General features: G+C 43.8%; 5 protein-coding genes across 7 annotated transcripts; 4 read left to right on the top strand and 1 right to left on the bottom strand.

Annotated features, from left to right (window-relative positions):
- The first annotated feature begins 15,025 nt into the window (after positions 1–15,025).
- On the top strand, positions 15,026–16,413 carry LOC131190876 (heat shock protein 30C-like). The gene has a single exon (XM_058168362.1). It carries the CDS (start codon positions 15,099–15,101, stop codon positions 15,639–15,641), a length of 543 nt encoding a protein of 180 aa, XP_058024345.1. The 5' UTR covers positions 15,026–15,098; the 3' UTR covers positions 15,642–16,413.
- A 6,290-nt stretch (positions 16,414–22,703) lies between these two features.
- LOC131187839 (heat shock protein 30C-like) lies at positions 22,704–23,564 on the top strand. The gene has a single exon (XM_058162527.1). It carries the CDS (start codon positions 22,783–22,785, stop codon positions 23,410–23,412), a length of 630 nt encoding a protein of 209 aa, XP_058018510.1. The 5' UTR covers positions 22,704–22,782; the 3' UTR covers positions 23,413–23,564.
- Positions 23,565–29,565: 6,001 nt separating this feature from the next.
- FKBP8 (FKBP prolyl isomerase 8) lies at positions 29,566–57,971 on the bottom strand. 2 transcript variants are annotated; one of them, XM_058162524.1, is made up of 9 exons: positions 57,835–57,971; positions 39,701–39,999; positions 37,242–37,411; positions 36,201–36,289; positions 35,440–35,657; positions 34,867–35,039; positions 34,183–34,260; positions 32,725–32,862; positions 29,566–30,777 (listed from the first exon to the last, which is right to left on the bottom strand). In XM_058162524.1, exons 2-9 carry the CDS (start codon positions 39,969–39,971, stop codon positions 30,691–30,693), a joined length of 1,224 nt encoding a protein of 407 aa, XP_058018507.1. In that variant the 5' UTR covers positions 39,972–39,999; positions 57,835–57,971; the 3' UTR covers positions 29,566–30,690. The 2 variants fall into 2 exon arrangements, with proteins under 2 accessions (XP_058018507.1, XP_058018509.1); XM_058162526.1 differs by lacking the exon at positions 57,835–57,971 and adding an exon at positions 45,505–45,651.
- A 124-nt stretch (positions 57,972–58,095) lies between these two features.
- On the top strand, positions 58,096–70,745 carry KXD1 (KxDL motif containing 1). Its single transcript, XM_058162523.1, has 5 exons — positions 58,096–58,325; positions 62,450–62,563; positions 65,089–65,241; positions 66,222–66,268; positions 69,053–70,745. Exons 2-5 carry the CDS (start codon positions 62,469–62,471, stop codon positions 69,277–69,279), a joined length of 522 nt encoding a protein of 173 aa, XP_058018506.1. The 5' UTR covers positions 58,096–58,325; positions 62,450–62,468; the 3' UTR covers positions 69,280–70,745.
- A 1,760-nt stretch (positions 70,746–72,505) lies between these two features.
- WDR18 (WD repeat domain 18) lies at positions 72,506–143,822 on the top strand. 2 transcript variants are annotated; one of them, XM_058162521.1, is made up of 10 exons: positions 72,506–72,797; positions 83,960–84,070; positions 100,003–100,136; positions 101,055–101,196; positions 105,778–105,921; positions 109,406–109,470; positions 112,122–112,246; positions 129,155–129,321; positions 140,920–140,988; positions 142,486–143,822. In XM_058162521.1, exons 1-10 carry the CDS (start codon positions 72,522–72,524, stop codon positions 142,612–142,614), a joined length of 1,362 nt encoding a protein of 453 aa, XP_058018504.1. In that variant the 5' UTR covers positions 72,506–72,521; the 3' UTR covers positions 142,615–143,822. The 2 variants fall into 2 exon arrangements, with proteins under 2 accessions (XP_058018504.1, XP_058018505.1); XM_058162522.1 differs by lacking the exon at positions 105,778–105,921.
- The last annotated feature ends 357 nt before the right edge of the window (positions 143,823–144,179 follow it).

Genomic DNA, 144,179 nt, shown 5'->3' with positions numbered 1-144,179 from the left:
CCTGGGCACCTGATCACTGTCCGGATATTTGGGCAAAAACGATGCTTTGCGACAGATGGGATGATCAACAGCCACTTTGCTGCGACTGGTTTCAATTCTCCCCGGCTCCTGCCAGGAAGGGACTGTGACAGCCCTTGCTAGCTCCTTCCTGCTGCTTCCATAACTAACACAAGGAGAGGGTGTGACAGCTGTTACAGAAACATCTCAGTGGCATTTCTTCCTTTGCATGGGGATGGAACTGTCTCATGGGGGTTGTGTCAGCCTCCTATTTCAAGTGTGCTGGGGAACTGGCAGTCCTGTCCTACATCCTGCGAGATAAATAAAGCTGCTTAAAAATATTCCAGAAACATGCGGTGACATTGGGATGTGTGTATTCCAGTGCTACGAGTTCCATTCATGCTTCATACTGAATCTCTCCTATGATGTCAGTGAATATCTGGGGCCAAACTGCACATCCTCTGATTAGGTTGTTGATGAGACGAGCGATGCGTTTGTAATTCTACTAACCTATGGTGTTGTTTTTTCTTAACACAGCTGTATACAACCTGATCCTTCTGGAAGATTTGGGGCTGACAACTGGAGGCCTCCAATATTTTTTAGATGACAAAGGAGGGAAAAAATCATAAATACAGAGGGAGATGCTTATTGATAAGATTGTTAAACTACCTTTCTCCAGAGGGCGTAAACCAATGCTTTTCAACCATGGCAACTTTAAATTGTGTGGATTTCAATTCCCAGAATTCGCCAGTCAGTGTGAACTCATAGAATAGAATAGAATAGAATAGAATAGAATAGAATAGAATAGAATAGAATAGAATAGAATAGAATAGAATAGAATTTTTATTGGCCAAATGTGATTGGACACACAAGGAACTTGTCTTGGTGCATATGCTCTCAGTGTACATAAAAGAAAAGATACTTTCATCAAGAATTCTAAGGTACAACACTTAATGATAGTCATAGGGTACAAATAAGCAATCAGGAAACAATTGATATCAATATAAATTGTAAGTTACAGTCATACAGTCATAAGTGGAAGGAGATAGATGATGGGAATGATGAGAAGATTAATTGTAGTGCAGGTTTAGTAAATAGTTTGACAGTGTTGAGGGTATTATTTGTTTAGAATTTTTTTTTTTAGAATAGAATTTTTTTTTATTGGCCAAGTGTGATTGGACACACAAGGAATTTGTCTTGGTGCACATGCTGTCAGTGTACATAAAAGAAAAGATACGTTCATCAGGGTACAACATTTACAACACAATTGATGGTCAATATATCAATATAAATCATAAGGATTGCCAGCAACAAGTTATAGTCATACAGTCATAAGTGAAAAGAGATTGGTGATGGGAACCATGAAATGATTAATAGTAGTGCAGATTCAGTAAATAGTCTGGACAGTGTTGATGGAATTATTTGTTTAGCAGAGTGATGGCCTTCGGGAAAAAACTGTTCTTGTGTCTAGTTGTTCTGGTGTTCAGTGCTCTATAGCGTCGTTTTGAGGATAGGAGTTGAAACAGTTTATGTCCTGGATGCGAGTGATCTGCAAATATTTTCACAGCCCTCTTCTTGATTCGTGCAGCATACAGGTCCTCAATGGAAGGCAGGTTGGTAGCAATTATTTTTTCTGAATTTCTAATTATCCTCTGAAGTCTGTGTTTTTCTTGTTGGGTTGCAGAACCGAACCAGACAGTTATAGAGGTGCAAATGACAGACTCAATAATTCCTCTGTAGAATTGTAGAATTTAGCAGAGTAAACTTAAACTTAGCAACTTTAATCAGTTTGGAAGTTGCATTCCAGTCATCTTCAATTTACCACAGTTGAAAAACACTGTTCTAGACCAGGAGTCTCCAACCTTGGCAACTTTAAGACTTGTGGATTTCAACTCCCAGAGTTCCTTTGTTATTATTATTATTATTATTATTTATTTGATTTTTATACCGCCCTTCTCCCGAAGGACTCAGGGCGGTGTACAGGCAACAATAAAATACAAACACCACAGTATACAATTTAAGTATACAAGTTGGCTGAGGAACTCTGGGAGTTGAAGTCCACAAGTCTTAAAATTGCCAAGGTTGGAGACCTCTGTTCTAGACCATGTTTAAATACAGTCATAACTTAGTATAACAGAATAACAGAGTTGGAAGGCACCTTGGAGGTCTTCTAGCAAGATACTCTAGTCCAGTGATGGCGAACCTTTTCGGCACCAAGTGTTCTATAAGGTTGTGCGGAAATGTTGCACACGTGCACACGCTCATCAGGGCTGCACTCCAGAAAAGCCGAACTTCTGGGTTCTAGCGTGCATGCGCACTCGACAATCAGCTGGCCGGCGCAAATCCACACACTGGTTTTCGGCACTGCCGCATGCATGGACAGCTGATCGTCACCAGAAACCTGGAAGACAAACAGGCAAGGCCGCGTGTGCGGGCAACATGGCTTCACATGTCACTTTGGGCACGCATGCCATAGGTTCGCCATCACTGCTCTACTCTGTACCATTTCAGACAAATGGTTGTCCAATCTCTTCTTAAAAACTGCAGTGTTCCACCCACAACTTCTGGAGGCAACTCGTTCCACTGTTTAATTGTTCTGTCAGGAAATTTTTCCTTAGTTCTCGGTTGGGTCTCTCCTTGATTAGTTTCCATCCATTGGTTCTTGTCCTGCCTTCAGGTGCTTTGGAGAATAGATTGACTCCCTCCCTTTTTTATGGTAGCCCCTTAAAACACTGCTATCATGTCACCCCTAGTACAAGTATTTCAGAATGGCATATCATTACCATAAAATATTGGTAATAATATAATTCACAAAGTACATCTTACTACACCTGTTAGTTTCCAAAGGCCTGTCTTAACTACAGGTAATCCCCAACTTATAATCAGTCTGTTTGAAGTTATGATGGACCCAAAAAAAGGGGATTTACACTCTGAATTCAAAGTTCTAATAGTTGCTTCCCTATTCCCTGGTCATTTGACCACACTTAAGCACTCAGCAACATGTCTACATTTGCAGCTGTTTGCAGCATCCGGAAGGCCAACAAAAAAAAAAAAGCCAACACAGTTCTGGGCTGCATAAACAGAGGGATAGAATCAAGATCACGTGAAGTGTTAGTGCCACTTTATAATGCCTTGGTAAGGCCACACTTGGAATATTGCATTCAGTTTTGGTCGCCGTGATGTAAAAAGGATGTTGAGACTCTAGAAAAAGTGCAGAGAAGAGCGACAAAGATGATTAGGGGACTGGAGGCTAAAACATATGAAGAACGGTTGCAGGAACTGGGTATGTCTAGTTTAATAAAAAGAAGGACTAGGGGAGACATGATAGCAGTGTTCCACTATCTCAGGGGTTGCCACAAAGAAGAGGGAGTCGGGCTGTTCTCCAATGCACCTGAGGGTAGAACAAGAAGCAATGGGTGGAAACTAATCAAGGAGAGAAGCAACTTAGAACTAAGGAGAAATTTCCTGACAGAACAATTAATCAGTGGAACAACTTGCCTGCAGAAGTTGTGAATGCTCCAACACTGGAAATTTTTAAGAAAATGTTGGATAGCCATTTGTCTGAAATGATGTAGGGTTTCCTGCCTGGGCAGGGGGTTGGACTAGAAGGCCTCTAAGGTCCCTTCCAACTCTGATATTATTATAAGGCAGATGATGATGTTTTACAAAGGTTTGCTGTAAACCAGCACTTCCACTTTTTGGCAAAGCTATGCCATAGTGATGGAGTGATTGAAGCAGTGATTCAGTGATAGTGATTCAGTGATGGAGTCACTGAAGCAGTCGGCGTGAGCTTAAATGGACTCCAGAGGATGGTAGAGGACAGAAAGGCCTGGAGGAACGTTGTCCATGGGGTCGCGATGGGTCGGACAAGACTTCACAACTAACAACAATGCCATAGTAAACAATGGTGTTGTTTTCTGCCCGCTGTGTTTGCTTAACCACCATCACATGCTCCATGATGGTCATAATTTGACCACTACCCATATTCTTCATAAGAGTTGGGGCTCATTCCTGCCTGAATTGGGGGAGGGATAAGGGGAAACAACCACTGAGCATTTCCTCTTCTCTGGTTAAAGGAAAAGTCCATCCTTGGATCAAGTTCAATTCCATTCCTGTAATTTTCTTGTCAACAGTATAGAGCCAGATAGTTATTATTGTCTTTTCGGATGTTGTCTCAATGTCCTGGTCCAATGATCTCCCGTTCAAATATTTACCAGGCTTGAGATTGCTTACCTTTTTCAAAATCAATCCAGGTGATGATATGCTGCCATCTAGCCATGTTTGCTGCTTAATATTAACCAAAATTTAAACTACTATTATTGTAACTAACTAAATGTATATAATAATTAATGTCCAAGGATAGTACTAATAGCAATAGATGCTTTGGATGGAATCCCAAAACATCTGGAACAACACTTGAACACCATCGGCATTGACAAAATCCTCATCAGTCAATTGCAAAAGGCAGCTTTATTTGGAACAGCTTACATCCTACAATGATATCTTTAACATCAAAATCTGCCCATAGGCCATAGGGCCTTTGGGAAGGACTGGATAGGTAGATAAAAATGCCAAATCCAATCTAAATATATGGTTGACTGTGCGACAAAAAGGAAGAAAGAAGCATCCATTATCCTCTCCAAAGGCCTGGGTGAAGACTCAATCTTTAGGGTCTTTCAAAAATCCTAATAGGTAACCAGTAATCAAGTAACAAAGACCTATGGGATATAGGGTTTTCTAAGTCAGGGGTCTCCAACCTTAGCAACTTTAAGCCTGGAGGACTTCAACTCCCAGAATTCCCCAGCCAGCAAAGCTGGCTGGGGATTTCTGGGAGTTGAAGTCCTCCAGGCTTAAAGTTGCCAAAGTTGGAGACCCCTGTTCTAAGTAGTGACCAGCACCTTAAATTACACCTGGAAGCAAACTGGTAACCAGTGCAGCATGTGACTCAGAGGTGTTAAAGGTTGAAACCTTTAAAAAAACCGAAAGATATAGAAAACATTAATGCGAGACAAAGGGACATGAATAGCGGAAGGGTTCAGAAATAGGCCTATTATTACTTGCACTGCATCATTTTGGACCACCTGAAGCTTCCAGGTAGTCTTCAAGGTCAGCCTCATGTAAAGCACATTCCAGTAGTCAAGCCATGAAGTGACAAATGCACAACTGGCACGCCTGGTGAAGCTGTGACAAAGATTTCCTGGCTGCAGCCTACTCATTAATAGAATAAAAGAATACAGTACCAGAGTTGGAAGGCACCTTGGAGGTCTTCTAGTCCGGGGTCTCCAACCTTGGCAACTTTTAAGACCTGTGGACTTCAACTCCCAGAATTCCTCAGCCAGCATTGCTGGCTGAAGAATTCTGGGAATTGAAGTTCACAGGTCTTAAAGTTGCCGAGGTTGGAGACTCCTGTTCTAGTCCATCCCCCAGCTCAAGCAGGAGACCATTATACCATTTCAGACAAATGGTCGCCCAATCTCTTCTTAAAAACCTCCAGTGATGGAACCCTCACAACCTCTGGAGGCAAGTCGTTCCACTGGTTAATTGTTCTGTCAGATAATTTCTCCTTAGTTCTAGGTTGGTTCTCTCCTTGACTGGTTTCCATCCATTGCTTCTTGTCAGGAGCTGCGATTCCAGGAAGACACCCCAATTGGGCATCAGTCTCAAATGGGGAAGTGTAACCCCATCTAAGGTTAAAGTTAGAATCTCCCCACATCTGGGTGGTCTTGGTAGGACTAGCTGGAGATGGCTCCTCCCCTCCCAAACCTGCACAGCCTCCAGCACCGGACAGAACCTTGACAGCCTCACTTGGCCTACAAGATCAAAAGATATAATTGGGTGTCATCCATGTATTGATGCTACCAAACTCCAAACTGGCAGATGACTTCACTCAACAGCTTCATATAGAAGTTGAAAAGGAAAAGAGAGAGAATAGAATCCTATGGCACCCCACAAATGACGGTCCTACGGGATGATCCCTGCCCACCAACCAACATCAACTGGAAGGAAGAGAAATACCATAAAACGTTGCCTGACTCCCAATATCTTTTGGGAGATTTAAGCTTTTTTCCAGACCCTTCGCAGCTCTTTTTTTTTGTTTGAAATTTTTAAAAAAATTTTCTTTTCTTATACACATGTTGTAAATGTAACATTCTCTTGTCCGTAAATAATCATACATATTTTCTCTGAAGAAAGCACAATGATAAAACACTTTAATTACATTTGGAGTTGCTCTTCTACCTTTTCTTTTCCTTCATTTCGAAACAAACCTTCTTTTCCTCTTTTCCTTCCCTCCCTCCTCACCTTTCCTCCCTTCTTCCTCCTCCTCTCCCTCCTCCTTCCTCCTTCCCCTTCTTCTCCCCCACTCTTCTCCTCTTTCCCTCCCTTCTCACCTTCTCCCCTACTCATCTCCCCTACCCTGTCTTCTTCTCCTTCCCCTTCCTACTATCCCTCTCTCTCCATCACCTCCTCTGTCTTGCCCTCTATTCCTCTCTTCTTTCTTTCTTCTTTGTTTTGTAATATTTCCCTTGTTTGGTAACCAATCAACTCCAATTTTCTAATATTATATACTTCCTTTTCAGTTTCTTTTCTCTTTTACCCAATCTATCATTTCATAATTGTACATTTATATTTATAATCTTCTTTCTTCCCCCCCACCTTCCCCCTTTTCCATTTACTCTGGCGATATCTAGATTTCTATTTCTTATTTGTCATTTTCCTCATTTAAATTTCAATCATTAACATTGTTTATCCATCTATCGTCTTTTATTCATATCTCTTTCTAACCATACATAGGATCTTTCCCATGTCTTGAAATACACCGATTCCTCTTTATCTTTTATTCTTAGATTTAATCTATTCATTTCTGCAACCCAACAAGAAAGACACAGACTTCAGAGGATAATTAGAACTGCAGAAAAAATAATTGCTACCAACCTGCCTTCCATTGAGGACCTGTATACTGCCCGAATCAAGAAGAGGGCTGTGAAAATATTTACAGATCCCTCACATCCAGGACATAAACTGTTTCAACTCCTACCCTCAAAACGACACTATAGAGCACTGCACACCAGAACAACTAGACACAAGAACAGTTTTTTCCCGAAGGCCATCACTCTGCTAAACAAATAATTCCCTCAACACTGTCAAACTATTTACTAAATCTGCACTACTATTAATCTACTCATCGTTCCCATCACCAATCTCTTTCCACTTATGACTGTATGACTATAACTTGTTTCTGGCAATCCTTACGATTTATATTGATATATTGACCATCAATTGTGTTGTAAATGTTGTACCTTGATGAACATATCTTTTCTTTTATGTACACTGAGAGCATATGCACCAAGACAAATTCCTTGTGTGTCCAATCACAGTTGGCCAATAAAAAATTCTATTCTATTCTATTCTATTCTATTCTATTCTATTCTATTCTATTCTATTCTATTCTATTTCCGCACAGTCTAAAATCTTTCTTATTACTTCACCTTCGCAGGTCTTTTTGTCCTTATTTGCCTAGTTCCCAATACAGCCAAATGTCATCATTGGAAAGAAATGTAATATACATTTTGTGGTTTAAGCAGCTACTCACCGGGGCTGGCTAGGTACACTTACTGTGCAAACCTGTGGTTAGTAAATTGTTCTTTACTAAATAATGTATCCCATTTGATACATCATATTAAGCAATACAGTACAGAACAGTTTACAAAACTCAATGGGTACACAAATCACGCTAAATTAGAGTTTAGTTAATCCTGGTAGTGGAATAAGCCACCATTACCTGTGATTACACAATCCATTCAGCCATTAAGCATGGTTTACAGGATACAGAGGATGGATACACACAAAATCACAAAGAAATCGCACGGTGGCTAAATGCAGTACAGGTAATCCCCTACTTACAACTGTTCGTTTAGTGACCGTTCAAAGTTACAATGGTACTGAAAAAAAGTGACTTATGACCGTTTTTCACACTTATGACTGTTGCAGCATCTCTATGGTCACCTGGTCAAAATTTGGATGCTTGGCAACTGGTTCATATTTATGACAGTTGCAGTGTCTTGGGGTCATGTGATCCCCTTTTGCGACCTTCTGACAAGCAAAGTCCATGGGGAAGACAGATTTACTTATCAACCGTGTTACTAACTTAACTGCAGTGACTCACTTAACGAATGTGGCAAGAAAGATTGAAAAATGGGGCAAAACTCATTGAACAAATGTCTCGCTTAGCAACATAAATTTTGGGCTCAATTGTGGTTGTAAGTCGAGGACTATATGAGCTATATGACTATATGAGCTATATGACTATATGAGCTATATGACTATATGAGCTATATGACTATATGAGCTATATGACTATATGAGCTATATGACTATATGAGCTATATGACTATATGAGGCCGACGGGTCTGGATGGGAGAAACCTCCAACAGAACTGTATAAAAGGAGGTTTTTCCCCAGCCTGTTGCTGGGTTCACCTATATTAAAGAGCTGTTGTCACTACCCTGGTCTCCAGCCTCGTTACTTCGAACTTAACATTGGCGGCGAAGGTGGGATCTCGAGGCTAAGGAGAACCAGAACCGAGCTGAAGCACGATAGACCGAACCCAGCAAACCCAGGGCAGAAAAGCGAGATGGCCAGTTCACTCCGCCCGCACCGTTTGACCGGCTAAAGAGAAATGGGAGCGTATATGACCCGTTTGAAAGCTTTCTAAAGCCAACGAACTGCGGAGTTCAGATAACCGAAAAGGGCTTATTTCCTAAGCCACTGCGGTCCGGAGGTCATGACATCGCGGAAGCCCTGGCAGAGCCAACGCCGTTGCAGTCGGTGTGTGGCCAACTTTACAGACTTTGCTAAGAAACCGCCGCGCACGCCGTCCAAATCGTGCGGCGGTTTGAATTCGGAGGCGAAGGCAGATGGAGGCGAATCCATCGGTGACTACATGGCGCCCTAGAAGGCGTCCAAGGACTGCGGATACGTGACCTGGGCAGGTGCTCTCGAGCAACTCATCCGAGGTCAAAGACATCCGTTTGCGGCGACGGCTGCTGGCAAGAGCAACGCTGGCCAGCGCTCTGGGCGAAGCCAGAGCACATGAAATGTCATCCCAGCGGCAGAGACACTGCAGAAGCCGGTCCACAAAGGCGGCGAAGGCAACTCCGGTGCACCAGGAGGAGGTTCAGACCGAATCCGGCGGTGAGGCGAGGAAGGGTCTGCCGCGCGAAAGCGACAAAGGGGACCGAGGCGAATCACGGAAGCTGCGGGGTCAACACCAGCGCCAACGCTGCAAGTTTAAAACGACATGTCGGCGGTGTGGGAAGAAAGGGCACCTAGCTCAAGTTTGTCGAGCGGCCCAACCTTCCCGAAAATTCAAATCGGCCAATCAGGCGGAATCGGCAAGGCGGCCCGCGATTGGCTCAAACAAAAAGCGCGTTCAACCAAACAACTGTGGTCATAGGCGCGCCTCGACCAAAGTGGAGAAGAAGATCTTCACCAAGCCAAAAATAGAGGAGTCGGTGCGGCTTGAAGTAGACACGGGATCAGCGATCACCATCATGTCCTGGGACACTTTGGCGAAATCGCTGCCGTCCGTCGCGAGCGCCACCTGCAAGCACAAGCGACTACGAGTGCACGACTACCAGGGAATCGCATCCCTGTTCGAGGGACCACCTCCGTCCGAGTCGAGTCGGTCCCTCATAAAAGACCCTGCCCATCACGATCGTCGAAGGAACTCTGCCCAGTCTGTTGGGACTAGACTGGTTTCGTGCCCTGGGCATGGGAGTGACTGGCATCTACAGAAGTGACTGTAACCTGAAAGACATTCTCTTTAACGAGTTGAAGATGTCTTCAAGGACTGCCTGGGCAAGTACAAGGGGACCCCTATTTCCTTCAACTTAGACCCCAGGTAGCCCCATTAGGCTTAAGGCGAGAGAGTCCTTTGCCCTAAAACCAAAAATCGATAAGGAGCTGGATAAGCTCATTAATCAGGGATTTTGGTGCCAGTCGATCACGCAAAGTGGGAGGCGCCAATCGTCACCCAATAAAACCGGACGGGTCAATTAGAATTTGCGCTGACTACAAGGCGGCGCTTAACAAAGCCTTACAGAAAAGCGCTTACCCGGTTCCGTGGTGCAACACTTATTGCACTCTTTGGGGCAAGGGCAAGTCTTTGCAAAGTTAGACTTGGCCCAAGCCTACCAACAACTGCCAGTGAGCGCCCGCTGGCGAAGCCCAAGCGATTGTACGCACAGGGGGCCTTCAAGTGCACCGATTGCAATTTGGGGTCAGTGTGGCACCAGGGCTGTTCCAAAACCTGATGGAACGACTACTGCAGGGGCTCCCAGGGTAGTTCCCTACTTGATGATGTCCTAATTTCAGGGAAAACATGGAGGAATTGGGGAGGCGGTTAAGAAAGGTCTTGAGCATTTTCCGGACAGCGGATTAAAAGTCAAGACAAACAAATGCCAGATAGGGGTGAATCCGTCGATTTCTTGGGCTACGGATAGACAAGAAGAATTCACCCTACTGAGAGCAAGGTTAAGGCAATTAGGAAGGCTCCAGCGCCCAAAAACAAAGCAGAGCTGCAGGCATTCCTGGATTGGTTAATTTTCTGGTCTTTTAAGAACAAAGCAACCGTTCTGGAACCGCTGCATAGGCTCTTAGGAAAAATACTGTTTGGTCTTGGGAAAGTCAGAATAGGGCTTTTGAAGCAGTAAAGAACCTGCTCTCAAGTGATAGCCTGCTCATCCAATATCACGACTCATTACCCCTAGTGCTGGTTTGCGATGCCTCCCCTTATGGGGTGGGGGCTGTACTCAGCCATAGACTTCCAAACGGCACAGAAGCCCCTATAGTGTTCTACTCTAGAACAATGTCCTCCCCAGAGAGGAACTACAGCCAATTAGACAAAGAAGCACTAGCCATTGTGTCAGGGGTCAAAAAATTCCACGAGTATGTCTTTGGGCGGAATTTTGAAATCGTGACTGACCACAGACCACTACTAGGGATACTGGCTGGTGACCGTCCAACGCCTGTGGCACTTTCGCCACGCTTGACCCGTTGGACTATATTTCTAGCCGCTTATTCGTACAAGCTGCAGCATCGGCCAGGAAAAGAAGTGGGGCATGCAGATGCGTTAAGCCGATGCCCACTACCAGGGGCGACCGAAGACCCCACTCCGGGGACGCCCATCCTACTTATTGACTCGTTGGACTCTGGCCCAGTCACATCAAAAGAAGTGGCTCGGGCATCATACCGGGACATTGTGTTAAGGACTGTACTCGGTTGGGTACAGAGAGGGTGGCCCGCTGCGCCGGGCGAACGGTTCAAAGAATTTGTTAAAAAACGAGATGAGCTCTCGGCTCAAGGGGGGTGCCTGTTATGGGGTGATCGTGTAATAATTCCTGAGAAGTTAAGGGGAAAGGTATTGGACCTCCTCCACGAGGGTCACCCAGGAATCGTAAGGATGAAGGGGTTAGCTAGAAGCTATGTATGGTGGCCACTCATGGGCCGAGATTGCTGAGAGGGTAGGGAAATGCCAAGCTTGCCAAGAGTCAGACCTCTACCCCAACAGCCCCAGTCAGAGAATGGGAAAAGCCCCAAGGGCCTTGGTCAAGAATCCACATTGACTTTGCTGGCCCTTTCACGGCCAAACATTCCTAGTGGTTGTGGATGCATTTTCCAAATGGTTGGAGATCATAATCATGAAATCCACTACGGCCGAAGCAGTAATCGCAACTCTCGCCACCTATTCGCAACTCACGGGTTGCGGACACTCTGGTGTCCGACAATGAGCCCCAATTCACGGCAGCCCAGTTTGAAGAATACCTGGCAGAGGAAGGCATCCGACATGCCTCTCTGCGCCTTTCCACCCTGCGTCGAATGGCCTTGCAGGCGTTCCGTCCGGGCGCTAAGGAGGCCTGTCCAGGCTCAAGCCAGGTGACTGGCAAACAAAAATAGACTTTTTCCTAGCAATCCAGCACAGAACCCCAAGCACACGGCCACGGAAAAGCCCAGCGAAGTGCTAATGGGACGGAAACTCCGGTGCCCACTTGACCGCTTGAACCCCATTACACACCGAGGGTTACAAGGGGAACTAGAAGACAAGGAAATGAGCATAGGCAACGGGTGTGGGCCGAAACTATGGGGACGGCCCTAGTTGGTTCACAGGGCAAATAATAAAGATAACCGGCCCAAAATCGTGCGTGGTAGAGCTACCAGACAACGAGTGTGGGCGCCACATAGATCAGTTAAGAAGCGAATAACTGACCAAACCGAACCAAATAAACAGATCAGGACCAATACCAATTTGAATCCACAGTTAACAATGACCGGGGGCGCAAGACTTAGCTGAGGTCCCAGAGTTCCAGGCGCCATCAGGTTCCCGAGGAAGCAGCAGGAAAGTTCAAAATTAATCCAAGGCCGGATGGCCAAGAAAAAGTCGGCCAATAATCCAGAGCCCGTTGGCCCAGAGAAAGAGCTGGGAGGAGAAAACAGCCCTCCGACCAGCTCAAAACTACCAGAACTGAACCGCGGTCAGAAAGAACAAGGAGGCGCCCAGGTTATTTGCGTGACTCGTCGAAAAATAACATGTAAATAAATATGTAAATAGAGGCAAAGTGTTTTCTGGGAGGAGAGGTGTTATGTATTCATGTTGTACCTTGATGAACATATCTTTTCTTTTATGTACACTGAGAGCATATGCACCAAGACAAATTCCTTGTGTGTCCAATCACAGTTGGCCAATAAAAAATTCTATTCTATTCTATTCTATTCTATTCTATTCTATTCTATTTCCGCACAGTCTAAAATCTTTCTTATTACTTCACCTTCGCAGGTCTTTTTGTCCTTATTTGCCTAGTTCCCAATACAGCCAAATGTCATCATTGGAAAGAAATGTAATATACATTTTGTGGTTTAAGCAGCTACTCACCGGGGCTGGCTAGGTACACTTACTGTGCAAACCTGTGGTTAGTAAATTGTTCTTTACTAAATAATGTATCCCATTTGATACATAATATTAAGCAATACAGTACAGAACAGTTTACAAAACTCAATGGGTACACAAATCACGCTAAATTAGGGTTTAGTTAATCCTGGTAGTGGAATAAGCCACCATTACCTGTGATTACACAATCCATTCAGCCATTAAGCATGGTTTACAGGATACAGAGGATGGATACACACAAAATCACAAAGAAATCGCACGGTGGCTAAATGCAGTACAGGTAATCCCCTACTTACAACTGTTCGTTTAGTGACCGTTCAAAGTTACAATGGTACTGAAAAAAAGTGACTTATGACCGTTTTTCACACTTATGACCGTTGCAGCATCTCTATGGTCATCTGGTCAAAATTTGGATGCTTGGCAACTGGTTCATATTTATGACGTTTGCAGTGTCTTGGGGTCATGTGATCCCCTTTTGCGACCTTCTGACAAGCAAAGTCCATGGGGAAGACAGATTTACTTATCAACCGTGTTACTAACTTAACTACAGTGACTCACTTAACGAATGTGGCAAGAAAGATTGAAAAATGGGGCAAAACTCACTGAACAAATGTCTCGCTTAGCAACATAAATTTTGGGCTCAATTGTGGTTGTAAGTCGAGGACTATATGAGCTATATGACTATATGAGGCCGTACGGGTCTGGATGGGGAGAAACAGGCTCAAACTCAATCCCTCCAAGACAGAGTGGCTGTGGATGCCGGCATCCCGGTACAGTCAGCTAAATCCGCGGCTGACCATCGGTGGCGAGTCATTGGGTGCGCAACTTAGGCGTCCTCCTGGATGAACGGCTGTCTCTAGAAGATCATTTGACGGCTGTCTCCAGGAGAGCATTCTACCAGGTTCGCCTGGTGCGCCAGTTGCGCCCCTTTCTGGACCGGGATGCCCTATGCACGGTCACTCACGCACTCGTGACGTCTCGCCTGGATTACTGCAATGCTCTCTACATGGGGCTCCCCTTGAAGGGCATCCGGAGGCTACAGTTAGTCCAGAATGCGGCTGCACGGGTGATAGATGGAGCCCCTCGTGGCTCCCGCATAACACCCATCCTGCGCAGACTGCACTGGCTACCTGTGGCCTTCCGGGTGCGCTTCAAGGTTTTGGTGACCACCTTTAAAGCGCTCCATGGCATAGGGCCGGGTTATTTACGGGACCGCCTACTGCTACCGAATACCTCTCACCGACCCGTGCGCTCTCATAGAGAAGGACTCCTCAGGGTGCCGTCAGCGAGGCAATGTCGTCTGGCGACGCCCAGGGGAAGGGCCTTCTCTGTGGGGGCTCCCACCCTCTGGAACGAACTACCCCCCGGACTTCGTCAGCTTCCGGACCTTCGGACCTTCAGCCGCGAGCTTAAAACATACTTATTTAATTGCGCAGGACTGAGTTAGATTTTAAATTTATGGGTTTTAAATTGGGTTTTATTCCTATATTTTTAATTATTGGGCTTTTAGAATAAGTTTTTTAATTGTTTTTATATTGTATTTATGTGTTTTTTAAGTGCCTGTAAACCGCCCTGAGTCCTTCAGGAGATAGGGCGGTATATAAATATGATCAAATAAATAAATAAATAAATAATATCACAATCCTAAGATTCTGCCAATATTTAATTTGGAGTCCATGAAATAATGTTTATTAGCTAGTCATTTCTTCTTATTTTGTGATATCAGTCTCTACTTTATGCCTAAAGAAAAACATTAAGACTGAGGAAAACCAGATTAGTTCATAAAGGCCTCAGTTCTTAAGCATCATTGCCGGCAGCAGCTGTTCCCAGCTTAGTTTGCATTACTCCAGATTCTATTTTGGACGGAGTGAGAGCGAAAGTTAGCCTAATTATAAACCAGGCACAGGCCAAAGAAATGAGGCCAGCGCTGAAAATTGGGGTGAGGTTACCTCATGGTACCAGTTTAGATAGCTGAGTAATTGTCATGAAATGCCCAAGTGATGAGTTAAATTCTTTATTGCGGGAACCATCACATCAAAAATATTCCAGCAAGGAGAGGATTTGAATAAAAGGGAGCTGAGTCCTGGAGGCAGAACATACAGCAGCTCTCAGCATATAGAGACACACCGGGCTCAGCTTATTCAAAAGAGAGACCAAGATGCTGTGCAGACTCCACCTTGCAGGCCCTCAGAGCCCCCTGCGAAGCCGAGGTTTATGGCCCCGGACCGCTTCGCTCTTTGAAGAGCTGGAGCGTGAGATGGACTCTATGTGGGAGCTCTTGACCAGCAACTGGCGGCCCACGGCCAGCAGCATGGTCAGTCAAGAAACTATCCACCGCTTGGAGACACCAAGCACCAGTGACACCTTTGCAGTGACTCAAGATATGGCTGGATTTGACCCCCAGGAACTGGTGGTGAAGCTGGTAGGGGAGAAAGTGGTTCTGACGGGCAGGAAGGCCAGTGAGATGCCCAATGGACCGTTCCGCTATGAGATCTTCCGCAGGGCGTGGGACGTGCCTCAGACCGTGGACCGAGATCGGCTCAGCTGCTCCATCTCCAGCGACGGCCAGCTCCGCATCGAAGGTCCTGTGACGGAATCGGCCATGAGGACGGTGCCCATTGCAGTCAACCGAGTGAGAAATGAACCTCAGCCAGCAGCTGAAGAATCCACACCCGCAGAAGAGAGCCGGGCTCAAGGATGAAGGAGGCTGGATGGAAGAGACTTTTTAAGAACTGCATTGCTGGAAAGCATGAAGAAATGTGCTAATAAATATTTTAGATATGGAATTAAACGCCCTGGGGGGCTAATCAAATGAACTGGTGGGGGGAAAGAGGGGGGTGGATAGCAGGCTTGGAGAGAATTGTTTCATTTACTAGAATTGTCATGGAAAGAATTTGTGATGAAGAATAATTAAAGGTGGAATTAAGTGATGTGTAGAAGTTGGTCAGTCTTGGTAAAAGGGTTTTGGAAAGAATGGCTCTCAGTCCAATATTTATATTTTTGCTGCTCAGTTAAAAGTTTGTCAGCTTTTTCTTTTTTAAAAAAAGTTTTTTTTAATCAGCTTTGTAAACAGTTTTATCTCCTGAATCGACCAGTCTCATTTAATTTAATTTGCTTTTGGGATAAGAACCTGCTAAGAAAGTCTTTATAGAATGCAGATGGGAAGAAGTCAAAAAGGGGTTTACTTTAGTTATTGAGAAGAAAAAAATCAGAATTGTCTCATTGCTTTCGCCCAACATCTTTCCTTTGCCAACATAGACAATACAGTACTGAAGCAGTTAGCAATGGATAAGATTTCCCTGAAGGGTAAATTGAGAAACAGATTTATACCACAAATTTGAACCTTAGGTGTCAGATGAATATTGGAGATTGTCTGAATGTAAAGTGGGGATTCTCTGTATGTTTAAGCAGGACTTTGCTAAGGGGAATCCATTTCCTGAAAAAGCAAATAAATAAATATATATATTTCTCTTCTTTGTTCTACTCATTTCTCAGCCTCAAGTATTCTTCATCTGTAACACGGAAATATCAATTTGCATTTGACTAGGTGTTTCTCCAGGTATTCTGGTCAGTTTTATTTTTAGAATTTGAATTCTTGCCCTGTAGAAACTCAAACGTTGAGCACTCTTAAAACTGTAATATGGCTGACTCACTCCTTTATGCAAGAGGTAACCACTACAAGATAAATCAGCCACCTCAAATTTCAAAGCCCTTTTCCAAATACAATAGCTATGGTAACAGGAACTAAAATTATTCATCACAATTGAGCAACTATTTTTTTTAGTGTACATAATCTTTTTCTTACATAGCACACTAGCTCCTTTTCTGATCTTCCATTATACATGTATTTGAATTCTAAAATTCCAAAGAAATATTCCACAGCTTCAGCAAGCCTGAAACTTGTCCACCTAAATGACCATTGTAAGTTTCGTATTAGCCAGGAACTCATAAATTTAGCTGCTGAAAATTTAAAGGTTTTGTACATTCAGAACATAATTAGGCAAACAGGATCTTCTCAGTAGTGGCCCCTCTATGCTTCCAAAATGAGGTAAAAACCTGACTTTAAAGGGAATATTTGGGCTATGTTATGTTTCCTTTCACGATTTACTTCGGCATCCCCATAGTCACATGTTCAAAATTCAGATGCTTGGCAATTGACTCGTATTTATGACGGTTGCAATGTCCCCTGGTCATGTCATCACCTTTTGCAACCTTCTAACATGCAAGGTCAGTAGGGAAGTCAGATTCAATTAACAATCATTTTACTAACTTAACAACTGCAGTGACTCACTTAACAACCATGGCAAGAAAGGTTGTAAAATAGGGCAAAATTCATTTAACAACTGTCCTGTCTAACAACAAAAATTCTGAGCTCAGTTATAACCATAAATGGAGAACTGCCTGTACCAGTAATTACTTAATTCAATTAATAACATTCCACAGTCTTTGACCAGGTGACAATGAAAGGAGTCTGTAATTCAGATATCTGGAGGAATACAAATTGCTTTGCTTACTTCTTGTTTAGGAATCTTCTGCTTGGAGAAGCCTGCATGCCTCTATTACAGAAAGTAGGTGTTAGACACCTTATAATAGACTGTCTTGCTAGTGATAAATATTGTTTTTGTTGTTAGTTGCGAAGTCATGTCCAACCCATTGTGGCCCCATGGAAAACATTCTTCCAGGCCTTCCTATCCTCTACCATCCTCTGGAGTCCATTTAAATTCATGTCTACTGCTTCAATGACTCCATCCAGCCACCTCATTCTCTGTCGTCCTCTTCTTCTTTTTTTTTTTTTTTTTTTTTTTGTTTACATTTATACCCCGCCCTTCTCCGAAGACTCAGGGCGGCTTACAATGTATAGGGCAATAGTCTCATTCTATTTGTATATATTTACAAAGTCAACTTATTGCCCCCCCAACAATCTGGGTCCTCAATCGTTCCCAGCATTAGGCTCTTCTCCAGTGAGTCCTTCCTTCTCATTAGGTGGCCAAAGTATTTCAGTTTCCTCTTCAGGATCTGGCCTTCTAAAGAGCAGTCAGGGTTGATCTCCTCTAGGACTGACTAGTTGGATCGCCTTGCAGTCGAAGGGACTCACAGGAGTCTTCTCCAGTACCATAGTTCAAAGGCCTCAATTCTTTGACGGTCAGCCTTCCTTATGGTCCAACTTTCACAGCCATACATTGCAACTGGGAAAGCCATAACCTTGACTATACGCACTTTTGTTGGCAGGATGATGTCTCTGCTTTTTAGTACGCTGTCTAGATTTGCCATAGCTTTCCTCCCCAGGAGCAAGCGTCTATTAATTTCTTGGCTGCAGTCCCCATCTGCAGTGATTTTGGAGCCCAGGAAAGTGATAAATATAGGTAGTCCTTGATTTACAACTGTAATTTACCCCAGAATTACTCCTGTAAATCATGGTGGTCATTCAGTGGATCATCACAGGAGCACCCCTGATTTTACCACCTTTTTTGTGGCAGTCATTAAATGAACACTAACTGAATGTGGCGGTTTTTAAACAAACCAATAGGCATTCCCCGCCACCCCGAAACCAGAAATAAATGCTGGAAACCCTCAAAAGACACTGACAATCAGTCATGCAGAACAGCCATAAGTCCGAGCCTATTTTCCAGAACCCAATATGTGATCATGTAACCACGAGGGGCGGGGGAGGGGAGGAGGAGGCAGCCATCCGAACTTTGAATTCGGGTCATAAATAGCTCTGGGAAGGTCCATTGTCATTCTGAACAGTCATTAAGTGAGGATTACCTGTAATTCCAGTATTATCTCCACTGTAAATGGATCGGTTTAAGAATGCTGAGAGGCTGTCTGTGATTGTGTTCAGTTCTATAACCTGTCTTGACTTTAAATTATTTAAATTGTTTTAGCAACTTTGCCACCTGGTGGAGATTGAAAAAATAGACATACACAAAAATCACTTCTACTGTTACCTGGAAGCAGGCCAAGATTCCTGAATGATGCAACAGAGTGTAAGAGGTTCCAGCACTTTCTCCCTCTGCCTAGCTTTCTCCAGATCATTCAGAACCTAAATTTGAGGATTTGATATTAGCCACCAAGAAAATTAGAAAATAGCTATTTAAGGCCTGCTATGGGCATGTTTTCCTCACTATGAAAACTCAGCCAACTGGGGCTTAATTAAACCACTAGGCAAATATTAATTAAATTTATATAGTCAAGCACCTCACCACTGTGATACTGGGTGGCATATGGAGTTAAAATTCTCCCCCTCCCAAAATATATAAAAAAAACCAATCCAAAATAACCACAAAAATAATTAATAGAATGTTAGGGGCTGAATCGACCAGTCCCAATGTCTAAGCATTCAGTTTAATTTGCTTTTGGGATAAGAACCTGATAAGAAAGTATTTTTCAGAAAGAGGATGGGAAGAAATCAAAAAGAGGTTTACTTTAGTTAATGAGAAAAAAAAATCAGAATTGTCCCATTTCTTTGGCCCAACATCCTTCCTTTGCCAACATAGACAATACAGTACTGGAGCAGTTAGCAATGGATAACATTTCCCTGAAGGGTAAATTGAGAAGTAGATTTATAACACAAGTTTGAATCCTAGGAGTTATGGACCAGGAAAGGTGTGCAGACAGAATGTCATATTGCAATTGATCTTCTCCCCTTAACCAGCAAAAAGCAGCCACATACAGTCTGGGGCCATTAAACATTTCCTTGTATCTCCGTAAGGGTCACCCCATTTGAGAGCATGTTGCTAAATTTAGGCGGCAAAATGGCCCATTTTCACATGGGTCATTTTGGTTTGTCTATCTGAAATTCTGAGCGAGGCCATCCTCTCCTTTCTTAAAACCCTGAATAATGGGCAAAAACATATGAACAGAACTTAAGAAGCGTCTTGGATGAGAAGTGAAATGTTTTCAAGGAAAAAATCAAGGAAGTCCAGCTGTCTTTGGGAAAAGCACCTTTGGGACTGAGGATCTCCATAAAAAAAATATAGATAGTTAAAATTATGGCAGCAAAAATAAGCCTGGACTGTTTTTGTCTTCTTTTTTTGCAGTGATTTTAAAGGGGGGAAGGGGGAGTATCTCTAAAGCTTTCTAATCCTAAAGCTCCAACTGCCCAAAGACTTGCTGATCCAGTTCTACAGAGGAATTATTGAATCTGTCATCTGCACCTCTATAACTGGCTGGTTTGGCTCTGCAACCCAGCAAGACAGACACAGACTTCAGAGGATAATTAGAAGTGCAAAAAACAACAACAACAACAATAATGGCTACCAACCTGCCTTCCATTGAGGACCTGTATATTGCACGAGTCAAAAAGAGGGCTGTGAAAATATTTACAGACCCCTCGCATCCTGGACATAAATTGTTTCAACTTCTACCCTCAAAAAGATGCTATAGGGCACTGCACACCAGAACAACTAGAAACAAGGACAGTTTTTCCCCGAATGCCATCACTCTCCTTAACAACTAATTCCCACAGCACTGTCAAATAATTTACTAAGACTGTATTACTATTATTCTTCTCTTCCTTACTAGTATCTGTCTCTTCCCACTTATTACTATTATCATGTTGCTTGTATCTTTCAATTATACCGTTTTCCAGTATTGGTTCTGTGGGTGTGGCTTGGTAGGCGTGGCAGGGGAAGGATACTGTAAAACCTCTATTCCCACCCCAATCCATGGGAAGGTTACTGCAAAATCCCCATTTCTTCCCAATAAGCTGACTTGGGAGGCAGAGAATAGATGGGGGCAGGGGCAGACAGAATTTTTACTACTGGTTCTCCGAACTACTCAAAATTTCTGCTACTGGTTCTCCAGAACTGGTCAGAACCTGCTGAAACCCACCTCTGCTGTTTTCCCAAAAATAAAACATCCCATGATAATAAGCCCAATTGGGCTTTTGAGCGCACGTGCTAAAATAAGCCTGCCCCTGAAAATAAGCCTCCCTGAAAATATTTAAATGCGGGGGTGGAAATCAGGTAAGACGGCAAGAGGAGCCCCATCTTGCTCCACAACCCCCCAAAATAATACGACCTCCCCGAAAATAAGGCAAAGCGCTTATTTTCGGGGTTCTAAAAAATATAAGATGTTTCGGGGAAACATGATATTGTTTTTATTTGTTTATTTGTTTCCTAGTACAATTTGATAGCTTATTAGTAACCTTGACTATCACTAAGTGTTGTATCCAACAGGTTCCAGAATGGCGCTGTGAAATAAGATTCCAGACAACCAGGATCTCAGGTGTAGAGGTCTTTATCAGGAGCTCTGGCACGTTCCAACAATCACCATTCACAAAGTGAGATACTGTCAGCGCTAATGCGCAGTGCTCCCCACCAGCTTTTTAAAGACTCCTGTGCTCCACCTCTTGGCCCCACCCCATCACATCCTTGCAACTCCCTCCCGGCTAACCCATATCCATCCTAGCATGGCTAACCCACATCAGTGCTTTAGTTTTCAGGCTTTAGCTCGGCCCGATTCATCACAGCCGAGGCTTGGTCCTGCACAGGAGGGCTTTGGATGGCTAGGCTGGTTGGCCGGACACACTCCTAGGTGTCGCTGGGTCAGTAAGTGAGCTCCCCCATCCCGCCTGAATGGCAACCCCCAACCGTGGCGCTGCGGGGCTGACAGTATCTTTTTATTCTTGATGAATGTATTTTATCCTCCTTATGTACACTGACAGCATATACACCCAAGACAAATTCCTTGTGTGTCCAATCACACTTGGCCAATAAAGAATTCTATTCTATTCTATGATACTATTGAGGATTTGTTATCTCTCCAGAAGTCAAATTAAGACTCCAGAGCTTTGCTCACCTCAGTTTAAAGGCTTTGCCTTCCAGTTACCAATCTCTGCGCATAGAAAAAGTCTTAATTTCTCATCCCCCATCCCCCACACTTCTAGGGTGAAGGAAAGTCTATTTATGCCCCATTTTCTTCTTAGCATCCCCTCAAAAAAAGGCAACGCCGACTCTCCTTCGCAGGGTTGTTGTACAAAAACGTCTGGAACGGAAGAAGAGGGGGAAAGGCTGAGTTTTGAAACAGAAGCCACCATGAGCACTGTGTTTTTCTGGACTCCCATTCCCCCCAAAAAGCAGGAGGCTGGCTCCTGGCAATTTATCCTTTTCAAGCAGTTAACAGTAACAAGAGTTGTGGAAGGGATCTTGGAGGTCGTCTAGTCCAACCCCCTGCTCACACAGGAGACCTATACTAGGGATTCGAACTGCCGACTTTTTTAATTGACAAGCTCACTGTCTTAGCCATTGAACCACCTAGCCCAGGGGTCTGCAAACTTGGCTCTTTTAAGACTTGTGGACTTCAACTCCCAGAGTTCCTCAGCCAGCTGGCTGAGGAACTCTGGGAGTTGAAGTCCACAAGTCTTAAAAGAGCCAAGTTTGCAGACCCCTGACCTAGTCAGTCTAATTATGGACACCGTTAGGCTCAGGTAGAGCAGTTGGTAGCTTTGCAAGGCGTGTGTGAATGCCGACTGAGCAGCCTTGCCCGTGTCTAGGACAAACTGGATTTTTCTAGAAGCTGCTAGGCAGAGCATAAACGCGTTTTGCCTAGTTTGCCCTTCATGGCAGATTAAGGACGCAAAGCGGGGCTGGCACGAATTTTACTCTTCCTTCTAGGCGCCTCTGGAGCCGCCGCCGGTTTTCCAGACTTGTTTGGAAACTTCTTACACGCCGTTGCGTCATAAAAACAACAACCGAGGCCACGCGGCTCAACGGCTTGAGGAGGCGGGGCCTACGGGGACTATAAAAGGCGGCACGGGCCGCCCAGCCAGCCAGAAACAGACGGAGCGAGCTCGAGGAAAGGTTGTGCGTCGTTTTGGGAGCTTCTGCTGCGCTGCCACCATGGCGAGCTACTCTCGCGTCCTGCTTCGGATGCTCCCTCTGCGGCGTTGGCCTCTGCCCGGCTTGGGCCCCGTTTGGCTCAGCGAGCTGCAGCCGGCGTGCAGGCCCCTGTGGCCGGCCAGCCCCAGCTTCGTGGACCGCGTGATGGGCGACATGGAGAGGCAGTTCCAAGAGATGGAGAAGATGAGCCGCGCCTTCTTCCAGGCGACGCCGCTCCCCTTTATGGGGGAGCGCGAAAGCGCAAAGGAAGCCTCGGAGGAGAACGCCAGCCCAGCCGGGGATAGCAAAAGCCATTACCGCTTCTCGGTGGACGTGGCCGGCTTTACTCCCGAGGAGATGACGGTGAACCTGGAGGGGAGGAAAGTGACGGTGACCGCCAAGCGCCAAAGGGAGAGCCAGAGCAAAGACAGCGGCGGCTACTGGGTGGAGCATCAAGAGCTGCGCCGGGAGACCCTCCTGCCTCCCGATGTGGACCTTCAGGCCATCACTTGCTCTCTGAATCCGGATGGGCAGCTGTGCATCGAGGCCCCCCGGCTGGCCTCCCCCGAGTCCGCGCAACACACCATCCCCATCGATGTGAAAGCAGCCGAGCCGAGTCCCGGCGGGGAGGACAAGCCCAAAGAGCACTGATCCTATGGATGGATAGATGGATGTGTTCCTGCCGCGCACATAGAAAATCGCTCTATGAAAATGGAGCAGGCTCAGCTGCTAGCTTTAGCAAGGCTCTGCAGCCTTGACTCTCTTCTTTCCTTGTCTACAATAAAAGCCTCTTTCAAAATTTACCCGTGGACGTATTTCTGAAGGTTGTGTTCTGTGGGTCCCACACGCAACTGGGATTTCAGAGGATGCACTGGAAAACAGACTTGTTTTAAAGGGAGTGGGTGTGGGAATGGAGGTTGTGTACTATTGTGCAAATGGCAAGTTGAATTCTTAAATGATGGTAAAGTGTGACTGACTAAATGTGAATGTTCTGTATGACACCAAAGTGGACATTGTATTTTTTTAAAGAATAAAAGTTATTTTTATTTGACTGCCTGAAACCAGATTCTTAAGTGGCTTACAGAGTATTTAAAAAAGGGAACAGGTTAAAAGGTTAAAGCGTTTAAAATAGTAACTAAGAATACGGAATTGTAATGTGGCATCACTGTGTACAATTAATTTCCCAAGGACCCTTTGGGGAGAAAAAACTCCAATTTTTACCTGTGAGAATGGGAAGAAACTAATGAAAATTGCATTGTGTCTTGTTTGGAACTTGGCATTATTTTGTTTGGAAAAGTTGGTTACTCTTGGTTCAATGTCAAGCAGTGGGTATTGCAACTGTAGTATGGTCTATGTTAACAGTTTGGTATGTCGGTGGTCTTTTGATACTGTCCATGAGGTTTTCTTGATGATAAAGAAGTGGGTTGCCAGAAGAAAGGGACAGCAGAGGATGAGATGGTTAGACATTAACGCAATGAACATGAATTTGGGCAAACTAAGCCAGTGGAAGACGGTGGGCTGGGGTGCTATAGTCCAGGGGTCTCCAACCTTGGCAACTTTAAGACTTGTGGACTCCAACTCCCAGAATTCCTCAGCCAGCTTTGCTTTGCTAGCTGAGGAACTCTGGGAGTTGAAGTCTACAAGTCTTAAAGCTGCCAAGGTTGGAGACCCCTGCTGTAGTCCATGGGATCGCAAAGAATTGGATACGATTTAGTGATTGAACAATGTTAGTGGTTCCTTCTAATAAAATAAAGCTAGTCCTGCTATCAAGGACTAGCTGTTGGGAGGAAGATATGGAAATGGTCAGTTGGTGGCCAATGAATAAGTAGTCCTTTAGTGATTGCCCTGTTTAGCGATCATTTGTAGTTATTATGGTAAAGAAAAAGCAACTGTGATTAATTCTCGCATTTACAATCTGCAGATCTGTTCAGCAAAGAAAAGCTGAAGATAAGCAGAGTTGCAGTTTCAGTGATGGCTTCACTTAAAAGTTTCCAGTTCCAGTTGTATTTGCTGAACAAGAATTACCCTAGAGTTTATAAATAAACTTACTTGACTTAACCACCACACTTGGGACCAGAATTTTCATTGCTAAGTAAGCTGGTTGCTGAGTGAGTTGCGACTGATTTTGCAACCTCTTGCCACAATCAAAAAGCAAATCACTGTAATTAAGTGAACCATGCTGTCACAAAGCAAATCTGGCTTCCCCCATTGACTTTGTCAGAAACCCAGCTGGGAAGGTCACGAATAGTGATCATGTGACCCCAGGATGCTGCTAGCATTTTAAATACATGGCAATTGCTCATGTGACTGATAACCGATCGTCACTTTTCAGTGCCATTTATAACTTTAAATGGTCACTAAACAAGTAGTTGTAAATCAAAGTCTACCTGTATTTTAAAAAATGGAAAATAGTGATGAATATTTGTAGTTCAGGTGTTAGGATGAGGATGAAATTTTGTTCTCTGAGCTAATATTCCATATAACAGAAACCAACCCACAAGCTAGGAGAACGAACCTTCACCCTCGATATGGAAAATGTCAAATCACTGAGTGGTACCTGAATCCTCATTCAAAGGCAGGAAGGCAGACTACGGCAGATGCCTGAGGATGTCAGGAAGAACAAATTGTGAATATACAGGAGCATCTTCTTGGATCAGTATTGAAGAAGAGGAAGACTGCCAGAAAAGTGCTAGAACAGGGGTGTTAAAGTTGATTTCATTGAGAGCCGCATCAGGGTTGTTTGACCTGGGGGGTGGGGTATCTGTCTAGATGGGCGTGGTCATGGTGGGTTTGGCCAGCTTGACGGCACTCGTGTTGGGAGTAGAGCTAGCTCCATTTTTGGCTGTGATGGTCTCTGCAGCCCTCTGCCAGTGAAAAGGGCCACTGCACGCGGTTCTTGTGAAATCAGTTTTCGCTGGTGGAGGCACTGCGGACCAGTCCTTCACTGTTTCCAGTGCGCCCCGCAGGCCTTGAGTTTGACTCCCCGGTTCTAGAAGATACGTTGAGCTAAACAGCCCTCTGGAAACTTTTGTTTAGGTTTGTTTAATGTTGCAATTCTGCCAAGGATAATGGAGCATAGGGGTAATTTATCTTCCACACTGTCTTTAGGTCCCAGTGTTGACAGTCATTGGTGGTGTTCTGATGATGTAATTTCAAAGAAATGTTTGCTTTCTTAGCAATTTGAGAGTGAGATGGGTGGTATCTAAATTTGACAAAAATAAAATAAATTTTAAAGAGTATACTGAAAGGGAGAGGGACTCAGTGGCTAAGATGCTGAGCTTGTCAATCGAAAGGTCGGCAGTTCAGCGGTTCGAATCCCTAGTGCTGTGTAACGGGGTGAGCTCCCATTACTTGTCCCAGCTTCTGCCAACCTAGCAATTCGAAAGCATGTAAAAAATGGGGACCACCTTTGGTGGGAAGGTAACAGCGTTCCGTGCGCCTTTGGCATTTAGTCATGCCGGCCACATGACCACGGAGACATCTTCGGACAGCGCTGGCTCTTCAGCTTTGAAATGGAGATGAGCACCGTCCCCTAGAGTTGGGAACGACTAGCACATATGTGCAAGGGGAACCTTTACCTTTACCTTATACTAAAAGGGAGATCCAACTGACTACCCCCATTTAAATTGCACTTTGTATTCTGTTTATTTCAAGAAAAAATTTAAACCCCCAGCTCCCCACCAAGATGGGGGTGGGAATGAGGCAGGCACGTGAGCACACATATGCCAATGTTCGTGTGTGTGTGCGTGAATAAAGACATCTCCCCACCCATTGCCCATGTGGTATTTGTGGGGGCAAAATTGCTTCCCCTTGCTTTGGGCTGCTCTAAATATATCAGTTGTAACTATTTCATCCCAAAGCGAAACTGAACAACTGTTTCCTGCTAGTCAAGTTTCCTGAGTGGGCTAGGAATCTGATCCGGTAGGACACCTATATTTATAAAAATTTTCAGGCATCTCTGAGATAGCTTAACTATATTTGTGTATCACCGGATTGAGAAAAGCCTTTATATCTTTTTCCTGGGGAAGTGGGATAGTAAAAATTTGCCACAACTGACAAGGTATCGCTTGCCTTATGGTAGGGGCGGGGAACTATGGCCCTTTTATGACTTGTGGACTTCAGCTCCCAGAATTCCTGAGCTAGTATGGCTCAGCTCAGCATGGCTGGCTCAGGAATTCTGGGAGTTGAAGTCCACAAGTCATAAAAGGGCCATAGTTCCCCCCTCCCATCGGAGCAGGTGCAAATCTCTGCTTAGAAGATGGTCTTGCAGGAATTCCACAAGGACTCTCATTAATTTGTGGGATCTGCTACCAAAACACAAGATAGTGGCTTAGTTAGCTTTCAGGAAGGAAGGTTGGGTTTGTTGAACAACTTCAGACTTACTATAAGGCACGGGTGTCAAACTTGATCATGTGATGTGATGTATTGTGATGTTTTATGCTTTTATGGAGACGTGGTGGGCACGGCCTGCGTGTGACACATCCAGCCCGCAGGTCGGCAGTTTGACACCAATGCTATAAGGCAAACTTGTGGACTTCAACTCCAGAGCTTTGCTGGCTGAGGAACTCTGGGAGTTGAAGTCCACAAGTCTTAAAAGAACCAAGTTTGCAGACCCCTGCTATAAGGCAATGATGGCTAACCTTTTTTTCCTCAGGTGCCAAAAGCACGGGGGATAGCGTGTGCGTGCATGCCCGCACCCGTAATGCAATGCCCCCCCACGCATGCCCCACACAGGTGTGTGCAAACTCCCCGGCCACACCCCATTTTGGGCCTAGCAGGCGTCCCTGAAGCCCCTGGAGGCTGGAAACGGCCCATTTCTGGACTTCTGGTAGGCCCATTTTTTACCCTCCCAAGGCGCTGGAGGCTCTGAAGGCTTTCCTGGAGCCTCCAGGAGGGAGAAAACAGACTCCCCTGGCCCTCCGGAGGCTGGAAACAGCCACTTTCCAGACTTCTGGTACTTCCAGGAGGCCCGTTTTTCGCCCTCCACAAGCTCTGGAGGCTTTCCTGCAGCCACGTGGATGCCTGTGACACTCGTGCCATAGGTTCGCCATCACGGCTATAAGGCATTTCACAGGTTGTTAAAACTCTGTGTTCAGGGACATGAAAGCCAGTATTTGGAAAACAGATAAGACTCTATCATGGGCTTTTTCAAAGGGTCTCCACAAATTACAAATAACAACAACTGATGGCTCTCAATCTTAACTTTGAGATATCTAGACTTCAATTCCCTGGATTTCATTCATTCATTCGCATTCATCCATATTACTACAGCTGCCCATCTCACAATCAAGTGGCACGCTGGCTAGGGAATTCTGGGAGTTGGAGTCCATAGATCAAAGTTGCTGAGACTGAGAAATATTATAGGCCCAACAGATCTGCCTGGCAGGTATTTACGACCCAGGTTCAAAGTTCAATGGTTGTCTCTCCCCGTATGATCGCACTTCAGGTGCTTAGGAACTAGGCTACATTTATGGCCATTTGCCCTGTCCTGTGATCACATGACCGCAATTTATGATGGCTTTGCTGAAAACTGGCATTTCCTTTTGGTTTTCAGCAAAACCGCAACCACTGGTTTGCTTAACAACTAAATTGTTGTAATTTGTATGGGGTGTAATGTTATTTTAAATTTCTGGCATATTTGAATTAGTTTTTTAAGGGTTGTTTTAATTATGATGTATATTTCTGTTTTGTATTTTACTTGCCTGTTCACCGCCCTGAGTCCTTCGGGAGAAGGGCGGTATACAAATTAAAACATTATTATTATTATTACAGCGTTTGATTAACCACTACAAAAAACAAAACAAAAAAGCTCAAATTGAGTTGGATGGCTTTATAACTGTCGTGAGTTTTGACTGTGATGGGCAGGTTCCATTATGGTCGTAACTCAAAGACTACCTGTACAGGTAGTCCTTGACTTACAACCATTCACTTAGTGACTGTTCAAAGGTACATCATCACTGAAAAAAGTGACTTATGGCCATTGTTCACATTTACGACCATTGCAGCATCCCCATAGTACCATGGTCAAAATTCAGACAGTTGGCAACTGACGCATATTTATGACGATTGCAGAGTCCCGGGGGTCACGTGATCACCTTTTGCCATGTTCTGACAAGCGACGTCAATAGGGAAAGCCAGATTCACTTAACAACCGTGTAACTAACTTAACAATTGCAACAATTCACTTAACAACTGTGCAAAGAAAGATCGTAAAATGGGGCAAAATTCACTTAACAAATGTCTCGCTTAGCAACATGTACTTTGGACTCAGCTGTGGTCATCAGTTGAGGACTACCTGTACTCTAAATCAGGGGTCTCCAACCTTGGGAACTTTTAAGATTTGTGAACTTCAACTCCCAGAATCCAACTCTGGGAGTTGAAGTCCACAAGTCTTAAAGTTGCTAAGCTTGGAGACCCCTATTCTAAATCAAATTGGGGTGGGGGTGGGAATTCTGCAGGATATAGTAATACAGGCCAGGCTTGGATAGTTGCAGGGAATCTGGTTTTTCAGTAGTAGAACATTTCCCTGTAAGACACACACACAGACAAACATTTTAAGAACAGCATTCTGGTGGTGGAATTTTGGGAGTGGTCATTGCCTGCCTAAATGGGGAGAGGAGTGCTAAATTGAGGAAGGAATATACCAAAAGCTGTTCCTTCCTCCCTATACATTTCCCTGTTCATGTTCCATTACTTTGAGATTCTCAAGCTTTACGGTTCTGTGACTTTCCAAAGTTCAATGAAGACAATAAGTGAACAAGTAACGATTCCGCGGCCCTAAGAATAAAGGAATGGCTAGGAAAATCTGCTGAGAGATGTTGCTTTATTAGAACATGAGGATGTCGCAGCTGTTCACAGTTTAAAATGTAGAGAGAGAGAGTGTGTGAAAAACTGTACCAAAGAGAAAGCAGGACCGGGTTTGAATGGCGTTGGGTGCTGCTAACTTAATAGTTGGGTGGCTTAAAAAGGAGACAGTCAGGGGAAAAAGCCACCAGTAAAGTTTGAAAGCAGATTTTGAGCAAAGAGAGAGAGGTTCCTTGGCTCCTGATTTTGGTTTCCCGAAGACGACTAAAAGAAAATAAGTCCACATAATTTTTTACCCAAACCCCGTTCCCTGCCGGCGTGTTTTCAATAACTGGGAAGAGCTGAACAAACCAGAATGAAATCTAGAGAACCCCTGGGGTTCTTCAAGGAAGCTTTGACGGAAGGCAGTTGAACAAGCCAAAATCCCTCTTACCACCACCCAAACCAATCCTGAGCACTAAAGGAGCACCTTCACAGTCCTGACCTCTTTATACCCGGCCTAAGGCCAGGAATAAACAGTTTCTAAGCTGCTCCTCGTAAGTCTGTTCTAAAGCCAATGCAACTTTTTTTTGTTTTTTTTGCAGTCCTTGGTTTTTTCCCCCTGCCAGGCGGACCCCAACAACATCCTTCCTTTGTTTTGACAGATCCTTTGCGGGGCCACCTACAGTGCAAGGAGAAGAAAACCCACACGTGCGAGAAAAACAGAGAGAGAGAGAGAAAGAAAGAGAGAGAGAGAAAGAAAGAAAGAAGTGAATGGTAGCATCCAGCCGAGGCCCGTTTTCCTGCCCTCTCCTGCAAAATATACCCTTTGGGTTTCTTCTCACTTCTGCAGCTCCAGATGGTGCAAAGATCTCTCTTGCCATCCCGGGTATCTCCTGCGAAAAGGGTTCGCGGATGTTCTGATCAACTCCGGAGGCTGGGAAATCTTTCTGGGCAGGAAAGCCAAGTCTGCTGTGCCCACCCCATTCAGTCAACCTACAATCCAGAGGGCGGGGGAACACCGGTGCAAAGTCGTATGCCAGTCCTTGAGAGGGCCAGGTGGCGGAAGAGGGGCAGGAGCTGGGAGGAAGGAAGGGCCAAATCTCCAAGCCTGGTTCCACAAAAGTCATCAATTGCAGGTTGGCTTTAGTTTCTGGCTGCTATGATGACCGACAGGGCTACGCCCCCCAGCGCTACAGCAGTGGCACCAAACAGCCACTTCCATGGAATTGTCTGGGAAGGAGAAAAAAAGGGGAAACAAATATAAATAAAAGTGACTGCCAAAATTCGTAAGACAAATGACTCAGGAACTGGCATATCCTGAGTAACTCAGAGAAACGTAGAACACAAATGGGAGAAAAAGATTCAGCGGTCTGTTAAGTCTGCCCTTTGAGTTTGTCTTTTGTTTTTATTATTTTTATATTTTCTTTATTTTTAATTTTTCTTCAGATGATGGAGCTGTGTTTATCCCAAGCACGTTTAACCCAGTGGTGGGATTCAAGTAATTTAACAACCGGTTCTCTGCCCTAATGATTTCTTCCAACAACCAGTTTGCCAACCTGCTCAGAAAGTTAACAACTGGTTCTCCCGAAGTGGTGCGAACTGGCTGAATCCCACCACTAGTTTAACCCCAGTTACTGATGAACTAAATCAAGATAACTAAAAATCACCTTTTACATCAGGGGTCCCCAACCCCAGGACCGTGGCCCACTACCCAGGCTGTGGCCCATTCGGAACCGGGCTGCGCAAGCCCACCATTCACACAAATGGAGCTGTACACCCTCACGCGCGCCCACCTACCACTCGCAGGGAACCATCCCCTCCCACTGCTGGGCCGCCAAGCTGGGGACTTCTGTTTTACATAATCTCCTCATGTTTTTTGTCCTATTTTTCTGCTCCAGAGCTCCAACTTGCAAATTTGGTTTTTTTCCAACACCACCTTCTCTCATTTTATTCCTCCAACACTGAGGCAGGTCATGTTTGGAATATGTTGGCTGCCAAGCAACTCTTGTAAGCACATTGAGAAAAATTCCGGAAATACTTTCTGACTCCTCAATAAGAGTTCCACTCTGGGTCCCAGGCCTTGGAAATGGGGAGATTTTACAATGGAGGAGTGGGAAATATTCCACCCCACGACCTCTCCCAGAGGCAAGCATGCAGGGATGGGTTTCAAAAATTTTAGCAAGGGGTTCTCTGCCCGGTTGCTGGGTGGGCGTGGCCTAGTCGGCCTCCTGCATCATGGCGGGGGTGGTGGTGCATTTTTGCCCTTCCCGGGCTCCGGAGGCTTTTCTCGAACCCCTGGGAGGGCAAAAATGTCCTCCCCAGGCTCTGGAGGCCAGAAACAGGCCCCTTTCCAGCCTCCCCGATCTTCCGGTATGCCCATTTTTCACCTCCCCTAGCCTCCATGCACACCCTGCATTTACCTGCATCCAAAACGGGCCACGTGGGGACTCCTGGGACGGGCGGGGTGGGCAGGGCCAGCCAGATTTGAGGGTTCTCTGAACTATAAAGAATCTTAGCTAGAGGTTCTCCCGAACCACTGCGAACCCCCAGCAGCCCACCCCTGCGTGCATTGGGATATTTTTCTGATTTTCGCCTAATCCACCCCATTTTTTTCAAACATGGCAAGTCGCAGAGATATGGACTTCAATTCCCAGAATTCCTCAGCCAGCTCTGCTGGGAGTTGACATCCACATCTCTTCAAGTTGCCAAGTTTGAAAAACATGGCCTTAGACCAATGGTTCTCAACCTGTGGTCCACCAACCCCTGGGGTTTGTGATGTCATCATAGGGGGTGGTCCACATGTCATCTTAGGGGGTGGTTCAAATTCAAAGGCTTGAAAAATGTTATGATTTAAGTCCTGGGGGTCCGTGGCCACAAAAGGTATTTTAAAAAAGTGGTCGGTGATGAAGAAAATGTTGAGAATCACTGCCTTAGACAAACAGGCCATAACCTGTTTAGCCTTTGAAGGTAGAAAGCAAGATCTTAGAATGAGCACGGAAAGCAAGTGGCAATTTTTATAGGCCGCTGCGTCGGTTCTAAGGGTGAAAGACACAAGGGAGCTGCAGAAATTCCCACTCTATGCTCGTCCTACAACTGTTAGTACACAGGATTTCCAATCCCTTTCCCTTCTTCTCCCTACCTCTCTGGCTCAGTGAATACTTCTTTCTGGCCACTTACCCAGGAGGATTTATCTTTGCACTTCGCTGGGGGGCTGCTGGACCCAGGGTTCCCCAGCATCTTGCGGTACATCTCTGCCTCGATGCTCTTTTGGTCAGCGTGCTTCTTGGCCAGTTTCGAGAGCTCGGTGTGAATGGTCTGGAGGCCGATGGCAAAAAATATGGCATGGGTGGGGGTACCATTAAGAAGACGAGAAGAACACTTCTACATCAGGGTTCCGGGGTTATTTATTTATTTATTTAATTTATGTCTCGCCTTTACCATCTTTATAAACAACTCAAGGCGGTAAACCTAGCTCCATGATGGCGAACCTATGGCACGCGTATGGGCATGCAAAGTCCCACCAGAAGCTGGCAAATGGGCCATTTCTGGCCTCCGGAGGGCCTCCAGGGAGTGGTGGGGAAGGCTGTTTTCGCCCTCCCCAGACTCCTAGAAAAGCTCTGGAGCCAGGTGAGAGAAAAAAATGGGCCTATCAGGCCATCGTGTGCCAGGAGTTGGAGGAGGGGTGGTCGCGTGTGCATGCGTGATGCGTGGGGGCAGGGCACATAGAATTATGGGTGTGGGCACACGCATATGCGACACCCCCCCCCCGGCACTCCCTCCTGGCACACGATGGCAAAAAGGCTAGCCATCACTGACCTAGCTAATACTCCTTCCTCGTCCTATTTTCCTCACAACCGCAACCCTGTGATGGTGGGTCGGGCTAAGAAAGAGAGACCGGCCCCAAGTCAACCAGCCAGCTTCTCATGCCCAAGGTAGAACTCGAACTCACAGTCTCCTGGTTTCTAGTCTGGTGTCTTAAACACTAAACCAAGCTGTCTGCTGCAAAGCTGACCAACACAATTCCAGAAAAAACATCTTGGCAGGCTGTAATATTCCTTGTGGTCTGCTCTGCCTAGCCAGCCTTAGAACAGGAGAAGCCAGATTTTCACTACTGCCTTCCCAATAGGGGTGGGGGGTGGGGAAGTTTAGTTCTGACATTTTTCATGCCCATTCCAACTGTTCACAGATTGTTGTGGCCCGCCAACGGCCAGCAGAGCTGGCAGCAGATTCGGACAGTGAGGAGATTGGGGAGGAACGTGGGCCAGTCCTTGAGTCTGGGGAAGGCTCTGGCGATGGCTCTGAGTTGGAGGCAGAGAGGGGGCCAAGGCCATTGGGTAGTTCTTTGCTGCCTCCGGAGTCTTACATCAGCAAGGCAGAAGAACAGCGTAAGCCTGTTCCCAGTATGCGCATGCGCAGAACTGCCAGGAGATACAAACAATTAAGGAAACAGGGTCGACTTGGGAGTAAGGCTTGGAGATAATTGGCCCCTCCCATAAGACATAAAAGAGAAGCAAATGGAAGCAATTAGTTCATCTGGCTGATTCAAGATTTGAAACTTTTGTTTGTGACTCTGTGCCAAGTTTGGCCTTGTCCTGCGCCTGGAAATTAGCTCTTTGGCAGCGTTCCAAGGCTTACCTTATTTGATGGTTCCAGCTTCAAAGCGGCCTTTAAGATTGGGATAGCCCCACTGTATTCCCCTTGCTGAGCCAGAACCTAGGTTAGCAGACAAGAGAAAAATGCTGGGCAATCTCGGTTTAACGCAGGTCTTTTGAAAGCCTCTGCCTACATCTATATGATAGCAACCATTCAAAGTTACAACAGAAACCACCCCCCAAAAGCTACTTATGACCCAACTTACAATGGACGGACACACACACACACACACGATTATGTGATCGTATTTTGGGTGCTTGGCAACTGGCTCACCTTTATAGCTGTTTGCAGCTTCCTGTGATGATGTGACCACAATTAGTAATGTTTTTTGCCAATTTCCAGCAGTTATTTCAAGTTTCCGGCAAAAGACACCCACGCAAAAAATGGATTTGCTTAATGACTACTGAGTTCATTTAACAACCACTACAAAAAAAAAAGGTCCTGAAATCGCATGCGGCCACATGGTGACCCACTTAACGACTGCAATGACTTAACAATTATAATTCTGGGTTCCATTACAGTCATTAAGTCAAGGATCGCCTGAACTAGAATATAACCTGGGAGGAGGTGCCAAGTGCTGCCGTCCTTTGACGGGCAGTTCCATCAGCCAATCATCTTCAGACCTTGAGTTCATTGACAAACCCTTGGCCCCAAAGCCCAAGTTACCTTTCCCTTTCGGAACAGAGCCTTGATGTTATCTGGCTGCTGCTCCAACACTTGATTGCAGGATCGCAGGGCGGCCTCAAAATGGTCCAGCTTAAGATGGGACGCTGCTAAATTATTCAGACATTTTATCTTCACTTCCATCAGCTCTGCCTCTTCTTCCTCACTGAAATCCACTGCAGGGAGAGACATGAAACAGAGTCAGGACTGGGAAAAGGCTGAGATTCAGGACTCCGATTCACTGAACAGTTCTGTTACTAACTTAACAACTGCAGTGATTCACTTAACAACTGTGGCAAGAAAGGTTGTAAAATGGGGCAAAATGCACTTAACAAATGTCTCACTTAACAACAGAAATGTTGGCCTCAATTGTGGTCGTAGGTCAAGGACTACCTGAATCTATATATTAGCACCTGCTTTATATTATAAAATTCAAGAGGCATTTTTTAAAAATAAGGATTAAGTTGCTAGTTCTAAGCAGCACTTTGGTACAAAACAAATTGCTCTCCTAGGGGGGCTCTGGGTAGAAGCCAGGCTTCCCGGGGGGGGGGGCGAGGAGGGGGGGAAATCAGGTACCTTTAGTATTAGAGTTGATGACCTTGAGAGCAATCTCATAAGAATTGGCGGCCAGAACGTAATTTGCTCGCTGGTAATGGAAATTGCCGCATTCTCTCTTCCGGTTAGCCAGTGAGATTTTCTCTTCCCCGCTGAGGAGTTCCAAATCGGGAGCATCCTGGGCTGTCAACAACTCCACCTCGAGAGTTAAGGAAGCATTGGGAGGAATGTCGGGAATCCTGCTCGGAAGAGATCAACAGATGCATTCAGATCACATCAGATCCAAGGTTCAATCAATGCAACGTTTTCAGTTGCCAAGAATAGTCCTTTTCATTGAGCCCTAAGTTCACTAAATATTAAGGCAACCTTTTTCAACCTAAAATAAACCAGCGTTTCTCAACCTTTGCAACGCGTGTGAACTTCAACTCCCAGAATTCCCCAGCCTATTCTGGGAGTTGGAAGTCCACGAATCTTAAAGTTGTAAAGGTTGAGAAACACTGCAGTACAGCGGTCACCAACTGGTGGTCCGTGGATCACTGGTGGTCCACGAAAAAGATCTATTTAATCCTCTTTAGAAAACAGCGCAAGGCATCCACCTAGCCCAACTTTAGCTGACAAAAAACATCAACTCTTTCTGGATTTTCTGTCCACCAGCTGGAAATTCAGAGAGGCTTCCTCCAAATATACACTCCCTACAGGTAGCAGAGCTTCCTCCAAATATACACTCCCTACAGGTAGCATTCTTGCCAACAACCCAGCCTTCTGCCCACTTCCTCATGTACCTCCCCTGTGGGCCGAAGCAATATTTCCCATCTGAAGTGATGAGCGCTGTCTCCCCCATGTCCATCAGCTGCACACAGAGATCCAGGGCCTGTGAAGAGGAAGGGGGAAGAAAAAGGGAAATTATTTGGGGAGTAAGGAGGTTGTTCAGAGAAGACAAATGGTCATTCAGAAACCTCATTAGAACAGTGTTCCTCAACCTTAACACATTTGAGATGTGTGGACTCCAACTCCCAGAATTCCCCTGCCAGCATGGCTGACTGGGGAATTCTGGGAGTTGAAGTCCACACATCTCAAATGTGTTAAGGTTGGGAAACACTGAGCGAAAGACTTGGTGCTTACGGTATCTATCATCCAGTTAGATGTTTTCCCTTGGTTCCTGTTTATTTGCTGTTTATAATAATAATTCAGGACACCAGCTACCGATTTCTTCTCAAAAGGAATCTGTGCAGAATCCCTAAGGATTGAGCTACAGTCCTTGTACTAAGGCTATATACTAAAAGTGTGGATGATGGTAACTTTTCCAAACAAATATTAAGAAAAGTGATTCCAACTTGCCATTCTCTCTAGCTTGCCTTTAAATATCTAAAGGTAAAGATTTTCTGTGCCGTGTCCAATTCTAGAGGGCGGTGCTTATCTCCATTTCTTAGCCGAGGGAGTCAGCTAAGTTGATCAGCTAAATTCAGTTGTCTGAAGACCCTTTCTGTGGTCTTGTGGCCAGCATAACTGTACACCAAGGCACACAAAATGCTGTTACCTTCCCACCAAAGTGCTACCTATTTATCTACTCACATTTGCTTCCTAACTGCTAGGTGGGCAGCAGCTGGGGCAAGGAACTCACCCTACTGCACAGCACTCAGGTCTCGAACCTGGGCTATCCGCTTTGCAGTGGACAAGCTAAGCGTGTTTAACTGCTGACCCCCTTTAAATATCTAATCCACATGGAAATAAGTTTCTTGTCCCCATTTTTTCCCCTCGGTTAGAGGGACGGTGGGAGTGCCTATTGCCGGTCACAACAATGACAGACCAAGACAGACATGCACCTGGATGCCATCACAATCCCCCAGCGTGAAGGTGAGTCTGGGGTCCTCCTCCACCACTGTCCCATCCTCCAGCGTTGCTTTATACCGGATAGTCACATCCTGGCCTTTGACTGGCCTGCTCTCCTGACCTTGGCCTGGTAAGATGACTTTCTTCTTCAGTAAACCATTCCCTGGAGATTGGATTGAGAGAAGAAGAGTAACTTGTTAGAATCCCCAACTTAGAGGTACAGGTCGTTCTTGACTTACAACCCGAACTGAGACCAGAATTTCGGTTGCTAAGTGAGTTGTGAGCCCAATTTTACAATCTTTTTTTGCCAGGGTTGCTTAAGCGAATCACTACAGTGAAATGACCCACGTGGTTGTTAAGTGGATCCAGCTTTCTCCATTGACTTTGCTTGTCAGAAGCCAGCTGGGAAAGTGGAAAATAAGCAATCACATGACCACAAAACGCTGCAACCATCCTAAGTGCAAAATTCCCAAATTTTGATCCGCATGATTGTGGAGATGCTGTGATGGTCATAAATGCAAGGAGCAGTTGTCAGTCACGTTTTTGAGTGCTGTTGTTGAACGTTCACTAAACGAATGGTTGTAAGTTAAGGATTACAAATATGTAGAACAGAAAGACATCCTTAATAAAGACTCTAAGTCCCACGGTCCCTGGTCTGAGAATTCTGAATCCCATCACATCCGCAAGGAAGATGTTTGATACAAATCTTGAGGTATCTGTCCCAAGGAACATACAATATAGGTAGTCCTCAATTTACAACCAGCTGTTGTGGTCCACCAGCAGCCTGCGGAGCTGGCAACCGAGTTGGACAGTGATGAGGCTGACGAAGAACATGGAGGCTGGAGAAGGCCCGGATGAGGGCTCTGCATTGGAGGCAGAGATGGGGCCAGGGCCATCTGGGAGTGATGTGCAGACTCCGGAGCCTCCAGAGGCTGACAGTAGTGAGGCAGAGGAACAGGAGGAGCCTGTTCCTAATGCACGCATGAGAAGAGCTGTCAGAAGGCAAGAGCAGCTAAAGCAAAGAGGACGACTCGGGAGTAGGGCCAAGAGATGATTGGCTCCTCCCATAAGGCTTAAAAAACCAGCAACGGCGTTTGGGTTCTTTGCAGAAAAACAATATTGATAGCTTTATCTTGCTGCAGTTATTTCTTGTCGGCATCTTCTGCTTTTGAACTTTTGCCAAGAAAAGCCTAATTAGACCAATGTTGGTCATAAGACTGAAGAATTGTGTTATGAGGAATTTGCTTTGATTTAGTTGGGGCAATGCTGAGAATGAGTTAAATTCTCAGCTGTTCTAATAAAGTTTGTTTGTTTTTGAACTGACTTGAGTTTACTACTACCTACTTGGGCCTGGGTCACAACACCAGCCCCTTAACAACTGTCCAAAGAGAGAATGGACCTCCCTGAGGGTACTTACAAGATGGCTCCGAAGTTCCAATGGTGGTCCCCTGAAGTCACATGACTACTCTGTGTGTGTGTGTGTGTGTGTGTGTGTGTGTGTGTGTGTATGTCTTCGGTTATTTGGGTTTTCTCTCGCATAAAATTGGAAGTGTCTTGGTTACCAATTGATTACCAATCAGAACACACCTCCACCCAATCAGAACACAGCCAAGCTCCCTACCAATCAGTTCAAACACCCACTAGCAGTTAAAAGGAAAAAACAGCTGCGACCACACATTTCTCCTAGAAGCACGAAGCTGTAAACACCTAGCCTCATGATGACAAATGGGACTGTCGAAACGTCGCCAAGACACTTCCAATTTTACGTGGGAGAAAACCCGAATAACCAAAGACCTACATACAAACACCCGCAAAAATCTCACAAAACAAATATATATATATATATATATATTGGTAGGTCTTATGATTGGTCTTTTTCCATGTAGGTTGAAGTATCTAGGCGACGCTGATGAGGTCGTCATCTTCAGGCTGGTGCTTTCGGCTTCATGCTTGTGCTCACACAAAGCACGAAGCCGAAAGCACCAGCCTGAAGATGAAGAGTGGGACCTCGTCGAAATGTCGCCTAGATACTTTCAACCTTACACGGGAAAAGACCTGAATACGCCAAGACCTACATACCTATACCCATGAAAACCTATGAAAACATAGCATCCCATCATCACATGACCATGTTTTACAACGGTTTTTGCTGAAAAGAGACATTTACTTCTGATTTTCAGCAGAAACGGCCCACAGTGAAGCATTGGCTTGCTTAACGACTGCGGCGTTGGTCTAACACGGGTGAGCCAATTTAAGACTGTCATGACTTACGACTGCGATGTGCAGGCTCCATTGTGGTTGTAAGTCTACCTGTACATGCCAGATGATGCAGGGCTGTGCGTGTGAATAAAGACGGGCCATAAATGCAGGGACGGTTCTTTCCCACCACCTAGAAAAGGACCCGGGAAACATAGAAGAGCAGCAGAGAGACAGACAAAAGCTATGGTCCCACCTAAAACATCAAGCCATTCCTGGCTCGCCTCTGACTCGTCCTCAGCTGGATGTTCCACTTTGGTTTCTTGGTTGTCCTTTCTGGCAGAGCTGGTTGGGACATCCTCCAGTGGGGGAAGACCACTTAAATCCCCATCATCTGTGCTATCCAAGACCTCAAAATCTTCCCCGTTGTCAATCATAGAAGTCTGGGTGGCTGCTAGTTCAGATGAGGTCAGGTCGACCAGACTGGTGCCCGCCCAGTCATCCAGGTCTTCCCCTCCGGAAGCCATGGTGCCGGCTCACTACTGATCAGCTGAGCTGCAAGAAGAAGAAGGTGAGGCAGAGAAAGAAGTCAAGAGAACAGCCTGGGTTTTTTTAATTCTTTGCTCCAGTTCCAGGAAATCCACCTCCCATTCCTAGCGTACATGGATAATTCCCTCCCTTGTGGGATCCTTGGTACTCTTGAGCTTGGTGGTTTTCTTGCAGACATTTCATTACCGAACTAGGTGACATCATCAGTGCGCTGACGGTGTTTACCTAGTTTGGTAGTGTCGTGTCCCACTCCTCCGCTGACGGCCGGGTCAGGGAAATCCGAATCAGGTGTGCCTCTGCAGCTCTGCCAAAGTCCTAGCAAAGTCCTCAGGGCAGGCAGGAGACCAGAAAGTGACTTCAGCAAGATATGTTTAGACTTTGCCTGACTCAGAGAATGCCAGAAAGCAGATCCTTTATATAGGCCATGGGGTGTGGCTCCATGACTCAGCACTTATCCAGGCCTGTCCCTCCCTTCCTTCTGTTGCCTCCGCCTATCAAGTCTTCTGACGCGAGGGTCACTCCAGTCGGCAGCTGTTGGCAATTGACCTTCCTCAGGCTCACATGCTGTGGAGGAGGGGGAGGGGTCTAGTTGCTCCGTTTGCCTGAGCATGGAGCCAGAGCTGGGGGCTGGAGGTATTTCTTCCTCTTCAGCCTGTCTGGGCATGGAGCCAGGGCTGGGGCCGGGAGGCATACTAGAACATTCCTCCGTGTTCGGAAGCAGATAAGAAGACCCCGGCTGAGGTGAGATTGGACGAAACACAACAGGTAGTGAAACGTCTGCAAGAAAACCACCAAGCTCAGAGAGCACCAAGGACCCCACGGTTCGATCCTGAGCTACGAGTATCCTCTTCTATCAATCCTTCCTTTATTTATTTATTTATGAAAGAAATAAAATACAAATGCCAATAGCGGTTCAAAACATATGCCGCAAAGTCCAGGAATTTTCTAGAAGCACCCTGAATGAAGAACAGCTCTACTAGATTGTCAGCTCAACATCCTCTTTCACCTTTCAGGGAATCTACACTGCAGGAAAAATTTATTATATAAAATATTTTTTCTTCCTTTCCCCCACCCCACCCCACAAAAAAGAAGCACCCAAGAAAACAACTAACAAAAAAAAATATGTTTATTTAATGAGAACAATGAAAATTCGATGATGAGAAGATTTAAGAATATTAATGTTATTAATTAAAACATTAATACAAAAGGGTGAAAAATCACTCAGGAAAGTACAGCAATTAAACTAGCTAAAGATATGGAATGAAAAGGAAAAAAAACCATTCACTTTGCAACTGAAAATTTTGTGTGCGCATCTGGCAACCCTCAGATAGAGAGGAATTTCATAAAATGTGATCAGCTACCCAAAAACTTGCCTGTCCCCCAGAGATAAGGAAAAAGCACCTTCGCACACAGTTTTCTCCAGCAGACAGAATGATACAGAATCTAAAACAGGGGTCCCCAACCTTGGTCCCTTTAAGACTTGTGGGCTTCAACTCCCAGAGTTCCTCAGCCAGCTTTGCTGGCTGAGGGACTCTGGGAGTTGAAGTCCACAAGTCTTAAAGGGACCAAGGTTGGGGACCCCTGATCTAAAGTATTCATTTAGCCATTATGGTTAATTGCTAACAATGCATTTACAGTATCTCCAGTTCCGTGAAATTCACTCATCCTTATTAATTAATTAATTACATTTATAGGCCGCCCATTCTACCTCAAGGTGACTATTACAAATTGTATCAACCAACAATTATTTGCCACATCTTGTGACCTGGAGTTCCACAAGCTAAGAAACTCCTTTGACAAGCTACCCATCCCTGCCATGACCCAAATTCCATTACAAGTATCTTTCCGATGTGCTATTTGGCCCCTATATGAGGTAACAAACTGAATTCTCTATCTTGTGGACAAAGAGCGCAGCAGCAACAGCATAACATATTGTATAATATGTTATATAATAATATAATAGGCCATCACTCTGCTAAACAAATAATTCCATCAACACTGTCAAACTATTTACTGAATCTGCACTACTATTAATCGTTTCATAGTTCCCATCACCAATCTCTTTCCACTTATGACTGTATGACTATAACTTGTTGCTGGCAATCCTTATGATTTATATTGATATATTGACCATCAATTGTGTTGTAAATGTTGTACCTTGATGAACGTATCTTTTCTTTTATGTACACTGAGAGCATATGCACCAAGACAAATTCCTTGTGTGTCCAATCACACTTGGCCAATAAAAATTCTAATTCTAATATATTACTGTATTTCTGCATAAATCAGTAAGTGTGGTTCTATATTAACTAATGATAAGAACACAAACCAAAACAGTTGCAATCTGAAAGCTGTCACAAAAGAGAGGACAATGGGAGGTAATGCTTAAATAATAGCCCTGTGTGCTAGGGTCTCACTTCTGGTTTGAATATCCTTTTTACAACTTTATGGTTATCAAATTCTAATATAGGTGGGAGGGAGGGAGGGAGGGAGGAAGGAGGGGAGGGGAAGGGAAGGAGGAAAGGGAGGGGAGGGGAGGGCAAGGAGGAAAGGGAAGGGAAGGGAAGGGAGGGGAAAGAGAAGGAGGAAGGGAAGGAGGGAGGAAGGAAGGGAAAGGAAAGGAAAGGAAAGGAAAGGAAAGGAAAGGAAAGGAAAGGAAAGGAAAGGAAAGGAAAGGAAAGGAAAGAAAAGAAAGCAGGCAATTCACAGCTTTAAAACTGATGTAGAAAATGTAGCAGAGATTGAGCTTCAAGGCAAACATTTCTTAAAATCTGAACAATTTGATAACTGCTGGTATATCCAAAAAAATGATTAAAATCAATCCTGGTTTCAGACTTCAATAGTTAGAGATATTGAAATTACTAACAACAGAAACAACATGTTTACTGCTGCAGAAGCGGTACTAATACAATATATTTTCTCTGCTTTCTCCCTCATCACTCTAGGGAAAAATAAACATCCTACAATTATCCAGAGGGAGTTGAAATTACAGTGACCTCAGCAACTCCTCTGAACTCCAAATCTGTTACCAGTTAGTTTTTATGGGGTGTTTTTGACCAAGTGTTTTGCACACATTTCATCCATTCTAAATACCAAATAAGACAGAATGAATGATGAAAGCCCAGAAAACCACAAAAGATTCCATGACCCAAACAGAGATTTGACAAAAATGTTTACTTGGCTTATATTTCAGTGTTTCGTATGTGTACACATGTACCTACTGTGTAAATTTTACATTCTTTTATATGAATTTTATATACAATTCTATATCATTGCAATGGGATCTCAGTGTTTTTCAATCTTGGCAATATTAAGATATGTGGACTTCAACTCCCAGAATTACCCAGCCAGCATGAATTCTGGGAGTTGGTCTACACATCTTAAAAGTTTGAAAAACCCTGGTCAATAAGCAAAGGCAGGTGAACTGAAATGTGGGAATATCAAACAAAAACAGTGAGCTTATAATATGGTCCTAGGTATCTACTCAAAAACAACCATAGATGAATCTAGTGAAGCTTGCTTGTTAAACCTGTACAGAATTAATACTTTACATACATACATACATACATACATACATACATACATACATATATATATATATATGAATTAAAGGAACTCAAACTTTATTTGGGCAAGTAGATTTTTATTTATTTATTTATTTATTTATTTATTTATTTGATTTCTATACTGCCCTTCTCCCGAAGGACTCAGGGCGGTGTACAGGCAAAAATAAAACAAACAGTACAATATACAATTTAAAATGCAATTAAAAAACTTATTTTAAAATTGGCCTGAAAATTAAAATATACAGTGAGCTAAAAACCCCATTTAAAATTAATTAATAAGAATTTTAAAAATTTGATAAAATTCAATTCAAGACAGCCCTGCGCGAATAAAAAGATGTGTCTTCAGTTCACGACGGAATGTCCGAAGGTCAGGTATTAGGCGTAAACCCGAGGGAAGCTCGTTCCAGAGTGTGGGAGCCCCCACAGAGAAGGACCTTCCCCTGGGGGCCGCCAGCCGACATTGCTTGGCGGACGGCACCCTGAGAAGTCCCTCTCTGTGATAAAGGTGCTGAAATACCAACATTATCATTTCAGACTGAAATACTGAGCTGGTCACCTTTTTTTAGGGAATATCTGAAAAACTTTAGAATAGAATAGAATAGAATAGAATAGAATAGAATAGAATAGAATAGAATAGAATAGAATAGAATAGAATAGAATAGAATAGAATTTTTTATTGGCCAAGTGTGATTGGACACACAAGGAATTTGTCTTGGTGCATATGCTCTCAGTGTACATAAAAGAAAAGATACGTTCATCAAGGTACAACATTTACAACACAATTGATGGTCAATATATCAATATAAATCATAAGGATTGGTTCCCATCACCAATCTCTTTCCACTTATGACTGTATGACTGTAACTTTGTTGCTGGCAATCCTTATGATTTATATTGATATTGTTTCCCGACTGCATATTTGTACCCTATGACTATCATTAAGTGTTGTAAGTGTTGTACCTTGATGAAGATTATTTGTACCCTATGACTATCATTAAGTGTTTTAAGTGTTGTACCTTGATGAAGGTATCTTTTCTTTTATGTACACTGAGAGCATATGCACCAAGACAAATTCCTTGTCTTCCCAATCACCACTTGGCTAATAAAAAAAAAAAATCTATTCTATTCTATTCTATTTCTAGCCAACACAAAGCAGGGTTTCCAGCACCAACAAACCGAGATTCCCATAAAAGAAGTGTTTCAGTTTATCATATTAATTTAACATAATTTAATTTTTCATATATTGCCCAATGCTGCTTCTAATAGTTAAGGTGCTGTGTTGGGGAGGACTACATTGAAATCCACCCCCCCCCCCAGTTCAGGCACTGAAACTACTCAGGTGATTTTGGCCCACTTATTAACTCACCCGAATCTACTTCACAGGGTCGTTGTGGGGAAAAGTAAGTAAAGGTAAAGGTTCCCCTCGCACATACGTGCTAGTCGTTGCCGACTCTAGGGGGTGGTGCTCATCTCCGTTTCAAAGCTGAAGAGCCAGCGCTGTCCGAAGACGTCTCCGTGGCCATGTGGCCGGCATGACTCAACGCCAAAGGCGCACGGAACGCTGTTACCTTCCCACCAAGGTGGTCCCTATTTTTTCTACTTGCATTTTTAAGTGCTTTGGAAACTGCCAGGTTGGCAGAAGCTGGGACAAGTCATGGGAGCTCACCCCATTACCCGGCAGCACTAGGGATTCGAACCGCCGAACTGCCGACCTTTCGACCGACAAGCTCAACGTCCTAGCCCCTGAGCCACCGCGTCCCATGGGGAAAAGTAGGAGGGAGCATAAAATGTATGCCGCCTTGAGCTCCTGTATGAAAGGCAGGTTACAAGGCTACTAAATAAATTCCCCGGGATGAGACTTATCATCCTCAACAACTCCACCCTGAGACACATATATCTATTCCTTTGAAATCAGACACAAATAAAGAGATTCCTTCCAGCTCACCCCAGTGAGAAATCCTCCAAGCTACTGCTCCATCTCCTCGGCCATGAAAACTCCAGTGTCGACAGGATTCAAGTTGCAAACAACAGGAAGTGTTCCCACAACATGTCATTAAGCTTATGGAACTCCCTGCTGCAAGACTCAGTCATGTTACAGTAACTATGTGGCTTAAAGAACAAAGGAGAGATGTATCAATAGCCACAAAATACTTTGGTTTTGACAATCTGGAGACGGGAGGTTTCTAAATTCCAAATAACAGGTGACAGAAAAAGACTAGGGACTCCTTGGCACCTGTTACAGCTCTATAAAACCATCCTGTTTAAACCCCAAATACACAATAAGGACAAATGGACAAACATTACAGACCTATTGGTTTTATAGAAGGGCATTTTAACATCTAATGGTTGGCTTTATTAATACAATTTATTACTGGCTCATTCCCGTTCAGCAAGTTGTGAGACATAATTAATAGGAGAAGCAACAGAGCTAATTGCTCAAGAACAGAATAAAACCTGCCCGACAGGTCCTGCATTTTTTCTAAGTAAAGGAAGGGGGGGGGAAACCCAAGTAAGACGGTAAGTTGCCTTTCATTTGTGATGAGCATCATCTTCCAAGAAAGGACAAACATTTTAACCCAGCACATGAATCAGCTGTGGTATCATGTGGACTAGCAACTTGCAAAATAATTTTGAAAGGCAGAAGAATGTCCCCTGATTTTAAGGACTCTTTGGGGACCAACAAAAGCAGTGGAAACCAGTGGTGGGTTTCAAAATTTTTTACCACCGGTTCTATGGATGTGGCTTGGGGGTGTGTGGCATGGCTTGGTGGGTGTGGCTTGGTGGCGTGGCAGGAGATGGATACTGTAAAATCTCCATTCCCTTGCCAATCCAGGGGAAGGTTACTGCAAAATCCCCATTTCCTCCCCATCAGTTGGGACTTGGGAGGCAGAGAATAGATGAGGGCGGAGCCAGTCAGAATTTTTATTATTGGTTCTCCAAACTGCTCAAAATTTCTGCTACCGGTTCTCCAGAATTGGTCAGAACCTGCTGAAACCCATCTCCGGTGGAAACTTATTGCTTAACACATTGTAAGCCACCCTGAGTCTTCGGAGAAGGGCGGGATATAAATTAAAACAAAAAAACAAAAAAAAAACTATCACATTAATATATATATATATGTTTTCTGAGGTTTTCGCTGGTGTTTCGTGGGTAAACACCAGCCTGAAGATGACGAATGAGACTTTGTCGAAACGTCGCCAAGACACTTCCAATTTTACACGGGAGAAAACTCGAATAACCAAAGACCTACATATATATATATATATATATATATTTTAATTGACTACTTCAGCTTCAATCACAACGATACACGAGCAGACAATAGATTTAAGCTTAATGTGAACCGCTCCAATCTTGATTGCAGAAAATATGACTTCAGTAACAAGAGTTGTTAATGCCTGGAATGCACTACCAGACTCTGTGGTCTCTTCCCAAAATCCCCAAAGCTTTATTTTTATTTTATTTATTTATTTATTTTGTCACAACATCATATAAAAGATTATATAGTATATAAACATATATATGAGTAAAAATTAGGAGGTATAAGCATATATATATATATAGGAAGAAGAAACGAAAAAAACAATAGGACAGGAACGGTAGGCACGTTTGTGCGCTTATGCACGCCCCTTTAACCAAAGACTATCTACTATTGACCTCACCCCATTCCTAAGAGGTGTAGGAAGTTAGCACCCACCCCCTCCTAGAAGAATGAAACATTTTAGAAAACATTTAAAAGGCAGAATATATTTCGCTGGATGAGAAATGGAGACACATGTTTTAAAGACAAAGCAGCTTCCTGACTCCCCCTTTTGTCAATGGGTCAGAGACAGAAACTCACTCCCCCCACCTTTGTCAATGGGTCAGAGGTAGAAACTCATTCTCCCCACCTTTGTCAATGGGCCATCATCTGCAACATAATAGGACCCATCTAGCAACTGACACTCACCACATGGCACCTGGGAATATTACATCAGCCAGCAAGGCTAGTTAAGACCCCCACCCCCTGGGAGTCTGACAATCAATCAGGATACTCTTCCTGTGCCCCAGAAAGTTCAAAGCTCAGAAAAAGCATAAAGCCAGGGAGCGCACAGGATCTCATCCCTTTTCTGTTCAGGAACTCAAGCCATGTGATCCTGGCCACCATTAAACCATCTTTCCAAGCATCTTCCATGTTTCCAGTGTCTTTGTCCCCACTTGGAACTGAACCCAGATGTATATTTCTTCCAACAGAGGTCTGTAAGGGGCGTGCATAAGACCACCAACGTGCCTACCAGTCCTGTCCTAATGTTCCCTTTGATTGTATCCAATTTCTTATAGTTATTACATATTTATGCTTATATATATGCTTATATATCGTATAGTTTTTTCATGCTTATGCTTATATATATTGTTGTGACAAGCAAACAAATAAATAAATAAATAAAAATTACACACACACACACACACACACACACACACACACACACACACACACACACATATATATATATATATATATATATATATATTTGTTTTCTGAGGTTTTCACGGGTGTTTGTATGTAGGTCTTTGGTTGTTCGGGTTTTCTCCCGTGTAAATTGGAAATGTCTTGTAGCGTTGAAGTCTCATTCGTCATCTTCAGGCTTCAGCCGTGCTTCTGGGAGCAAAGTTTGCTCAGTTTGCTCCCAGAAGCACGAAGCTGAAGCCTGAAGATGACGAATGAGACTTCGTCGAAACGTTGCCAAGACATTTCCAATTTTACACGGGAGAAAACCCGAACAACCAAAGACCTACATATATATATATATGTGTGTGTGTGTGTGTGTGTGTGTGTGTGTGTGTGTGTGTGTGTGTGTATGGACAGCATCACCACTGAAAATCAGTCAAGAAAATCATTCAGTTAAATCCAATTTTCTGCTACGGAGAAACTCACAAAATGGCCTCATCTAATCAATGTGTTCCTTCTCCTTTCCCTATCTTGTTGGCCTTCATATGTGTTGGAACTTAGTTCCTCATTGTGGTCAAGGGTTATGAAGGATGGCAGATAAATAGCAGACAAATTGTTTGGACAACAGCCAGATTTATCCCAACAGGTCCTTGACTATGAAATCCACTGCATGTAAAGTTAATCAACACAGAAGTATTAAAAAGAATGAATATAATCACTTCCCCCCCCCACCCCGCACATCTATATAATAATTCTTCCCTTCTTTCACATTAAGTTAAAACTGAAGAAGCTTCTTGGATGAGAAGCAAAATGTTTTTAAAAAGAAAAACAAAACAAGAAAATCCAGCTGCCTTTTGGAAAAGCACCCTCAGGACAACCGTGACCTGGATAATTAAGAATTTCCATAGACGTTTCACATTAAGAATTACAATTTGTGGTCTCTGCACTTCTGGGACTGTAGTTGTAAGTTTTTAAACAAAGAGACCAATTTCACTAACTCGCCTTGTATTGTACGAATTAGCATTTTACATACTCTCACTGGCTCAGTTACATTTTATCTTGTCATTTGATATGATCCTATTTTTAAAAAAATACTATATTCATACTTATGTATTACACAAAGCACACAATGGAGTAAGAGCTAGATCCAGATGCAGGTTGACCGGAAAGTAAATGCTCATGAATCCAAGCCTCCTCAAGTCTTAGGAATATAGATAGTTAGCACCCACCCCACTCCTAGAAGAATGAAATATTATAGAAAATATTAAAAAGGGCAGAATATTATATTTCCCTGGATGAGAAATGGAGAAACATGTTTTAAGGACAAAGCAGCTCCCTGCAGCTTCCTGCCTCCCCCCACCTTTGTCAATGGGCCAGAGGCAGAAATTCATTCTCCCCACCTTTGTCAATGAGCCATCATATGCAACATAATAATTTTTTTAATATTTTTTAATAATTTAATAATTTTTTAATAATTTTACGCAGCTTCTTTTCCAAAAACTCTACACTACTAACTAGAGCATACAAAACATTTGCCAGACCTATTCTTGAATACAGCTCATCCGTCTGGAACCCATACCACATCTCTGACATAAATACAATAGAAAGAGTCCAGAAATATTTTACTAGAAGAGTTCTTCGCTCCTCCGAAAACAACAAAATACCTTATACCACCAGGCTTGAAATCCTGGGACTTGAAAACTTACAACTCCGTCGACTTCGACATGATCTGTGTTTAACACACAAAATCATCTACTGCAATATCCTTCCTGTAAAAGACTACTTCAGCTTCAATCGCAATATTACAAGAGCAAAAAATAGATTCAAGCTTAATGTCAACCGCTTCAAACTTGATTGCAGAAAATATGGCTTCTGTAACAGAGTTGTTAATGCTTGGAACTCATTACCTGACTCCATAGTCTCTACTCAAAATCCCAAAATCTTCAACCAAAAGCTGTCTATTATTGACCTAACCCCATTCCTAAGAGGACTATAAGGGGCGTGCATAAGAGCACAAAAGTGCCTACCGTTCCTGTCCTATTGTTCCCTTCATTATATCAAATTAATATAGTTGATGCATATTTTTTTACTTTTATATATATATATATATATATATATATATATATATATATATATATAGGTCTTTGGTTGTTCGGGTTTTCTCCCGTGTAAAATTGGAAGTGTCTTGGCGACGTTTCGACGAACTCATTCAAAAAAGAGGAACCAACTTCTTCCCTGGTCCAACACTTTAAAGTCACAGGACACGATATTGACTTTAAAAAGACCAGAACTATCGCCAAAACTGAACACTTTAACAACAGAATAATCAGAGAAGCCATCGAGATAGAAAAACGCCCACACAGCATGAACAAACGAGATGATACCTCCCGCCTACCAGCCATTTGGAAACCTGCCCTTATTGACAAACGTGTCCCTAACACGAGGAATGACACCAGACCCACACTCACGAGGTCCACACAGGATGTCACCACCACACATCCACCCAGAAAGCACACCCAAACCCACACTGATCAGGAAGCACGACCAAGGACCAGAAGCCAGACCGCAGCTGCAACATTAGCCACTTCAAACCCCTCCAATCCATACATGCAGCAGACTGACACCCACTACGAAGATGTAGCACGACCACGAACACGAAGCCAAACAGCAGCAGTGCAGCTCACCAGCTCAAATCCCCCTGCAGCACAGATTAGACTGAGCACAACCAAGCCCCCACCAACACAGGACACACCCCCAGCCAATCAGAGCACAGAAAAACCCCCAGCCAATCAGAGCACAGCCAAGCTCCCACCCAATCAGTTCAAACCCCCACTAGCAGTTAAAAGGAAGAAATAGCTGCGATCACACATTGCTCCCAGAAGCACGAAGCTGAAGCCTGAAGATGACGAATGAGACTTCGTCGAAACGTCGCCAAGACACTTCCAATTTTACACGGGAGAAAACCCGAACAACCAAAGACCTATATACAAACACCCGTGAAAACCTCAGAAAACAAATATATATATATATATATATATATATATATATATTTCTTTAAGATTGTTATTTTATTTATGACAATATTTGTGTATACTGTTGTGACAAAAAGAAATAAAAAAAAAAGGACCCATCTATCAACTGAAACTCACCACATGACACCTGGGAAGATTACATCAGCCAGCAAGGCTAGTTAAGACCCCCACCCCCTGGGAGTCTGACAACCAATCAGGATACTCTTCCTGTGCCCCAGAAAGTTCAAAGCTCAGAAAAAGTATAAAGCCAGGGAGCGCACAGGATCTCATCCCTTTTCTGTTCAGAAACTCAAGCCATGTGATCCTGACCACCATTAAACCATCTTTCCAAGCAGTCTCCATGTTTCCAGTGTCTTTGTCCCCACTTGGAACTGAACCCAGATGAATATTTCTTCCAACAGGAAAAAGTTCCAAAAATCTACAAACCAGGTTGCACTAGCTAGCTTTAAATCCGCACAGGAAGTGGGACTCATGTCAGAGGCCACACAGCAGCGAAATAATCTGAAGGGCTACAAATTCAGCATTGAAAAGTCTTATTGAAATCAAAATCTGTAATACCAATACAGGTAGTTCTTGACTTACAACCACTTGTTTAGTGACCATTCAAAGTTGCAGGAGCACTGAAAAAAGTGACTTATGACCGTTTTTCACTCTTACAGTCATTACAGCCTCCCCATGGTCACTTGAATAAAATTCAGATGCCAACAACTGGCTCATATTCATGATAGTTGCAGTGTCCTGGGGCCACGTGTGATCACCTTTTGCAACTTTCTGACAAGCAAAGTTAATGGGGAAGCCTGATTCATTTAACGCTTAAGTGTTACTAACTTTAGCAACTACAGTGGTCCCCTTAACACCTGTGGCAAGAAAAGCCGCAAGAGGGCAAAACTCCCACTTAACACCTGTCTTGCTTAGCAACAGAAATTTGGGACTCCATTGTGGTTGTAAGTCGTGGGCTACGAGTATTAACTTGCTGCAGCCCGAAAGCCCCAGAGTGTTTCTTGTTATAGACCAGGGGTTTCCAACCTTGGCATAAGACTTGTGGACTTCAACTCCCAGAATCCCTCAGCCAGCAAAGCAAAGCCGGCTGAGGGATTCTGGGAGTTGAAGTCCACAAGTCTTAAAGTTGCCAAGATTGGAGACCCCTGTTGTAGACTGTAGGACAGCCATGTTAGGGGGATGGGAGAAAAGAAAATTAGAAGTTTGGTAGCACCTTGTCCAACTCGCACCTTTTATTAAAAAAATATTGGCTTTCATGACCTACTACTACGTCTGAAGAAGTGAGCTGCGGCTCACAACAGAGGATAGCTTTTAATACGATTTGCCAGTCAGAAAAGGTGCTATCCGACTGATTTTTGTTTTTTGTTTTGCCAAAACAACGTAAGAATCTCTTTATCAACCGTGGGGAAACTGAGCTTTGCAGGGACTAGCTACACCAACCACTTTTTGTTCGCTCCAACCAGCTACACCGCACCACACAACGCTTGTCCTTGTTTGTCTTAACAATCAATGTAATGGGGAGGGAGAAAAGGCAGGCTCTCACGCCAAAGAAAAGAAAAAGGAAGGAACATTAGTATGAATTTTTTTTAAAAAAAAAGGAAGCGGGGGGGGGGCAAAACAGAGAGGAACTAACACGGGCTGCTATAAATAACAATCCACACACTTTTGTCCCCCCCCACCCCACCTCCTGGGGTCAGATTTTAACCTGATAACTCAAAGGAGGGAAAAGTTAAAATTATGCGTGCCTAATGCCAGCCTAATGCAATTTCCCCCTTCTCTGCCTGTCTCCAAAATGCATAGAAAGTTAGCCCCCCCACCCCACCCTGAAATGACCTGAAAGTTTAAAACTGGAAGGAGTGGTGGGGGGGAGGAAAACAGGACCGGTCTTCAGTTTGCAAAATCTAAGCAGCTGCTAGTGTCGCTTGGCACCTCCACCCAAGCTCTGCATTAATTCTGATGTTCTTATGGCATTTCTCTCTCTCTCTCTTTCTCTGCCCCCCCCCTTTCAATACACTCACCTGGACTCAGGAATCATCCAGTTTCAGCCCCGCCCCCCTCAGTTCCCCAGAGTGCCTCCAGTGCCCACAGGAAATCAATGCTATTGGCCTTCCCAGCTGTTACTCAAAGACTGAAAGTCACAGCCTCCCATTCCTTCTGCCACCCACGCCTCTTAAAGGGACAGGAACAGGCCCAGAGGAAAAAGTAGGAAATTTTAGGGAAAAGTTCATTATTTTATCCGAATCCTACCTTGGTCAGATCAAAGCACGAGAAGAAGTGGGGGAAATTTGCTAAAGCGTTGATACTTTTGAGCTCCGGGTTCAATGTTTTGTTTTCAGCTTTGGTTTTTTGTATTTATTCAGCTGGGTTGTGTAATATATTCTTTTTTTGTTTGTTTCTGATGTAAATGCCCTTTTGTTTTATTTACAAAGGTGTTTATCTTCAGCACTTTAGAAGCCTCTATGATTACATTCCCCGGAAAAGTAAGAGGGAAGAAACACTCAACTATTTTAAAATCAGTCAGAGCCACTCAACTTACAACGTTAAGAGTTTTAGGAAATGGAAAGGGGAAAGGACAACGAAAGGAAGGGATGGATTTCTTTTTTAGTTGCAGCTTTCAATCTTCTGAAAACTACATGAACTATATGAATGTAGAACTTATTTATTAAATTTGTATAGCCACCCGTCTCACATGGAGGCTAAAACATATGGAGAGTGGTTGCAGGATTTGGGTACAACTAATGAAAAGAAGGACTAGGGGAGACATGATAGCAGTGTTCCAATATCTCAGGGCTGCCACAAAGAAGAGGGAGTCAAGCTATTCTCCAAAGCACCTGAAGGCAGGACAAGAAGCAATGGGTGGAAACTAATCAAGGAGAAATTTCCTGACAGTGAGAACAATTAACTAATGGAACAGCTTGCCTTCAAAAGTGGATGCTCCATTACTAGAGGCTTTTAAGAAGAGACTGGACAGTCACTTTTCTGGAATGGTATAGGGCCGTGATGGTGAATCTATAGCACGAGTGCCAGAGGTGGCACACAGAACCCTCTCTGTGGGCACACGCACCATCGCCAGCTGCTCTTCTGGGTTCCATTGCGTGCCTGCGCACTGGCCAGCTGCTCTCTTCCAGGTTCTGGTGCTCTGGTGCATGCACACGTACTCCAGTTTCGGCACTTGATGCCAAAAAGATTAGCCGTCATTGGTATAGGGCAGTGGTTCCCAACCAGTGTGCCGCGGCACTAAGGGGTGCCGTGAGATCTTTTGAGGGTGCCGGGAACTTTTGAGCTACGGAGATTTTAAATATCTATTTCCTTATAAGGGTGCCGGGAACTTTTGAAAGGCTTTCCAAGGGTGCCTCAAACAAGAAAAGGTTGTGCCTCAAACAAGAAAAGGTTGGGAACCACTGGTATAGGGTCTCCTGCTTGAGCAGGGGGTTGGACTAAAAGACCTCCAAAGTTCCTTCCAACACTATTCTTTTATTAATAGCGAAATGTGGTTCTGAGAACCTCACAGTGATTAAAAACCATAGTGAGTACAATACAAATATAAATAAAAACATCATATGACTCTGTTAAAACCACTATTAAACACAAAACATAAGCAGAGTTAGCAGTCAAATACAAGCAATCAGTCCCATTTAATATAATCATGTCTGACCACTATCCTCAGACCTCAAGCACCATGGCACAGCCATGTTTTCAGGTCCTTCTTAAGCCCAAAAGGATAGAAACCAATCTAAGTTCTGAGTGAATGATGTTTCAAAGAAGGGGTGCAAGAGCAGGACACGGACTCTTCTTGGGTTTCATCCAGGGATGAAATCCAGCAAGTTCTGACAGGTTCTGGAGAACCGGTAGCAGAAATTTTGAATAGTTCAGAAAACCGGTAGTGGAAATATTGAGTAGTTCGGAGAACTGGCAAATGCCACTTCTGGCTGGCCCCAGAGTGGGGTAGGAATAGAGGTTTTGCAGTATCCTTCCCCTGCCACGCCTACCAAGCTATGCCACACCCACCAAGCCACGCCCTAAGAACCAATAGTAAAAATAAATAAATTTCACCACTGGTTTCAACAAATGATATTCCTTACTAGACAATATCCCTAACATACCTCTCCTGCTGGATCTGATGGAATGGTCCTACCCCCTTATCTTACAGGGCTGTTGTAAAGGCAGCATCATGAATTCTAGCCAAATCTGGACAAATGGGAAAGGCAGAATAATTCCACGTTGGAAAAAGAAAAGAGAAGGTAGAGAAACCAGTCTTTTCTGGGTCAAAAAATTGCTGAGTTGTTTTTAATTTTCTAAACCAAAGATGCCTTTAATAATTAACTTTCATAACAATGGGGAAAAACTCACACACAATGAAAAAAAAAGATAAACCACATAATTCCACGTTAGACTCTAAATATCTCCAGCAACCCAATCTTTATTTTAAATTGCTACCAATGACCCACAATGGAGTCTTCCCAGAGATATCTTACTTTCAAGCAGTGGCAGATTAAGGCTCACTGGTGCCCTAAACACTGACAAACCTCAGTTCCCCAAGATTCTTTTTTTTTTTTACAAATCATTGTTGTTGTTTTTTCTTTCTCAACTTTGTGGTGCCTCCTTTAGGTCTGGTGCCCTAAGCACGTGCTTAGTCTGCTTAATGGTTAATACACCACTGCTTTCAAGGATAACTAGTTGAAGAGAGGGGAGATTGTTTTCATGCCTTTAGGGAATTATACTTGACAAGATTAACTTCTGTTCTGCTCTTGAAAAGAAATATTTTAGCGCCTAGCCAGTCTTCCAGAATACACCCTCAGGATTAGTCAGCATAAAGTTAAGCATTAACTGTTAACAGTTAATGTCCAACTGTCCAACTCTATGACTATTCTCACTGTGTAAATTTAGAAATACATACATGAATTTGTTGACCCAAAACAAGCATTTGGAAATGATCAAATACTTTCAAATAGTAACTTTACTCTCATGTGGGAAGGGAAAAGTCACAAAACTGTAGTGATTACTGCCATAATAGAAAAGGGGGGACTCTGAATCTCACTATATTTATTTATTGTAAGCATTTTTACACTTCAATATTTCCCCTCGCATCCTGGACATAAACTGTTTCAACTCTTACCCTCAAAACGACGCTACAGAGCACTGCACACCAGAACAACTAGACACAAGGACAGTTTTTTCCCAGAACGCCATCACTCTGCTAAACAAATAATTCCCTCAACACTGTCAAACTATTTACTAAATTTGCACTACTATTAATCTTCTCATCGTTCCCACCACCCATCTCCTTCCAGTAATGACTGTATGACTGTAACTTTGTTGCTTGTATCCTTACAATTTATATTGATATTGTTTCCTGATTGCTTATTTGTACCCTATGACTATGACTATCATTAAGTGTTATACCTTAGAATTCTTGATGAACATATCTTTTCTTTTATGTACACTGAGAGCACATGCACCAAGACAAATTCCTTGTGTGTCCAATCACACAATAAAAAAATCTCTTCTATTTTATTCTAGGATATACTTCAGTGATATTCCTAGGAAAGGGTTGCAAAAATAATAAAAGTTGAAATGAAAACACACACACCAAACCCACCCACCCCCAATCTTCCCCAAAGTTAGGATTTTTAATAGTGGCATAATATAACCAGTGAAATAAACACTGCATTTTAAAAACTCAGGAAAAATAAACAGTCTTCTCACTGCAAAAGCAATGAATTAGTCACCAAGCAAATGTATTTAGGGAGAACATTCCAGAACCAGGCATCATCAGTAAGAAGGCTCTTTTTAAAGGAGATAGTGAAAGGAGAGTTTGTTGAAGACCAGAAGTAATAAATAATAACATGGCAGCTGGATTTACACATCTGTGTGTGACACATCTGTCACAATGCAGTTTGATTGTACATATGGCTTAAAATCCTGTTACCCAAACCTAGTGATCACAAATGAAGGCGAATATACATATCCAGGATAATGCTGCAGGATTCGATCTGGGTTGGTCAAACCAGAGGATTTGTCTTCTGAGCTTTCGGACTTGTGCTGGAACCTTCAGGGAACTTCTCTCTAGTCTAGTCCGAAAGCTCAGAAGACAAAACCTCTGGTCTCACCAACCCAGATCGAATCCTACAAACCTATCTACTTTGGATAATGAAACATCTGCAAGAAACCAACCAAACTCTCATTTCAAACATCCTCCTTTATTGGTTAACCAAACCATAGCTGGCTATTTATAATGTACGATGCCTGTTGCAAGATTTGATAGAAAACAAGCCTCGGTTTGAGTAAACACAGTCATGCCCGCTGCAGCTCCAACTGCTGGCGGAATACATTTCAAGGATCTGCAGGAGAGACACAGCCATCTTGCTGCCTGAGAAGAAAGCCTACATTCTGCACATGCCCAGAAACCCTGCAAAGCAGATGTGTTTACTGCATACAAAGCATGCACTGTGCATATTTCTAATTCTACGCGTCCGGTCTTGCTATTTTTATAAAGATAAAATTCTGAATTCTGAATTCCTGGGAAAAAACTCCTTGCCCCCTGCAGAGAAACTATAGCGTGCTTCATGCCATCTTGCTGCATGCCCCCCGCGCCTTCCAAAGAAGCCCTGCGCAGGCCAGGCTCCCCCTTTTCTGCAATGGCTCCACGAGAAATGCATTCTGCGTACTGTATTCCCAAATCTTTGGGCGTCTGTAATATATTGCACAGAACGCTTTCTGCACATGCGTAGCAAAATCATGCTCGATGGACTGGGGGGGGGCGGGGAAAGGAAGGGGAAATCGGAAGAAACCCCCGAGACCAAGTTGTGCCTACCTTGCTGTCTACGTAGAAATACACTCTGCCCATTCCCAGAGGTCCTCTTCTCCCGCTGCCACTTTTAAAGGGCCCTCCCACCCCGGCCTTTCAATCTCCCCGTTCAGAATTCAGCCAGCTGGGTGTTTTGGGGGCGGGTCCCCCGCTGGCAACGTTTCGTCCAATGAAAACAGAGGGAGGGAGGGGCCGGGCCGGGCCGGGCGGGGCGGGGCCTGGAGGGACTCCCGCCCTCACTCGATCGATCGGTGGCGCGGCACGCAAAACGCCACAGCGAGGTCGCGCGTCACGTGACCCAGGCCAACCCGGAAGTGAGCGGGCTTGCTGTGGGGGGATCTATGGCCGGAGTTAACAATCGGTGGCGGGTTTGAGAGAGGGGGAAACTTTTTTTTCCCCGGTCTCTCCCTCCTCGCTCGCTCCCGCTCCCGCCCCCCGTCCGCGGATCCCCTTTAGCGTCCGACATGTGATCCGTTGTGGTTGGTTCACTCCTTCAGGTAGGGATAATAGGCGTGGTGGTCATACCTGCTCTCGGGCAGAGGATACCTGCGCGTGGGAGGGGGGAGAGGAGGGGTCTGGGGGGGAAAGGGGCGGAGCCACTGGAAGGTTTGCTTCTTCTAACTCAGGAGAGCAACTACCCCCCCCATCTCAGAGATCTTCAAACTTGGCCGCTTCAAGACTTGTGGACTTCAACTCCCAGAATTCTCTAGCCAGCTATGCTGGCTGGAGAATTCTGGGAGTTGAAGTCCACAAGTCTTAAAGCGGCCAAGTTTGGGGACCCTTGCCCCATCTGGTAATACTTGGATAAAGTAAACTACAGTTCCATCCCAAGATTATGGGTGCAAATTGGATGCTTATACCTGCTCCCAATCTCAGCACAAGCGCTGGCTGGGGGTTTGCACCAGAGGTGGGTTTCAGCAGGTTCTGACCAGTTCTGGAGAACCGGTAGCGGAAATTTTGAGTAGTTTGGAGAACCGGTAGTAAAAATTCTAATTGGCCCAGTCCCAGTTGATCGGGAGGAAATGGGGATTTTGCACTAACCTTCCCCTGGATTGGGGAGGGAATGGAGATTTTACAATATCCTTCCCCTGGAGTAGGGTGGGAATAGAGATTTTACAGTATTTTTCTCCTGCCACGCCCACCAAGCCACACCCACAGAAGGTAGTAAAAAAATTTGAAACTCACCACTGGTTTGCAGCTGCTGGTGGAACTGTATCACAACTGGGAGGTTCTGGTTCCCATGGCTCTAGTTTAGGGCAGCGTTTCTCAATCTCAGCAAGTTGACGGATGAGTGGACTTCAACTCCCACACTGGCTAGGGAATTCTGAGAGTTGAAGTCTGCCCATCATCGACTTGGCTGAAGTTGAGAAACTCTGCCCTAAAGAGTTCGGGATACGGTCAGAGAATCGTGTTATTGGAAGAAGGGAGATTTTGAAGTGAACATTGCAAAGATTCCTGAAGTGCAAGAAGAATAAAAACCAGAATTGCTGGGAGTTGGGTGGCATATAATAAATGTAATACATTATGGTTGGTCGAACAGACAGATATTCAGACTAGATTTGCCATCTTGGTCCACCTGTCGAGTACATACTTCCCAAGGACCTGGGATAGGCAGATGTTTGATAGTGTTACAGATATTGTTGCAGGATGTAAGCTGCAACAAGTAAAGCTGCCTTTTGCAAATGACTGATGATGAATTTATCAATGGCGATGATAGCAGTAGATTTATAGTGCTTCATAGTGCTTTACAGCCCTCAGTTTACAGAACCAGCATATTGCCCCTAACAATCAAGTGGTGCTCCAGTTGTTTTGGGATTGCACCCAAGACACCTATGACTATTGGTACTAATTTGGCAGTGGTACCAGTGATCCAGTCAGAAGGTGGGCTGGCCTTCATAGGATGTATTAAGGCCCAAACTAAGTTTTTTTTAAAAAATTTGCATTTATATCCCGCCCTTCTCCGAAGACTCAGGGCGGCTTACACTATGTCAAGCAATAGTCTTCATCCATTTGTATATTATATACAAAGTCAGCTTATTGCCCCCAACAATCTGGGTCCTCATTTTACCTACCTTATAAAGGATGGAAGGCTGAGTCAACCTTGGGCCTGGTGGGGCTTGAACCTGCAGTAATTGCAAGCAGCTGCTGTTAATAACAGACTGTCTTAGCAGTCCAAGCCACTCAAGGCTGACCCTTGAGTATGGAGAGTCCTTGACTTACAACTATTCATTTAGCAATCATTCAAAGTTACAAATGTCACTGAAAAAAGTGACGTATGACTGGTCCTCGCACTTACAAAGTTTGCACCATCCCCATGGTCATATGGTCAAAATTTAAGCTCTTGGCAACCAGCATGACAGTTATAAGCATCCTGGAGTCATGTGATCGCTGTTTCGGATCTTCCCAGCCGGCTTCCAACAACCAAAGTCAATGTTAAGTGGATTCACTTAACAACCACATCTTTCACTTAACAACTGCAGTGATTCACCTAACCACCGTGGCAAAATAGGTTGTAAAATTAGGCGCAACTTATTTAACTACCTTGCTTAGCAATGGAAATTCCAGTCCCAATGATGGTCATAAATCAAGGACTACCTGTAAGCTACCTGCTATGGATGCTTTCATTTGGATTCCTGCACTAAGGAATCCGTAGCCAAACTTGTTCCTTTCGGTTCTGGGATCTCAGGCCAGGCAACAATTTAGAATTATAAGTCACCCAGAGTCACTTGGTTGAGTTGGGCAGCTATAAAAATTGAATAAACAAACAAACAATAACTTTCAGTTGTAACAAGCAATATTTCACGTGAATCTTGGGAAACATCTTGTGAATAGGGAGAACAGTTTACCCAAACAACCATTTACCCCAAAGGAGATCTGGCCACTCTTTCACTGAGATATTGAAACAAACTAAGGCTTAGACAGCCATGTATTGTGGATGCTTTAATAAGGGGGTGGGGTTATTTCCTGTACTAAGGAATGGTCTTAGAAAGGACAGCTTGGGGAGACTGAAAATATTTCAAAGATCTGATGTTCTAACTCAGGGGTCTGCAAACTTGGCTCTTTTAAGACTTGTGGACTTCCAACTCCCAGAGTTCCTCAGCCAGCTTTGCTTTGCTGGCTGAGGAACTCTGGGAGTTGAAGTCCACAAGTCTTAAAAGAGCCAAGTTTGCAGACCCCTGTTCTAACTGGTTGTGATCTTCCTACTTGCCACAGGATCAAAATCTCATGGGTGGGTGGGGGGAGCCAGTCTGCACAGCATTTATTTTTCTCACCCTTGAAGGCAAGAGGTGAGAGAGAAGGATGCACACTTTTCCCAATGACATTTCCCCTGTAAAGTTCTACATCAAGATATTTATTTATGGCATGGAAAAAAAAAACGGGAGTTCCTGAAGAGTTGGTGATTAAGTCAGTATCTGGGAAAAGGCTCGTCAGCTCTGCCATCTTCGCTAAGCTTGCTGGCATCTTGCCATAAACAAAAGGAGGGGGCAGGGAAGCCAAGGAAGTTGTGCAGGGTGATGTGAAAAGGGGTGTAAGGAGGGGAGGGGGAGGGAGGACATTGACAGGAACCAGAGGTGCCAAGTGGCCAGATTCCACCACCTCCAGGATGCCTGACCTGGGAAAGAATGTGAAGCCTCTCCTAGAAGCGCCTACCATCAAAGCTGTTCCCAAAACATCAAGCTGCGCGATGCCATTGGACACTGACGGACCAGTCAAGGGGGAGGGCCACAGATAAGGGGAAAACTTTGTATCTTTGCAGAGGAATACTCAGACCTTGCCTTGCTTTTGCTGCAACTACTAACCCTCAGTAAAAGAACCTGTCGCTTCAGCCAAATGGAGTCGAGGGTCTTCCTTTCCTAGGGATCTAGTTGGGAGAGGCCTGACAGGGCTTTTTCTCCTTCCCCTTGTCGTGTCCCACTCCTCCGCTGACGGCCGGGTCAGGGAAATCCGAATCAGGCGTGCCTCTGCAGCTCTGCCAAAGTCCTAGCAAAGTCCTCAGGGCAGGCAGGAGACCAGAAAGTGACTTCAGCAAGATATGTTCGACTTTGCCTGACTCAGAGACTGCCAGAAAGCAGATCCTTTATATAGGCCATGGGGTGTGGCTCCATGACTCAGCACTTATCCAGGCCTGCCCCTCCCTTCCTTCTGACGCCGCCGCCTATCAATTCTTCTGAAGCGAGGGTCACTCCAGTCGGCAGCTGTTGGTAATTGACCTCCCTCAGGCTCACATGCTGTGGGGGAGGGGGAGGGGTCTAGTTGCTCCGTTTGCCTGGGCATGGAGCCAGGGCTGGGGCCGGGAGGTGCCCCCTCCTCCTCAGCCTGTCTGGGCATGGAGCCAGGGCTGGGGCCGGGAGGCATACTAGGACATTCCTCAGCGTTCGGAAGCAGATAAGAAGACCCCGGCTGCGGTGAGAGCGGGCAAGACACAACACCCCTTTTGCAGCACTGTGTATAGTTTTATGTTCCTCACTGGTATTATTTCCTTTGAGGATGCTTTCCTTCTTTCTTATAGATAATAGAAAGCCTTTTTTTCTCAAATCATATGAGGTTGTATACCTCTCTAAGCCGAGAGGAAGTCTTCTTACTCATCACGTATCTTTCTTCCTTCTCTGGTGATTGGCAGATTTCAGTGTCTGTCTAAGATGGAACCTACTGCCTCGGGCGTCTTCTGCAGCCGTGTGCTCAGCATGGTGAACTCAGAAGACGTAAATGCTATCATCTTGGCTCAGAAGAACATGTGAGTCCTATACATTTTTTCACAGCGTTGTATTACTTTGATCCTAGCAAACTTTCCTGTCTGTCATTCATCTCTCTCCTTTTGCCAGCTGATAATTTACTTGTTGCATCGCTTATTCTTGACTCTTGATGTTTTAATCTAGACCAGGGCTGTCAAACTTGTAGCCCCGTGGGCCGGATGCGTCACGTGCTGGCCACGCCCATGTGCTGGCCACGCCCACGCCTGGTTTAGTGAAGGGGGAAAAAGACGCCATACGTCACGTGACGCCACCGTGACAACGCGAGTTTGACAACCCTGGTCTAGAGGGAAAAGAGGCTAAGACATACTGGATATGTCTTTTCCTTCATTTTCTGTCCTGCCAGTTATCAAACCAGTAGGTACTCACCTACTGAAAACCTTTTAAAAACAAACCCACATTCCAATATCCTATATAAGCAACTCAGTCCCATAGGTCCCACAAGGAAGGGGAACCATTTGAAGGATGTGTTCAGTGGAGAAACTGCTTGGGGCTGCTTGCCACAGCGTGATGCAAATACTGTAAGAATGCCATCCAATGGGGAAGGCAGGAAGTGAAAGAAGTAGGAAGTGAGCTGGCAAAAGCAAACTCCTTGGCACTTTCCCATTGGACAAAACTGTTGGGAAGCATTGCAAAGCACTTGAAGAATGGGGTGCCTGCATTCTGCAAATAGAGGTAGAACTCGAGTTAACAACCGTTTGTTTAGTGACCATTCATCGTCCCAACGGCGCCATTTTCCACATTTACAACCGTTGCAGCAAAACCATGTCCTCAAAATTTGGATGCTTGTCAACTGACTCATATTTATGACAGTTGCGGTGTCCTGAGGTCATGCGATCCCCTTTTTCCACCTTCTGTCAAAGCAGAGTCAATGGGGAAGGCAGATTCATTTAAGAACCGTGTTAGTAACTTAAAAGCTGCAGTGATTCACTTAACGACTGTGGCAAGGAAGGTTGTAAAATGGGACAAAACTCACTTAACCATTGACTCAGCAACAGATACGTTGGGCTCAATTGTGGTCATAAATCAAGGACTTTCTGTAGTGTGCCTGTTCATGTGAGACCTAATTCAGAAGCTTTCTGAAGTATTGCAAGAATGGGGTGTGCCAGTTGGACGAGGCATGGCACACACGCTTTTGAGAATGGCGCAAGCGACCCTGGGAATGAGGCTTTGTACAGCCAGCAGCTGCCTTGCGTATGTAGGTCAAGCCAAGGGTATCTCATCGGCAACGGGAGAAAATGATCATTTAAGCCCAGCAGGGCCTATAGAGCAGGGGTCTCCAACCTTGGCAACTTTAAGACTTGTGGACTTCAACTCCCAGAATCCCTCAGCCAGCAAAGCTGGGAGTTGAAGTCCACAAGTCTTAAAGTTGCCAAGGTTGGAGACCTCTGCTATAGAGCATAGGGTGATAGGAGCAACTGAAGCTGTCTGCGTTCCAGAAAACCCCAGGGGCTTTGCACACTGTTTGGCTGCAATGTGAGTTTTAAGGTGCATTTCTCAGTGGCAGCTCTGGGGCTAAAGTAGAGATGTGAGAGAAGTGGCAGCTGGCTGACACTGCTGACGGCCCTGGGTGTCTTATTTCAGCCTCAGCTCTTACATTGCCTCTGAGTGCCACTATGCAAGGTGACCAAAAGGACAAATGTTGGAGGGGAAGAGATCAGAGAGTGAGGGAAGTTGTACAGTCGTAAGTGTCCTTGGGGTGCTAAATATCCAAATTTTGATCGTGTGACCTTGGAGGTCCTGCAACGGCCAAAACTTAGAGTAGAATAGAATTCTTTATTGGCCAAGTGTGATTGGACACACAAAGAATTTGTCTTGGTGCATATGCTGTCAGTGTACATAAAAGAAAAGATACGTTCATCAAGGTACAACACTTACAACACAATGAAAGTCATGGAGTACAAATTTACAAATAAAACAAATTTTACAACACTTAATAATAGTCATAGGGTACAAATAAGCAATCAGGAAACAATAATGTTAAGGATACAAGCAACAAAGTTACAGTCATAAAGTGGGAAGAGATGGGTGATGAGAACGATGAGAAGATTAATAGTAGTGCAGATTTAGTAAATAGTTTGACAGTGTTGATGGAATTATTTCTTTAGCAGAGTGATGGCGTTCGGGGAAAAACTGTCCTTGTGTCTAGTTGTTCTGGTGTGCAGTGCTCTATAGCGTCGTTTTGAGGGTAGGAATTGAAACAATTTATGTCCAGGATGTGAGGGGTCTGTAAATATTTTCACAGCCCTCTTTTTGACTCGTGCAGTATACAGGTCCTCAATGGAAGGCAGGTTGGTAGCCATTGTTTTTTCTGCAATTGTAATTATCCTCTGAAGTCTGTACCTGTCTTGGCATGGCTCATAAGTCCCTTCATTGAATGCTGTTGGAACTTCAAATGGCCACTGAACAAATAGTTGCAAATACCTGCAGTATTTTTGTTAGAAGATCCTCATCATGATCGCAGAGTTATTGGTGCCATTCTAATTCAACCTCTTGCCTTCCCGTTCAGGCTTGACCGATTTGAGAAAACCAACGAGATGTTACTCAACTTCAACAACCTATCTGGGGTCCGAATGCAACAGATGAACGAACGCTTCCTTCACCACACCCGGACATTGGTGGAGATGAAGAAAGATTTGGATAGTATTTTTCGAAGGATCAGGTACATCTAACTGCCTCTTCGGTCATCCAGCCCTTCTCTTGCCCCAGGAGCTCCTCTTGTGGCTCTGAAATTTTCATCAACAATTTCTGAATTTTCTTCAGAATTTCTTGGGAAAGTCCACACAGATTGAAGGGGAGTTGTAGCATAAATCTTCTGAAAAAAAGATGTTTGTGGATGTTCCTAATCATATAGATCAGGGATCTCCAACCTTGGCAACTTTAAGACTTATGGACTTCAACTCCCAGAATTCCTCAGCCAACTCCCAGGGATTCTGGTAGCTGAAGTCCACAAGTCTTAAAGTTGCCAAGGTTGGAGACCCCTGATATAGGCCATAGCTGTCTCAAACGTGCTTTTTCAAAAAGCAGCTGGACTGGGTTTTTTTCCCTTCCTCCCTTGAGGAAGAAGATGATGTTTTGCCTCTTATCCGAGAAGGTTCATCGATTTTGGCAGGATGGTGGGGGTGTTGGAACGATTAATTCTGACCAGATGGGGTGGGGGGGTGGAAGGATATTTCTTTGCAGACCTCTGATTGCTGGCACTCTCCCTCAGAGCTTTTGAGGCCACCTGGGGGTTTAGAGATTAGGGCACAGATAAGCCCCCAAGTCGCCTCAAGAACTCTCAGGGAGAGTACTAATGACCAGAGGACTGCAAAAAAATATGATCCTTCCACCACCACCCATCCTGTCAGAACTAATCCTTGCATAGCCTTCACTATCCTGCCAGAACTGATGAAACAGCTGCTTCCTCCTCCTCCTCTTCTCCTTCTCCTTCTCCTCCTCCTCCTCTCCTCCCTTCTCCAAAAAAACCCCAACAGTCCAGTTGCCTTCTGAAAAAGCACCTTTGAGACAGTCTTCTGAAAAAGGTTTGCATATTGATTTCTTTTCCTTGCACTATTAAGTGACAATTCACTCCTGTTTCCACCCCCCACCCCACCCTTTGAAACAGTTGTGGTATAGTTAGTTCTTTTCTTTTTCTTGCAGGACGCTGAAAGGAAAACTAGCAAAACAGTATCCAGAAGCATTTAGCAGTAAGACTTCAATACAAGTTCTTCCAATGATGCTATTGTTAAATAATGAGCAATATTGTACAATGCTACTTAACAGTATTTGAGACAGCATGAAGTGGTCCTTGCTTAACTCTAAATCTTAATGGGGTTTATTTAGCTTTGACTTGCTCTGATGGACACACTGCTTATTATGCCTTAATGTGTGAACCAATCCACAATGACCTGATTAACAGAAATTTTGGATAAAAAGCCAGGCTACATGAAAGGAGTTAAGTACTGTGTAAGATAAGCTTAAGCTTTCTTGCAGTTAAATTATTATTAGCTAAATGGATGTATTTAATGTATACATCCTTGATAATTTATGGCAGTGCTTGCTAACCTTTTTGCCATCCTGTGCTAGAAGCAGTGGAGGAGGTTGCGCACATGTGCCCACACCCATAATTCTGTGTGCCCTGCTACCACGCATGCACACGCGTCCCGTCCCCCACCCCAAGCTCTTGGCATATGATGGCATGGTAGGCCCATTTTTTCTTCTCCCCAGCCTCCAGAGCCTTTCTAGGAGTCTGGGGAGGGTGAAAATGGCCTTCCCCACCCCTCCAGAGGCTGGAAATGATCCATTTGCCAACTTCCGGTGGGACCCGAAGTTGGCAAACGGGCCATTTCCGGTCTCCGAAGGGCCTCCTGGGGGTGGTGGGGAAGGCCATTTTTGCTCTCCCCAGACTCCTAGAAAGGCTCTGGAGGCTGGGGAGAGAGAAAAATGGGCCTTCCCCACCACCACCACCCCAAGATCCTCCAGAAGCAGGAAACAGCCTGTTTCCCTACTTCTGGTGGGCCCAGAAGGCCCGAAATTCAGCTGAGTTTGTGTGCCCACCGATATAGCTATGGTTCACCATCATGGGATTATGGGAATGCTGTGGATATATCTTTATTTCAGCAAAGCATTTCTATCTATGAGATACTGACTGAGGAGTTACTTAAGTGTGGGCTGAATAGCCTAATAATTCCATAATTGGCTCATAAACAGTGAGGGATCTTGGAGATCATCACATCCACTTGCTTAGGAATCCACTGCTACTCTTTTATAAGGAGTAACTAAAGAAACTAAGTACAGGTAGTCCTCGACTTACAACCACAGTTGAGCCCCAAATTTCTGTTGCTAAGTGAGACACTTCTTAAGTGAATCTTGCTCCATTTTACAACCTTTCCTGCCACAGTTGTTAAGTAAAACACAGCAGTTGTTAAATTAATAACACAGTTGTTAAGTGCCTTCCCCATTTACTTTGCTTGTCAGAGGGTCGCAGAAGGGGATCACATGACCCCAGGACACTGAAACTGTCATAAAAGTGAGTCAGTTCCCAAGCACCTGACTTTTGATCACGTGAACATGGCGATGCTGCAGCGGTCATAAGTGTGGGAACACGGTCATAAGTCACTTTTTTCAGTGCTGTTGTAACTTCAGACAGTCGCTAAATGAACTGTTTAAGTCGAGTACTATCTGTACAATAAGGTTTGATAGTACAGACAATCTTGATTTGCAACCATAATTGAGGCCAGAATTTCAGTTGTAAGTTGTTGTGATCCTAAGTCGAGGCACCCGCATGACGAGGCCCAATTTTTTTGACCATACATATGGTGGTTGTTAAGCGAACCATGTGGTGGTTAAGTGAATCCATTTTTCCTGAAACTGGCAAAAATAAAAATAAAAACCATAAATCATGATCATGTGATCAAGGCATACTGCATCTGGTCATAAATGCAAGCTGTTTGGCAAGCACCTAAATGTAGTCATGTGACTCTGTGTGTGTGTGTGTGTGTGTGTGTGTGTGTGTGTGTGTGAGACATTTTATGGAGGCCAGAAGATTTTTAAGGGCTGTAAAGCACTTTTTCTGAGGCCATCATAACTTTGAATGATCGTTAAACCACCAGTCGTAATGGATCTAGAACCTGAACTCTTTTTATTGGGCATTTTTAAAAAAAAATACGTGAAGAGTATAAAATATTTAATACTACATATATTAACTGCTGCTGGGACAGCCTTCGTTCAATGCTGGAAACAGCCATGTGTGCCCACAGAGAGACTTATTATACAAAAGATCATGAATTGCACAGAAATGGACAAACTGACTCTGAGTTTGAAAAATAAAGAGACATTGGTATTTTATGGTATATGGGAACGGTGGTATGGATGGATGGAAAGGAGATAGACAGGGATATTTAGTTACTAAGTATAATCAATAGATAAAATAAGAACATAAATATGTACAATTTAATGTTTGTAATCATTGCACGGATTATTGTTAGAAGAAAAACACCACAAATAGCTTTTAAGTGATATAACCTTTTCTTTTTCCTTTTTTTCTATGTTTTTAATGTAAAAAAGTTCAATAAAGTATATATATATAAAAAAAAACTACCAGTCATAAATTGAAAAGTACCTGTATCCCATTTGCTCACCCAGAGAAATATACTGTTCTTTTCCAAGGCTTTCCCCCCCCCCCCCATTTTTGGACCTTTTGTTTCAGTGCTGCAGTTAATATTCTCTGTTTTTATATACATTACGTATAAAAGTTCAGTTACAATTCATATGCGGTAGACTGCTTTATATTCATTTTCTTAATAACTTTAACAGCTGTTCTGTTCAGTAAACCAGACCTAGGTCAAACGAGGGCTGAGATTTAAGGGCCAGAAAACAGTTTAGTTCCGCTGGCAGGTCTGTTACTAAAGGCCGAACGAACTCAGTAGATCCAACGCCTTTTCCTGCCTTCCTGATGATTCTGTAACAAAATGTTTTCTCCTTCCTTCCAGATGTACACGAATCTCCCATCCTTGAAGATGACGACTTTGATCCTGTCCCAAAAAGTACCGCCACAACCATTGCTACCTCAGAGCAGACCACCGAGTCCTGTGACACCAGTCCAGACATCATCTCCCCTGCCACCAGCCATGACTTTGAAGACCTGTCCCAGGGCCCTTACGACTCAGTGGCTGTGAATGGGCAGAGCATAACAGATGAGGACAATGAGACAGACTAGCCTCCACGGAAACTGTCATAGGAGCAGAGGTGGACTGTCTTCCCACTCACCACCCGCCTGCTAACAGACCTGCAAACGTCTTTCTTTTTTTTTAAAAAAAAAATCTATGTTCTCTGTATTGTCTTGGCTAACTGTTTCTGTCTGGGAAGAGAGGGCTAAGCATGGGTGATGGGCCTTTTGCATGAAGCACCATCATCCGCAGGGTGCTGATCTGTGTCTGATGCCAAATAAACTTAACCTTGAGTCTAGGCCACAGTGTTTCTCAACCTTGACAACTTTTAAGATGTGTGGATTTTTTAACTCCCAGAATTTCTCCAGCCAGCATTTTTCCCCTGGCTGGGGAAATTGTGGGAGTTAAAAGAGTCCACCCATCTTAAAAAAAGTCAAGGTTGAGAAACATTCGTTGAGGCAGTGTGCAGTTGGCAAGGCAGCAAAATCAGGAGTGGCGGCAGATAAGTGGTTGCATATTTGTGAGCTTCAGCCCAAACCACTCCCTTCTCTTGGACAGACTGATTAGTTAACGGGAGGCTTCCTCAGTAAAAGACCTTGCAGCCCAGCTTTTATAGACAACAGTAGATTGAGCTGGACATCTTGCAATTCCTGACCCCATTAATTATGCAACAGACAAACTATCCCAAATCTTTGGCGTCCACAGGAAATGCTATGCTAATAGCCGGCTACAATTTATTCAGAACGGGCAAGGATGCCTTCAGGAACACAAATTCCTGTGTTTTCCCTTCTCTTTCTTAGGCGTAAGACCCCATTGCTGAGTCTTCCCATTGGCCTCTATATGCAGAATACAGATGATCAGAATCTGCTTGGTGGGGTGGGGTGGGGTGGGGGATGGGGTTTAAAGCAAGCTACCATCTGTTCACTTCAGAGGGACTGGCATGGGTGAGATTTCCAGGGGATTGTGCCTCTTAGTAATTGCTGCTATCACTGTCCTCTCGAGCTATGGCTCATCTTTGGTTGTAGATCTGATAAGTCAACAATGGTCGAAGTGTTCGGTATTCCCCATTCCCAAAACTCCCCCCTAAAACAAAGCTGACTTTGTACAACCTCTATCAGCTAACGATGCACCTTATAAAAAGATGAGGGCCATATGCTGCATTGCACTTGCCTTGTGCTATTTTCTTAAGTTTGTCTGCCACACTCACCGTTACACGTCATATTTAATATTCAAATAATTTTCCTGTGTGTTTATAAACATCTCATTCCCTCTTACCACACTTTCAGTTACTGTAATGCCAATGAATGTTTTTGTTTGGTTTTTGATAGTTCCCTGTGCTGGAACTTAGCAAAACTAGATGTGTTGCTTGGAGGATGGGGTGAACTGGCCTCTTTTCCTCTAATGTAATCTTGTGGAAATGCGTTCTAATTCAAAGAAAAAAAAATATTTTTGTACTGCTGTAAGTTTACAGAGGTTAATAAGATAATAACCAATAAACAAATTACCCGAGAACTCACTTGCTTGATAGTAAGTGGAGTTGTTGTTTTTGATGTTTTTTAAAACTATCCAATAAACAAAATTTTCTGATAGCAAATTATAGAAGAGCTGGATGAAGAGTCAACTTTTAGTTTAACTAGCCAGTGAAGCAAAATGAATTTGTTGCATTTAAAAGCAGACTGAAGGAATTCATGACATCAATGTTCTTACCAGATTGGTGCATATTCCTGACAGATAACGCACCACCGAAACTTATTAGAATAGAATAGATTTTTTTTTTATCGGCCAAGTGTGATTGGACACACAAGGAAATTTGTCTTGGTGCATATGCTCTCAGTGTATATAAAAGAAAAGATACATTCATCAAGAATCATAAGATACAACACTTCATGATAGTCATAGGGTACAAATAAGCAACCAGGAAACAATCAATATAAATCATAAGGATACAAGCAACAAAGTTACAGTCATAGAGTCATAAGTGGAAGGAGATGGGTGATAGGAACGATGAGACGATTAATAGTAGTGCAGATTTAGTCAATAGTTTGACATTATGACATTCGACATAAATTATTTGTATCAGATAAGATAGTTGGCTGGTTTAGATGCCCACCTTTATTCCAACTCAGCCTGGAAGATAAAACTTACCATCACTCATCCCTAGGATATGTTACACTAAGAAGTATTATGTATGTGAGAGAGACTTGTAGAGTATTTAACTACACTGTAAAAATTGTGGCAGTGCCCTTGCTGTGATCAACAAAAGTGATGTTTTTACATTCTCTTCTGCCATTTTACTTATATCATTGAGTGTGAATGCCACTGAGGTTGTCCTATTTAGTACAATTAGATAAAATGCTTGACCGCTGCATGTATTTTAGGAAATGTGCACTTCAAACAAAAAGTTACAAACAAATGTAAAATATTTTGATTTGGATTCACAGACATCCTAATTTTTCAGTTTTCAGGATGCCCACCACTGATACACCACTGAAAAAGAGTGAGAGTTTCTGAATATGTTGATCTGACACAATGGTGAAATCCAAAAATTTTTTACCAGTGGTTCTGTGGGCATGGCAGGGGAAGGATACTGCAAAATCTCCATTCCCTCCCCACTCCAGGGAAAAAATCCTGCAAAATCTCCATTCCCACCCCACTCCTGGAGAAGGATACTACAAAATCTCCATTCCCACCCCACTCTGGGGCCAGCCAGAGGTGGCCATTGCCAGTTCTCTGAACTACTCAAAATTTCTGCTACCAGTTCTCCAGAACCTGCTGGATTTCACCTCCGACCTGACAGCCACACAATGTATTGCCAGTTTCTCAACCTTGGCAATACGATGAGTGGACTTCAACTCCCAGCATTCCCCAGCCAGCATGGCTGATTGTGGAATGCTGGGAGTTGAAGTCCACTCATTTTTAAAATTGCCACAGTTGAGAAAACATTGTGTATTGTATCATAGTTCTGTATTCTGATTCTTCACTAAATGCACACCGATACATCAGAAAAAGAAAATATTGCGCTGTGTGAGTTTATCATTTCTGTCTTTCCAGTCTTTCAGAGTTTTATAACACCCAATGTTTGTTATTGTTGTACGTAACTTTTTATTGCAACGGTCTCTCCCACTCTGACGGGAAAGCTTATTCTCAGCTAGATCTACAATCCTCGAGGGAGGAAGTGCGGTCTAGAATTTTCATCTCTGTGATCAACAACTTGACTCCTCGAGACCTCGACTTCCTGCTGCGCCTGCGCACGATAGAGGAGGAGGGGGTGTGTCGGCGCGGTCCGGACAAGATGGCGGTCGCCGGCGGAGGTCTGGGGGGACCCGTGGAAGTGGCGGTGGTGGCTGCGGCGGGCGAGACCTCTTTGGGACCCGGTAGCGGCGGCTCCTCTTCGAACTCGTCGGGTAGCGGCTGCTGCTCGGTGTGGGAAGTGAGCTCCGGGGCATCGGTAGCCGGCTACCGCGGGGGCTGCTGCGCCCCTCGTGGGCTGACGCTGCTAGGCGGGGAGCATCTTCTCGGGGCGCAGCTCGGCAAGGCCTGCGTGGGAGCCTGGGAGCTCCAGAGGAAGGTAATGCGGAGGATGAGGAGTGACTTTCGGAGACAGATATTATTTTGGGAAGAGTTTGACTTTTCTCTCCCAAGCCTTCGCTATACGGTGCCACGCTATCTATACTGTAATCGTCTCGATGTGTGGACACGCATTATTTTTATTTATTTATTTTGTCACAACAGTATATATAACCATAAGCATGAAAATAACTATACAACATATAAGCATATATATAAGCATAAGTATGTAATAACTATATTAATTGGATATAATGAAAGGAAACAATAGGACAGGAGCGGTAGGCACGTTTGTGATCTTATGCACGCCCCTTATAGACCTCTTAGGAATGGGGTGAGGTCAATAGTAGACACACGATACACGAGTGCACGTGATACAAATACACGTATGTGTATACGGGTGCCTGCACGCATGCATAATGTGAGATTTAAAACCCCCAAAATTTGATACGACTCCAAGACAATCCTTCCTATAAAAGGCTACTTCACCTTCAGTCGCAATAGTACAAGAGCAACAAATAGATTCAAGCTAAATGTCAACCGCTTCAAACTTGATTGCAGAAAATATGACTTCTGTAACAGAGTTGTTAATGCTTGGAACTCATTACCTGACTCCATAGTCTACTCAAAATCCCAAAATCTTCAACCAAAAACTGTCTACTATTGACCTCACCCCATTCCTAAGAGGACTATAAGGGGCGTACATAAGAGCACAAAAGTGCCTACCGTTCCTGTCCTATTGTTCTCTTCATTATATCAAATTAATATCGTTGATGCATATTTTTTTACTTATATATATATATTTTTCTTCAAGATATGTTTTATCTATGACAGTTGTTTGTGTATACTGTTGTGACAAAAAGAAATAAAAAAAAATAGTCTGCTTAACAAAATTAAAGATTTATTGGAGAAAAATATGAAAAGAAAAAAAGAAAAGCGGTTGCAAGCACAGCCTCTTAGACTCTTCCTAAATGGATTGAGTTCAAAGAGCACAAAAAGCAGTTTTCAAGCTATACATTTTATACACCTTCACAATGCACGCCACGCCTACAAAGCCCTCCCAATTCCCCCTTATTCTCTTAGGTCATCCTTTTAGTTGTTTTACACTGTAAAGGGTCATCTTGGTGATTTCGTCCATCCGTAATATCTTTTCTTATTTACTTGTAATTTTCACCTTGGGCTGATGTTTCTGTCTCCTGATAGCGATTTTTGCCCGAGGTGTAAGTTCCTGTCTCCTTATCAAGTCATAATACGTTGTCTCCACTGATTACCATTTGTAGTCACTTTGCATACTCAAGAAACAGCAGACAGATAGTCTTACACTTTGGTATTACATTTGTTACGATATATAAAAGAATAAACTTTATTTCCTTTAATTATTACAGGTAGTCTTTGACTTACAACAGTTCGTTTAGCAACTGTTCAAAGTCACAAGGGCACTGAAAAATGCGACTGATAACCGTTTTTTCCCAATTATGACTTTTGCAGCATCCCCATGGGCGTGTGATCAAAATTCAGATGCTCAGCAACTGGTTCATACTTACGACCGTTGCTGTTTCCCAAGGTCATGTGATCCCCTTTTGTGACTTTCTGGGAAGCAAAGTTGATGGGGAAGCCAGATTCATTTAACAACCAGATTATTACCTTATCCAACTGTAGTGATTCACTTAACAACTCTGGCAAGAAAGGCTGTAAAAAGGGGCAAAACTCACTTAACAGAAATTTTGGGCTCAATTGTGGTCGTAAGTCAAGGACTACCTGTATAACATCTGGATGTATTTATATGCATTAGTTTTATAGTCTGCCTTCTCTCTAGAATTCAAGATGACGGACATTTCCCTATATAATAGGAATAATAATATAATCCTTAAGTTTTTCTCCAAAGTACAACCTTATCTAGTAGATTGAATCGAAAGACGGATCCAGAGTTTGTGAAAAGTTTGGGAGGATGAGAGGAGATTTGAACCGGAGTTTCTGAGATATAAACCTTCCACAATAACCTTTTTAAGAGTTGTCATTTGGTTCCTTCACTGAGAATGCTAAAGCTCCCTGTGTAGAAATACCCCATAAAAATACCTATCTCTTTGGGAAGTTGTTCCAGCATAGTCTCCACAGAGATCTTCATTCTGAAGACAACTTCAAGAACAAAAATCTTGTTAGAAAAAATTAATTATATATTCCCTATGGGAGTTTCTCCCCTGGTGCAAGTATTTTCAGAAAGAATCACTAATATAAAATTTTTCAGTAGGAACCTCTTTTCCTAGAACCTCTGATTCAAATTTCTTCGTAGCATGGCCCACATAAGACTCTAGTAATAATTCCCCGACTCATACGCCCCCAAACTATTCCCATTTCTGACGTGAAAATATTCTTCATGATTTCAGAGAGTCTCAGTATTTTGTGCATATATGCAGAAGTTGTGTTTCTATACAGTATGAATTCTAAATGTATACATTCCATAAGAAACAATTGAAATAAAATGTAGACATTAATCCATCTAGTTCATTATTTGTCCAATGCAGGGGTGTCAAACTCAAGGCCCGGAGCCTGGATATGGCCCACAGGGTGCTTAGATCGTGGGAAACAGCAAAGGCCTGGCTTGTGGTGCCTCTGCCAGCCAAAACAGAGCTCCATTTTGGCTGGCAGAGGGTTGCAGAAGGCCATTACAGCTGAAAATTGAGCTTGTGAGGGCTGCGTGTGGCCATCCCAAGCTCTATTTTTGCTGGCAGAGGGTTTCAGGAGGCTGTCCCAGCTGAAAACAGAGCTCTGGAGCCCATTTTTGCTAGCAGAGCACTTGGACCACCAAGGCAGCCCTGACACAAGTGACATTGCCCACTCCCAGCCAGCCCCCCCCCCAAGTCAAACAAAAACCCTGATGCGGCCCTCAATGAAATTGAATTTAACACCCCTGGTCTAATGTGTTAACTGTCCAAGATACAGTAGAAGTTTTTTGCAGTTTTGCTGACCAGGGATTAGAATTTTCTACCTGCAAAGCAGAAACACTGAATTACACCCTCTTTCCAAGTGAGATGGACAGTCTGTAACCACATGCTTCCCTCAGCCTGGTTTTGATTGAATCTGGCAGTACCTACGTATTTGATTGTCTGTGGTATACGGTAAATAATGGATATGATCCTGTTCAGATTCTGCATTGTTCCATACACTTCTGTCCAGATTGTAAGATGCTTAAAAAAGGACATTCGCCATTTTGCAAAGGTATATTTGGTAGGAATATAAGAACATCCACCCAAATGTTGCCTGTAGACTTTGAAAGTCACGGAACCCTAGGCTAATACTTTTATCCCTCTGTTGACAAACAACTTCTCTTTATGTAAACAGATTGGCTGCTAGTACTCCTTTTTATTTATTGAGTTCTGTTAATTCTTTCTGACGGAGTAATGTCAGCCTCAATCTGGGTGTTCTGCAAAATGTCTAGATTTAAACTCCCAGAATTCCCCAACCAGCATGTTCACTGCTGAGAATTCTGGAAAATGAAAGTTTTGCAGAAGGTGTGTTTCACTTGAACTATAATTTGGTCATTTTATTTATGAGTAAAACCTACCTCATAGTTAATTACCAATTGATTCCACTTCTCACAAGGTGGTACCTGTAGTTTTTTCGCCCCTTTTTGGTTTGGATTATCTCTACCTTTTCCCCCTCATTTTATCCATTATGCCAACTGCCATGAGTTGTCCAGGTTGGGAACATTACTATAAAGCAGGGGTGTCAAACTCCTGTCATCACGTGATAGATTATGACTTTTTTCCCCCTTCGCTACACCATGTGTGGGCATGGCCAGCTTGTGACGCATCTGGCCCGCGGGCCACAAGTTTGACACCCCTGCTGTAAAGCATAAGGCAATAGGACCCCCCCACCCCCGTATCCAGAAAACTATTTGGTGCTGACTTTGTAATGTGGATTTCTGTCTTGGGGGACATCTCATTGGTCCTAAACAGTATGGGGACTAGAATAGAATAGAATAGAATAGAATAGAATAGAATAGAATAGAATAGAATAGAATAGAATAGAATAGAATAGAATAGAATAGAATAGAATAGATTTTTTATTGGACAAGTGTGATTGGACACTCAAGGAATTTGTCTTGGTGCAAATTTGTACATAAAAGAAGAAAAGATACCTTCATTAAGGTACAACATTTACAATACAAATGGTCATAGGGTACAAATTTAACACTTAATGATACAACACTTAATGATAATCATAGCGTACAAATAAACAATCAGGAACAATCAATATCAATATGAATAATAAGGATTACCAGCAACAAAGTTACAGTCATACAGTCATAAGTGGAAAGAGATTGGTGATGGGAACGATGAGAAGATTAATAGTGGTGCAGATTCAGTAAATAGTTTGACAGTGTTGAGGGAATTATTTGTTTAGCAGAGTGATGGCCTTCGGGGAAAAAACTATTCTTGTGTCTAGTTGTTCTGGTGTGCAGTGCTCTATAGCTATAGCTCTATAGAGTTGAAACTGATGGATGGATGATGGAAAATGAAATCCAGAGGCCTTCCCATACCACTCCACCCCAAAAAAAGAATTTCTTTCTTCCCCTCCAAGAAATGCCTTCTGAAAAAGAAGCAGAGGCAAGGTAGTGTCATCCCAGTAAAAAGTCTCTTCTGTCTCCATTATCTAGTCCCATGATGGGGAACCTATGGCACATGTGCCAGAGGTACCACACAGAGCCCTTTCTGCGGGCATGTGCGCTATCGCCAGCTGCTCTTCTGGTTTCCAGTGGATGCATGCGCGCCATCCAGCTGGTCTTTGCGTGTGCCAGAAACCCAAAGACCAGCTGGCCGGTGCACATGTGCATACTGGCCACCTGGTCTTCAGGTTTCCATTGCTCCGACATGCACAAAGACCAGCTGGTGGGCACGCACATGCACACCGGCCAGCTGGTCTTCGAGTTTCTGGGGCTGGGGCAAGCGCGTTCCGGTTTGGGCACTCACTGCCCAAAAAGTTCTCCATCACTGGTCTAGTCCCATTGCTTAGGAAGGATTGTGTTAGAGCCAGAAGAATGGTGCTTATACAGTAGTCCTTACGCAGGACCAAAATCCTCACCTTCTGTTGTTACAGGAATGGCAAGAGAATCCCCTACAGCAGGGATAACACCCTTTCTTTGGCTGACATCTGCTTTTCTTGAGAGTTGTCTGTTGCAACTTACCTGTGATAATAAGGAGAAAGATGGTGGGGAACGGGGAAGAATCAGATATGAACAGATGTACCCCTTTTCTTCTTCTCAACGGTTTAATTATTGAGAATTCATTTTCCCAACATTTCATTCGTGCCAGACATTTGAAGCAGCAATGTGCGCAAAATAAAAGCATATTTTGCTGCCAAAGCAAAACACTTGATTACCTAGGTTAATTCAAATTTTAGCCAAGACAATTCTGAGAGAGAGGCAAATAATGCAGTGCAGATGTACGGCTTTCCTCCCCTTTCATGTGGCCTGCATACTGGCCCATCTGTCAGTGTTCTCAGTGTTTTTTCAGGAGGCAACTGGACTTTCCTGTTTTTTCTTTGAAGATGTTTTGCTTCTCATCCAAGAAGCATCCAAGAAGTCAGAGCTGAAGAAGCTTCTTGGATGAGAAGCAAAACATCTTCAAAGAAAAAACAAGAAAGTCCAGTTGCCTCTTGAAAAAGCACCTCTGGGTGTTTTCAGCGTCTTTTCCTTACGTTCCTTCACTTCTGTCACAAAAGATTCAACCGTTGCTTACCTGTTCTGTCCCCCCTCGCCTCCGTCCGAGCGATGGCTTAATTAGCCGGCACTATCAGCTCTGGCAGCAAACTAGCGAGCGTATGCCAAGTGACTCTGTTATCTCCCTTGATGCCGATGAGTCACCCAGGAACAAACAGTACTTCAGCTCTTAGTTAAGCAGTTGATTTTGCCTGCTACGAAGAGGCATAGCAGCCCTCGCTGGTTTTATATCCTGTGGGGTATGGCTCCATGACTCAGCACTTCCTAGGCCTGCCCCACCCCTGCTTCTGTTGTTCCCGCCTGTCCTGCCTACGAAACCTAGGGTCCAGCCAGGCCTGATTGCCATCAGCTGGCTCTGGAGGCGTGGCCTGGGGGGGAGAAAAAGTCAGGGGATGGAGGCCTCGTTATCTCTTCCACCTGGCCTGCCTCTGGCTCCTGGAGCTGAGCCAGGGAAGCCGGTGCTCCTGAGGTAAGTCCTGATGGCCCTTCCCCCTCACTTTCCAAGTCACTTTCTGGCAGGGGGCCTGGCTCGGGGGACGCAGACACAACATTACCCGCCTGGGCTCATCCACTCTTCCCAAACTGGACTTCTCTGCAGCACCCTACACCTCTACCTCCCTATAGCACCTCCGTACTTTCCTTTCCCACCATATCCACTTTCTGTCTCTGCTGTCCCCTCTGTTTTTAGATCATTACAACTGCATATATTTTCATGAAGTGCTATTCTGGTGAATTTATTTATCCCTTTTCTGCACAAATGCAGTGGGACCCAGCTGGTTCGAAATAATTATTTTTTTGTCGTATAAGGTGTAATCTAAAATCTAATGAGACATTTTGTCAGGCTGCCTCTGATTATATCTAGGAAAGAATACACCTTGACTTCATTTGAAAATAAAGAAAAGTACTTTTACTAGGTACATCTTGATTGCAGCAGTATAAAGTTGAATCTGAGACAAAATATGGCTAACAATCTATATCCCCCCTGTTTCTCCCTCCTCTTCCCCAAGAGGTCATCAGGTCTGGTCCAATGCCAGCTCCTTCCCGGGGTCCCGGGGTAATCTTCTTCCGCAGGTCTCTGGCTATCAATCATATCAGGAATGCAATGTCCGTTAGAGTTCGCGCTCAAACATTCCTGTTGAATTCAAAACATTAATCTCCCCTCCCCCCTTAATTATGTCAGACCGACACTCTTAAAGGGCCCTCTCTACTTAACTTGAATCCAAGAGCTATTTACATTAGAAATAAAATCCCATGCTATCTAACAACTGAATATAAGGAGTACAAAATGTGAAGATGTGAAGATTGGAGTGGAGGCTGACACATTTGGTATTAAGGTTAAAACATTTTCTTTGTCGTTTGAGCAAATTTGGGAGTCCGTTCCTTACTGCATTCTCACTTTAAAGTTTTCCTATCAGATTGGTTTGATAATAGCTATTTATGAAGACTGGTCTTATAGGATTTAATGATCCCATCTAATTCCTTAGATGTCTTTGAGGCTGAAAATGCCTCTGGTCCAAACTGAGATGGCAGTTAATGTAATTGTAGATGCCGCCACAGGGTGGCAACTGACAAATGGTATTTACTACCGTATATTCCGTAACATAGAAATTAGAATTCCTTGTTATCATCTGCTAATTGAACTAATGTAAAGTTCACAGCATTAATCATCACCTTCTGTAAAGTCATTTTTAAATCAGTTTTGAGATTTGGGCTATTGTACCATCATGCATCAATTTAGCACGAGAAAAAGGATTAAATTCATTTTTCAGGAAATAGGAGAGTATGATATTCAATAGTAGTGAAAAATATATAACAAATTTTAAAATACTTTGATTTTTGAAATTGTCCAATTACTTAAGTCAGGGGTCTGCAAACTTGGCTCTTTTAAGACTTGTGGACTTCAACTCCCAGCTTCGTTGGCTGAGGAACTGTGGGAGTTGAAGTCCACAAGTCTTAAAAGAGCCAAGTTTGCAGACCCCTGACTTAAGGCATTATACAGTTAGTCCTCAACTTACAACCATTCATTTAGTGACCATACGAAGTTACAACGGCACTGAAAAAATTGACTTCTGACTGGTTTTCACAGTTATAACCGTCACAGCATCCCCCACAGTTATAAGATCAAAATTAGGGTACTTGGCAACTGGCATGAATTGCAGTCCTGGAGCTAAATCAATGGGGAAGCCAGTACCATTAAATACCAAACGTTTTACTTAACAACTGCAGTGATTCGTTTAACAACTGTGGCAAAAAGTCTGTAAAATGGGGCAAAACTCACTTAACAACTTCTGTTGTGATTCCAGCCCCCGAACCTGGCCCTATGCCCGAAAATGACTCCGAGAGTGAGGGGGAAGGGCCAGTAAGGCTTACCTCGGGAGCACCGATTCCTTTGGCTCAAGTCCAGGAGCCAGAACCAGACCAGTCGGAGGACGTAATGAGGCCGTCATCCCCTGATTCCTCCCTTCCCCAGGCTGCGCCTTCAGACCCAGCTGATAATAATAATAATCAAGCTTGGCTTCAGAAGATTAGAGAGGCAGTGTCATCAAAAGGAAGGGTGGGGCAGGAGCCCCACTCCACAGGATATATAAGGAGCTTTGGGACTGCTCTCACTCCACGGGAAGCAAAAGTTTAGCTGAACTGTTTCAAAGAGAGCTGAAAGTCTTGCTAGGTGAGTCATTTGTTTGAACTTTGGCAGGCAGCTGTGATTTCTCTGCCAGGACTGATAAGAGCCCTGAATCCACTGGCTGAAGGCCAGCTCGTGGGTCTGAAGTGGGGAAGGAGACAGAACAACTTCCTTGCTTAGCAACAGAAATTTTGGGCTCATTTGCAGTCATAAGTCAAGGACTATCTGTATACTGTACAAGATATTGCAAAAGTGTCCAGGATGAAGAATTTGTGCTGCATGAAAATGAGTGGAAATTGGGGCCAGTTGAAAGGCATGCATAGTACTCTTGAGTCAAGATTTGGAAAAATGAAACCCTCCTCTTGAATTGACAATTGCATCTTCTTCAATGATAACTGGTATTAAAAAAACCCACATAGAAATATATGAAATGGTACAGTGTTTTCAGAACGTGTATATAAGGAATTCCACACAAAGTATAAAGTACCCTGCAATTTCAATTTAAAATTCGTTTTTCCTATCCCAGGAGGTAAGATTTAATGACTCCCATCCAGCAGTATCCATAGAAACATTCTTCCAACCCTTTTATCGTAAGCCTAAATAAATTCTGTTAAATGAATTCTGATGGTCCATAAATAAATATCATTCTAATATCAATTTTTGTAAGAGCTGAAGTGTATCTTAATGTGTATTATAAAGTCGTCTTGTAGTAAAAAAACAACAACCCCATCTTGCTGTGAGTAGCACATTAGTAATTGTTAACTGTCTGAATACAAATTAGATAAATGCAAACCAACAATAAAGAAAAAACCAGTAGAACATAAAAAGTAAAATTGGATGCGATAGAACATGATAAAACAGGAAAGAAAAACGAACATGAGAAAAGGAACGTTGCCCCAATGTGGAATATGTATTTAATGCAACTCATCGAAATTACCTCTTATTTTAAAACTACTAAAATGTTTCTATTCCTCAATAGGGACAGAGTTAGGTATTACTAACATTCCCTTGTGCCTTTTATGAACATAAAAATTGCTTTGTTGAATCTCGAGGATGAAGAGACCCCAATGTCCTACTTAGAAGCTACCTTGGCCTCTGGTAATTAAGATTTATCTTCTGTGAATTGATCTCTCTCTCTTTAAATGGCCCATCACCCAAACCTGGAGTATTTTACACCTGGAAGATTTAGAGTTGACAATCTCAGATTGTAATCCTGTCTGTAGGAGTTCTCATTTAAGTACAATTTAGTGTTGGCATTCGGTCAAGCATAAAGACCAAGAAACAAGTTTATTTTGCTCCTTATAATGCTGCAGCTTGATTATTTAGGGGCTCATTTGGCAAGAAGTTAATAAAGGGCTTCTTTGCACAAGGTGTACCATTCCTTCTAATGCAAGAATGGCCCTCGGATTGGATGGTTTTAAATAGGGGAGTGCTAAGAAAGGGGAATTTACATCCGCGATAATGACTGTATTTGAATTAACTCTGCAGCTCCAAGGTTGAAAATAATTACATTCCAAATGCAGGGGAGCACCAGCAGGAGAGAGCCATTGACTTAGTATCTCATTTGTGGACTTTCTATTGCATCTCCAAGCCTATGTTGTAACTCTAGTCTTACTACAGCATCCTAATCGTACATGTTTATCTTAGATTGTTCTCACTTAGCATCTATAGAGCAGTAATTAAGATGAACATATTATCTAGACCCGTGATGGTGAACCTATGGCACGCATGCCACCAGTGGCACGCGGAGCCATATCTGTGGGCACGCAAGTCGTTGCCCCAGCTCAGCTCCAGTGCGCATGTGTGCGCCGGCCAGCTGATTTTCGGCTGGCCCTGCCCACGCTACCCTTCCCCTCCCAGGCGTCTCCATGTGGCCCATTTTGGATGCCAGATAAGTACAGGGATACCGCGGAGGCTCTGGGAGGGCATTTTCGGCTTCCGGAGGGGGTGGAGAAGGCTGTTTTCACCCTCCCCAGGCTCCAAGAAAGACTCTGGAGCCTGGGGAGGGTGAAAAACGGGCCTACCGCGCCCACCAGTAATCTTTTCACCGTCGTGTGCCAAAAGCGGGGGTCGCACGGGGGGATCACACACACATACACGGGGGGTGGAGGACAGGGGGGCATTGAATTATGGGTGTGGCCACGCAAGCGCGCAACCCCCCTGGACTCCCCCCGCTTTTGGCACGCGATGGCAAAAAGGTTAGCCATCACTGACCTAGACCGTTGTTTTTATTTCAGATAGTACCAATAGAATTAGAAAAGAAATATTTTGAAAACCTGAGTAGAATGATATTGAAATTTGTATGGCAGGGGAAAAAGACGAGAATTGATACGAAAATGTTACAAGATGCAAGACTAAGAGGAGGACTTGGCCTACCAAACTGGGAACTGTATTATCAAGCAGCAGTAGTATCTTGGATAAAAGAATGGATTGTATTAAGAAACACAAGATTGTTAACCTTGGAGGGGCACGGCTTACAACTGGGTTGGCACGCTTTTTTATGGTATGGGAAAAACAAGATGCATAGTTATTTTCAAAGGCGTTACGTAAGGAATGCGTTATTATTAGTATGGGAGACAATTTGAGAAAAACATTTGAAAATACCAATATGGCTTTCAACAATGGAAGCATTAGTACATCCAAATATTACTAATATGGGAAACATTATAAGGTATAAAGATATTTTATCAGCAAACCTAGCACACACTCTTATCTTCTCCTTTTGTTTGTCAGGCAGGGCTTGCTCCCTCTGATCCCTGTTGAAATCCTTTTCCGGTCAAGTGTATCGGTGCTCATCAGCATTCTTTTTTTGTGCCTCTAGGATCAACTCCAGCAGAAGATAATATGCCCGGGCCCGGTGGCTTGCCTGACAGCTGCTCCCAATGGTCTCTACATCTTGGCAGGTATTGCTGAAAGCATCTACCTCTGGGAGGTAAGGGAGTTGGTAGCATTGGTGTGGAATGTAGTCTGATTGTTTTGGCTGATCAAGGAGAGAGCGGGCTGAAAGTTTAAGAAGCTGAAACACTAGTGGAAGAGTTGGACTTGCTGTTCTCCCCTGTTAGAGTACATTTGCTAAAGTTAAAGATATTCAACCATACACAGTGAGAACCTGGAGATGTTCTTAATTCAGTGAGAGCGGGAAATAGCATCATCTCTCTCACTCTCTCTCTCGTATGTGTGTACGTATGTATATGAATATGATACTTATATACTGTAATACATATGTGTATGTATGCATATAAAAAATGGTAAAGGTTCCCCTCGCACATATGTGCTAGTCGTTGCCAACTCTAGGGGGCAGTGCTCATCTCTTGTTTCAAAGCCGAAGAGCCAGCGCTGTCCAAAGACATCTCAGTGGTCATGTGGCCGGCATGACTCAACGGCAGAGGCACACGGAACGCTGTTACCTTCCCACCAAGGTGGTCCCTATTTTTTCTACTTGCATTTTTACGTGCTTTCGAAACTGCTAGGTTGGCAGAAGCTGGGACAAGTAACAGGAGCTCACCCCATTACACGGCAGCACTAGGGATTCGAACCGCTGAGCTGCTGACCTTTCGATCGACAAGCTCAATGTCCTAGCCCCTGAGCCACCATGTCCCTTATGTATGCATATAGCCTGCCTTTATTATTTTTAATAATAATAAAGATGGTACACATGACTAATAGCTCCTTCCTCCTCCTATTTTCCCCACTCTCTGAGGTCTGTTGGGCTGAGAGGGTGACTGGCCAAAAGCCACCTGGCTGGATTTCATGACTTTAGGTGGGACTAGAGAGTCATGTTTTCTAGTCTGATGCCTTAACCACTACTTTGGTTTTGTATTAATCTGTTTTATTTAGAACTCACTCACTTCCACCAAAGTCAGATCATGACTATTAACAGCTTTAGTTAACAAAAATAGATGAGTCAACAAATAAAAATTAATGCTTATAGCACCATTCTTAAAACAGCCATCAAAAATGGCTGAAGTACACACTGAAAAGTCAGCTTAGAATGGTTTTTCAAATTGCATAGAATGGAATAAAGAATAGAATAGAATAGAATAATTTTCTCAGCCCTGGTGGATGGATTTATTTCATAATCAATAAACCTGATCCAGGACTGGTGTCATATGCCCCCAATAAGGAATATGTCACAGAAGCCTGGCTGCTGCATTCTGGATCTGCTGCAGCTTCTGAATTTCTTTCAAAGACATCCCCAATAGAAATTTTATAACAGTAATCTGTTGGAGGTAACTAGTGTGGATCAGAAAGGCACGGTCATAGAGTTCAAAAAAGCTCAGAAATCAACTCATCCAACCCACTCACTGCAGGATCTGCTAAAACATTTTGGCAGATAGCTATCCAGCGTTTGTTTGAAGCTCTCTGGTCAAAAGGACTGTGCCACTTCGTGAGGCATCCTCACCCCAGGGAAAGGGCCTTCTCTGTTGGAGCACCTACCCTCTGGAACGAACTTCCCCCTGGTTTGTGTCAACTACCTGACCTTCGGACCTTTCGCCGTGAATTGAAAATGTACTTGTTTATTCAAGAGGGACTGGCTTAATTTTAATATTCTAAATTTTTAAATTTTTTAAATTTTAATAATTTTAACTGGTGTATTTTATTGATGGGTCAAATTTGACGGTTTTAATTTTCGGCCATTCATAGAATATGTTATTTTAACTATGGTTTTAATCTGTATATTGTTCTGTTTTAATCTGGCTGTACACCGCCCTGAGTCCTTCGGGAGAAGGGCGGTATAAAAATCTAAATAATAAATAAATATTTCCCTGTAGTTTCAACTCATTAGTTATGATCTCTTGGACCATAAAGAACAAGTCCATTTCTTTCTTTATTGAAACTCTTTTTTTCCTTAAGTTTTGGAAGATTGCTGTCATGCCGATCCTCTGTCTTCTTGTTTGCGGGCCAAACGTACTTAATCCCTGCAGCCCTTGTTTCCAGGACTTAATTTCCAGTCCCCTCGCCGTCTCTAGCGTATTCCACTTTGCTAATGTCCTTTTCAGACTGCAGTGCGTCGAACCGGAGAGATGGTTTTATGTGGGATCTGAATATAGCGCAGCGGAGTGGGACAAGTATTTTCCACAATCTGGGTTGTGTATTCCTGGTAACACTTTCCAACATAGTGTTTTCTTTTTTAGCAGCCGTTTCATTTTGTTGGTTCATGTTCAACTTGTGATCTTTTAGAAAGCCCAGCTCTTTTTCACATACAGTACAGCTAAGTCCCTTCCATCCTACAGCCTTCCTTTTTTTTTCTTGCCAAATTCAAGACTTTGCATTTCTCCCTGTTAAATTTCATCATATTGATTTCAATACACTGCTAAAGCCTAATCTTTTTTTAAACTTCTCTTTCTCAAAGTATAAGCCAGTCCCTTATTTTAGTGTCATCTGCAGGTGATCAGTCCCTCAACGCTTTTATCAAAATCACCAATAAAAACATTAAACAACATAGCACCGAAGACAGATTAGGGGATTGGAGGTTAAAACGTATAAAGAACAGTTGCTGGAATTGGGTATGTCTAGTTTGATGAAAAAAAGGAGGTGACATGCAGTGTTCCAATATCTCAGGGGCTGCCACAAAGAAAAGGGAGTCAAACTATTCTCTAAAGGGCCTCTGGTGGCTCAACGGACTAAGTCTGTCTGTTATTAACACAGCTGCTTGCAATTACTGCAAGTTCAAGTCCCACCAGGCCCAAGGTTGACTCAGCCTTCCATCCTTTATAAGGTAGGTAAAATGAGGACCCAGATTGTTGGGGGCAATTAAGTTGACTTTGTATAGAATAGAATAGAATAGAATAGAATAGAATAGAATAGAATAGAATAGAATAGAATAGAATAGAATAGAATAGAATAGAATTTTATTGGCCAAGTGTGATTGGACACACAAGGAATTTGTCTTGGTGCATATGCTCTCAGTGTACATAAAAGAAAAGGTATGTTCATCAAGGTACAACATTTACAACACAATTGATGATCAATATATCAATATAAATCATAAGGATTGCCAGCAACAAGTTATAGTCATACAGTCATAAGTGGAAAGAGATTGGTGATGGGAACTATGAAACGATTAATAGTAGTGCAGATTCAGTAAATAGTCTGACAGTGTTGATGGAATAATTTGTTTAGCAGAGTGATGGCCTTCGGGAAAAAACTGTTCTTGTGTCTAGTTGTTCTGGTGTGCAGTGCTCTATAGCGTCGTTTTGAGGGTAGGAGTTGAAACAGTTTATGTCCAGGATGCGAGGGATCTGCAAATATTTTCATGGCCCTCTTCTTGATTCGTGAAGTATACAGGTCCTCAATGGAAGGCAGGTTGGTAGCAATTATTTTTTCTGCAGTTCTAATTATCCTCTGAAGTCTGTGTTTTTCTTGTTGGGTTGCAGAACCGAACCAGACAGTTATAGAGGTGCAAATGACAGACAGACAGACAGATAATATACAAATGGATGAAGACTATTGCTTAACACATTGTAAGCCGCCCTGAGTCTTCGGAGAAGGGTGGGATATAAATTCAAATTAAAAAAAAAAAAGCACCTGAAGGCAGGACAAGAAGAATGGGTGGAAACTAATCAAGGAGAGAAGCAACCTAAAACTAAGGAGAAATTTCCTGACAGTTAGAACAATTAATCAGTGGAACAACTTGCCTCCAGCAGTTGTGAATAGCACTTAACAATAGCACTTAGACTTATATACCGCTTCATAGTGCTTTATAGCCCTCTCTAAGCAGTTTACAGAGTCAGCCTATTGTGCCCAACAATCTGGGTCCTCATTTTACTGACCTCAGAAGGATAGAAGCCTGAGTCAACCTTGAGCCTGGTGAGATTCGATCTGCCAAACTGCTGGCAGTTGGTGATCAGCAGAAGTAGCCTACAGTACTGCACTCTAACTACTGCACCACCGTGGCTCATATTGCTCCAACACTGCAAGTTTTTAAAAAGAAATTAGATAGCTATTTATCTGAAATGGTATAGGGTTTCCTGCATCAGCAGGGGGTTGGACTAGAAGACCTCCAAGGTCCCTTCCAACTCTGTTATTCTATTTTATCCTAAAAAGTAGGCTGGGGTGATAATCTATGTTGAGTGTTTCATATTAATAAAGCTACAGGAAGTAAGTCATTTTATCCTCATTCCACTTTCCTAAGGCCGGGGTGGCCTCCCACTTTCTCTTGAAATGCATCTTAATGGGAAATTACCAAACCAAGAGTCAAGTGATTAAAATTGCAGCTGTACATTTAATTCTATCAAATAGCCAACAGCCAGGACTTGTTAAACAGACTCGCTGAGTCAGACTTTTATATAGATGTTTGTTTAAAAGATTTATAAAGCTGCCACTCTCCCAGTTTAACTCTTAAGTGGCAAACACCAATAAAAATCAAAGAGAAAATCAGGATCAAAGAAGAAAAATACCGTGCAAGACCAAAATAAATGGCACTTAATTGAGACTGCTAATAATAACATATAGTCTCACTGCAGAACTGGCATGTATACCTGTTGTAGTCCGCTGGCAGCCTGCGGAGCTGGCAGCAGAGTTGGACAGTGAGGAAGCTGGAGAGGAACATGGGCCAGTCCTGGAGTCTGGGGAAGGCTCGGACGAGGGCTCTGCATCAGAGGCAGAGATGGGGCCAGGGCCATCTGGGAATTATGTGCTGGCTCCGGGAGCCTCCAGAGTCTGATGTCAGCAAGGCAAAGGAACAGGAAGACCTTATTCCCAGTGTGCGCATGCGCAGAGCTGCCAAAAGGGGCAACTCGGGAGTAAGGCTTAGAGATGATTGGCCCCTCCCATAAGACATAAAGGAGGAGCAAAGGAACATGAGCCTTTGCAGGAAGCAACTTTGTTTGTGCTGGTTAGTTGAAATTCTGAAGCTCCGTTTTGACTCTGTGCTCCGTGTGGCCTTGCAAAGCTAATTGTCAGTTAGGTCTTTGGCAGCGTGTCAAGGGAGATAAAGGAACCCTAGGTCAGAACAATACCATACTGGTCTCAGATGAGAGAAAAGCCGGGTGTTTTATGTCTCTGGTGATAACTTGCTAGGAGTTGTGTGGCATATACTGTACAATTCATAAATTATTATTGGTGGGTCGCACACAGATTTGGCCTTTTTGTCCACCTATTGGGTCTTTTCCAAGGACCTGGATTAGATAAATGTTGCTCTTTGAATGAATGAATGAATGAATGAATATTATCACCACCAAATAATATTCATTCATTCATTCATTCATTCATTCATTCAGTGAATGAATGAATATTATACCTGTAAGTTTATTGGCAGCCAGAACAGCTCATGTAGTAGTATAACTTTTTTCAGTGCTGTTGTAGCTTTGAACCAGTCACTAAATGAACGGTTGTAAATCGAGGAACTTCCTGTATTGCAGACTGCCAGGAGTTTGTTTTTCATAGGCTCAAGATTGACTGGGCCTTCCATCCTTCCAAGATCAGTAAAATGAGGACCCAGGTTGTTGGGGACAATATGCCGACTCTGTAAAATCGCTTTAGAGAGAGTTGTAAAGCACTGTGAAGAGGTATATAATTCTAATAATGCTATTATTATTGCTATATGTTGGTGTTATTTGATTCCATACCGCTAAATGACCCTACCCGATGGCTTCTTGGAGGTTTCAAGTGCAAAACAAGAGCCTAAACACATTACACCAATACCAAATGGAATTGACCTTGGTAATCAAGCACAGTCTTCTGAACCGGCCTGGAAGGGCACCATGGTTTGTTGCTCAGTAATCTCCACCCCCCCCATCCCCCACCCCCATTTAAATGGAGCTACAAATGTCATATCTCCCCCCCCCCCGCTCTTTATAACAATTTTATTTTACTTAATACATCTCAGCAAGGTTCACTGCTTTTCCCCAGTCTGTTTTCTCTCTGGATTTGCTCTCTGCAAACATTAAGCTGCCGTGCTTTTTGGCTCTGTACTCCTTAACATCCTGGAGAAATATAAAATCAGGTTTTATTTGAGTCAGAGGATTTGAAAATTTGCGTGGAATGTGGTTTTTTTTTTTTTTTTAAGATCCATGGATTGGAAAGTACATTAAAATCCATCTAATCAACTCCCTAATTCAGTGCAACAGCTGCAAGTATAGAGGGTCCCAAAAAGAGAGTACGGTAGTTAAGTCAAAAAGAGACCGTCACCTCTAGAAGCAATCTACTCTCTTGTTAGAAAATCAAAATCCAGTCAAAAGAATTGTATGCGGAATTCTATGTTCTATTCTGGGAACTGTCCGAGGTGATCCAGAATGTTCTAGAGCACTATCCCGGACTTTCTGTTTTGGAAGAGTCACTTCCAGAAAATGATGGACTTATCCCAGGAATGATCAAATTGGCACATTCCCAGAATAAAATGAGGGTGAACTAAACTATAGAACCAATGAAGATGTTCTTCTAGTTTATTTAAAACCTGTTCCTGGTCTGGAACTGTTTCTAGAATTACTCCATCATCACTTGACTGGCCTTCAGATGCTGGAGCTGCTAATGTGCTTTTAACCCTCTCTGAAGCTTCTTGTGAGGATAGCACTGTTGATACAACACCATGTTAATTTCCAGAGTCTTGAAGAGTATTATATAGGATTGCTAGTGAATGGCCTTTCCCCATCTGCTAATTCTAGATGGCCCGTTGGTTTTTGGAGGGGCTCCAGGAAATAAACTGGAAATTTTTGTTGCTAAGTGAATTTTGCCCTATTTTATGACCTTTTTTGACCCAGTTGTTTAGCAAATTGCTGCAGTTGCTTTTCCCCCCATTGACTTTGCTTGTCGGAGGCCATCTGGAAAGAACTCAAATGGCAGTCACATGACCCCAGGACAGTGTAAACTGTTATAAATACATGCCAGTTGCCGAGCTCCCCTGAATTTTGGTCACATGGCCATGGGGGAGGCTGTGATGGTCATAAGTGTGGAAAAACCATCATTTTTTGAGTGCTGTTGTAACTTTGAACGGTCACTAAACAAATAGTTCTAAGTTGAGGACTACCTGTACAACTCTGCATTGTGCAGTGACACAAATTACTAGAGTCACATCTAGGTAAAATGGGTGGCATGCAAGCCAAATAGGTAGGTAGGTAGATATTTTATACAGAAGCATCTAGTGCCAAACACTTTGGTTTCTTATTTAGTGAGCATGTTTGCCACAATATCTATAGCAGTGATGGCGAATCTATGGCACGTGTGCCGGAAGTGGCACGGAGAGCTATCTCTCTGGGTATGCGAGCCATCACCCGTTGCTCTTCCAGGTTCCGGGGCGCCGGCCAGCTGATCTTCACGGGGACACCTGAAACAAGAGCAGCCTCCCAGTGTGCATGCGTGCCGGGTGGCTGCTGTTCTGGTTTCTGGCACACACATGCACACCGGCCACCTGGTCTTCCGGTTTCTGGAATGCATGGTGCGCAAAGACCAGCTGGCCGGAACGCATGCACGCAACGGAAACTGAAAGGTCATCTTCCCGGCGCGTGCATGCGCACCAGGCGGCTGCTCTTGCAGTTTCTTGTGCGCATGCGCACCGGCCAGCTGGTCTTCACAACGTGCATGCACGCCAGAAATCGGAAGACCAGGTGGCCGGTGTGCACATGCGTGCCAGAAACTGGAAGAGAGCGCGCCAGGCAGCTGTTCTTCCGGTTTCCAGCATGCGCACAATCCCGTTTCGGCACTCGGTGCCGAAAAGGTTCGCAAACACTGATGCAAAGAATTCTTTGAAAGGGACACAAGGGTTATTTAAAAATCTTTCCAGGAAATAACTGAGGAAGGAACTGCATAGTTCCTTTTACCTATAGGAAGGAAGTGTCATTTACAGATCAATCATGAAGCTAATAAAATTATATTGAACAGAACAGAATAACAGAACTGGAAGGGACCTTGGAGGTCTTCTAGTCCAACCCCCTGCTCAGGCAGGAAACTCTGTACCATTTCAGACAAATGGTTGTCAAGAGAAGAGAAGAGAGATTTCAAAATCATCAAGAAGTCCAGCCTCTTAACACATCCAGGAACGGAGAATCTTCAGCCTTTGTAAGAGAATTGTTTCACAGTTGTGAAGAATGTGCCATCAAGGAGTTTTCCCCTGACATAAGCAAGAAAGTTCCTGTGAATTTAAAGTGTGTTGGTCTCTCTATAAAAATTGCACTTCTTTGCTCCACGTTTGGTGGACAAGTTGAGGTGAGAGACAATGCCACTTCGATGCTATTCGTGACGTTTTGGAGTGTGCGGTCTTGAAAAGATTGCTGGTTGATTCTCAGAAGGCCTGTCCTAGAGATTTCAGCATGAGACAAGCATCAACTTCTCTTCCGCTTCACCTGTTTTTAGGAAAAATTGTAGAGAAAGTGATGGCGTGACAACGACAAAGGGCCTTTGAAAGGCCCAACTTTTCTTTTAAGTAGAGAAGATACAATAAGAAATAAAGTGGGGGGGGGGATTTCTCTCTTCATTTTGGAGAGTTGCTATCAGATCACTAGATAATCCTTGGCACGTGACAGATCTTTATATTATCCTCAGATTTTTCTATCCCATAAATTTAATGCCACATTTTATTACCCCATTCAAGATTCTGTTCCACTTGGCTACATATTCCTTCTTTGCTTCACAGACTGTTTTTGAAAGGCATTTTTCCATTCTTTTTTCTTTTTTCTTTTTTTCTATCTGGATACTGGGTGGGCAAGAGAGGATGAATAATTTAAATGCAAAGTCTTCCCAGGATTGCAGATGTCTTCTTTTTCTTTTCTTTTTTTTTTTACATTTTTTTTTTGTCTGTACCAGATAATGCTCTCTCTCCTACAGCCTCTCATCCAGGGTTAATGAGAATACCGCAGGCTTCCATCTGCTGTGAAAAGAGTGCAAATGTTATTTTTATAACAGCAGTATTTAGAGTGCTTTCAAATTCAGATCCGTCTTGGGTGAACAATAGGTAATGAAAACGTTGTCATGCGTCCTTTCAGCCTCTTTGAGTATGTTGTGATTGAATACTTCAAGTGTGCTCTCATTGGAGAAGAAGGAGGGGAGTGGCTGTCCTCTGAGGGTCTCTGCACTTGCTCTTCCTCCTGTCACATCCCAAACTTTTAGAATTACGACTCCATATCCCTTGATTTGTTATCACAATTATAGCGAGACCTCGACTTACAACCGCAATTGAGCCTAATGGTTCTAGGCTCAAGCACAAAGTTGTTAAGGCTAAAGCAAGACAGTTGTTAACTGGAGTTTTACCCCATTTTACAACCTTTTTTTTTTAACCACAATTATTAAGCGAATCATTGCAGGTGCTCTGTGAAGCGGTATATAAGTCTAAGTGCTATTGTTAATTTTGGACAGAGAGGACTGCTGGTTTGAAAGAGGGGTGTTCTGACCTAGGCTTCCTTAGAAAGTATAAAGCACAACCTTAGTCCCGGCAAAACCTCTTTTATTTACATGGCTGTGAATTATTGTCATTCACAGTCTGCAAGGCTTCACAGTCTTTCAGGGGAATGTTTATAAACACCCAACTTATCTCCCTTGGCATGCTGCCAGAGAACTAATTGCCAAACGCAGGGCAAGGCCAAACGTGGCACATAGTCAAACAGAACTTTTCAAAGTTTGAACCAACCAGATGAACTAATTGCTTCCTGCAAAAGCTCCTCTTTTATGTCTTATGGGAGGGGCCAATCGTCTCCAAGCCTTACTCCCAAGTGGATCCTGTTTTCTTAATTGTTCATGTCTTCTGGCAGCTCTGCGCATGCACACACTGGGAACAGGCTCCCGCTGTTCTCCTTCCCTCGCTGATGTCAGACTCCAGAGGCTCCGGAGACTCTAGAGGCAACATATAACTATCAGATGGCCTTGGCCCCCTCTCTGCCTCTGATGTAGAGCCCTCATCCGAGCTTTCCCCAGCCCCCAGGACTGACCCAAGTTCCTCCTCACTGCCCGACTCTGCTGCCAGCTCTGCTGGCCGCCGGTGGGCCACAACAAGGGGTCAAAGAGGCCATCTACGTTGAAATCGAGCAGCCCTCTCTCAACGGAGGAAGAGGAATACAACATCATCCATCTCCAGTCTACAACATAGTCCTTTCAGCAATTCCAAGAAGACTCCATGCCAATCCACACCGCTCAGGTGACCCTGAGGACACAGATAAACCTCCAAGTGGCCTCAACGGCTCTTTAAAAGAACGCAAATGACCAGGGGTCGAATGACGATTTGCCAGGGGTCGCCTAAGACCATCAGAAATATGGGAAGTATATTTGCGAGTTGAAGAATCGCGCTCCAATGGTTGACTCCACAAGCCAGCTGCAGGCTCTTCAAATCGCTAGCCGAATTTGGCTTCAGGCGCAATGAATTAAAAAAGAGAGACATCTTTGCTCTGATGTCTCCCTCTCAAGCCAACTGCAATCACTCCCAATTGCTAGCCTAATCTGGCTTCAGGCGCAATAAACTTAATAGGGGAGGAGTCTCCGCTTTAATGCCTCCGTCCTCAAGGCAATCGCAAACAGTTCAGATCGCTAGCCAATACAGCTTCAGGCACGATAAATTCAAAACGAAAATAATTTTACGGTTGGGGTCGCCACATCGTGGGGAATTGTATTAAAGGGGTTGCAGCACTATAAAGGTTAAGAACCACTGCCTTAGATGGTTTTTCACTTTCTCTTGTCTCTTTTCTTCATTTGTATTGTGTCTGCTGAATTGTTAGCCGTTGTTTGAAGCTGAGCCCCTTGAACTGATTTCTATCTGGGAGCAAGCTGCTGAGATAAAAAGTAGCAGGTGGCAAGACCACGCCATTAATTTCTCTGCGGCCACATTGTCTTTAGGGCTGTGATTCCATAAATTAATTGTTAGCACAAACCATGGTTTGCAAAGAATAATCAGAAAGTTACGAATCCTGGTTCACAGTAGCCTGTCAGTCAAAAAAGGATTTGTCTGCAGTTTTACAGAACCAGAGTTAAACCTCATTAACATTGGAGTGGCCTGATTTTGGAATGGAAAAGAGTTCAAAAGCTTCTTTTTTTCCTGAGTGGATATTGTGTTGTACATCACTTAACCTTTCCAGTCGGATCAGGATGTTGGTGAGCACTCATAACACAAAGTGTCGTGATCCTCAGGAATTTATCCGGGGTTCTTAAATGAAAAACTCAGCCGTGAGGATGAGCTTCCTTTCCATCATCTTGTGATCCCTTGCAGGCCAGGCAAATAAATCAGTCCACAAATGGCTTCATTCCTATAATAACAATCTGGCTATTTGAAGGGATAAAATTTGGAGAAAAGGGTATATATAATACTGCCCCCAAACTGACCCTCCCACAAAAGTAAATCAGTGTCTAAAAGTTCCTGAAAAGCCAATGACTATCCAATGCTGTATTGCAGATTAATATGTAATGCAACAGCTGATTGTGTTGGGCAGCTACAGCTTGCCACTCTAGCGCACGTTTACCCAAACAGGGCCTGAAAACTAGTTTCCTTGTGTTTAAATTGTTACTTCACAAAAATCATAAGCGAGCGTTTGAATTTCTGAGATTCTTTGTCAGGCAGGAACTCCATGTAAAATGGGACAGTAAAGCCTTTAAGTGATGACAAGTTTGTCCCCAGTGACCATTTGTCAAAGCTGCTGTCACTTCCTCCTGCCATGCAAGGATCCTCTCTTGCAAAGTAGATCGGAGAGATGATATCCACAGCTACTTCCAAATCTGACACGATCATTTTATGGCCTGTTAATCGACCCTGTTAGGTGCTTTGTTACGATGAGTCTTGTTGCGTTCTGTAGCTGCACGCTTCTTTATACCAGACACCCTGTGAGCCCCTGTGTTGTGGCCCATAGGCTGCCAGCAGAGCTAGCAGCAGAGTCAGAAGAGCTGGAGGTTGAGGTTGAGGGACAAACTTGGGCCAGCTTCGGAGCCTTTGGAAGGCTTTGATAAGGAAACAGCATCAGAGGCAGAGCCGGGGCCTTCTGTTCTCCCCCAGGTGGAGAGGTAGCTGTCTACAGGGCCTGGGCTGAGTGAGGGGGAGGAACAGATGGGGCCCATCCCAGATGTGCATATATGCAGAGAGGAAAGCAGAGGAGAGCAAAGGAAAACAATAAGCCGGCTCTCGGGGAAAAGCAGACATGGATGCTAGCCAGCCCCTCCCTTGCTGAGAAATAAATAGTATGTCAGGGTTCCAAGTAACACCCCCAACAAAAAAGACTCCAAGGCTTGAAGTTCCTCAAAGTTCCATTTTATTAGAAATGTCATATTGGCACATCTTGGAAAACCCGAATCTGAAAGTTTCCAGGTTTTCCCCACCCAAAGGAAAGTCCAAGTCCCTTCCCCCTGCACCCACAAGTTCATCACATGGTCCAATCAAAGCACCGTCACAACTGGAGATGCCTCCCAGTTCCAGCCATCCAGTTGCAGGGCAAGATGTCCTTGACTCTCTGAGAAAGGAATGTTATTGTTGTGACCCAGGCCCAAGTAGGTAGTAATAAACTTGGTCTGTGGAAAAATAAACTTTATTCGAACAGCTGGGAATTACTTCATTCCCAGCGGCATTCAACTCAAAGTAAAACAAATGCCTCCCAAACACAAATTCTTCAATTATCTTACAAACCTTAGTCCAATTAGGCAAACTGCCAAAGGCCCTTCCTGGCAAATGTCCAGAAGCCACAAAAACAGAGATGTACATGAAACAGAGGACACAGCTACAATGTAGTTTTCTGGCAAGCTGAAACACCGTTGCTGGTCTGTTTTAAGCCTTATGGGAGGGGCCAATCATCTCTTGGCCCTACTCCTGAGTTGTCCTCTCTGCTTGAGCTGCTCTTGCCTTCTGGCAGCTCTTCTCATGCGTGCTTTAGGAACAGGCTCCTCCTGTTACTCTGCCTCACTACTATAAGTCTCTGGAGTCTGCACCTCACTTCCTGATGGCCCTGGCCCCACCTCAGCCTCATCGCTGTCCGACTCCGTTGCCAGCTCCATAGGTTACTGACGGACTACAACAGTTATTATGACTATATATAACCCCGGCTCCATACAATCCCTCCTCCCGTTTCCCTCAGCAGTAAATGTGGCAGGCCTGAAAGCCTAATGCAAAAGATGGCTTCCAGGCCTGACATAGTAGGGGCTTCGGAGTGGCCGGTTGTCATTGACAACTGTTTTGTTTCCTAGTATACAGCAAATTCGGATTCCTTGGCCAGAACCAGGTTTGTTGGGATTAATTACGTTTGGTTTTTGTTTACCCACATGAATAAATGACTGTTGCTGCCCTGTTTCAAAAACTGGTTTGTTTTACTCGCAAGTAAGCCGCCTATTACTTTTTTTTTTTTTAATTTATATCCCGCCCTTCTCCGAAGACTCAGGGCGGCTTACATTGTGTTAAGCAATAGTTTTCATCCATTTGTATATTATATACAAAGTCAACTTTTATTGCCCCCAACAATCTGGGTCCTCATTTTACCTACCTTATAAAGGATGGAAGGCTGAGCCAACCTTGGGCCTGATGGGACTTGAACTTGCAGTAATTGCAAGCAGCTGTGTTAATAACAGACTGCTTAGTCTGCTGAGCCACCAGAGGCGAAGGCTAGGTCAGAACATACTAGTTATCCTTTCAGAGATACTTCCTTACTGGATTCCACGATGCCTTCAACAATGGCAGAGCTTCTAATGTATTGCCTTATCTGAAAAACTTCTCTTTTTTTTAAATCTGCCTCTTCCCCCCAAGGCTTGGGAGAAGGCTAGACAAATGCATGTTAGAAGTTTTGATTTGGTGCGAGGTTTTTGTTGTTCTAATAGAAACATAAAAAACTGATGGTAGGAAAAGACCCAGTGGTCCATCTAGCCTGCCCTTTGAGTTTTTGTTTTTGTTTTCTTTTTAATTAATTAACTAATTAATTTTTAATTATTGATTTTATGGTCCACTGCACAGTCAGCCAGATGTTCAGGCTGGATTTGACATTTTTGTCTGCCTTTCGAGTCCTTCCCAAAGACCTGCGATAGGCAGAGATGGATGTTTGATAGTGTTAGGTGAAGGTAAAGGTTCCCCTTGCACATGTATGCTAGTCATTCCCCACTCTAGGGGGCGGTGCTCATCTCCATTTCAAAGCTGAAGAGCCAGCGCTGTCCGAAGACATCTTCGTGGCTGGCATGACTCAATGCCAAAGGCGCACGGAATGCTGTTACCTTCCCACCAAAGGTGGTCCCTCTTTTTCTACTTGCATTTTTTAGATGCTTTCGAACTGCTAGGTTGACAGAAGCTGGGACAAGTAACGGGAGCTCACCCCATTAGGTGGCATTAAGGATTCGAACCGCTGAACTGCCAGCCTTTTGATTGACAAGCTCAGTGTCTTAGCCACTGAGCCACCGTGTCCCTCTTTGATGATGTTACAGATATGTTATTTATTGTTGTTTGTTTTTTGTGGGATGGTGGACCTGTGTTTATCCGAAGCATGTTTGAACTCAGGTACTGATGATTGACCCATTAATTCCTCTGGGATTTGTTACCAACCTTCCACTACTCTTTCTGTGAAGTAAAGCTTCCTAACGTTACTTTTAATGTTTTATTAATCAGTGATTTTACAGTTTTGATATGATTTTATATCTTAACTTTTGATTGGGAACCGCCCAAAGTTAGTTGAAAGATGAGCAGCTATATAAATTTGTTAAATAAATTCTGGAGGATATTCAGAGATGTCCCTGCCTTGAAAACAACCCAGGTTGACTATTCTGTTTCCTTACTAGATTCCTCAAAGCCTTCAGTAATGGCAGAGCTTCTAATATACCGACTTCACTGGAAAAAATCTTTTAAAATTTTGGGATATATTCCCAAAATAGCTCATGTTGAACAATGTTACTCTGTCTGTCTGACTATCATTTATTTGCACGCATGCACACTCGAACATCAGCATGGGAAATGTTAATAAGACATTTTGTGTTACGTCATAAATCGTTTTGTGTTAATTTTTATGTTATCAAATATTGTATAAAATTTGCCAATTTTTAATTCCACTTGAGTCTTGGGTCCTGGATGCATTCTGTAGGTTAGCCCTTTTGAGATACCTTGGTTGAAATACTCTTGCCCTATGGTGCAAAATTTCACGCAGTTAAATGTTACGGTATTTTTTTTTTTTATTGGCCAAGTGTGATTGGACACACAAGGAATTTGTCTTGGTGCATATGCTCTCAGTGTACATACAAGAAAAGATACGTTCATCAAGGTACAACATTTACAACACAATTGATGATCAATATATCAATATAAATCATAAGGATTGCCAGCAACAAGTTATAGTCATACAGTCATAAGTGGAAAGAGATTGGCGATGGGAACTATGAAACGATTAATAGTAGTGCAGATTCAGTAAATAGTCTGACAGTGTTGAGGGAATTATTTGTTTAGCAGAGTGATGGCCTTCGGGAAAAAACTGTTCTTGTGTCTAGTTGTTCTGGTGTACAGTGCTCTATAGCATCGTTTTGAGGGTAGGAGTTGAAACAGTTTATGTCCAGGATGCGAGGGATCTGCAAATATTTTCATGGCCCTCTTCTTGATTCGTGCAGTATACAGGTCCTCAATGGAAGGCAAGTTGGTAGCAATTATTTTTTCTGCAGTTCTAATTATCCTCTGAAGTCTGTGTTTTTCTTGTTGGGTTGCAGAACCGAACCAGACAGTTATAGAGGTGCAAATGACAGACTCAATAATTCCTCTGTAGAATCAGTATCAGAATTTTAGAGATATATAGACCTGTCCACTTGAAGGAGAAGTTCCAGGCCTTCTGTTTCAGGGGTCTCCAACCTTGGCCACTTTAAGACTTGTGGACTTCAACACCCAGAGTTCCTCATCCAGCAAAGTCCACAAGTCTTAAAGTGGCCAAGGTTGGAGACCCCTGTTCTATTTCATCTCTTATCTCTTTTATTTTTACTCCTGCTCTTTTTTTGTTATTGTTGTTGTTGTTGTAGGTATCTAGTGGGAATCTTCTTGCTATCCTGAATCGACATTATCAGGACTTAAGCTGTTTGGCCTTCACGGATGACAGCAGTCATTTTCTCTCTGGAGCCAAAGACAGTCTTGTCATTGTCTGGAGCCTGTACAGGTATGAATTGAAATGGCCTCCCACTTCCCGGTTCTTCCCACAAGATCAGCATCACTGCATTTACCAGAGCTCCTGCAGGAGAATATCATTTTGGGCACCAACTTTTAACATACTGAGAGTGTCCTGAGCTTTAGAGGAGGTATGTTCCACTTTTGTGCAGAAAGAGATCCTTTTGTATTATCTTCACAAATACGTCCAGCCAAACGATGTTCTAGTTAAGCTTTAAATTAAGTTACTTTTAATTATGGATTACTTAATTATTAATATTTGATTTAAAGAAGTACCTTTAAGTTTGGATTCATCAAAATCACATCATCTTCTGGGTAGTTTAAACAATAAGGCCATATACCTTGATCTATAAACTTTGCAGAATTAAACAAATTTTGTAAAAAGACAAGAATGCCGTTTTTATACTGATATTTAGGGAAAGAGTTATGGGCCAGGATGTTAGGAGTTACCTCTACAGAATCTTCTCTTTAGTTAGCATCCTCAGTGGCATGTGTCATAGATAAAAGTACGTCTGCTTGCTTAGGCTAAAAAGCATAACATAAAAGCCTCTAACATCAGGAAAAAAAGGAAAGATTCTTGTGGATGGGAAAATTTTCCCCAAACACATCCCAGTAAGTGAATTCTGATGTTATTCAGTGTCCGCAGGAAGCTGACAAAATAGTCGGATCTGGACACGTTGATCTAAAATGGAAGGTAGAGACAACTGGGAGAAGTCTAAAGATTTAGACTTTAAAAAAAAAACAAGCTGCAGATAAAATGGCCAACCTGTAATTATTTGCTCAATTGATTTCCACCTGAATTCCCTAACACACATTTTTAGCATTATTGCTTTAGTGGTTAAATGGAGTGCATGTTTGCAGCTCCAAACCCATCCTTGCGTACAACTTTCCTAACTGATTCATTTCTCAGTGTGTTACAGGTGGAACACGGCCAAAGCCCTGAGCCCCGCCACGTGTGGTCACGGCACAGCCTTCCCATCACAGATCTCTGCTGCGGTGTTGGTGGCCCCTTGGCCAGAGCTGCCACAGGCTCTTTGGACCAAACAGCAAAGGTAAGAATATTCAATTTGGAAGCAGCATAGATAGTTCTCAACCTGGAGTGGTACGGTGGCCTAGAGGTGCAGCTCTCGCCTCACAATCAGGTGGCTGTGAGTTCGATCCTAGGTAGAGGCAGATATTTCTCTCTCTGGGCACACTGAGAGTATATCTGCTGAACAAAACTTCGCATTGGCTACAGGAAGGGCATCCAGCCATTAAAACACTCTGCTAGCTCCATTCAGTTGCCTAGACTCCACCCCGCAAGGGATTATGGTGTTGTTAAAAAAAGATGATAATGATAGATGGTTCTCAACCTATAACCATTAGTTTAGTGACTGTTCAAAGATACAGCTGTCAGGGTTCCAAGTAACATACCCACAGCAAACAAAACTCAGAGGCAGGTAGATTCCTCAAAGAATAGTTTTATTTGATATGTCATGGCTGGTGAAAACCGACTCTGAAGATTCCCACGGTTTTCACCTAATTAAAAATAAAAGTTTTCCCCCTCCCCAAACAATCAGTCACATGGTCTAATCAAAACGCTGTCTGGTTGCCTGGTGACATCGCTCCTCCTTCCTCCGGCCAGGTGTGAGAATGTCCTTGGTTCCCAAGAGAAAGTATTTTATTTTGGCTACAAAACCCGAACCATCTCTAATACCCCCTCCCTATCTATCTCTCACCTCCAGTGTAGCAACACTGAAGGTTCAAGATGGCTGTGGTCAGATCAGTTCCAGGGTTGACAACCGCATTGAAAAAAGTGACTTATGACTGTTTTTCACACTTATGATCGTTGCAGCATCCCCTTGGTCAAAAGATCAGAATTTGGATGTTTGACAACTGGTTCCTATTTATGACAGTTGCAGTGTCCTGGGATCATGTGATCACCTTTTGTGACTTTCTGACAAACAAAGTCAATGGGGAAGCCAGATTTACTTAACAGCTGTGTTCCTAGATTAACAACTGCAGTGATTCGCTTAACAACTGTGGCAAGAAAGATCGTAAAATGGAGCAAAACGCATTTAACAACTGTTTTTCCTGAGCCACAGAAATGTTGGGCTCAATTGTGGTCGTAAGTTGAGGACTAGCTCCATTATAGTTTTGTGCAAAATACCTTGTTCCTTGGCATGTTCGGATTTTTCTCCAAAAATTCTCCTGTTAAACTGTTAGTCTTTCTCTGCAATTGAATTTGACCAGGACAGCACAAATAATGTACTGTTCCTAAGGAGCCATTTTTTGAAAAACAGCAAACTATATGCAGAAAAGGCAGTTCAGTCTGTTTTAGGAGAAAAATGGAATCTTCCAGAACCAGATTGCATAATTTTCCACACAGCTAGGGAATTGAATTGCTTTGTTCATGCCGAATCTTTTTTAAGGTAGGAAATCATAGCCATTGCTTGGCAAATATTTATATATGCATATTCATTTCTGCTGGTATACTTGGTAGATCTGGAAATGCAAACCTTTTTCATACATATAACAAATCCTTTTCTAAAGCTTTTCTAAACGTTTCTGGACACAAGCCCTGCTGGGGAGGGAGGGGGCAATATAACACCCCCCCCCTTATAATTAGGGCCAATTTTCAGCATGGATTTTTTTTCTGTCCTGTGTATAACACAGTTCAGAAATGGGTCGTGGAACTGAACATAGTGTAAAATAACCATGTATTCTAATCAGTCTCAGGTTACCAGGAGAGTAAAAAAAAAAATTGGGGAAAGAGACAGTTGAGTTAAATGCTGGATGTTCCCGATTCAAGGGCTGAAAAAACAGCACCGTATCTTTGGCGTTTAGCTGGAATGTAGGAAAAATGTTACCAGCTGAAAGCTGGTAACCTTTCACAGGCATGGTTACTGTTTTGTGCTACGGACAGTCTACAAGTGTCTGTGAAGATTCTCAGTCATTGCATTTAGATCCTAAAAAACTGTCATGTATGTATCCAAATGTGAAAGCAAAATGTTGGAGATGTGATTGTGAGGATGCTACCTATTATCATATATGGTGGACTTGCAAAAAAGTTAAAGCCTTTTGGATTAAAATATGGTGGATTATGCAGAACATTTTGAAAAAGAAGATCAAGTTTGTTCCACAGTTCTTTTTATTAGGAATAATCTCAGATTGCACTGTTATAGAGACAAAACTGATTCTGAATTTAATAACTGCTGCAAGATTATTGATTGCACAATATTGGAAGAAAGAAGACTTACCTACAATTGGAGAATGGATTAGTAAAGTATCAAATTTAGCAGAAATGGCAAAAATTTCTGCCTACTTGAAAGACTGTACACAAGAAAAATATATATTGGAATGGAGGAAGTGGATTGATTATATTCAAAATAAGTATCAGATTAAAAAATATCAATTAGTTTTTGAGTGAAGTTAGGAATTATTATGTATTAGTTTAAGAAAGAAGGGAATTGATAGTGTGATGGTGTGAAATGGAATATGTTTTATGTTATATTTTAGATTATGTTTGTTAGTTACAATACCCTGTATTCTGTTCTGGGAAGTCTCGGGGAAGGAGGCGGGAAGGGAAGACTATAAATTGATTGGTTGCCATTGTACAGGAATAATGGTAGAATTAAACAAGTTGAATGGTGTAATGTCGGGACTGCTCGCAAACACTCCCGAAGGAAAGGGTAAGGAAAGAGGAGTAAAGAAGGAAGAAAGTAGGTAGGTAGGTGGGTAGGGAGGAAAGAAGGAGGAGAAGAAAGGATAGGAGGAGGAGAAGAAGGAGAAGATAGAGGGTTAGAAAGGATGGTAGTGAGAAGTGGGAAAGAGGAGGGGAAGTAGGAAAGCGAGGAGAAGGTGGTGGGGGAAGTTTAAGAAGGATGAGAAGGGAAGAAAGGATTAAAGGGGGGAGTGGCAGTCGAGCAGCCCTGACTGAGTATAATTTGAGTATAGGACTGATTGTTGGATAAGTGATTGTATTGTACACTGGTCAAATTGTGGGAATTATTATGGAAAAATAAAAAATTTTTGCAAAAAAAAAAAAAAAAAAAGATTCTCAGTCATCCAGGTCATGGTTGTCCCAAAGGTGCTTTTTTTCAGGAGGCAACTGGACTTTCTGGTTTTTCTTTGAAGACGTTTCGCTTCTCATCCAAGAAGCTTCTTCAGCTCTGACTGGATGGTGGGGGGGGGGGAACCCACTATCCAGTCAGGGTTTTTTTCCCCCCACACTCCAGTCAGAGCTGAAGAAGCTTCTTGGATGAGAAGCGAAACGTCTTCAATGAAAAACCAGAGAGTCCAGTTGCCTCTTGAAAAAAGCACCTTTGAGACTAGTCTACAACTTTCAACAACTATAATTTTCAAGGGGCAGCAGGTCCTCATTTAACCACAGTAATTGGGATTGGAAACCGTGTCCCTAAGCAACACAGTTGGAAGGCACAGCTTCATGCGACTGTGGCCAACTTACAATGATAGTTCCAGCAATCCCAGCTGCCATCATTAAACAAATCCCAGAGCATTTCCTGGAGGTGTGATCACCATTTCTAACCTCCTGCCGGCTTCCCCATTGACTTTGCTTGATGGAACTGGCAGTGAAGGTTTTACAAATGACAATCATGTGACCCTAGGACGCTGCAATGTCTTAAGTTCAAGCCGGTCACCAAGCGCCTGACTTGCAACGAGGGGCGCTGCCATGAGAATTTGTCATAAGTACCTGTCAGGGTTCCAAGGAACACCCCCAACGAAATAAAGCTCTGAGGCTTGAGATTCCTCAGTTCCAATTTATTAGTGATGTCATGTTGGCACAGCTGGGAAAACCCAAAACTGAAAGCTTCCAGGTTTTCCACACCAGTTGACAGTTCACAGTCCTGCCCCACACTCACAAGTTCATCACATTGTCCAATCAACTCTTCACACTCAGTTGGATACAGTCTTCAGGCAGTCTACACAGACACAGGCAAAAGTCCTTGAATACGGAATATTGTTATGACTAACTTTCTACCGCTCCAACAACAACCCCCTCCCAACTTCCCCAGCTAAAATATGTGGCAGTTAAGAAGCAAAAAGAAAATTGCCTTCCAAAACTGACAGTACCTCTCATTCAGCACCATCTCAACTTGGAACGGTCACCGAATGAGTGGCGGTTCAACAAGGACTACCTATATGCAAAATAGCCTCGGGCCACAAAATTGCCATTCGCATGTGCTTCTTGATGCTCCTTCAGATATCTCAAATTTCCTTCCAAGCTTTTATACATTTGGCAGTACCAGGGAGCCTCAGCCTGTTTAACTGAAGCTGCGGCTGTTTCCCCAAGGTTGGGTTACATAAAATTCCATCTGGATTATAAGGCACAAGCGGGGACAAAAAAACAGCAGAAAACTCTGTGCTCAACACGTAGGCTTAATCTCAGGGGAAGGAATAGAGCGTGGATCAATGCCAGGTTCGGGGAAGATGCATTTATAAGAATTCATCTTTTCTTCTTACTTCCCGGATCTTTTTCTAGAATCTCTGAAGAGTTTTCTCTCTCTGTAAAAATCCCACTGTACTGCTAATGATATGTAATGCATGTCATATTCCTAGACTGGCACCAGGTTTAATTTTGTAGCACTACAGTCAAAATCTGGATTTTAATCTGCACCTTTTCCCATTCTCAGTTGTGGGAGATCTCCTCCGGGAACCTTCTCCTCTCTGTCGTCTTCGATATGAGCATCGTGTCAGTGACCCTTGACCTTGCGGAATACCACATGTTTTGTGGCGGGCTGGATGGTTCCATCTTCCAGGTTGACCTCTGCTCCTGGGTAGGTCCCATTTTGCGCGGTATCTAGTAAGCATCCCAGGTGCCTTGGGCAGTGAAGTGGGATGGAATCTCAGACCTATTAGGATCACTGAGTTCTATAGAAATCTTTTGCACTTCAAGACAGATATTCAGGAGGGTCTGTTGATGGGGGATGCAAAAATATAAAAAAGTAAAATGAAATTAACAAATGGCCCAAACCTCACAGGATTAACAAACCCTGTGAAGTTTTTTTCCCCCCTTCTTGCTTTATAAATCTCATGATACAGATAGTCCTTGACTTGAGACTGATTTCTTAACCATTCAAAGTTACAATGGACCTCCCCAGAGTGACTTCAGAGCCATTTTTGGAATTATGATGGACACATACACAGCAGTCATATGATCGCATTTTGGGCGATTGGCAACCAGCTCATCTTTACAGCAGTTTGCAGCATCCTGCAGTCATGTGATCATAATTTGTGACATTTTTAGCTAGTTTCCAGCATTTAGATTCCAGCAAAAAATGTACATTGGGGGAACAATAACCATGGTGTTCACTTAATGACCATAATAACTTTGAATCCGGTCACACAGTGCTTTGACCTATGATCACAATGACTTAGGACTGTAATTTCAGGCTCATTTATGATTGTAAGTCAAGGTCTACGTGAACTTGAGGTGTGGAGTGTGGTCTTACATGATTTATACCTTTACCAGATTTCAAGCATTTCTTAAAAATCTTTTAAAATATTAATGATTTCTAAGGTCCTGAGGCAACCGGACAAACATTCTCCTACATCCTGGCACTCATGAATAAGCACATTGGCAGTTACTGATTTACACAGCAGTCCACCAAAGCTTTCCATGATAATATAAGCTGTGGTGGTGCAGTGGTTAGAATGCAGTATTGCAAGCTAACTCTGCCCACTGCCGAGAGTTCGATCCTGAAGGGCTCAATGTTGACTCAGCCTTATATCCTTCCGAGGTCAATAAAATGAAGACCCAGATTGTTGGGGACAATATACTGATTCTGTAAACCAGGGGTTTCTAACCTTTGTCCCTTTAAGACTTGTGGACTTCAACTCCCAGAGTTCCTCAGCCAGCTTTGCTGGCTGAGGGACTCTGGGAGTTGAAGTCCACAAGTCTTAAAGGGACCAAGGTTGGAGACCCCTGCTGTAAACCGCTTAGAGCTGGCTTATAAAAGTGGTATATAAGTCTAAGTGTTATTGCTATTACTATAAAGCAAACACTTAGAAGGTCCTTCCTTAACATTGTGAATAAAAAATGCCACATTTTGTGGGTCTGCTGAATCTATTAAGTCAGGAATGAAAAGTCAGATCTGTATGGCCCATGCTTTCTCCCCATTAGTTTCTTATTATTTTTATCCCAAAATTTTATTAATTTTACTACAACAACACAACACAAACATATATAACACAAACACATAATATGTGTTTTCTATTTACATGTCAGTTTCGTTCCACATACTTTCTGCTTTTATGTATTCCCCATTTCCCCCCCTCTCTTTTCTTATCTTTATCGTCCTTTTATATCTAGTTTTATTCATTGACAATATTTTATACATTTATCACCTTTCCCCCTCATTTATTCATACTTACTTTTCCTTTTCTTATTAATATGGCCACCCAACTGAAGCCATGGGGCTCTAAGCAGGCCACAAAAGAAAAGGAGAGAGAAAGCCATAATTAACCAATACAATATTCCTCATTACAATGTGACTGGAGTAGCACTGTTGTCTTTTGGACTTGGTGTTTCTGCAGATCAGCTCAACAGCACAAGTCACCCAAAATCCTGCTTTCTCCTAATTAGGTTAAGGAACAAAACCATCTCCTGGTTTTGTTTTGTTTTCAATGGCCATTGCTTCTTCCGTCGCCTGCTCCTTTTCATTTTCCAGTAAGGTAAAGGTAAAGTTTCCCCTCGCACATACGTATTAGTTGTTCCCGACTCTAGGGGGCGGTGCTCATCTCCCTTTCAAAGCTGAAGAGCCAGCACTGTCCGAAGATGTCTCCATGGTCATGTGGCCGGCATGACTAAATGCCAAAGGCGCATGGAACGCTGTTACCTTCCCACCAAAGGTGACCCCTATTTTTCTACTTGCATTTTTTATGTGCTTTTGAACTGCTAGGTTGGCAAAAGCTGGGACAAGCAACGGGAGCTCACCCCGTTATACAGCAGTACTAGAGATTCGAACCGCTGAGCTGCCGACCTTTCGATTGACAAGCTCGACGTCCTAGCCCTTGAGTCACCGTATCCCTCCTCATTTTTCAGAGACGACCTTAATTCTGTCTTGACAGAACATTTTCCTTCTCCTACCTGGGCGGAATATAAATTGATTTTCAGAGAGGAAAGCAATGTTAGTGGGCGCCCCTTAAGGTTACAGTACCTCAAATGCCAAAGACCTGGATGTGAATTTCAACAGCAGATCTTTGTTTCCTTCTAGCAACCATAGTTCAGTGGAAGATCCTGAATACCTCCAGTTTAAAAGTATTAGGTAACAGATAAAGGGAAGGTCGCACTACCAAAGTACTACTGCCTGAGCAAAATATTTTTTTAATAAAGTTTTTATTTTATAGACAAATATACATTTAAAACATCAGCAATTCCTTCCGTGTGACATCTCGGTGTTTTCTTCCTGGCTCCATCATTTTGTTGTTTCTTCTTTCTTCACTTCAATTTAAGCTATTACCATTTTTCCATAAATACCATTTTCTTACATAATTATCCATTGCTTATCTGTACCTTTCTTCTAACCAATGGTAAAATTTATCCCATGTCTTAAGATATTCTGAATTCTCTCTTTCTTTAATCATCAAGGTTAATCTATTCATTTCTGCACAATCTAAAATTTTCTAATAATTTCTCCTTCCAGAGGTATTTTCTCTGCTTTCCAATTTTGCACAAAAACTATTCTTGCTTCTGTAATTACATGTATAATCAAATACATATTTTCTTTACTAATTTTCTCTGGTAGGATCCCCAGTAAAAACAACTCCGGTTTTAAATCAATATGTTGCTGGGTTATTTCTTCTACCCAACCCTTTATTTTCTCCCAATAGTTTTTGGCTTTGAACATGTCATCACATATGATAATAAGATCCTGGTAACTGATGACATTTCCAACGTTTAGCTGATTTGTCTTTAAACATTGTTGCCAGTTTCTCAGGTGGCATATGCCATCTATAAAACATTTTATATTGATTTTCTTTATATGCAGTGGACATTGTTAATTTATAATTCCTCTCCCATAGCTGTTGCCATTTGTCTATTGAATATCCAAAATTTTTAGCCCAAGCTATCATAGTTTCCTTTACTTGTTCCTCTTCTAACTCAATCCCCAACAAAAAGTTATACGTTTTTTTGATCTGCCTGAGCAAAATATAAGGAATATAGTGGATTATTAACTTGGAAGGAGCTTCCTCAATCTTTCATTCCTGTTTAATTATCCAGAATGGTGCATTAAAATATAATTTTCCCCCTTCTCTCAGCCTGTGCAAAGAGAAAGAGGTTTTCAGTCTGAGCAGGAGAACGCAAAGATCTTCAAAGGACATAGGTGAGTGTCTCACTTTTCTGTTCCTTTCTTGAACTGGCACGACTGGAATATTTAGCCTGGGCCAGCACCACTCACATTTATAGCTACTGCAAAAATGAATGTCTGTCATAATCCCAAGATAGCAAGACCCCAAATAAAAATCATACCCCTGACATTTTTCAAGTTTTTAAGAGTCTCAGATGGGTTCTTATGCCATCATCTCTCCTTGAACACATGGCAACTATTGGGTGAGACTGCACAGGGGGTACTACCACCTGAAAAAACCCGGCAATCCTTGGTTCAACCCCAAGTTCTAAATCTCACCTTCTACAGGTAGTCCTCGACTTACAACTATTCATTTAGTAACCATTCAAAGTTACTGAATGGTCATTAAAAGAATGCTTTCATTCAGGCGCTAGAAAAAGTGGCATGACCATTTTTTTCATGTGATCAAAATTCAGGTGCTTGGCAACTGCCTCACATTTACGACGGTTGCGGTGTTCCAGGATCACGTGATCGATCGCCTTTTGCAACCTTCTGACAGGCAAAGACAGTGGGGAACCCAGATTCGCTTAACAACCGTTGTTAACTAACTTAACAACTGCAGTGATTCACTTAACAGCTTAACAGCAAGAAAGGTCGTAAAATGGGCCCAAACCCCACTTAACAATGGCTTAGCAATAGAAATTTTGGGCTCAGTGGTGGTCGTAGGTTGTGGACTACATGTACCTTGATGAAGAATTAGAGCCGATCTCGGTTCCATCTTTGTCTGAGAAATAAGAGCAAGGAAAAAAAGAACGTATCACGATAGCAGTGACTTTTTGGGAGACTCGGAGATTCCGTGATCAGGGATCCCTGAGTGAGAGACCCTCTCCGTGGCCAGTACCATCCAAAAGGTTAAAAGGACCTGCGTGAAGAGGGCTGGAATGTGGGAACACAGACATCTCAAGCACCATTTCAACCGCTTTCTTAAATAAAAGAAATATTGCAGTAATGACATTGATAAATAAAATCCAAGTCCCAATAAAGGAGAATATTTGTAGCTCAGGGTTGAAATGAGGGCTTACCACCCACATCGCTTAATGACCGAGTTACCAGCCCTGATTTGGTTATTAAACAAGGAAACTAGTCTAAAATTACTTACTTTGATTTTGAAAGGGTCCTTGATGCTCTCCGGGCTTAGTTGTTTTCTTGCAGGTGTTTCATTACCCGAAGTAGGTAACATCAGCAGTGCTTGCAGGCGTTTCATTACTGTGCTGATGATCTTAACCTAGTTTGGGTAATTAAATGTCTGCAAGAAAACAAGCACAAGCTCAGAGACCACCGAGGACCCTTCAAAATCAAAGTATGTAATTTTAGACTACCGTATTTTTCGGAGTATAAGGCACACCGGAGTATAAGACGCACTTTAGTTTTTGGGGAGGAAAACAAGAAACAAACTGATTGGCGGTAGATCGGCCTCCCGGAATACCCCAAATCAGCTGTTCACCCAGAGGTGAATTGTAGCAACAGGTTCCTTGGTTGTGAGTTCTGTGCCTTGCTTTTTTTTCCTTTTTTTTTTCTGCCTCTGAAACTTTTGAAACTCCATTTCAGAAAAAACTGTCTCTGAAAGCCTCCGAAACAGCTTCAGAAAAAAAGCCTCTGAAGCTCTGTTTGGGGGGCTTCTTTTCTGAAGCTTCGTTTCTGATGCTTTTTTCAGCCTCTGAAACCTCTGTTTGAGAAACTGGGTGGGGCTACATTTGCACCCAGATTTTCACCCTCTTTTTTGCGGGGAAAAGGTTCGTCTTATTACTCCAAAAAATATGATAGTTTTCTTGTTTAATAATCAAATCAGGACTGGCAACTCAGTCATTAAGCAATGCGGTTGGTAAGCCACCCAGAGTTCCTGTCAGCCCTGGAGGCCAACCTATGCTTTTGGATCTTCAGGGCTGCCACACTTACTGCTGTGGGAAAGTGGGAATGGAGGGTTACTGAGTTGGTAGAGTTATAACAACATTCTTTTCTCTGAGAGCCAAGGACGTTCAGCCTGCACCTGGAGTGGCATGACTGGGAGGCATCTCTAGTTGGGACGGTGGATTAATTGGACCATTTGATGGATATGTGGGTGCAAGGGAAGGGACTTTGACTTGCTTTTGGGTGGGGAAAACCCAGGAACTTTCAGATTCAGGTTTTTCCAGATGTGCCGATATGGCGTCTCTAATAAAATGGATCCTTGAGGAATTGCTTTCCTTCGAGTCTTACTTGGTTGGGGGTGTTACTTGGAACCCTGCTTTGAATAGTGAGATGGGTGACATCTAAATTTAGTAAACAAATAACTAAGGGAAACCACAACTGTGCTTAACAACCTTACTTCAGCTTTCTTTCGCTTTGCAGACCTGCAAAGGTCATAAAGTTACTTCTTCCTCACTGTTGCAACTGCAGACAGTCCCTGAATGAGGCAGTCTTTAAATGAGGATTACCTGTATGACCATTCAGGAAAAGGGCGGGGGGCTTCAGAGTGTGAAGTGTATGATTTGTTTTTCGACTTACTGTAGATGCTGAAGAAGTAGGACCTTTCCCTTGTTCTGCTGAGCAAGAGCATGGATGTCTTGACCCAAATCCTCTCTTGATGGCACCACTTGCGAAAACATTGAAGAATCTCAAGTAAAGTCTCTGCCTTCTTCTTTCCGTAGGAATCAGGTGACATGTCTCTCTGTCTCCACCGACGGAAGCCTTCTGCTCTCTGGCTCGCATGATGAAACAGTTCGGCTGTGGGACATCCAGAGCAAACAATGTCTCCGCACCGTGAATTACAAAGGTCTGTGCATGTCTGTATAGATATTTAACTTATCTGGTGGGAGAAGGGAAACTGCTGGCTCTTAAGAAAGGGTTGGAAAAGAAAGGGAAAATTTTAAATCTGGAAGTTCAAAACATGAAGATTTTGCTAAAATATCTCATACTGGCACCCTAATAGTTGGAACTGAAGGCTGAGTCAACTTTAAGCCTGGTGAGATTTGAACTGACAAATTGCAGGCAGCCGGCAAGCAGCAGACGTAGCCTGCAGTACTGCATTCTAACCACTGTGCCACCACAGCTCTCTAAAATATTATAAATTATTGTATAGTATTAACATAGAAGTAGCTTAATCTTTTAACCTATTACTGAATCTGGATCGTACAGAAGTGTAGCTCTCCATCTTCAGAGTCTTCCTTTGGATCATGAGCAAAACACAGGAGTACAGTTGCATGTTTTATAATTATTTATTTATTTATTTTATTTATTTAATCAAATTTTTATACCGCCCTATCTCCCAAAGGACTCAGGGCGGTTTACAGCCAGATAAAAATACAGAAATTATACACAATAAAAACGAATTAAAAAACTTATTTAAATAGGCCAAAATTTAAAATTACAATTAAAATGATAAAACCCCATTACCTAAAATTAATAATTAACCCCAGTTAAAATTAAATAAAACTTTTAAAACTTTTAGTCCAGTCCCGCTTGGATAAATAAATACGTTTTCAGCTTACGGCGAAACGTCCGAAGATCAGGCGCTTGGTGTAAACCAGGGGGAAGTTCGTTCCAAAGCGTAGGAGCTCCCACAGAGAAGGCCCTGCCCCTGGAAGCCGCCAGCCGACATTGTTTGGCGGACGGCACCCTGAAAAGACCCTCTCTGTGTGAGCGTACGGGTCGGTGGGAGGCATGAGGTAACAGCAGGCGGTCCCGTAAGTACCCGGGCCCTAAGCCATGGAGCGCTTTAAAGGTGGTAACCAAAATCTTAAAGCGCACCCTAAAGACCACAGGAAGCCAGTGCAGACTGCGTAGTAGTGGTGTTACATGGGAGCAACGAGTGGCTCCCGTTACTACCCGCGCAGCTGCATTCTGGACTAGCTGCAGCCTCCGGGTGCACTTCAAGGGCAGCCCCATGTAGAGAGCATTGCAATAGTCCAAACGAGATGTAACCAGAGCGTGAGTGACCGTGCATAAGGCATTCCGGTCAAGGAAGGGGTGCAACTGGCGGACCAAGCATACTTGGTAAAAGGCCCTCCTGGAGACGGCCACCAGATGATCATCGAACGACAGCCGCCCATCCAGGAGGACACCTAAGTTGTGCACCCTTTCCATTGGGGCCAATAACTCGCCCCCAACAGTCAGCCGCGGTTGCAGCTGACTGTACCGGGGTGCCGGCATCCACAGCCACTCCGTCTTGGAGGGATTGAGCTTGAGTCTGTTTCTCCCCATCCAGACCCGTACGGCTTCCAAGCACCGGGACAGCACTTCGACAGCTTCATTGGGGTGGTCCGGGGTGGAAAAGTACAGCTGAGTGTCATCAGCGTACAGATGGTAACTCACCCCGAAACCATTGATGACCTCACCCAGCGGCTTCATATAGATGTTGAACAGGAGAGGCGAGAGAATTGACCCCTGAGGCACCCCACACGTAAGGCGCCTCGCGGACGATCTCTGCCCCCCTGTCAACACCATCTGTGACCGGTCGGAGAGATAGGAGGAGAACCACTGATAAACGGTGCCTCCCACTCCCAAACTCTCCAACCGGTGCAGCAAGATACCATGGTCGATGGTATCGAAAGCCGCTGAGAGATCTAATAGGACCAGGGCAGAGGAACAACCCCTATCCCTGGCCCTCCAGAGGTCATACTTTTAGCTGAAAGGATTGCTTACCAGGAAATTTGTACTCCTGAAATATAGCAAGTTTGTCGTCATCAGGTTGCAAGTCACTTTTTTTTAATAAACAAGCAAGTGACCTTCATTCTTGCCTAAGTTGCTTTTAAAGAAGTAAATTTAATTTACTGCATTAAATGCAGTCAGTAGGAACAGTTTTGATTAAATCTCCCAAGGGGGTGAGTTTGGATCATCAGTATGGGCCGTAGAGCAGGGGTCTCCAACCTTGGCAACTTTAAGACTTGTGGACTTCAACTCCCAGAGTTCCTCAGCCAGCTTTGCTGGCTGAGGAACTCTGGGAGTTGAAGTCCACAAGTCTTAAAGTTGCCAAGGTTGGAGACCCCTGCTGTAGAGTATAAATACAAGTAGTCCTCGCCTTACAACCACAATTGAGCCCAAAAGTTATATTGCTAAGTGGGTTTTGCCCCATTTTACGACCTTTCTTGCCACAGTTGTTAAGTGAATCACTGCACTTGTTAAATTAGTAACACGGTTGTCAAGTGAATCTGGCTTTCCCGTTGACTTTCCCTGTCAGAAGGTTGCAAAAGGTGACACCGCAACTGTCATCAGTGGTGGGATTCTGCCGGTTCTAGGCGGTTCGGCCGAACCGTTTATTAAAATTGTCGGTTCACCCCGCCCCTTTCCCCTCCCCTCCCCACCATTACTTACCGGCCTCACAGCACCATTTGTTAAATTGCTGGCTTGCACTCTCCTCCCCCCTGGGAGCACACCGAAGTGTTTGTTAAATGTCTGGCTCAGCCACCCCTCGCCCGGCCCCGCCCCACTACTATTTATTGGCCTCAGAGCACACGGAAGCATCTTTTAAATTGCTGGCTCGCCCACCCACCACCCCGCCCCCACCACTATTTATTGGTCTCGCTCACAGAGTTGCACAGTTTCCCTTAGTGACACACTGAGGCATAGCTGTAGCTATCGCTATCCTTTCGCTCATGGCCCAGCCTTTCCTACTTTTGCCGCGACCTACCGCTCTGTTCCCCATCTCAGACTGCCCACCTCGGACTGCCCCGACCGCTCCAGCAGCAGAAGGCAAGTACAGCCGAGTGCTGCCCCTGGGGAAGCAGGACTGGGAAAGGTGGTTGACCTGCACCCGCCCGGCTGCCGGCCGTGACCTATCCCCATCCATGCACCTCGCTGCCCACTCGATCCATGCACCTCGCTGCCCACCCGATCCAAGCACCATGCGGCCGCCGACCGAAGCCTACCTGCATCCAAGCCTCTTGCTAACCAGCCGATTCAAGCTCCTCGCTGGATAGAGAGACGCTTGGATGCAGGCAGGCTTCGGTCAATGGCCGCGTGGCACTTGCATCGGGTGGGCAGGGAGGTGCATGGATTAGGTGGGCAGCCGCTTCTGGCACCCGATCCATGCATCTCGCTGCCCACCCGATGCAAGCGCCACGCAGCCGCCGACCAAAACCCGCCTGCATCCAAACGTCTCTATCCAGCCGATTCAAGCAAAAAAAAAATTGTACCAGTTTTAAAGCTTAAAAAAGGATAAGCCTTTTGTGTAAACCTAGATAATTAACTTTGATGGTTCTTCTGAAGATATAGGTTTGGGAAATTCCGGTCAAATTTGATTGAAAATTTTCCTGGGGGAATTTCCTCCACTTTGAGCCTGGGTGGGGCTGGGCAGGGATCCAAGTCTCTGTTTTACTTTGCATCAGAGCTCTGTTGTTGCATAAAACCATCATCTCCGCAAACTTCCCTTGAAAGCAGACTGGGTTTTTTCAGTTCATTACCATCGCAATGTGATTTACAACTCCTCTTTATTTTGAATGTTCTGAACGGCCTAAGTAAGGCTTAAAACATAAAGTTAGCAAAAGGGATATAAATTTGCATGGCTGAATCTTTAAATATCATAATGAGACTTGATACCATAAATTCTTCATCGTGCTGAATGTCTTGGTAGTTAGCTAAACACACAATGTAAGCCGCGGTAGAAGTTCTGTTTGTATAAAAAGGTCATATCACACGCTTGAAGTTGTAAAACTGCCCTCATAACATTTCTTCCAGGGCAGTAGTTCTCAATCTTGGCAACTTTAAAAAAGGTGGACTGTGATTACAGGTAATCCTCGATTTACAACAGTTCATTTAGTGACTGTTCAACAGCACTGAAAAAATGTCACTTATGACTGTTTTTTACACTTATGACCATTGCAGCATCCCCATGGTCATCACCTGATCAAAATTCACGGACGCTTGGCAATGGACTCATACTTATGACAGTTGCAGGTCATAAGTATGGCCTGCAACTAAGGTCATGTGATCCTCTTTTGCGACCCTTCTCACAAGCAAAGTCAATGGCGAAGCCAGATTCACTTAACAACCATGTTACTAAGTTAACAATTACAGTTCATAAAATGGGGGCAAAATCCACTTAACAATGTCTCACCAGCAGAAATTCTTTTGCTCAATTGAAGTCGTAAGTCGAGGACTATCTGTCCTTGAGAAACACCTGTAAGGTTCACTTATTAATATGTCTAAGCTCATAACTGCCAAGCAAGAGACTTAAACAGAGGCTTGAGTAAAATAGCATTTAATCCTGATCAGGTTCAAATGGATAGTCGTTCCAAACGCATAGATGATACATGCATGCAAGGAAGGAGCTACCAAACTCATGAGAGAAAGCAATGTCCTCTTATACCAAAAAGAGGTCTTTGAAGTATCTTTAGGAATGTCATAAACCATCAACTCTGGCATCTGCATATCCTGGAATCTGGTTTGTGTATCCCATAGTAAAAGTCAGTGAATGTAATCTAACTCCAGATTTACATCCCACTGCATTGTTTATCTTTTCCTCCTTTGTCTTCTAAATTAGCCACTTGGTCCCCTATTTAACAGTACAGAGGTATGTAGATTGCTCTGCTAGTTTGAGATCTTGTGGGAAACAGAGGGCCATTTTATGGAGGTTTTTAGATCTTAATGCAGGTTAATGCAGGAAGGATGTACTTTTACAGCAGTAAACTTTTAGTGCAAGCATATTTATTTATTTATTTATTTATTTATTATTTATTATTTATTATTTAGACTTTTATACCGCCCTTCTCCTGAAGGGCGGTTCTTCATGAGAAAGGAAATGCAGGTATACAAAGACATCAGTATATATGTTGCAGGAAACAATTCTAGTATTTTAGTATATAATACTAACACACCCATCTAGGATGTGGTTTTGGAATGCTTCCATAGCTAAACGAGGTGGTTGTTAAGAGAGTTGCATCAGATTTACGACCTTTTTGCAGTTAAGTGAATCTTGCAATTGTTAAGTAAATCTGGCTTCCCCCATTGAGTTTGCTTTGTCAAAAGCCGGCAAGCAAGAGAGAGATAGTAGAGCTGGGGGTGGGAGAGAGGGAGGGAGGGATCCAGAATGATCTACAACCAATAATGCTCTGTGCACAAATTGAGCATTTGAGATTTTTTTTCCCCTCTCTATAAAAAATGACAAAATTCAGTCAACACGATAATGGTTTTTATATATCTGCCACGGAGAACATTTTTCTGATGTGCTCTACTAAATTTATGTTCGCTGTTCTTGGATTCAGATGTTTCCAAGGTGGGTTACAAAGGAGGGAAGCGGAAGGACATTTATAAAATTGCCACAAAAGAACAGAAACCAGAGTATAGAACTCAGATCCTGAGTTCAAGGCAAATGCCTAGAGGGTACTCGACAAATGACCACAATTGAGCCCAAAAGTTTCTGTTGCTAAGCAAGACAATTGTTAAATGAATTTTGCCCCATTTTACCACCTCCCTTGCCACAGTTCTTAATTTAATCAGTGCAGTTGTTAAATTAGTCACACAGCCGTTAAGTGAATCTGGCTTCCCCATTGACTTTGTTTGTCAGAAGGCCGTGAAAGGGGATCACGTGACCCCGGGACACTGCAATCGTCATAAATATGAATCTGTTGCCCAAGTGTTTGAATTTTGATCACGCGACCATAAGGATGCTGCAACGGTCGTAACTGTGAAAAATGGTCATAAATTACTTTTTTCAGTGCCTTTGTAACTTCAGTCACTAAGTGAACCATTGTAATTTGAGGACTGCCTGTATTTAGTAGGTATTTATTTTGATTTGAAAACAGCTTCATAATGAGTGGGGGGGGAAAAAAAGTACATCACGGTTGTAACTTGTCACACTCATAAAAATAACAACCTTTTTTGTGGCGGTTGTTAAGTAAAACCAACATGGTCGTTAAGCAAATCCGCAGTTGTTAAGTGAACGCCACAGTCATTAAGTGAACCAGTGGTTGCCAAAACCCGGAAGTTTTATGTGTTTTTATAAGTGCTAGTTTTCAGTGAAAAGTTGTAAAATGTGATCATGTTGCTACAAATGGCTGTAAATGTGGCCAACACATGATTGGGGGGGTGACTGTCAGAATTTAGCATCCAGGTCATAACTATCCCCTCAGGTAGATCCGTCAGAAATTTTGAATGGCTGCTAAGCAACCAGTTGGTTGTAAACCAAGGACCACCATCATGGTCTTCTAGAAGTTATTGTTCTTTTCAAATTATTTATTTTTATTTATTGAAATGTATCAGCCACTCAGTTCCCGTGGACTCAAAAGAATCCAAGAGAGAGAGAGAGAGAGAGAGAGAGAGAGAGAGAGAGAGAGAGTATTTATATATATATTTGAGAATCTGTAGCCTTCCTTCCAGCTTAGAGCTGCTTTTATGCTGAAGGGGGGACGTCCTTCAGCTCAGAAACAGATAACAAACTCTGCGGCATAATGGAACTTTAGTTCATTTTCCAACTCAAAAAAAGATGAAAAGATACATCGGATAGCTGCTGCGGTGATATAAATTGAATATATACTTGTGTCCTAGCTTGTCCCTCCAGTGATTTACTTCCCTACCCCTTCCATTTATTTATTATCTTTACTCTGGCTGGGCTCGGCCTCCTAACGGCTGGCGCTAACAGCTGGCACGGGTCACTCCCTCCCCTGACCCTTTCTTTGGCTTAGGACCCGGGTACTTACGAGACCGCCTGCTGTTACCGTTTGCCTCCCATCGACCCATACGCTCTCACAGAGAGGGCCTTCTCAGGGTGCCGTCCGCCAAACAATGTCGGCTGGCGGCCCCCAGGAGTAGGGCCTCCTCTGTGGGAGCACCAACACTCTGGAACGAACTCCCCCCTGGCTTACGTCAAGTACCTGATCTTCGGACCTTTCGTCGTGAGCTTAAAACATATTTATTCATTCAAGCAGGACTGGCATAAATAGTTGATTTTAAATTGGGGTTTTAATAATATTTTAAATTTTTAAATGTTTTAATTATCGGCCGTATAGTAATAGTTCATTTTAAATTCTTTTAATTGTATATATTCTGTGTTTTTATTCTGGCTGTACACCGCCCTGAGTCCTTCGGGAGAAGGGCGGTATAGAAATTTAATAAAATAAATAAAATAAATAAATAAATAAAATAAATCCGAGTGGGAATTTAGGAACTTGCTGTGAGGTTTTGCTCCAGTGCGATGCAAGGTGTGCTGTTCTGAACCAAGCTAGTTAACTGCCTCTTAGGAATTTTGGTGTGGTTTTTTTTTTAAAAAAAATTTAATGGGGTCAAGGAAGCTTTGCTTTCCCTGGTTCCTAACAAAACTGTTTCCCTGTTGCAGTGTCTAATTACTTCCCTCCACTTCTGTTTGCTGCAGAAGGCTCTTCCGCCCGGCTGGCAATTGCTTGCTGTTGTCACTCCCCTTGGGAAGTAACGCTATTAACATTCTTTATCTCAACCTAGCAGAACATGAGATAAGAAGCTGCCAGTGACAGCTCAGGCAGTGATATCTCTTTCCTTGGAGATCTGCGTGCCTTCTTGGAAATCCCTCCCACCCCTGTCGCTCAAAGGAGCCACTTGGCTGCTTCTGTTTCACATTTGCTGAATGCCTCCCAGCCTTCTCCAGCATCGGCTTCGGGTCTTAGAGGCTATTCTTGCAGGACAGGAGTCAAGAAAAAAAAAATCCTCTTAAGCAGGAAAGAAGAAGAAGAAGAAGAAGATCCAGACAGTGCTAATAAGATGCCTCAAAGCTTAGCTGCAAGGCCTGTCATTTTAATACGTAACTCCCAGGTCTGATAGTATTTTCTTCCACCAGGCTCCTAACAGATCTATCTTAAGGTTTATTTAATAAGCACAGGCTGGGTTTGAGCATTTGCTTGCCGGGGGGGGAAAGAAATACATTTAGATTCATATCAAATCAATTTCTTAATTTATGATCCCGGATCAGCAGCAGAAACGGCCGAATGAAATCAGACAAAAGGAAAGAGAAAGGACTGTCAGATGAGATTGGATGTCAAGTGTTGCCTCGTTTTAACTGCTGCAACAGCAAAAATTGGTTCCCGCGTTAAGTGATTTCGCTGTTTTGAGTCTGGAGGTGTAAGGTGGGTGTAAAAACCATCCATTCTGCGAAGCGTTCTTAGTAAAAGAGGAGTTAGGATGTCGTTTCCATGATCCTGGTAAAAATTATCGTAAAATAAAGACATTTGATTTCCCCAGAATCACAAGGGCAAATGGCGTTGAGGTTGGGAAATATTGGCAATCCTGCCAAATAGCAGCATAGGTGGAAGAATGTTCTGCCTGGCTCTGATAAATGCTTTCCTAAAACTGGAGGAAATAACGATGTACAAACAACAGGCAGCTTCTCAGGAGCCTACATCTTACCTACTGTTGTGGTCCGTCAGCAGCCTACGGAGCTGGCAACGGAGTCGGACAGCGATGAGGGAGAGGTGAGGCCAGGGCCATCGGGGAGTGAGGTGCAGACTCCAGAGCCTCCAGAAACTGATAGTAGTGAGGCAGAGGAACAGGAGGAGCCTGTTCCTAATGCACGCATGAGAAGAGTTGCCAGAAGGCAAGAGCAGCTCAAGCAGAGAGGACAACTCGGGAGTAAGGCCAAGAGATGATTGGCCCCTCCCATAAGGCTTAAAACAGACCAGCAACGGCGTTTGGGCTTTGCCAGAAAACAACGTTGTAGCTGCATCTTCTGCTTCGTATTGTTTTTGTGGCTTCTGGACGTTTGCCAGGAAGGGCCTTTGGCAGTTGGCCTAATTGGACTGAGGTTTGTGAGATAACTGAAGAATTTGTGTTGGGAGGCATTTGTTTTACTTTGAGTTGAACAACGCTGGGAATGAAGTAATTCCCAGTTGTTCTAATAAAGTATGTTTTTCCACAGACTAAGTTTATTACTACCTACTTGGGCCTGGGTTACAACACCTACACCAGGAGTGTTGAAAGAATGAATGAGTTGACTTCAGATTGATAATTCAGTTATCCAGTCTTTGTAACACTAACTTTTTGGCCTGGACATAATATGAATACAGAATTTACAGCAGGGGTGGGCAATTATGGTAATTTTCCCAAGGGGTCACCTAAGAAACTGGGGGTTTTGTGGAGGGCACTGCTACTGCCCCCTCCCCATGCACCGCTGTCACCCCACCAACTGCTAGCCGGATAGGGACAGGAGAAGGACTGGATGTGACCTGCGGACTGTGAAAATGCCTCTGGCCTTAATTTTTGCTCTACAACCACCTTTGTCCATAATGAAAGATAATTGTCAGCTAAGACTAGCAGTAGCGAAAGTGTAGCTATCAGTTGCTATCAATAGTTACCATGCCCTGTGTTCAATTTAGGGCAACCATTTCTATTCATTTCTATGGAGTGGTGCAGTGGCCTAGAGGTGGAGCTCTCCCCTCACAATCAGGAGGCTGTGAGTTTGATCCTGGGTAGAGGCAGATATTTCCCTCTCCAGGCACACTGAAAATATATCTGCTGAACAAAACTCCGCATTGGCGACAGGAAGGGCATCTGGCCATTAACACACTCTAGCTAGCTCCATTCAATTGCCCAGACTCCACCCCGCGAGGATTAGTGGGTTGTTAAAAGAAGACAATTTCTATTCATTTCTATTTCCTGCACTGAAACTACGGCCATGAGAAGTTACTGAATTAAAGAGATTCAAAGTTCAAATTGGTATCCATCCACATGGATACCAATTTGCTGATTTTCTGGAAGGGTCTTTGCTCTGCTCCTGCCTAGGGACAGTTTGGTGTAGTGGTTCGGGTGCTGGCCAAGAAACCAGGAGACAGTGAGTGTGGAAAATAGGAGGAGGAAGGAGTATTATGTAGATTTGCTGCCTTGAATTACTTATAAAGTAATAAGTCAAGATTAAATAATCAAATAGGGGCCTAGTGGTGAAATGCAGTATTGCAGGCAAACTCTTGAAATTCGATCCTGATGGGGCTGAAGGTTGACTCAGCCTTCCATCCTTCCCAGGTCGGTAAAACGAGGACCCAGATTTTGGGAGGGGGGGACAAAATGCAAACAATGCTGACATTTTAAACTGCCCAAAGAATACTGTAAAGTATAATCAGGCGGTATATAGGCCTAAATGCTATTGCTATAAAAGTCAGATAAATAATTCTCCCACTTCTCTGCGTCGTTCAGTCATTTCCAGGATATAGGTCCTGCATACTAGAATGCAGAGCAATCTCCCCATAGTCCCCTTACTTAAGTCAGTGCTCTGGATTATTCTCTTTCCAAACAGACAGTTTACTTAAAAATCAGGAGGGGTCCTCAGCGTTGCATTTTTTTTTCCAGCTTCCGAAAGTTGCCAGGGGCTCCTGCTGATTTATTCATTTTTTATTTGTTACACTTAGAAGGCCGTCTAACTCCATAAAGGCACTGGGAGGCATTTTACAGCATTAAAACTAGTATGAATAGGAAAAGAATGTGTCCAGAAAAAGACATTCAGTGCTACTACAGGTCAAATCCTATAAAACAGGGTCCCCAACTCTCAGTCCGCAGCCCAGTACCAATCCGTGGCCCGTTGGGAACTGGGCCACACAACAAACACGTGAAACTCCGTTTGTGCAAGTGGCTGGCACACCATCCTCTCTCCCCCACCACTGCCACCACTGCCGGTCCATGGAACCAGAAAGGTTAAGGACCACTTTTATAAGGGGCTCAACTCTCACCCTGAGAGCCATATGGAGCTTGGCAAGGTGCTCATGATCCTCAGCTGTTGGGACTCCATTTGCTATCTTCCTCAAGCACTGTGCTCAAGATTGATGAGAATTATAGTTTGGGGGTCCAAAGGCTGGAATGGAATGGAATGGAATAGAATATTAATGAATCGGGTATAGAAAATTTTCAAGGGGGAAAAAAAGCATTTGTTCACAGACTAACGGAAAAGATAAAGATTTTGGGAAGCGCCCTATAGCCAAATTAAATATCCTTACGCGAAACCTATTCAGGTATCTAATGTCACCTTATCCATTGAACTCAGAGCCAGGAAAAGCTGTAATTAGGCGTATTATAGTCATAAGTTATTGCTGATTCTTAAAGTCATAAAATCAGCCTTGGACTGACCATAGAGGTGATCTCAATCTGTATTTCTCAACCTCAGCAACTTTAAAACCTCAACTTCCAAAATTCCCCAGTCAGCCCACCAACTTGCTGAGGTTGGGAAATACTGATCTAGTCCAAGGGTCTCCAACCTTGGCAACTTTTAAGACTTGTGGACTTCAACTCAAAGCTCAAAGCAAAGCTGGCTGAGGAATTTGGAAGTCCACGAGTCTTAAAAGTTGCCAAGGTTGGAGACCCCTGATCTAGTCCACCTTCCTGCTCAGTGCGAAGTCCAGCACAGCATCTCTGACAGACAACCAGCTTCCGTTTGAAGACCTCTAGTGAAGAAAAAATTGCCATGGCGTGTGGGCAGCGTGTTTCACTGGCTGACAGCTCAAAGCCAGGAGGTTGGTCCTTGAATTGAATTCTCTTCCATGTGGTTATAATCTATTAGTTCTGATCCTGCCTGCTGGGACAATAAGGAATATGTCCACTCTTCCTTCAGTGTGACAGCCCTTCAGATATAAGACGACTGCCATCGTATTTCCTCTTAGTCATTTTTTCTGTAGGCCAAACTTTCCCAGTTCCTTTAATTGTCCCTCAAAGCGCTTGGTTTCTAGATCCTTCTCCGTCTTGGTAGACCTCATCTGAACTTGCGTCCCTTGTTGAACCGTGTTGGCCAAAATTGTTATTACGTCCTTTGTTGAACTGTGTTGGCCAGAATTGAGTACAATTCTCCAAAACATCTAACCAAATCAGGGCAGAAGGGAACAATTTATTTTCCATGATTTGGTCTCTGCATTCCTATTAACTTTTTAGCGATTCCACTGGTAGCTCATGTTTAATTTGCAGTCAACGAAAGCACCCCAAACTTTTTCACATATTTTACTACATACTTAGTTAGGTCTTCCCATCCTAGGTGCCTCGCCTTTTTCCCTTTCAGATGTAGGTGCATTTCTCCTTATTAAATTCTCTTCATTTTAGCCCCACATTTTCTGGATGTTTTAACATCCCCTCGTGAAGGTTGGACCATAAGAAAGGCTGAGCGCCAAAGAATTGAGGCCTTTGAACTCTGGTGCTGGAAAAGACTCCTGCGAGTCCCTTGGACTGCAAGGCGATCCAACCGGTCAGTCTTAGAGGAGATCAACCCTGACTGCTCTTTAGAAGGCCAGATCCTGAAGATGAAACTCAAATATTTTGGCCACCTAATGAGAAGGAAGGACTCCCTGGAGAAGAGCCTAATGCTGGGAACGATTGAGGGCAAAAGAAGAAGGGGACGACAGAGAACGAGGTGGCTGGATGGAGTCACTGAAGCAGTCAGCATGAACTTAAATGGACTCCAGAGGATGGTAGAGGACAGGAAGGCCTGGAGGAATGTTGTCCATGGGGTCGCGATGGGTCGGACACGACTTCGCAACTAACAACAAAAACTTTATCAGTGCCTGCTAAACTTTAACATCAAAGTCATTGATAAGATTGAGTGAGAACATTAATTTATGTAAACCTATCACAAAAAATAAGCATCGATAAGAAATAATATTTTAGGATTTGGAAGAGAAGGTAAATTTGTTTCAGGTTATCACTTCATAACTATCAATGCAATAGGTTTACTTAAGACTATAATAAGAACATCACGAAGTTCAAATGCAATTTTAGGATACCTCATACATCAGCATAAGTTAAATCCCAAAATCATCATTCCACTTTCTTTGGAGTTGGTCAGACCCCATTTTGACTACTCAGAATTCCAGGCCCCACATTTTATGAGAGATTCAAGAAACTAGAACAGGGAGGCAGCCAGGAAAATTAAGTCCTAGGAACAATGGTTTAAAAGAGCAAAGTAGGTTTGGTCTTGAGAAAAGATGACGAGAGACGAGAGATTGGCAGTTTTCAACCACTATGAATAAGCACTTAAACTGGCATTCTCAGACATTTTCTTTAGAATTGGGGAGGGGGTCATTCTGCTGTTCATCCCAGTGGCTGGCTGGAAGGGAAGTTGGGCAGGCAGACGTGAAGAAACCGTTTACTTGACGGAGGACCATGATCTTGTCAGGGCTAAATTCTTCCAGTACTAACCCCATTCTGCTCACCCACCAAGCCATTCCTGGATCTTCCTTATCACCCGTTGCCTTGAGTGTACTTGTGTGTCAGAGTGAGTGTGAATTAAGGCTAAGGGAAATGCTAACAGCAGCCAACAGCTGTGTGGGTAAATGCTGTAATTAAAGCATTCATTAACTCCGGTGAAGGGGGAGAGGCATCATTACCGTGGGCAGCTACAAAAGTCACAGTGATGGATGTCTTGCTCAGGGGATGATAGCAAGGCCATAATTCAGTATTACCTCCAGGGGCTCCAGGGAGATCTTTCCTCCTGGTTAGCTTTGGACACCTAACTGAACGATAAATTGGGAAGAAAATAATACTCATACAGACAGGAAGGGAGTCCTGGCTTTGGATAGCTCAACAAACCGCCCCCCCACCCCCCTGCAATTTGGGACATCAATCTGGGCAGAGCTGGTAGAGCCCATTACTTCTTATATAATTGGTTATTCTGCTTTGTCAGCGGGTGCTCCCGGCTTCAAAATTCAATCGCAGAATTGGGCAGGCGCAAATTACGGTCGGGGTAAGTGTGCCACCTACTCATCTTGTTAGCAGCAGGATTGTCTTTTCATCTTGCTCTTCCCCTGTAAAGGGGAAAATGCATTCGATTTGCAACGGTTTTGAAAGAGTGCCACTTCCTGACAGCTCAGTCTGAACTGAGCGATTGTTCCAACACCTGATTAAAAGGAGAGGCAGGCTGACAGATGAAAATCTTGACATAGGACTATTTTTGGCTCCCGTAGAAAACAGGACGGAGCATGACTTGAACAGGAGAGAGTTAGATTCAAATCAGTTTATACCAACAGAGGAGAATATTTGTAGCTCCGGGTTCTTGGTGCTCTCTGAGCTTAGTTCTTTTCTTGCAGTTGTTTCGCTACCCAACTAGATAACATCATCAGTGCTAGAAAGGAGTAGGATTTGTTCTCTGTTTCTACACAGTGAATTGCCCACTGTCAGTATCGGCCAAAGTGTTGTTTTCTACTTGGAAGTTCCTTGATTGGCTAGTGTTCACTGTTTGATTGTTGGTCTGGTATTAATCGTGCTGTTAATCCCTACATACCTGGGTGTTGATTGCTGGCTGGGAGGTGTTTAGGTCTTTTGGTTTCCTTTTTAGCTTTTTGATTTCTCTATTGAATGGCATGTAAATGTTGCTTATCTCTAGTAAAGGTAAAGGTTCCCCTCGCACATATGTGCTAGTTGTTGCCGACTCTAGGGGGCGGCGCTCATCTCCGTTTCAAAGCCAAAGAGCCAGCGCTGTCCGAAGACGTCTCCGTGGTCATGTGGCCGGCATGACTCAACGCCAAAGGTACACGGAACGCTGCTACCTTCCCACCAAAGATGGTCCCTATTTTCTCTACTTGCATTTTTACGTGCTTTTGAAACTGCTAGGTTGGCAGAAGCTGGGACAAGTAACAGGAGCTCACCCCATTACACAGCAGCACTAGGGATTCGAACCGCTGAGCTGCCGACCTTTTGATCAACAAGCTCAACGTCCTAGCCCCTGAGCCACCGTGTCCCTATGCTTATCTCTATGTGCCTATTAATGGTTAATTTGTCTGAATACCAAGCTTCCAGGAAGTCTCTAGCTTTCCCTGGTCTAGGATACTGACTTATCTTGGTCTAGGACACTGACAGGGCAAGCCACTGTATATAAATAGATTAAATTCAACTCTTGTCTAGTACAGAAGACATTACCTAGTTGGGTAATGAAACACCTGCAAGAAAACAACCAGAGAGCACTAAAAGCACAGATCCTTACATTTGACCATGGAGTTTTCTTGGATCTTTTGCAAGGTTGCTATGGAAATAAAAACAGGGAATTCTGGGAGTTGAAGTCCGCCAGGTTTAAAATTGCCAAGGTTGGAGACCTCTGTCTTAGAGCAGGGTTTCCCAACCTTGGCAACCTTAAGATGTGTGGATTTCAACTCCCAGAATTCCCCAGCCAGCACATGTCTTAAGGTTGCCAAGATTGGAGGACTCTTATCTTAGAGAGAAGGTAGATAATCGCAATAAATAGAGAAATGAATTATTCCAATGTATTTGGGGGGGAAGCCTCTTTGATGATTCTACCCCCTACAAAATGATAGTCAGCCTCAGTTTGGACTCTTCCAGGTATGCTGGACTACAGCTCCCATCCTCCTCAAGTCAATATGAGGTAGTGAGAGCTTTAATCCACAGTACATACTTGGGTAAGTTCTCTTGGCCTGTGTGCAGCTGTCCCAAAAAACGTGGGTTAAACAGCCCTCTCTCTTCCTCTTTGCTCCTTCAATCCACCAGGCAGCCTTTAAAAATACGAGCTTGGCATTTAAATGCCCATGTGTGGCCTGTAGGGGGACCTTAGTGATAAAACTGTAACAGGTGAATTCACTTGTTAGCTAAATTGAAAACAAACAGCACCCTGTTGAACGCAAGATACAATTATGTGTACGAGCAACGTAGCACAACAATTGTGCTTTTTTAAAAAAAGGTAGCAATAGATAAAAAAAAAAAAAGGCACCGTACTAAATACCAGGACAACCGTACAGGGCATTTTCAGACATTCATAAAACGTCCCTTCCGAAAGGCTGAACAGGTAAGAAGAGTTTTAGGCGAATAAGCATACCTGTGTGTTTCTCGAGGTCCTATTTCCAACGTAATACCCACAAGGCTCTGTTTTCTGGGCCTTTCAGAGCGTTGTCATTTTCTGCCTGACAAGTCAAGCTGTCTGCTAACGGCTTCTGTCTCAGTGCCTTGAAATCCATGACTGAATATTGAACTGCATCTTGTGGGCCCTAAACACAAATTGACAGCCAGCGCTCTGTATATTGACATCCCCAAGTCTATGGATGTTTGCAGCAGAATTTAACCCCAAGGCAGTGAAACACTGAAATATTTACTCTGCGTGCAGGAAGGCCTACATTAAAAGAGTTGGGGAAGATCCTTGGGAAGGGGTTCTTTTTTGAGCCGAAAGAAAGGTAAAAATCTCAGAATCAAGCTTGATTCCTCTTGATTATATGGGCACGGGCATGTCATTTTTCTTGGCAGCTGCACAAAATTGTTTGCCACTGACTTCTTTTTAGTTATTTATTTGGTGTGGTTTTTTTCCAATTTGCTGATCCACCTGAGATTTCTGGGGTTTCCTGTAAGTTTCCCACCCGGTATTTAGGTTTGAGCCCAAATAGATTTGGCTTTAGGCCAACCTCTTTTAAAAGCTTTAATTGCTTAATAGCAGCTACTTCCATCTTTCTCTCTCTCTTTTTTTTTGGGGGGGGGGGGGAGGGAGATCAGGCAAGATCGCTAGATTAGCCAAGCAAATTAATCCTCCCCTGTAAACGGCTCGTTTGGTAAAAGATGCTTAAGAGTCCAGTTGCATGCTGTGGTTTGTTTGGAGCGCAAGAATTTTAAGCACCGCAATGGAAGGCTATTGAGTTGTGTTAATCAGTTCTGTCCTAAAGGGCAGCCATGTGTATCTTCTGCAGCAGAAACAACAGCCTCTTGGGGTGTCTCAGGCTATAACCATTTATTATCGCACAAGGGTTTTATGTTCCACAAAAGCTGCTGTTCTTTCTTACTAGCCGCGTACGCACGCTACATGTAACCATTCCTTCTGCTCCGGTAGGTCCGATCACAAACGCTTTCATCACCCTGGCACCTGCCAATATGTTGAATCCGGACAGCAAGCCTCGCATCCCGCTGCCAAAATTCAGCCGGCATCTTCACAGCCCAGAGAGCATGGAAAACTCTGCCGGCGAGGGGCTGACACTGTGTCTGGGGCTGCATCAGAAGGTAAGGAAACGAAGCAGAAGGAATTGGCGAGAAATGAATTGGGCCAGCCATACGTGGGGTGTTGTGAGACATTTTTCCTTTCAGCCAAAGCGGGAGCAGCCTCAGCAGATGGCTAGTCCCTGGTGATGCGATTGCAGATCTGAAACAGGCCTAGCTAAATGTTCTGGTGTCGTTCTTCCTCTGGGGATAAGGAAAGGGCTGTGAGCATCGGTGTGAGTTATATCCTCTTGATGGGCACTAAAGCAGCAATAAGCTGAAACTTCGCCACCGCCACCGCCGCCACCCCTGCGTTTCTTGGGATTTGAAATGAACCCCATGCTCGCTGCACTGGGAAGGATCGTAAATGTTCGGAATTGAATTTGGCAGACATGCACTTGACCACAGGTGTGTGTCTGTTTTAGGATGAGCTGTAAATGGAAATCAGGCGGCACAGAGGAGGGAACCGTTGAAGCCAGAGCTGTGATAAATAAGTGGCGCTTCTACTTCTCAGCAGGCGGGGTTTCCCGCGAGGAGCGAATAATTGTCTCTGTGCTGTGTTTACTGGGGAATTCCCTAGAATTAATTTAACATAATAACAGAGTTGGAAGGGACCTTGGAGGTCTTCTAGTCCAACCCCCTGCCCAGGCAGGAAACCCTACACCATTTCAGACAAATGGCTAATTTGACAAATGACAAATTTGACCCACCGTGGAGGGTATCCTTGAAGCAGCAAAGTGGTTCTCACACTGCATTATCAAAAGTTATTTTCTGCGTGCTCAAGGTCAATATTTCCCGAATATGAGATGGTAAGGAGGAAAAAAAAAACGGGGCAACCATCTCCTCCATCCATGTTTTCCAAGGGATGCCAAAACAGGATCTTTTGGATCTTCTCACAATAGTAAGGAAGAGATCTAGAAGAAACTAGGTTTCTTCCGTTCTTTATTCCAAGCAACTGGAAAGCATCATTTTCCAGCCCTGTTTCTCAGCACTCTTCTCTGTCTGTGACAAGAGAGAAAAGATAGGAAGTGAGATAGATCTCCTGCGGGAGCAGGGGGTTGGACTAAATGACCTCCAAGGTCCCTTCCAACTCTGTTACTGTTACTGACCAATGGACATAGCAAAGAGCAGATATGGGGTATATTTATATTTTATATTAAATATTTATATTTAACTCCCCATATTTATATTTAACTCTCGCTTAACTTATTCTTCCAGTGGAATTGCACGGACTGAAGAGATTATTTATGTGAGGGGTTTTCAAACTTGTAAAAGCCCCAGAACCATGTTAGTTCAAAAACAAAAACAAAAATCTCCCTGATCAAAAGATAAAATATGAGCGATAGAAAATTAGCTGGATTTGAGTGGGTTTACTTTGGGGTTTTGTTTTGTTTTGTTTTTGCCCTTAGTGAAACACAGCTTGAAAAACTCGGATGTGTCTTATTTGTTTTGTCGTCCTGTATCAACAAACACTCCAGGCAGAGTGCAGAAAATCTGCATTCACCAATACAGAAAATCCGAACACTGGCAGAGCTTCAGGTTTGCTTGTCCGGAATTTGAAGCGATGGCATCGACAGCCCATGGCTATGCGCGAAAGCAGGGCCTCTAATGTTAAACAACAAAGTCGGCATTATCTCGATCTTGAAATCAATGCTGCGGTGTTTTGGAAGAGCAGGCTTTGAAAAGGAGACAAGGTGGAATGGAACGAAGTACACTGTTAGCACTATATGTGTATATGTATGTACGCAATAAGTACATATTATCTCTGATTAGGTACCCTAATGGTGAACCTATGGCACGCATGCCACAGGTGGCACATGGAGCATATCTGTTGATACGCGAGCATTGCCCTAGTTCAGCTCTAGCACACATGCATGCGCCAGCCACCTGATTTTTGGGCCTTCTGAGCCACCGGAAGTCGGGAAATGGGCTATTTCCGGCCTCTGGAGGGTCTCCGGAGGGGTGGGGAAAGCCATTTTCACCCTCCTCAGGCTCCAAGAAAGCCTCGAGCCTGAGGAGGGTGAAAAACGGGCTTACCGGGCCCACTGTGCCATTACATGCCAAAAGCTGGAGGAGTGCAGTGGGGGGTCGCGCGCACATGCATGGGGAGACAGGGCACATTGAATTATGGGTGTGGGCACGCGCACTCACGACCCTCCCGCACTCCTCTGTTTTTGGCACGCGACGGCAAAAAGGTTAGCCATCCAGAGCAGGGGTCTCCAACCTTGGCAACTTTCAGACTTTAATTCTGGGAGTTGAAGTCCACAAGTCTTAAAGTTGCCAAGGTTGGAGACCCCTGCCATAGACAATCAAGTCTTTCACACCTCATCCAGGAGCTTGCTCAACACCCAGTCCCAGGTGGCATCTGCGTGGCTCTTTGGGGGCCCATCAACCATTTCCAGAGCAGACTTAGATGCCAGTTGTGGCAATCAAGTGGCCTTCCAACCTGGAGAAGCTTAAGATGGCCCTTTATACCACCTCTGCGTCCCAAGTTCTGAATGCACAAGAGTTTCTGATTTTTCTAATCCAGAGAATCACAGAGAGAGGTATGACCTCAAAAAAACAAAAAAAACAAAAACAAAAACAAAAAAACAACCCCAGATTGCCTCTGGCTCCCAAAGAGACCATTGTGCCGCCACCCCTTCCCCCCATCTGCTCTGTGCTCAAGCCCGATATTAAAAATCTGTTCTTCTCCAAAATGTGAGAATTTCCCCCCCTCCCCTTTCCAGCCCTTCCTCTGCATCCATAAGTGATAACTCCCAATTTAATAATGCTCCTCACACGCCAGATCTGATGCCACCGATAATGATGTTTTAAGAAAGGAAAAAAGACCATTCGGGGGTTGGGGACCGAAAGGTAGGGTGAATAGAGCATTTTATAGAAGAAAATATGTGCCTTGCGGCCAAGGATAGCCGCCGCTGCCACTGTATTTTCATTATCGAGAGGCATAGGAGTGAAAGAAAGCACTGGGCAATCTCCCTCCTGCAGTCCTTGGGTTTACTGCGTTATCCTTCAGCTCCCTTCATCCCCAGCCCACAGAGCCAGGGATGATGGGAACCAAATGCAGCCCAGCGTTTTCAGGAGCGCACCAGCAAGACAAAAGGCTGGCTTGCTAGAGGGTTATATGTTGAATTACGGCGGCCTATAAATAAAGTTTATGAATAAATGTATGTATTATTATGATTTATTTATGGTACAATTATGCACGGTGCGGGAAGAAGTAGGTAGGGTTCTCTGTGGGTTTCCTCCCTCCTCTCGTATAACTAGAATTGGAGGGGAGATCGTAAAATCAAATCCATGGATTGTAAGTTAGGGAGAGACAAAAGAGCCCTCTGTCGTTGCACGAGCGGGCAATTAATTTGGAAAACTGGTTGCCTTGAGATGCTAGCTAGACACCTTTGAAAGAGAATTAAGAGCATCCCCTGGGAGGTGGCAAAGTCGGCTGACCGTCTCCATTGTGATGGCAAGGAAGAATCATGACAAACGGGCTGAAGGTTCAGCCTGCAGAGTCAGGCAGGCAGCTACTGGAGCCTCTAAAAACGAAATAGATGAGCATCCAATGGATGAACTGCCCCCCCACCCAGGAAAAAGGAGGAGACCCCTACCTAGATGCAGCTGAACAAACAACGTTCATACTAATTTCCATCACATAAAACAGGTATTGAAAGGCCAGTGTTCTGACTGACGAGCACACTTCAGAGTGCAGCGACGATGTCTCCTCGAATGGTGACGAAACGTTTGCAGCCAAATTGCCAAGCTCGGAGCTCAAACCAACAACCCAAGACCCCTTTTCACTGCATTCACCTAACCCAGGGGCACTGGTGAAATCCAAATTTTTTTTACAACTGGTTCTGTAGGTGTGGCTTGGTGGGCGTGGCAGAAGGATACTGCAAAATCTCCATTCCCACCCCACTCCAGGGGGAAGGATGTTGCAAAATCCCCATTCCCTCCCCACTCTGGGGCCAGCCAGAGGTGGTATTTGCCAGTTCTCCGAACTACTCAAAATTTCCACTACCAGTTCTCCAGAACCTGTTAGAACCTGCTGGATTTCACCCGTGCCCAGAGGTGTCCAATCTTGGCAATTAAGACTTGTGAACTTCAACTCCCAAATTCTGGGAGTTAAAAGTCCACAAACCTTAAAGTTGCCATGGTTGGATATCCCTAGCTTAACCCCTATAACAATCGCGTTAAGATGAAGCTCATAGACGACTCAAATCTCTTTTTCCAGGCTGGGCTGAAGAATTAAATCACATACAGTTTATCAACTTTTATCCACATTTATTAAAGAACAAGTAGGGAAGACTCATGAAATGGTCCATTGCTTTTTAAAAAAAAAAAAAAAATCATAGCCAGCTAAATGGATCAAGAGCTCTGTGTAATCTTTGACAACACCTTACCAGATGAGCTTTCAGGGGTTTCCACAGCATTTGCCGGACAAGCAAAGATGCATTTGTCACCAGCAACAGGGAAGCGATTCAAAGGGTTCAAAAACATTTTCCAAAAAAAAAAAAAAAGGAAACAGGTATTTTTTAAAAAGAAAAATTCCTATTGCACAGCCAACACAAAGTTTCTTGGGCACAAACGTAATTAATTTATGAATGTACTATGATTGTGCAGTACTTTTTGTACCTCAGCATAAGGCTGAGTCAGGAGGGGTGTCGTTTGAGGTGTGTATTGAGGTATGTAATGTGGGTCTGTGAGGGGAATATGTCACCGGCTTCATCTGAGCAAGAGGCTAGATAAGGGTGGGTTTCTTGCCTGCTGGGATCCATATAGGTAGTCCTTGACTTATTACTACAACTGGGATAAGAAATTACATTGTTAAGTGAGTCGTGCCTGCTTTTACAACCATTTTGCCACAGTCATTGAGTGAATCAGGCAGTTGTTAAGTGAATCCTGCTTCCTCCGTTTACTTTGCTTGTGGGAAGCCAGCTGGGAGTTTCGCAAATGGTGATCACATGATCTCTGGATACTGCAACCATTGTAAATGCCCGTTGCCAAGCACCCAAATTTTGATCATGTGACTGTGGGATGCTGAGACAGTCGTAAGTGTGAGGACTGATTTTAAATCCCTTTTTTCAGTGCCAGTGTAACTTTGAGCAATTGCTGAACAAATGTCTAGCGGGGGCTGTCTGTAAATTCCCAGACATTCAGTCTGGGAATTTAGGAATTCAACTGAATTCCTAAATTCATTCATTCATTCATTTATTCAGTCAGTCAGTCAGTCAGTCTAGGAATTTAGGAATTCGACTGAATTCAGGAATTAAGTCGAACCCCTTTTCAAGGCAACCCTGAGATTGAGCCCTTTGGCATGGGGATCAATTAGAATAGATCTGGAAGGCACCTCAGAGATCTTCTAGTCCAGCCCCCTGCTCAAGCAGGAGATCCTATACCATTTCAGACAAGTGATTGTCCAGTCTCTTCTGAAAACCTCCAGTGATGAACCTCCCACAACTTCTGAAGGCTACTGGTTAATTGTCCTCACTGTTAGGAAATTTCTCCTTAGTTCCAGGTTGCTTCTCTCCTTGATTAGCTTCCATCCATTGTTTCTTGTCCTGCCCTCTCTGGTGCTTTGGAAAATAAATTGACCCCCTGTTCTTTGTGGCAGCCTCTCAAATACTGGAAGACTGCTATCATGTCACCCCAGTCCTTCTTTTCTCTAGAGTCTAGACTAACCAGACCCAAATCCTGCAACTGTTCTTCATATGTTTTAGTTTCTAGGCCTTTAATCATCTTAATTGCTCTTCTTTGCACTTTTTTTTCCCCAAAGCCTCAACATCTTTTTTTTTTTTTTTTTTTTTGCAAATCTGGTGACCAAAACTGGACGCAAGTATCCCAGGCGTGGCCTTACTAAGGCTTTATAAAGCGGTACTAATATGTCTCGTGATTTTGATGCTATGCCTCTGTTTATACAACCCAGGATTGTATTAGCTTTTTTTTTGGCTGCGGATCACGGAACGGTTTTTGGGGATGAGGGGGACACGACTCTGCTTGTTTTTGTCCATAAAGTGTAGATTGCAGCAAAGTTGCTGGTGCTGCTTCCCATGGCTCATAAGAGAGAGAGGGGGAGAGAGAGAGAGACCTCACTGGTGTTCTGTCTTCATCTCGGAAGACACAGCAGTAATACCAATCGCTAGGTCTCTTAAGGGGAGACTGGGATGTTGTGGCTGGAGGGTCCGATTGCTTCTGCAGATCCCAGGAGCCAGCCTGCGAGAGATAAAGATCGGCTGTCTCCTTTTATCAGCGCCGTGTCGGCTCCCAAACTCGAACAGCAGCAGCTCTCAAGGTTGCGTGTCTGGAGTTCCTGATGAATTGCTGTCGTTCACTAAGGTGCGGGGAGGGGGGGGAAGGGGGGGTGTCCTTCTCTCCTTCTCAGGGAAGTTGACTTTCTTTGGTCCTTGCTGCAAATATGGAAGGCGGCTTGAAGGGCAGCCTCTTTCCTTCTGGACCCCTTTCTTCCCACTTGCAATTGAGAATAATTCAAATTATCCACAATCTGGCCAATGCAGATTGTCCTTGACTTACAATGGTTCCTCTAGTGCAGAGGTTTTTAAGCTTGGCAACTTTCAGACTTGTGGACTTCAACTCCCAGAATTCCTCAGCCAGCTTTGCTGGCTGAGGAATTCTGGGAGTTGAAGTCCACAAGTCTGAAAGTTGCCAAGGTTGGAGACCCCTGCTCTAGTGACCATTTGAAATCACAGGGGCATTGTGGAAAAATGCGATTTATGACCGTTTTTCACACGGCGGAAGCGACATCCCCAGGGTCACCTGATCAAAATTGAAACGCTGGGCAACTGACTCGTATTTATGACAGTTGCAGCAGCCCAGAGTCACGTGATTCCCCCTTTGCCACTTTCTGATGAGCAGAGTCCATGGGGAAGCCAAATTCACTTAACAGCCGTATTACTGACTTAGCACCTGCAGTGGTTCACTTAATATCTGTGGCAAGAACAGTCGTAAAATGGAGCAAAACTAACTTAACGAATGTCTCATTTAGCCACAGAAATTTTGGGCTTGGTTGTGGTTGTAAGTGGAGGACTACTTGTAGCTGTTTGGGTTTAGCAGCAGAAAAAGTGTCCCAAAGTCTAAGGAAGAACCTTGACTTGCTGGATCAGATCCCACCAGAGGTGGGACTTGAATAACTTAACAACCAGTTATCTGACGTGGCCGGTTGGTCATGTGACTGGGCGGGTGGCGTCACTCATCATATTCAGCCCCGCCTCCCAGCCACTTGCCTCAAAGGCAAAGATAGGATTCAGCCGGTTCAGGCTAATCCCACCACTGGCTGGCCCCGCCTGTTTTTCGGCCTGTTTTTGGGGGCATTTTTCAGGCCGAAAGCAGTCAAAAAACAGGCCAAAAAAATGAGTGGGGGCGGGGCCAGCCAGTGGTGGGATTTGCTGGTTCATCAAACTACGTAGAATCTTAACTACCAGTTTGCCTGAACCGGTGTGAACCGGTAGCAACCAACCTCTGGATCCCACCCAACTCATGATTCCCTTTTTTGGTAAATTTGTCTGAGGTTATATAATAAAGTATGTGTCGTTGTTGTCGTGTCCCACTCCCCCTCCAACGACCGCGTCTAGGAAGTCCATATCAAACGTGGCAACGAAGCGACAGAAGTCCGATAGCAGCACAAGGTGTGACTTCAGCGACAGAGTCTGATAGCAGCAAACTAGATGAGACTTTGCTTGACTCAAGGTTGGAATGCCAAAAGCAGGTCCTTTATATAGGCTGTGGGGTGTGGCTCCATGACTCAGCATTTATCCAGGCCTGCCCCTCCCTCCCTTCTGCTGGCGTCGCCTCTCAGATCTCCGGAAGCGAGGATCCTCCCACTTTGAATTGTCTTCTGCTGTTTGGGAGAGGGAGGGGTCAGAAGGAGTAGGCCCGAGTAATTCCAATCCGTGGCTGACTTCCTCTGATGGCTGAGCCAAAGGAACACACGCCGTATGAGTGAGGTTTGTTTGTTCATTCCTGGAATCCTCTCCCGGCATGTGGCCGGGGGCTGGAGGCATGACAGGCCGTTCATCTTCATTATCAGACTCTGAGTCTGATAACAGGCCCGGGTGTAGACGGGAGGGGCCCGGCTGAGGAGAGGAGGGAGGACGAGGCACAACAGTTGTGGTCCTTTCAGTAGAATTCCATTATCGGGCAAAAGAACATCACCGTTTGAAACACAAACACCACCCCTCCTTCATACTGATGTTCCCTAGCCTGGTAGAGAAACATCAGCAAGAGAACAACTAAACTCAGAGGGCACCAAGAACCCAAGAGTTCGACCCTGAATGTCTGTGGAGATTCTCAGTCATCTAGGTCGTGGTTGTCCCAAAGGTGCTTTTTCTAGAGGCAGCTGGACTTTCTGGTTTTTTCTTTTGAAGACGTTTCACTTCTCGTGCAAGAAGCTGACACGGAAGCTTCTGGGATGAGAAGCGAAACGTCTTCCAAGAAAAACCAGAAAGTCCAGCTGCCTCTAGAAAAAAAAAGCACCTTTGGGCCAGTTCAACCCTGAGCTAAAGAAATTCCGTTCCGTTGAAGCTTCAGTGTTTTGGGTTGGCCATACAGCTAACTCCCAACTTAACGACCACAGCGGGGCCTAACATTTCTGTGGCTAAGCGATACAGTTGCTAAGTGAGCTTTGCCCCATTTTACGACCTGCCTTGCCACAGTTGTTAAGCGAATCACTGCCGTTGTTAAGTTCGTAACCTGGTTGTTAAGTGAATCTGGCTTTGCTTGTCAGAAGGTCGCAGAAGGGGATCACATGACCCCAGGACACTGCAACGGTCATAAATACGAGTCAGATGTCAAGTGTCTGAATTTTGATCACGTGACCGTGGGGATGCTGTAATGGTCTCTTAATTATGAAAAATGGTCATAAGAATTTCGGCCGTAATAGCTCAGGCTGTTAGAGCCTGTTATTAGAACACAGCAGCCTGCAATTACTGCAGGTTCAAGCCCGGCCCAAGGTTGACTCAGCCTTCCATCCTTTATAAGGTAGGTAAAAAGAGGACCCAGATTGTTGGGGGGGCAATAAGTTGACTTTGTAAAAATATACAAATAGAATGAGACTATTGCCTTATACACTGTAAGCCGCCCTGAGTCTTCGGAGAAGGACGGGATATAAATGTAAAAAATAAAATAAAATAAAAAAGTCACTTTTTTCTAGGGCAGTTGTAACTTCGAACAGTCAGTAAAAGAACTATTAGTAAGTTGAGGACTACCTGTAGTTCTTCCCTTTGCTGATCCTAGATGTCCAAGAATCAGATCAGGAACCTCCCCGATGGAAACCAGCAATCAGGTCCTCACAATGCTAAAAGAGGTGGTTCATTTGAATTGAAGGAACGCAGCTTCTCATGTTCCTTATTCCTGTGATTTATTTATTTTTTTTGAGTATGGTTTCAGTTTTTGTTTTTGTTTTTTATTTACATTTATATCCCTCCCTTCTCCGAAGACTCAGGGCGGCTTACACTATGTTAGCAATAGTCTTCATCCTATTTGTATATTTATATACAAAGTCAACTTATTGCCCCCCCAACAATCTGGGTCCTCATTTTACCTACCTTATAAAGGATGGAAGGCTGAGTCAACCTTGGGCCTGGTGGGACTTGAACCTGCAGTAATTGCAGGCTGCTGCTGTTAATAACAGACTGCATTAGCAGCCTGAGCCACAGAGGCCCAGTTCTAGCTTCAGGGCCACCCTAGGGTGACCATGACATCTGACTTATCTCTGGTGACTTCCTTTATTCCCCCCAATCCCAGTCTATAATATGGCAGCCTTGTTGATTTCTAGCGGTCAAGCAGACAACCTGCTTTTCCACTAAGAGTGTCTCGTTGCTGATTTACTGCATTATGGTCTCCTACCCGGTTACTCAACCACGTTGAGCCTCTTTGATCAACCATGATTGCCCCCTGCTGAGTAAGAGGAAAGTAAAGTCCTTTTTTCTTTTCTTTTGTTCTAGTGGGGCTGCTATAGGCATTCCGGTAGGCATTGGTCAAAATCTGAGGAGGTTGGTGAGGACTGATAAAAGCTACCCCTTAGTCTGGTCTCAATAGAGGAGAATGTTTCTAGCTCAGGGTTAAGATGAGGGGTCTTCGGTGCTCTCTGAGCTTGCTTGTTCTCGTGCAAACGTTTCATGAATGAAATGGAATATAGCTGTTAAACTTATATACTGCTTTACAGCCCTCTCTAAGCGATTTTACAGAGTCAGCATCTTGCCCAGAACAATCTAGGTCAGGGGTCCCCAACCTTTTGAACCTCAGGGACCACTACATTCATAATTTTAAATCTCGTGGACCACTAATATGACCTGCTTAATGGCCGGCTGGGTGGGTGTGGCTAAGTGGTTATGTGACTGGGTGGGCGTGACCAACTTGATGTCACTCACGTCGAGGGGTGCCTCACCGGCCTCTACTCAGCCCTCCCATCCTACCCACTCCTGCCCTGCCTCCTTAGGGCCCCAACAGGAAGCCGTTGTTGGAGCTAAGCAGCCATCATGAAAAAGAGTTGGCAAAACAGCTGGCTCAGTTCAAATTGGATCTGACTGAGAAGGAAGCTGAGCAGAAGCACCTCACTGAGGACTAGGAGCATAGGCTTTCCAAGCAGAGGGAAGACCTGCAGGAGTGCAAGGCCAGGTACCAGTGCCTGGAGGCTTAGCGGGCTGAGATGGTCAGCCAGTTCCAGGCCATGATGCAGTCCCACTGGAATAAGGTCCTCTGCTTCACCACCAGCAGCACTTCCCTCCAGCCTTTGCCCAAAGCCCCAAACCAGGAGGCTTAAGCAGACCCCAACCCACACAAAAAGACCCTGAAAGGGGAGACTCTGCAGCAATACAAGCGTTCATTGCATGTATCCGGTCCAGGGGCCGTAGTTTGAAGACCCCTGATTTAGTGCAATATAAAAAATGCAAATAATTTTTCCGGGAACCACCAAAATTTTCTCGCAGACCGCCAGTGGTCCACGGACCACCAGTTGGTAACCGCTGATCTAGGTCCTCAACCTTGGAAGGATGAAAGGCTGAGTCAACCTTGAGCCTGCTGAGATTCAGACTGCCAAACTGCAGGAATCTGGCAGTCAGCAGAATTAGCCTGCAGTACTGCATTTTAACCACTGCGCCACCAACGGCTCTTACCGAGATGTTACCTAGTTAGGGTAATGAAACATTTGCAAGAAAACAAGCGAGCTCAGGGAGCACCAAGGACCCCTCATTAGCCTGGTCTGTTTTGTCCAGTCCACTTACCCTGTGAGCTCATTCTGAAGAAGGCCTTCTTGGTAAAACCCATTTGTGACTTTTCCTCCTGGTTAATCTTCCTTTCCTTTCCTGAATTCCCAGCCGTCCATTAAGAGATGATCCATTCCTTAGTGCAGGGGTCAAAGCCAGCTTTGCTGGCTGGGGAATTCTGGGAGTTGAAGTCCTCGAGGCTTAAAGTTGCCAGGGCTGGAGACCCCTGCCTTAGTGTCACTATTTTGTCAAGAGCTACTTAGAGAACACTTGTTCCTTTCACCAGGCTTCAATGTAAAACAAGTGCGCAGCCTTGACTTAAGGCTCCCTTCAGCATCACTCAGTTGAAGTATCTCTAAGGAGGCTTAACCCTTTGATGCCTCTCTTCTTCTCTTCCTGTCTTCTACAGGGTTCTGGAGAGAGTTACTTGGAGAGAACAGAGCGCTTATATCTCCAGATGTGCTCAACGAGAGAAAAGGTGAGGTACCCTGGCATCCACCCTCCTGCTTGCAACCCCACAGAAGTGTCAGGACCCAGGATATTTAGCCCAAACCTGGTTTGCAATACAAGTAGTCCTCGATTTATGACTGGGTCGCTTAGCAATTGGTCAAAGGTCCCACAGGCCTCTCCAGGAATAGTTACAAAAAGAACTAGATCACGCACACACAGAAGTCACACGACTGTATTGCAGGCACTCTCAGCAATCAGCTGTTTGCAGTGACCTGTGACCACGTGTCCACATTTCGTGGCATTTTTGCTGAAAATCGTTGTCGGCCAAGACCCAGGATTCATTTGGGATTCATTTAATGACCGTCACACAAAAAGATTGCAACATTGGGGCGATCATTGGGAGTGACCTGATTTACAACCGTAATGGGCAGGATCCATTACAGTTGCAAATTGAGGACTACTTGTACCTGTGTCACAAAAGAAGACTCAAGTACATTGGGAAATGTCTTTCGTCTTAATATACACTTTGGCCTCAGCAGGTTGGGACCTGGGTAAGGTAGCTGCAGAATTTCCTCACCTGTTTTGTTGCTCTTACAGATCCCAAAACACCTGAGACGACTGAAGTCGGTAAAATGGAGCAAACTCACACTTAAGAAATTTCTCATTTAGCAACATAAATTTTGGGCTCAGTTGTGGGGGGTATAAATAGCTCATTGGGGGGGGATAAAGGGTTGGCCAGATCCTGCGAGTGCTTGCGTCGTAAATAGTATATGTTTGGAGTCGGGGATAGTGACAGGTGCTAGCACACCAGTGGGTTTTTTCATCGGCACTGTAACTGGGAGGAGCAGATATGGCGGAAGCAGGGGATCGTATCATGTTTGGGGAGTGCGGGATTGTTATTTGCGAACGATCCCGCACTCCGGTCCCTCTGACTTTCCCCATATCCCGAGTGGCCATGAGCCTCATCGAGCAGGACTGGCCTGATAATATTTTAATTGGAAGTTTTTAATTGGGAGTTTTAGATGGGTTTTATAGAGCCAGCCAAATTTGAATATTTCATTTTATTTATTTTAATGTTTATAGAAATCTTTTTAATATGTCTAAACTGCCCTGAGTCCTTCGGAAGAAGGGCAGTATAGAAATACGAACAAATAAAAATAAATAAATTAAATAAATAAATTGAGGACTACCTGTATAAACATTTGCTTTTTCTTCCCTTGACCACACAAGAGAAGGCATTTTTTTTTAAACCATTAAAAGTCTGGTAATTTTCTTGGGCCTTAAAATAGCAAAATTGATCCAATTCTCCCAGATCTTAATCCTACCGCTGGTAAATCGTTCCTTTTCCATCTCATTAACTTTAAGATGGGTGGACTTCGAAGCCCAGAATTCTCCAGAATTTTGAGAATTTTGAAGTCCACCCCTCTTAAAAGTTGCTGAGATGCAGAAAGACCAAGGCAGGTGGTAGGCAGCTCCCCCGTGCCTCCTTTCCAGATTCTTACCGTGATTTGTTCTCTCGTCATAGAATTTGATGGGCGACCAAGAGCAACTGAAAATTCAAGTGACAGAACTGGAGGAGGAAGTCAACACCCTGCGGAAGATCAACAAGAATCTCTTCGACTTCTCCAGCTCTATCATCACCTCATCCAAGTAGAACATCTTCTGAAGCCTGGCTAGAGATGGAAGGAGAGACCAGCCAGTCGGGATTCACCCTGGACACAGCCATTTCCTCCATAACAATGTCTGATGGGAGCTTCTACAGTTGCAGAGATACCCTCTCTTAACCTTGTCTAACTGAAGGGCTGGACATGGAAGTCTCTAGCATCTAGGTGTTTCGGGTGCAGCCCTACCCCCCAAATATATATATATATATTTATGGGTAACAGCACACAGTATGGAAGGAAAATAATCCAGAAGGGAAAAGAGAGGACCCCTTTTCATTTACAGTGCAGCTTCCTTTCATCCTACAAGGTCCTTTCATTCCTCAAGCAGAACCAGCCGTAGATGTTCTTCAAGATGCCATCAATCCCCTTTTCTCCAGTCGGAAATCACGTGGCTGCTTTTAAGGACTCCTCTTGTACTTGGGAACTTCTGGGGATTGAAGACAACCATGGGCTTCGAAGGCATCACACTCAATAGGTCAGGGGTCTCCAACCTTGGCAACTTTAAGACTTGTGGACTTCAACTCCCAGAATACCTCAGCCAGCAAAGCTGGCTGCGGAATTCTGGGAGTTGAAGTCCACAAGTCTTAAAGTTGTCAGGGTCGGAGGATCCCTGCAATAGGTGGAACTGCCTTCATTGTAATTGGCCAGGGAGAGGGACAATTGACTACCATGAAGAAGGACCCTTGTAGCTGGACTGAGCACAGAAGCTTCCTATCCTCAAGACTCTGCTAGGGTGGGGTGGGGGAATGGAGCGATGGGGAAGATCATATTTTGTGGTGTTTTCCTCATTTGGAAAGGGTGGGACAACCTTCCCTGCAAGACCAAGTTGGCAAGATAAGGAGTGGGGGGGAACAATCTTTTTTACGGTCACAGATCAGCAAAAAATGGGGCCTTTTTTTACTGATCTGCTACTCTTCCTGCAGAAGAATTGCGGACTTTTTGTCTGGTCCATCATTCTACCAATTTATGCACAGATCTTTAGCCAACGGGATGTCTAGTTAGGCTTCTGTGCAGTTGCAGGTTTCAGCACCAGCCTCAGGATGCATTTGCCATGTAGCAGATTTACTTTCATTGGGTTATCTTGTTTAATTCTCTATTCTTTAGAGAGAGAAAAAACCCTCCGGTTCGGTCTTCAGCCAAATTGTTGTTTGTTGTATTACACTTTTTAAAAAACAAAACAAAAAACCACCAAAACAAACCGTTCACACAAGTGTTTTGCTTTCCCTCCACCCCAACCCTTTTAATATTATTGTCTGTCTCCTAGCAAATGGCTCCAGTACTGTGTCCTGTTTGGGAGATTTCCAGAGCATCTGCTGAACACCAGTGGAAAGGAGGATGCTGGGCTTAAGTGGAATGACAATTAAGTGAAATGTTCACCTTCGGGAAGCAGCCCATCTCACGACACCATTTGCAAGTCACAAATAAAAGGAGGGTGGCTGTTCAGCCCTGTTTGCAGACTTTTTAGGCTATCGAGTGGGTCATTCTAGACGGCGATAATTGATCCAGCGAGCTGATTTTTGTGATCTTATTAATGGGGCCTAAAACGAGAGCAAAC

The sequence above is a fragment of the Ahaetulla prasina genome, chromosome 1 (assembly GCF_028640845.1).
Source record: "Ahaetulla prasina isolate Xishuangbanna chromosome 1, ASM2864084v1, whole genome shotgun sequence".
Taxonomy (NCBI): Eukaryota; Metazoa; Chordata; class Lepidosauria; order Squamata; family Colubridae; genus Ahaetulla; species Ahaetulla prasina.
Note: the sequence above shows the minus strand (reverse complement) of the source record. Positions and strands in the feature narration are given on the sequence as shown.

Coding starts and splice junctions, on each gene's coding strand:
- WDR18 (XM_058162521.1), top strand. CDS start 72,522: ATGGCGGTCGCCGGCGGAGGTCTGGGGGGACCCGTGGAAGTGGCGGTG. Junction 84,071..100,002: donor AAAGCATCTACCTCTGGGAG/GTAAGGGAGTTG, acceptor TTGTTGTTGTAG/GTATCTAGTGGGAATCTTCT. Junction 129,322..140,919: donor GTCTGGGGCTGCATCAGAAG/GTAAGGAAACGA, acceptor TGTCTTCTACAG/GGTTCTGGAGAGAGTTACTT.
- LOC131190876 (XM_058168362.1), top strand. CDS start 15,099: ATGCTGTGCAGACTCCACCTTGCAGGCCCTCAGAGCCCCCTGCGAAGC.
- FKBP8 (XM_058162524.1), bottom strand. CDS start 39,971: ATGGCTTCCGGAGGGGAAGACCTGGATGACTGGGCGGGCACCAGTCTG. Junction 37,412..39,700: donor GGAATGGCTTGATGTTTTAG/GTGGGACCATAG, acceptor TCCAATCTCCAG/GGAATGGTTTACTGAAGAAG. Junction 36,290..37,241: donor GGGATTGTGATGGCATCCAG/GTGCATGTCTGT, acceptor TCCTCTTCACAG/GCCCTGGATCTCTGTGTGCA.
- KXD1 (XM_058162523.1), top strand. CDS start 62,469: ATGGAACCTACTGCCTCGGGCGTCTTCTGCAGCCGTGTGCTCAGCATG. Junction 62,564..65,088: donor ATCTTGGCTCAGAAGAACAT/GTGAGTCCTATA, acceptor CTTCCCGTTCAG/GCTTGACCGATTTGAGAAAA. Junction 66,269..69,052: donor GTATCCAGAAGCATTTAGCA/GTAAGACTTCAA, acceptor CCTTCCTTCCAG/ATGTACACGAATCTCCCATC.
- LOC131187839 (XM_058162527.1), top strand. CDS start 22,783: ATGGCGAGCTACTCTCGCGTCCTGCTTCGGATGCTCCCTCTGCGGCGT.